Source organism: Microtus oregoni, unplaced genomic scaffold, assembly GCF_018167655.1.
Source record: "Microtus oregoni isolate MIOR12 unplaced genomic scaffold, Mior012 000035F_ref0000213, whole genome shotgun sequence".
Lineage (NCBI taxonomy): Eukaryota > Metazoa > Chordata > Mammalia > Rodentia > Cricetidae > Microtus > Microtus oregoni.
In genome coordinates, this window is record NW_024543094.1 from 22130088 (window position 1) to 22274266 (window position 144179).

Sequence of the window (144179 nt, forward strand, 5' to 3'; positions counted from 1 at the left end):
TCATGCCAGCTGCCAAAAGGCTACAACTTCAGACTTTGCAGGGTTACACAGGACGCTACCTTCTAAGTCTTCAGAGCCCAAGATCTTCCTAATGCTCCTACTGAGAATCCAAGACTCCTCCTCCACCTTCTCTGTCCCTGCCTACGGTTTGGAGAAGGTTCTGAGAACCCCATGGCATCCACATTAGCCACTAGGAAGTATGTGGGTTAGAAAATGGTCTAAGAAATATTAGGATCTGGCCTGAATAGGCCGAGGAACTGCCAGCCCGCCATGCCTGATGGGAAACGGTCTGACCTGGTAGTTGGCAGTGTCTGAGTCCAGGGAGCCCTTTTCATAACTCACCCAATTGAAGTCAAGAGTAAAATTCTTTCTGGTAGAAGCTGCTGTAATTACTTTGTCTGGGGGAATGTCCCAGGGTTCTGTGTTGTGTGATGTTTTACTCTTTTGTCTTTTTTTTTGGGGGGGGGGGGTGGTCCGTCACCCAGCTCCCAAATAAGTCACACAGAGTCTTATTACTTTTGAATGCCTGACCTTAGCTTGGCTTGTTTCTTGTCAGCTTTTCTTCACTTAAATTATCCTGACTGCCTTTTGCCTCTGGGCTTTTTATCTTTCTCTATTTCTGTATATCTTTCTTTAATTCTTTATCCATGACTTTCTGTGTAGCTGGGTGACTGGCCCCTGATGTCCTCCTCTCCTTGTTCTCTCGTTACTCCTCCCCTCAGATTTCTCCTTCTATTTATACTCTCTGCTTGCTATTCCTGCCTATTCTTGCTCCTGCCCTGCTATTGGCTATTCATCTCTGTATTAGAACTATCAGGCATTTTAGACAGGCACAGTAACACAGTTTCACAGAGTTAAACACATGCAACGTAAACAAAAGTCATACACCTGAAAATAATATTCTCCAACAGTTGTGCCTGCCCCCTGTTAAGCCTTTCATTCATTCAGGTTCCTTGCTTTTGACAGGTGATCTCTTTTCAAAATCTCTGTCTTCTGTCCATTTCTTTTTTCCTTCTCTCCAGTCCTAGCCATGAGTACTGAATGGATTCCTGACTGGCCATTCTAGAGGAATCTGATTTGAATTTCTCCTGGAGATGATGACTGTGGGTCTCTAGCAATGATGTAATGTCCCCCAACATCTTCCCCACTTCATCGTAGAGCACCATAATTCAAGCCCACACCCATCCCCCCATCAGTCATGCAGGCGAAAGGGTTAGGTCCCAAATAGTCTGCAAAATAATTCCTCCTCCTCTTCCTCTGCCTCCTCCTTTTTCTTCTGCATATATGAAAAACATCACAGAAGAATATTTAGTATCCCTGGAATTTTTCCTTTTGGCTCCTCCAAGCTACTAGTACTTGCTCTGAGCTATTTCTTAATTGCCTTATTAATTTTTTGGCACTTTTACTTTACTAGAGTGTTAGCTCTTGGAGGTTAATATTGTGGTATATACTTTGCTTTCTTGGAGTATCTGATACGGTATTTTACTTGAGATAAGGAAAGAAATAAGCATCAAATGTATACACAGAAAGTAATATGAAACTATGCATTTTAGTGCTTTCTCTGTGCACAAAGATATGCATAGATGTGATGGGCTCATAGTTATCACAGTTATTTCCACGGTTTTCAATGAGATATACTGGTTGAGTACTCGTAGGTCTCTAGAGGTCAGTGACAGGCAGGGTCTTCCAGCTGGCATGATGACGTAACACAGGATTGATTAAGAATGACTGTACTCCCACTGTGAAGTATGTTTACTATAAAACTTTCTGGATTTCTCCAGCAGAGCTGTGCAGAGCCACAGTGTGTTGTGACAGTCATCTTTGGTCACTACGGTAGAGTTTGTGAGATTTGCAGAGTAAATAGTGGGTTGGGATAGCAATCTTCAGTTTCCCTCATCCATGAACTCTGATATTTTTAGCCAGAGTGGACCAGACACTTGTCTTGAATCTTCTTTTTCCAGGCCCTGGGCTTTGTTCTGATGCAGATGTGCCAGAACATCCCTTTGAATGGTTTTTCCTCCTTTAAAGTCAGACTACCTCTGAAATCCACTATAGTCTTTGCTTATGTAATTGTCCCCAGCCCGTTCTTTTAGAGATGACTCTTTGTTAGGAGACTTCTAGGAAAGATTCTTTCACTCAATATATTTGGCACAATGCAGTAAGCTACTGTAAACTGGTGTTCATCTCAACCATGTTTCAATGTTCTTCGTAGGTTTTGCTTCCTGTGGGCAGGGAGGATATTGGAAATCAGCTGGCTAATTCTGAGCGGTCATTTGTTTGTTTGTTTAAAAAACAGTTTTGGTGGAAGCAATCACTTCCTGCTTGTAGTCTGAGTTGAAAGAGGCTCTCCTCTTGAGCAGTCATGCCCCTCCATGTGGCAGAGAATGAAAACAGGCATCCACCCACTTCGAGGTGAGTGGCAGACCTGAGGGAGTCATGGCTAGCTGGGAGGGGGGAGCAGGAGGAGGATGACTCTGCTCTGTAGCTGGAAATGAAGGTTGTTGGATGCTGGAAGAAGGATGCAAAGTACAGATCCCTGTTATGGGGGCTGAGGATGCAGCTCAGTTGGCAGAGCACCTGCCTAGCAGGCATGAAGCTCGGAGTCCATCCCCAGCCCCGTATCAATAGTGTGCACAGGTGTGTGCAAGCCTGTAGTCCCCTCACGAGAGCGGTCGAGACGGGAGGATTAGAAATTCAAGGCTATTCTCAGTTATATAGTATTTTTCAAACTACCTTAGGATGTATGAAACCCTATCTCCACTAAACAAAAATATAAGATTTGATGAAAACAATAAATACATTTGACTTTTAAGTCAGTCATGGCTTTTGAGGGCCAGGTGTGGGATGTGAATGACTGTGAATGACATTGGAGTAAAGTGACATAGGAGGTGGCAGAGGAAGGGAGGTATGGAAGAGCTCATGACTGGAGGCAGTTAGGTCTGACGTGGTGGAATGTCAAACCTGAGCTTGCAGAGTGGACTGGAAGGAAGGAGGGAAGATAGAAGAGGGAAAACCCCGAAGAATACTGGTTCCACTTTCGACACTCAGGGAGATCTAAGCATCTAGAAGGTGGCTCCAAATTAATGACTTGTATTGGTAATAGTCTTTTTAGCAGTAGGGGGACTGCCCGCATTCATTGGCCCATGAGTGACCTGGTCTTGGGTTTCTAAGGTAGTGTAACCCCCACACTTTGCTGTGGTGCACGCAGGACAGATTCACTGGTTTCCTAAGTCTGGTGATTCCCTTTCAGACCTCCCCCACCCACCACCAGCCACCTCCACCACTTGGTAGAACTCTACTTCGCCTCTGAGGAGCTTCAAGGATGAGCATCAGTTCTCCCAGGCGTGATACTGATGCTGCAAGATTGCAGCTTCTGTATGGTGACACTCCATAAACTCTTCATCAGGCTTCTAGTAGATGAAAAGTAAGCTTAACTAGATTCTTTAAAACATGGACCGACTGACCTGTGGCCTTCTCTTTCAGCACACAGATGTGGGGGAAGGGATGGAAACACTGAATAAGGGAATGAGGAGGAAGGCAACCTGATAGAGGCACTAGTAGAAATGGGAGACTGTTCCCTGGAGTGCTGCTGGCCTTTGTTTTGTTTTTGAAAGCAGCTGAGCCCAAAGCTCAATTTGCTTTTGATTAGCTGCAATTGCTGAAGAGACCCTTTGTCTCCGGCAAAGGCAGGGAGGGGTTTACATAGGAGTAAAGCAATCCCTGATGTGTGATTGGGGCTCTCTAATGAAACTCTAACAGTGATACTCTAGGGTTGATAGCAGGCGATTCTCTAGGGCTGATGTGATAATCTGTAAAGGGCAGAACAGGACCCTCCATTCAGATGCCTTGGAATCTGTGGCCAATGGCTGTTTGTTCTTCCAATTTAGGTGAGCTCTTTAAGTCAGAAGGTCTGGATTTCTGGGTAGCATTGACCATCTTAGTTCTCATGAGGTCCTGGCCAGCTGTTCTGGTGTGTGTGTGTGTGTGTGTGTGTGTGTGTGTGTGTGTGTGTATGGAGAAAGAGAGAGAGAGGGCGGGGGTTGGAATCTAAGAAGCAGTATTTGAGACATTGTCATAGTCTTTTGGTATTTATTTGAAAGAAAGTCCGTTTTTCTCTGTTCAACTCAGTCTCATATGGAAGCATTCAAACACACAATAACTGGAAAGACCTTAGTGAATCCAGTGACGGCTTGCCAACAAAGAATACTGAGGCAGGAGGATCCAGCTGGTGCTGATGGACCTTTGTGTGGACGGACACGGAAACGCTTTTCCTAGTCACATCTGTGATCCATGCAGCTGGCAACCCCCATGAGACTTGGGTATTGAAAGAACCATAAAATAATTGGTTTTGTTCTCACCAAAGTTTTTAGATACATACACACGCACACCCACACCCACCCTACACACTCCTACATACATGTTTTAATTAGGACTACTTTAAATGTTAAGTAAAGTTAAAATTTGCTGGAAAGTGAACATGACCAAAATTCATTATATATAAGCATGAAACTGTCAAAACATTAAAATTTAAATTCATTAGAAAAACACATGATCTGTGAATGACTGAATAGATGTTAAGGAAATTGAATATTTTCATCACAAATGTAAAAGGAAAGTCTTACTTTAATAAACTCACAAGAGTTAACATTTTGTTGCCAACTTCAGCACCCAGTCTTGCCATCAACGGACAAGGTCTGAAACCCTAACTAGCAGCTTGATGCCATGGCATTGTTGTGGTGATATTTTGTTTGTGCTCTAACAAATAAGGCTCGCCTGAAGACCAGAGGGTGGAGCTAGACACTATTGTTAAGCATAGAGGCCAGGCAGTGGTACTAAATACCTTTGATCCCAACACTTAAAGTCTCATGCCTTTGACCCCAGTACTTGGGAGGCACACGCCTTTAATCCCAGCCCTAGAGAGGTGGAGACAGGAAGTGATTTGACTGGGCAGAGAGAGAAATTGGGGTTCAACTTGAAAAGCCACTGGCCAGCCACTGGCTTTTACCCCGACATCAGTCCGAAATGGCCGTCGTGCCTCCAGGAATCTCAGAATGGAAGTGTGTTTGAGAGCTGTCTCCTCCTGTTTTATAATCTTCTCTTCTTTAGGGCTGGGATTAAAAGTGTGCACCACTGTGACTGAAAGCGTACATCACCCAGTTTCCATGGCAACTAGTGTGGCTACTGGAATTAAAGGTGTGTGTTACCACTGCCTGATCTGTAAGGCTCTCCAGTGGGACCGTTTTACTCTTAGATCTTTAGGTAGGCTTTATTTATTAAAATACAATTGAAATGCCTCTACAAGAGGAATATAAGGAGGGAGGAGACAGGAGCTCAGCTTTTCAGTCTGAGGATTTTGTAAATGTAAGAACTTTAGTGGCTGGCTGTTTTACTTCTCTGATCTTTCAGCTTTCACCCCTCATATCTGACTCCAGGTTCTTATTGTTAACACTAATTAGATTCACGGCACACACTGTGAATGTGATTATTAAGTGAACCAGAAACACAGAGGGGCTTCAGGTTTTCTTGAAAGCACTAAAAAATTTGCATGTCAATATAATTATATGATGTACCTTTTATTAAACCACTTGCGTTTCTTAGACTAATTATCAAATCATAGAGAATAGGCCCAGGCAGCATTTTTAAAAAAATTTTGGCAACTTCTACCACCACATCACATATATTATATGAATTTCTAATATTTGACTCATTCTATATTTTGGAAAATCTTACACATAGAATAATATACTAGGCCATTATGCATTTAAGAAATTCAAAGTGGAATAAATAAATGTATTCTCATAAAAGAAACACATCTGTTGATGGACTACTTAGAATATACAACTAAGAATAAAGAAAGACAATAAAGGAATCGAGAACCTTCTTTACCAGAATTTATTACTGGTAAGGAGTTGACAGTCAATCATTAAGTCTGGTACTATAGGTGCAAGCATATTAAACTGACCAAATGTCCCAGTTTGCCCAGGTCAGGGCATTTCCTGGTATATTGAGCTTTAGTTCCACACTGGAGCATCCTGAGCAAACTAAGAGTTGGCTTGCACCAATGTCCTCATGGAAATTTGCATATTCAATCATTTCTTAACCCCTTATCTATATGTTTTTGTATGTGTGGCTTACATGTGTGTGGCCCATACATGCACACAAGGAGTCTAGAGCAAGACAGCTGCCTTTCTCTCTCACTCTGTACCTCATTGCCTTGAGACAGGGTCTCTTGGTGAACCTGACAACCTCACCCTTTTGGCTGGCCTGGTTGGTTGGCCAGCATGTTCTCAGGATCTGCGTGTCTGTCTCTCGGTGCTGTAGTTACAGGCTCACACAGTACTGGGGTGAGGACCTGAACTCAGTCTTCATGCTTGGAGAGCAAGCTTCCTTTCCCACTGAGTCATCTCTTCCCTAGCCCTGGTCAGTACCAAGGGCTTCAAGTAGGGGCTGACACCTCTTCTTCCAATGCACCGGCATTGGAGTGGGTCTTTCAACAATAACTGCATGTTGTGTGTAAGTCCATTTTCTTGCCTGAGTAGTGATGTGAAAACTTTGCTAGCCACTGTTACACAGTTTTTTCCCTAGTTTGTCATTTCCTTTTAAATGTTTATAATTTTCTCTACATAGCAATTATGAAAGATTTCATATAACAGTCCCATCATTTCTTTAATTATGCAATGCTTAGAAATTCATTTTTCCCTCCTAAAGCCATATACAAAGTGACTTAGAACTTTTAGCAGTATCCTTATGGTGCCTGGTTCATTTGGCAGGGTGTTAGGTGGGGATCTAGTGGTATATTTTTCTTCTGTGGATATAATGGAAAAGCAAATCATCCTTTCATCCTTGACATGAAACTCACATGAATGAAACACAGCTGGATACCCATTTCTAGAACCCATTCTGCCCTATTGGTCCCTCTGCTTCTGGGACTGTACCATACTACAATAATTGTTGAGCTCCAGGATCTGGACAGAATGGGCAGGCAAAGTGCTAAATAGTTTTAGTACTGATTAGGTAATAGGAGAGTAAAGATGGTCCTGTGCATGACATTGTAGACAAGAGTGACTTCCTCCACATGGCTGGCTTGCTCCAGCATAGCTGGGGAGATGTCTGTGTTAGTGTTTTCTAGCTCCCATAGAAACAAGCGGTGAAGCTATAATGAGATTCAACCTTGTGAAGTTTTTAATAGCAGTACCAGACACTCCTACTGCACTAAGACACTGAAGACAGAGCTTCCCCCTCTGTCTGTTGTATACAGCACAACACAGAAGCCAAACTTTCATCGTTCTTTTAGGTTGAAGGTTCTGAGTGCTTTTTTTAGGGTGGGGAGAGTGGGAGAAGTTCTTTCTGTTGTCTGGACAAACACTGGAGTTTGAAGGGATACTGTGACAGCAATAATGAAATTTCAGAAAAGGATGGCTATATGTAATCAGAGACTGTTCTTTCTCTCCTGGCCACCCAGACCTAAATAATCACACAGAAGCTATATTAATTACAACACTGTTTGGCCAATAGCTTAGGCATATTCCTAACTAGCTCTTTCATCATAAATTAACCTATTTCTATTAATCTGTGTATTGTCACTAGGCTGTGGCCTACCGGTAAGGTTCTAGCATCCTTCTCCTTCAGCAGCTAGCTACATGGCATCTCTTTGGCTCTGCCTGCTCTCACTATATGTCTTTGTTTGGTTTTCCCACCTAGCTCTATTCTGCCCTGCCATAGGCCAAAGTAGCTCATTTATTAACCAATGGTAATAAAACATAGTCACAGCACACAGAAGGGAATCCCACATCTGCTGCCCTTTAAAATGTATCCTAAAATCTGGAATTCTGCTGACACCACCTAGTGAAATAGTCCATGATGTTTTGAAAATATGTCTAGTGGCTAAAGCTAAGAATGAAAAGGTGTCAGAGATGTTTTATCGCAACAGTACATGCTCTTTGTCCTTGCTTAGAGATTCTGCTAAAGCCTTTAGGTGGTTAATCTGTTTGCTCAGTGAATAGAGCCTAAGCAATTCCATATTTTTCCTAAAGCACTGAGAAAAAAGACAGCCAGGCTCTCATTTTGCTGCTTTGTCTTAGTGGTAGCAAACTGGTGTCTTACTAAAAGCATGCTTGGCCTGTTTGCAATTTGCTTTGGCTGATAGTAGTTTGAAGAGTTTATTGAGCTCTGATAGACATGGCCATCGTTTTGCCATCAGGTCCTTGAGTGCACAGAGTTTGTGTTTCTCCTTTCAGATGCCGTGTCTTAGTGAACAAGCGAAGGCACCCGAAATGGCCCACGGAAAGGCAAAGCACTTGTGTGATTCAGGCTTTGCTGGGCTTTGTAATCAGCTCCATGCATGCTAACAACTTAATTTGATTCATAAAGATTGCATTAAGCAAGTGAGCTTTAAAAGTCAAATAAAAATCAAAGATACGGAGCACACATCAAGTTGGTCACGCAGTGCACAGTAATGAGAAGAGGCAGGGACTTCCGCAATCAGTAAAATGGTGGAATGTGCCATTCATCCTCAAGGTTCGTGGTACAAATGGACGAGGAAAAATGCCAGCAGCCTCCATGTCTCACCCTCCAGCTTCTTTTGCAAGCTCACCTTCACAAGTTTGGAAATTTCTGCCATGAGGACATTTTGTAATTTGTTGGCAAAATGTCAAATGTCTTAACTATGACAGATAACAGGTACTCAGGGTTTCAGCGAGTAGCATACCCTTCCTCATGAGGTTTACCTTCTAGAGCTTTGAGATTGTCAATAAAGCAATAAGTCAGCATGAGCACCAAACAGAAAACCTTATAAAGCTCTGTGGAGAAAATGGCATACGGCGAAGGACCGCAAATGCTGGCCTGACAGGTGGCGGTAAGGGTTCTTTTTCTTTACTTTTTATGTTAGTCAAGCTTTGGTTGATATGACAAACTCCTGAGAAATGCAGAGTCAGAGGGGAGAGGGTTCATTTTGACTCAAGTTGCAGAAATTTCAGGCCCTGTCTGGCGGGGCCCATTGTCTCCGGCCTAAGTGAGACAGTGTTATGGCAGCAGGAATGTGGGGTTGAGGCTGCTCACGTCAGCAGCCAGGAAGCCAAGAGTGCGCTGATCTTTGTTCTGTCTCCATAGTTTTGTCTTCTCAAGAATATCTAGTAGTTGGGATTATAGAGTCTGGCTTCTTTCTCTTGTTGATATTCACTAAAGTTCCAGAAGGAAAGTCCGGGGTGGTAGAGGAGGCAGATGCTGGAACAGGAAGCCTAGAGATCAGATTCAATCACACACAGGACAAGGGGAGAGTGAACAGGAAGTGGGGCTGGATAGTAACTCAAAAGACGCCCCAGTGATGTTTTTCCTCCATCAAGTCCAGACCAGTTATACAAACAGGGCCACCAGTTGGGGATCGAGTACTCAAATACCCGAACCTCTAGAGGACATTTCTCATTTAAACTAACCAATGCAATCCCATCTTAACCTTCCTGGCTGTAGATTTCTGGGTGCTTAAGGAGCACTCCTGTCTTGACAAGCTAGCTGTTGTTTCTTGGCCTTTGTCAGATTCTCGCTGTATGTCTCCTCCCTAAGTATCTCTTAACTTTCTCTCTGGAATTGCCAGGTTCCAGTGCTCATGGGTGTGATCTTCCTCACGTTACTCCTTAAATCTATTCAATGGTGCTGTGGTCTCTTTCATTAAAGTATGCTCATGAAATGGACAGTTCTCAATGCCACGGCTTTTGGAGCCCAGTCCATAGCCACCTCTCCTTGCCTGAACTCCCAAGAGAGCCCCCTGATTTTCTCTCACTACCAATCTGCTCTTTCATGGTCTAGATTGCATGGAGAAGTTACTGTGGTTTTATCATCAGACTCTAACATATTCTCGTTCAACATTCCCAATGGTATGTTATCACAACAAGAAAGAAGCATAAACCATGGCTTAAAGCACCTGCAATATTCTGATCTCCCTACAATCCTCAAATGAGCCCCTGCCTCTGTATATCTCATTTCCAGCTCCCAAGCATGCTAAACTGGTCCATACTAAATTTGTTTTTAACACCTGCTTTGCCTTCTCTTAAAACACCATTTAACTAGCTCATTCTTTAATAATTTTCTTTGTAATTTTTGTGTATTTATTTTCCCATGTGCTCACATCTGTTGGAGCATGTACATGCCACAGGGAGTGTGTGGAGGTTTTAGGACAACTCGTGGGAGTCGATTCTGTCTACCTTGTGGGATCTGAAACTTGAACTCGGGTATTCATGCTTGGCAGTAAGAGCCTTTACTCACTGAGTTATCTCGCCAGTCCTAAGCTAGTTCATTCTTATTGTTCTGGTCTCAGGGACTTCTTGAATACCCAACCCAGCAAGGTAATATGCTGATCAGCCTCCCTGTTGGTTCTGTTCATTCTGTATCCAATGTCTCATTGTTCTCCTCAAATAGTACTTACACTTTCTTGTTTCCAATGTTGTAGTTTTCGCTTCTGAACAGAGTATAACATCCTAGAGGTCTTATTCGTATCTGGCTCCTTGAGCTCAGTACAGTGCCTACCACATAGGAAGAGCTTGAGTTCTCCCACTGAATCAATATTTTGAAACTGAGCATGTCCTTCCAATAATGCATCCCTTCCATTTCATTCTAGATGGTTTTCTTTCTTGAGCTCCATATTTTTTTTCAGCAATCTGACGTAAAGCTTTGCAATCATTTTATCTTTTGCTGTGTATATCCAAAACTGCCCTCAGCCAAATCCTTATAACCATTCCTTCCTCTACATTAGCCATTCTCTTCCCCTTCCCTAGCTGTGGCCTCCTCACTGAGTGTTCATCTTTCTACATTTTTTTAATATTATGGCAGGGTATGAGGCATTGGTTTGCGTTTCCCCCTCTTAGGGTACACTCCTTCTAAGAATTAGAGACACGCAAAGAAGCATCACTCTCTCTAGCTTATTCCAGGAGGCATCGGGAGGGGCCTGTGATTAGTTATTTGGGTAATGAACATGTTTTATGTAAATATTTTACTGCTAACACTGATATCCTTGAATTTCTTCCAGAAACCACAAATTTAAACTAGTGGAAAATCTGTCCTTGGTAAGTTGGTGGTATTTAATTCTGAAAGAATAATTGCACAGGCCTTTGTGAAGCACTTCCTCCACCCCAGGGGGTGGCTTTGAACTCTCAGCAGTCTACCTGGTCTCTTCAGCAGACTGCTCCAGTGTAGAGAGGCAAGCTTGCTGTATTATAATGCCTGCAAAGCCACCAAGGACCCATAAGCACTCCCTTAAATTCTTCCAAGAGTGACAGACCGAAGATGTCATCACCATTTAGTAGGTTGCACATTTCAGGGTCCTCTCCATCCCCCCTTCACCATGCTTAGAAACAAGGTTTCAACACACAAACCCTTAGAGGAGAAGCCACATCCAAACCACAGCAGAAGGCGAGACAGGATATCTGGTCAAGTGCAAAGGCCCTGGGGTTCAAACACCCATGGTGACTGGAAGAACTGCAAGGAGGCTAGCCCCAACCAGAAATGATGTGTGCTTTGCGGTTTGTTACCAATCATACGGTCAGAGAGATGTGGGTGGATTCCAGGGCCTCGTGCTTGCCAGACAAGAGCATCACATCTTAGCTATACCAGAGCTACACTCATTTTCTTATAAAAGCAGGAGAAGCAGGAAGCGGTGGGACCAGAGCCTGTGAGGCACAACTGAACAGGCAGAAGCAGCTGGAATATTTGGAGACAGGTATCTGAGGCCTGAATGCTGGGGGGAGGGGGGGCGTGAGACCTTCCTGTTCTGCCCCTGAATATCATGGACTCTGTTGGTCTGGCCAAGGATCAAGAAGAAGTAGATCTAACAGGTTTGAATCGGAGTCCCTGCACCTGGGGCCTTAGCATCAGGTGCTACTCTTATGTAGGCAAAGGCTGCCCTAGGTGTAGGTGCCTTCCTGGGCGGTCCCTCCTGCTGATGGAAGGCTTCCATCTTATTGTTTCTCTTTGAGGATGTCTAGTTTTGCGCCCCAATCAACACTGCTCTTATATCTTGATTTTGATTTTCTGCTAACAATATCCAGAGGCTGTTTACACTTGCCCTCTCTCCTTCCTACCAGTATTCACCCACTTTCTATAGTTTCCTGGAGGCAAGCAGGCCCTAGACAAGCTTATGCTATTCAAGTTCCTCATTGCTATAGTCCACCCTCCTGCACCAGGCATGCTGCTGCTGTAGAAAACTCCAGCCCATCACTAAAGCTGCAGTCCCTCAAAGTCGAAATTGGTGCTCAGACCAAGGCAGTAGCCCTGAACTCAGGGCCTTCTTTCCCATTTATTGCCAGGGCTTTACCTTAATCTTGCAACCAGCCTTGCCTCAGAGCTCACCAATGTTTCTCTGCCTCATTCAATAATGTCATTCGGGGGAGCGTGAGATGTTAATCAGCTTAGTCTCATTATGGTACCTCCTTCCACATTTAGCTCTTGTCCGGGGGTTACACTAGATACTACGTTCCTTAAGGACATCGGAGAAAAACTCTTAGAATCCTAGAATTTAAAGGAAAGAAAAATCAATGTACATACTTTGCCTTGCTCAGAGGGTGAAGACTGTAATGACTGACAAATGGGTTGTATGTTGAATAACAGTTCAACATAAAACATATCACGGGTGAGACCCCATTTTGTCCCATAAACTGTCACCAGAACTATAGATGCAAGCAAGATATGACTTTTGCTTCTGATAAACTTCAAGAGTTATCACTTCTAGAGATGAGCTGGGGGCTTTACTATTTTAAATATTATGTTTTTGTCTACCGTGCAATAATATGCATATGATCTCCTTTATAGGGAGATACCCCCTCCACCCCCACCAGTTTCCATGAGAATTATTGTTCAATTGGCTAGAATATTGTTACTGGTTTCCATAAAAATGATACTTTAACTTAATATTTACTTTGAGCCAGAATAACTCATTTTGCGGGTGGAGCCAACAGGACAGAAAAACAGTATAAGGGTATACACAGCTGAGGAACAGTGGTCCCTGGAGGGTCCTACCCAGGTCGAGCTCCTCCAGCCTGACTCCCAGCTGTGATTGCATAAGAAATGCTGTGCTGTGGTGAGGATCTGGGGACTCAGCTATGTGGGAAGATACAGTGTGGGCAGTGAATGAGACCATATAAGAAGTGGAATGAGTACACTGTTTTCTTTCCCCAGATCACAGTGGTTTTGACACAGTGTATTTCCCTCATTAAAATTGTATGTGCACTTAGAGACAAAATGCTTTAATTTCATGAGGCAGCTGGAAATTGCTCACATTTGCTTTACCACTCAGAGTATGTTTAGAATTAGTCAGTGGTTGTACTTTGTAACATCGGTTTAGTGCAAACAAGACAGGAAGGGCATCGGCAGGGAAGAACATACTATTGCATAATGTAAAAACTACATTGACAGAGTGAGTATTCCTCAGTCGGGATTTTAACTATCAGTTCTGATTTGGGCATAGTGAAATCATTTACTTAATGCTGAGATGAATTTCTGGTGGAAATTTTTTCCTGCTCAAGTAATCGCTGTACATTACATTCGCTGGTAGGGTAAAGCATCACATTGCAATATGGGCCATATATATAAATTCCTTCAGTTATCTCCAATGTACATTATATTTTATGTAGCTATAGGCCAGGGTATACCTAAGCGCCAGCAAATCACATTCAAATCAAACTACATTATGAACTTTGCTGTGGAAACAATAGTTAAGAAAAAATAAGCAATTGAAGTCTTACTAGACTCTGAGTTGGTGTTAACTGGTGTGTGGTTGGATACAGCACACTGTCTCCCCCCCCCCCCCCCATGAGGAGGGGACCAGCAGCAGGCACAGGCATCCTCTAATGAGGCTAGGATGCTTCTTTTGGCACTTACCTAGTACAGCAAGTTGTGATGTGAGACTTCCTTCTGTACGCTGTGAATGTGTTTTATTGCCAATGGTGAATAAAGAAACTGCTTGGGCCTATGGCAGGGCAGAATATAGTCAGGCTGGAAGAGATATAGTGAGACAGTAGGCAGAGTCAGAGAGAAGCCATGTAGCTGCTGCAGGAGACAGATGCTGAATGCCAGACAGAACCTTACAGTAGGCCACAACCATGTGGCGATACACAGATTAATAGAAATGGGTTAATTTAAGATGTAAGATCTAGCCAGGAATACGTTAGTCATTGGCCAAGCAGTGTTGTGATTAATATAGTTCAATGTGATTATTTGGGGTCTGGGCAGCCAGGAAACAAAGGAGCAGCCTCCAGCTATAAAGTTCCACCAATTCTTGGGATTATGTGGGATGTTATTTTCAACCACTTTACATATAAAGGAGACTTATATTAAGTGAATTATTTGTGCGCATACTGGGAGTAAGCAGTCAGTAGTGAGACAAATCCTTGTATTCACGGAGCTAAATTGTGCAGTCCACATGTCTTAGACTGTGTCCTAGGGTTACTATTGCTGTGATAAAAACAAAAACAAAAACAAAACCCATGACCAGAAGCAACTTGAATAGGGAAGGGTTTATTTTCTTCACAGTTCTATATAAAAGTCCATCATCAAAAGCAGTGAGGGCAGGAACTCATGCAAGGCAGGAGCCTCCAGGTGTGTCCTTGTTTGGAATGTATTTGATTACTGACTAACCTTCTTTAGCCAACAGAGAATTTTTTTTGCGTCAATTCTGTTATATTGCATTTTTCAAACAGGCATTTAACCTAAATTAAAAACTGTCTTTACAGAAGATAACTTGCAACCTCCCTTTAATAATTTTAACATGCATAGTATTTATATTCTTTTATTTTTTCTCATTTTAAAAAATCATTCTTAGCTTTTATAACTCTATTTTTTTTTTTAAAAAAAGAAAACCATTGGATTTGCCCTCTTGCATATCTATCTGATTTCATTCCCTTTTCTTTTTAGCCTCACAGTTCATTGGTTATATGACTAACCACAATCTAATTTTAGGACATTTTATTACCCTCCAAATAAACCCTAGACCCAGTCACTCTCCAATCTGGCTACCCTGTTCATCTCCAAGCCAGCACCTAGTGCCTGCTAATCCCCTTTCTATGTTTTGCTCACTTGTTCTAGACATTGCAAATAAATGGAGTTATAAATGTCCCTTCTGACGGCTTCACGCAGCACAATGTCTTCAAGATTCACCTGTGTGTTAGCATGTACCACCATTCACTTACATTTACAAATAAAATTCCACTGTATGTGTAGGCTACATTTGCTTACCCGTCATCAGTTGGGCATTGAGGCCGACTCCTTTTGCTGTCATAGTTGTGCTGGTATGTAGATTCTTATAAAGCCTTTGTACGCACATTTCATCATTGTGTTTGGGAACATGCCTAGGAGATTTATGGGTCACATGCTGTCTCTGTATTTGGAATTTTGAGGAATGATAAAAGTTGTTCTCTAAGATAGCTTCATCATTTATATCCCCAGGGGACACATGAGGGTTCCTGCCTCTGTGATTTTGTCAAGTGTTGCTGTTATCTGGGTTTCTGATCTAGCTTGCTTATAGAGTGGTGAGTGTATCTTGGTTTTGATATGCACTTTTTTAATACCTACCTGGGCTGAGAATCTTACATGTTTACTGGCTGTTTGAACATCAACTTTGGAAGGAATGGCTCTTCAATTCATTTGAAAACACCGGAGTTGTGAATTCTACATGCATGCTATAAAAATTTTCTTTTGACTTATGATTTATAAATACTCTCTCTCATTCTATTGATCATTCTTCCACTACCTTGATGGTAGTGTCTGGACATGTTTTAAATTTTGATGAATATTACCTTTTCATTTTTTGTCAAACCAAGGTCATTAAAACTTATCCTTATATCTTATTATTATTATTATTTTATAGCCTTAGCTTTGAGAAATGGACATATTACAGGAGAAAAGGGCCAGCCAAAGAAATCCACCCTGACCCTGAAACCAGAGCCAGTGAAAGAAACACACTCTGAGTCTGAAACCAGAGTCAAAGAAACACACTTTGGCTCTGGAACCAGAGCCAAGGGGGGTTGAGGTGGGGAACGACCTCAACAATAACAACAACAAAAAAATCCAGGCACTGAAACTAGAGCCAAAAGGTTACCAAGGCCCAGGGAAAGAACACACCCTGAAACCAGAGCCAAAGAAACATATTCTGCTCCTGACCAACTGAGTACGAAACCAACCAATCCCTGTGCACAAAATCTAGCCAATCTCTGAGTTTGTCCAAGTTGAGGAGATTGAAATCTAAGGAATTCCCACACTGAAATTCTTCTCACTGGAAAACACTGCCCTTAAGAAGCCATGTGCCTATTCATTTGGCAGTTGCCATTTTTCATCCTGGCAGAGGCAGCCGCTCTCCTGGATTCTTCTCTCCCTATAAATCCCTTGAAGGAGTTTTGGGTGAAGACCTTCTTTCACTTTCACTGGAGTAGAGCAGAATCTCTGCGGGGGAACTCCTTAGTGGCGAGGACTGGAGAAGCAATGTGCAACTACTCCTGCAGGGAAACTCCCTTAGGGGAGGGGAACAGAGGTAACAACTTTTCACTGGAGCTGGAGCAGGTTGCTACATTTTTGTAGAGGTTTCCCCCTTTAGAGTAAAGCAGAGAGGTAACAATTTGGGCTGGAGGTGAGAAGAAACAGACATCTCTGCTGGGAAACTCTTTGCAGAGTGGAGCAGAGCTGAGTTATAAGGGCTCTCTTGGAGAGAAGCAGGATTGCCACATCCTGTGGAGACCATCCCCCACCAGAACAGTTTCGGGTTCAGCCTACCTTCCCCTCACAGCTGTAGGTGTAGGCTGACTTCCTACAGTCAGGATGCGGTTCCTTTCAGAGCTCTACCACTTGCAGGTATAGCCTGACTTCTGACAGCCAGCATGCCTTTCCCTGTAGAGCTGTAATGCTTGCAGTATGGCCTGACCTTTGACAGCCAGGATGCCTTTTCCTGTAGAGCGCACAGGGCTCTCAGGTAAGCCAGCCTTGTGCTTATATTCACATTCCTTTCTGACTCCATGAGGAACATTTTGTTTGCAGGTTTTAAGGCAGAAATGTTTACAAGCACTTGTTGATCATAAGCCACTAATGTAAAAGTGCAAGGATGTAGTTAAAGAAAAAGTCTTTATTTATAATATTAACCGAAACCATAATAAATAATGCCATATGCTAATGTAACAACAGATGTTCTCATGCATTAACCAAGCTTATAAATATATATAGGAAAGCTGGCTTGCAGGAACAAAGGTGGAGAAGTGTGCTTAGCAATACAGTGAAGTGAAAGTTACAGTGTTAAGACCATCTAGCAAACAGAGTCTCCCCACATCATTGTAAAAATCCATCCCTATGCACCTGTGAGCAAATGGGAAGCTCCCAAATATTTTCCACTTTTGTAAACATGCTAGAGTTAAATAAGTTACCAAAGGACCAGGGCTGATACTTTGTTATTTATTAGTATTTCTTATGGAAAACATATTTTCCATAAATGAATGACAATGGAAAACAAAAATGAACTTCTACATTTTTGGTGTGGAGGCAAAATGAACCTGAATGAAATGAGACACAGGAGGTGTTTGTGGCTGAGTCTCGTTATAAAGCTGCTGCAATATTGTGTTTATTATCTGGTAAGGAACAACCAATTACCTGACTGCGGAAGTGATAACATTTAATTAAAGCCTAATTTCGCTAGTAAATTTCAAAGAAAGGATTAAAATAGGATAACCTTTAACATAAAGCTTTAGAACAAATAATTTAAACATATCATAAACACTGAAAATGTGTTTTTAATTGTTATTTACAGTTAATCAACAATACCAGTGTTTAGCTTAACGTAGCCAGTCATGAATCCCCCTTTCAACACCTGTTTTACAATCTTCCTTATAAATACTCAGACAACTCAGTTGAGTGAAGGAGAGCGTTCTGTGGTCCACAGTAATTCAATGCATGGCCATTTGGTTTGGAGACAGCGTTTAATAGGCGTGTCATCTGTCTGTAGCATGGGGTCTTCAAAGCCCATAACCACGGCGGTCCCTTCCACATACATTACCTGTTAAGAGGAAAGCCAGCAAGGTCAGTTAACATTCATAGCAAATTCTCAAGTGGATACAGATAGCTTCACAGTCAAGTATGTTTCTAAGACCTCATTATGTGGAGATTTACATCTAACTGTTTTGATAGGAATTATACTCAACTATAACATCTGCAAAATAAATTTATAAATGAATTTTAATTAACTGGTAAAATTTAGAATTCGAGATCAAGATTAAAAAAAAGATAGGCGAATCACAAGCCATATACTTTTAGATGAAGAAAAAAATCGTTCTTCAAATGATGGACAGCAGGGTGTGTTTCTTCCCCTAGTGTCCACATGGCATACTGTGCTTGCTCTGGCTTGGCTACTGAGGCAGTCAGTCGCTCCTATTCTCAAGGAGAACACAGCTATGCACTCTGAGAGGACTTCATCTTCCACGCTCAGTGTAAGGGTCTGAAGATGATCAGCATGTTAACGGGATCTGCCGGCTTTGGACTCAATGGTTTTGGAATGCAGCTCTTGAGTACATGTGAGGACAGACACAAAAGTCATGGAAGGGTGACAGAGCAGAGACCTGGCAATGATCACATTAACTAATTTGGGGGCAGACACTAGAAAACAATTATTCTGCTTTATTTTTTTTTTAAAGAAAATACTTAAAGTTATTTGCCATACCAGGAGAACACTACCAAGGATTCAATGTGTACACTAATCGCTGTGCTATTAAAAGGAGTGCCTATGACTGCTCTCTTCCAGAGTATGCATTAACTATTTTTACCAATTCAGTGGAGGCTACACATGATTGCAATTATGCTCTCATAACATAAAAGCATAACATAACATAAAAAACATAACATAAGTATGTGACCAGGGAGCCAAAAGAAACGTTTATCAGCTTTCAACAAGAGTTCCCTTAAAAACACAACTGATGGAGGAATAGGATGTTCTACTACTAGGGCACATAATTTGGTTTATAAACTTTACTCTTTAGGGAAGTCCAAAGGCATTAAAGTAAAATACATTCTTCATATTAAAATTACAACTCATATTTTTCAACCTCAAAGCAAAAGTGCCACTTTCTAAAATGTTTTTCTGAAAGGAATATATCTTAACATAGGACCTGTTTCTCCAACAGCATCAGAGCAGAACAATGTGATCTCTTCTGTGGTCTCCACTGGTGTCTGATGTCTTTCCTGGTGGCTGCAGGCCAGACTAGTGTTCTTGTGTTTTTCCTGGTATCTGGAGTGGTACCTAACTGAGTAGTCAGCCCTACTTCACACTTCTATATGGACGATGTGCACACGCTGCTCCACAACTGTTACACAGTACGTCATGTTAATACTCCGGACGTCTTGATTTCTCATCTTGTGTTAGTATGTCAGACGCTTGTCACAAGCATGACTGTAAACTTACTATATACAGGTAGCGTGGCCAAGCAGACCAAGGACAGGATTGGGAATCAGGAACTCAGTTCCAATCCCTGCTCTGTCAGTGACTTGCTCTGTGACTCTGGCTGAGTCACTTAATCTCCCTGTCTCAGAGGCCTCATCTGGAAAATATGGATAATATTTGACTACCTTACAGGGACTGTGGCTGTGAATTAATATTTAGTGATGATGAAGCTAGGCAAAACTTCAACAACTAGATGAAGTACTCATTAACACACAATATGAAATCATCCAGGGTTTCTTACCAAATGTACTCTGTTACAGATAGCAATAAATTGGTGAAAAGATTTTTGGACATGAAAGGTTTTAATTTATATTTTGTTATTAAAATAAATTTTAGCCTTTTAGTTTCATTTTTATAAGATAATGTATCTAACTTATGATCTACTTCTATAGCCACCCTCCAATTAGATACTTATAAAGCAGCATGAGGTCAAACTGAGGCATCATTCCTCCTAACATTGGCTAAACCTACTGTGGCTGTTCCTTGAATAAACACAAAGACTTGCGGCAAGAACACACAAAGGTGGCGTTTCATTCAAAAAGGTGAAGTGCTCAGACAAAGCTTTTGCCTTGGACGAGGCTAGTATACTCAGACACATGGCATCTGTGTGCCCTGGTCAACAGCTTAGAAAGGAGAGGTGCAAAGCAGAGTGGCTGAAAGCACAGGTACTGGGCTGGGCTACACTCAAGTCTCAATCCCAGCTCTGCCATTTCCTGGCTCTGGACAGGCTGCTTCCCCGTGCTTAGGCCCTTCTACAGAGCAGACATATACGGACTTCAGAGGGCCATACTAAACTAAAGACTAAATACACTAGGTAAATGTTCAATAAAGCCATTTTGGTAAATTGAAAAAATTCTCAATTAAAATTCTGCATTTAAATTGATGAATAGGAGCCTTCTGAGAATTAGCCAGAACTGCTGATCTGGAAATACCTCCACAGTTTAGAGTAACTGTGTATATAGTAGAGATAGCTATTTTGTCACAGTGAAATTATTGCCCCATAGTTCAATGTACAGCTTGAAAGCAGATTATGTGTTAGTCAAATTGAATACAGACAATTTCTACATGTGTGGCAGTAGAGAGACTTCTGGAACACCTTAAGTAGCAACTGCAGGAGACTCAGACACAACCCAGCTGAAGACAAATTATAAATGAATTCTCATACCTTTTCATTATAATTTGACTGCTTCAATCCATTGTAGTGGTAGACAGTAAAAGATTCTGGACCACTGGAGCCCTGTTATAAATAAAGGACTATTAAAACTTTAAGTTATACCTTTTTATGAGCAATTTCTAATAAGCAATGAATGTAAAAATGCAAATATCTTAAATCTTTATTGTTATTGGGGGATCACTTGGTAAAGACAACCTGTATGGTGTTAACGGCCAGGAAGGCTGAGAAAGGAAACAGCTGCTTCTGGAAGCAGGGAAGCCCTGACTGGCACAAGTTCTTCCATACCTGCTATGTCTCTAAGTGGATGTACGCGTTACACTAAAAATGACAAGTTACTAACAAATACCTCTTAAAATCCCTCACTACAAATACTTGCTTCTTGCTGTGGAACAAAGCAACACTGCCTCCACTAAACCATAAACACACATGCACCAACAGCTTCAGTTTGCCCCACAGTACTGAATCAGAAGTTTCAATTAAAAATATAATTTCACAGAAATCAAAACATATCATGCCTAATAAGACTTTATTACTACTCAAAGTGCCTGGGCTCCTAGCTGATTTTCAGCAGGCAATATTCTATCCCTGCAGCTTGTCTTCCTGGCCAGGGTCCCTCTCTAGGATCTTTTCTACTTGGTGGGAAGTGACTGCTGGAAACTCCTGCTTCAGCTCCTGACAAGAGGTGGGCTGCAAGGATACAGCTTTACTGAAAGGAGGAAAAGTGGGGGGACTCTGGGAAGGGTTCAGGGCTCTGCTCTAGGCTTGAGGCTCAGAGCATCTTCCCTTCTCCAAGCTCACTTTTTCAGTTCCTATGAGCTTTGAGTGTTTCTTCACTTATGACAAGAGCAAGCAAGGATCTCCAAAACAGCAGAGGACTTACTCTGCCCTTCAGTCCGAACCCTAAGTTCTAAGTTCTGCGTCAGACACATTTCTTTCTAAAATGCCCCTTCCTCATTTTCTAAGACCTGACCCAAATCTTACTTTCCTGTAAAGTTTCCTCTACTACTATGGGAGTTTTAAGAAAAAGCTGTCTGAATTAATTTGAGAATAAACATCACATGACTTTATATTATTGGGTTGTTAGTCTGGAAGACTACATTGTTTTACATTTGCTTTAGTATTTCCCAAGTAAAATTTAAGCTCTCATAACCTGAATTTAGGTGACTATTTCCTGAATGGTACACATGAGTCACTCTGATTACTTAGGTGAGTAATTTGGTTTTGATTCACAATTTATTTTAACTTAACAATAGTCATTCTCCTCACTTGAATCCTGTTAGTATTCTCAAGGTAGAATAGCTAATTGGCACACAGGACAAAGGCAGGGCAAAGCAGGAAGTACTTTTGCCTATGGGGCTAGATGACAGACCTAGTTTAGCTCTTGGGTCAGTCATGTAACAGCTGAATGACACCAAGAACATTTTTCACATTTTCTAGGAATGGGGGGATACCTGCACTCAATTATAAGGTATACAGGATATGCTTACTGAAGATATGCTGCTCCTACTGGTTTCACTAAACTAACTTCTGCTCAGCGTCTACACCCTAACAATGCAGTGTCCTTCCACTGGGTCAGATAAGAAGGCAGAAGGGGCACAGGGGAGTGAGTTCCCACATGGTGTGGATAGACAGAGGTGGGAACGGTCTCCTGTGAGGAAGCTGCTCTAAGTTAGACCTCCATTAGTCACCCAGAGGTGCTGCAACGTTGCCGTGCTCTGTCCCCAGAGCTCCCGATTCACTAGACCCAGAGACTTGAGGGTTTACATTTCTAACTACATCTTACACACGACATTCTCAGAACCTTCTGCTCCTGCGGAAAATGACAGCGGGGTCACATATGCTAGAAAAGAATATGAATTCCACAGAGGTAATGAGAATAACCAGGCTTGAATGACGACCTTGCTCAGAGTCACAGGGAGGTAAGCAAACAGTAAGATGGACTCAAGAGCACCAATTAGAGAGAAAGGTGTTTCCTGTAGGATAGAAGGGAACTGGAACATTCTTCCTCCACAAAGACAGGAACTCTCACTGCAGTCAATGTTATTAAATAAAATAACACAGCGAGGACACACAACTGGGTGATCTGGGAGGAGCTCAGGAGAGGAGCTAGGGTGAGTATGACCAAAACACACCGTATGAAACCCTCAGAGAATCAGAAATATGAAAACAATATTAATTCCTCGAGCTAACAAGTTAATATTAAGCATCATCTTGTAATTAACACACAAGCAGCCAAAAGAGCTGAGAACTGTCTTCTACTGCAGTTTTTAGTCCCCACCCTCGCAGGAGTATTCCACGCTGAAAACTAACAAGCAGTATTTTTAGTAATGTCCTGGCAGCACCTTCTGGAAATATAACGAGCCTCAAATACTTCAAAACCTTATGATGCTATAATTAACCATCCACCAACACACCTAAAGGCACTTTCAGAAAAGCCCAAGGGTTGGCATACTAACATACTGGACACTATAGTCCGATAGTGCCTGCCTTTCCAATGTCAGAAAGAGAAGTTTAAGAGTGTTTTCTTTCTTTCTTTTTTTTTTTTATAAATTATTTGCCAAAGTTTAAAAAGTTCAATTTCCTATACTGTGATAGCATTGGCTACTTCCTGAATTTTACCACTCATCTTTATTCGTAATAACCAAAAGGAACCTATGCTGTCTAAGCGTGCATTAACTACTAAGATTGAGTGCCAGTAATGCCAGTTACTCTGTTCATGTCAGACCTGTGCCCAAGATATCAAATTAACAACATATCAAAATTAAACAACTACATTTTTCTACAATAGCTGAACAAAATTGGCATTTCTATTGGAAGAGTTTATACTGCTGCTATTTGATGACACGACCATGATTGTTAAGCTGAATAATTCAGGTCAGTGGATACACGCCTCACTTAGGACAAAGAAAAGGGCAGATGCAGGCACAACTCAAGAGTGTGAGAACTAACAGCCCTGTTAACTGAGGCAAAGCCAATAGAAAACATGCACCATTTCACTGAGAACAAAGCTATCCCGTTCACCCTTTCTTCTGAAACTCGGGCTCGCTACTAGGAGCTCCTGCCCTTTCCTCTTGTGGCACTGTCCCAGGACACATACTAACCAACAGTTTTGTAAGAATGAACTCAGGGATGGGAGACAGAGAGGTGTCTCTCTTTATTTCATGTACTTCTAAATTCATCCTTTTTTTTAGCATTCCACTGTCCTCTGCCACCCATCGGAATTCAGAGTACTGCACAGTGTACTGGTCCACTGGCACCCTTAGAGAACTGCATCACTGTACTAACATAGAGATGCCAAATCAAGGACTGCATGGTTATGCCAACACACATGTCACTGTAAGACAGGCATACTCTGAGGACTCTATTGCTGAACCAGGACACAGACAGACCCACTGCACAGCAACACCTACTGAGTGGGGTATGTAGCTATATCAGCACACACACACACACACACCCTCTGGGCACTGTATCACTGTACTGACACATGCATGTTTTCTAAGAACTACACTGCTACATGGGCTCATACATGTCCTTCTGACCTTTGCATGGGAAGATTTTATGTAATGGTGTTTTCTCAGTCTTACATGTGCATTTTAGGAAAAAGAAAAATATAGTCTAGTTCACAGACAATCATCTCAACAGAGCAAATGAGTACAATAGATTCTCTTGGCTGTTACCTGATCAGGAAAAAATTCTTGAAGAAATGGACCCAACAAAATGATTCCTAATCCCTCTGGATCTAATTTGTTCTTTATGAGATTTATACTATAGGGAGACAAAAAGAAAAACAGTGAATACCAAAGAAGACAAACCCACAAAATAGTCCATTCTCTCATGACTCAATTGCTGGTACTATAACACATTTGGAAGCCAAAATCCTAAGAGCTGTTCTTTTTAGAACTTTAGTGACAAATACACAGGAATGGCATCTAATTCGCCAAAACTTGGCTATTTTTAAATCAGAGTAATCTGTTACTATTTAAAATTTAAATTATGACGATGACTTTAGAATATTGTTCCTTATTAGGTAAAGTAATTTAAAAACCAAGGCTTATAAAATCAGGCTGTAACCTCCCAAATGCAGATTCTCTCTGCATTCTAGGTATGCATGAATTCAACAATCAAATGGAGCATTTACTTTTCAAAATCTATTTTCGGCTCTAGGAGTTAGAAAGAAACAAGTCAAGAGGCATTGGGAGACCAGATAATAATAAAAGAAAATCTTCAAAATGTTACTTTTAAGAACTAAATAAGATAGATGCTTAACATTCTTGGACAATCTAACTTGAAGGCCACAGACATAAGAGCTTTAGTCCAGGAAATCGCAGCACATGGCATGGCCCTTACTGGTCTAGCAGCAATCGCAAGTAAACAAGTTCTGTACAGCGTTTGCCACTTAGGTGTAATAGAGGCTGGTGGAGAGTGATGTATGAAGCTCAAGAGGCAAAGAGAAGGGGAATGCAGTTTAAAGGGTTTCAAAACTGTCAGTTTTCTTCCCCCAATGCTATCTCAAATGACAAGTTAAAGTTAGCCTACTAACTGCAAAGCAGCATGTTTGGGAATTACAGGGAATTTGGGTAGATCAGCTTCCCCAAGATGCTTCCCCAGGGCTCAAGGTGGGTGGAGTCACTGTGCTCAAGCTCTCTAGGGATGGACAGCTAGAGCAGGGGCCAGGCACAGGGCTACAAAGGACTCCCTTCCTGAGAAGGTCTCTGTCAGGAGACCATTCTCAGAGTTTGGTGGATGTCTGTCTGTCTGTCTCTTTCCTCTGCCTGTGTTTAGACTAGGTCAGTTCCAGAGTTTTTGTTTGTTGTGTTTTATTAGAAATGGAATCTGAGCCATGTGTTCAGGGGTAAAACAGTTTTTTTTTTTTGTGTGTGTGTGTGTGTGTTTTTAAAGGTTCTATGAAGGTTACATCTCTGTGACATCTCTAGCCAGGTTCAGTGATATATTCCTCAGCTCTAGACGATGCTGGAGCCTGACTACTACAGTCTTTCCAGGCCTGGTTGTCATCTGAATGCTCTATGTAAAACCTCTGAGTTTCAGTGGGTCTAGGGAAGGCCATTAAATTGTGATCTAAAACAAAGGCAAGGTCATTATTGTCAATGAAATTGCATATATAAGACCTCAAAAATGGAAGTCTTTGTAGAGAGAAAGTTTCAAATCAATAGTGAAAGACTGATTTTGAGAAGTGAGACAGTCAATGGAGAGTGAAGAAGCAACACATGACAGACATGGTCATCTGTTCTCAGATCGGGCTAGGCTTTTTCCCCAAATATTTATTGTCTTGTTATACAGGCTTAGCACCACCACCCTACCCCATCCCTGCCCGGGATCACTTCCAATCCCACTCACTACTCAGGGTCTGAAACAAGATCCAAGGCTTTCATCACATCTTCCAGAAGGGAGTCGGCTATGAATCCATTATCTGGAAAAATATTAAAGAGAAGGTGGAATATGAACATTTCTGATCAGATTATGGGGAAGGGAGGATCACATAAGGAGCCCAAGGGGTGGATAAACTATGTATGATTTTGCTATAGAGTTTACTACTACTAGGTACCTGCACAGATGAATTTTCTTAGGGACACAAAGATTTATCTTCAAGGAAAATTTTAAAAAAATCTACTTATGAACTACAGTTAATGGGATGGTTGAGATGGAGGGAGGACGGAGATGGGAGCAGGGAAGAAGATATCTTAATTAAGAGAGCCAATTTGGGGTTGGCAAGAGGCCTGACTCTAGAGGGGTTCCCAGGTGTATACGGGATGTCCCCAACTAGGTCACTGGGCAGTGCCTGAAGTGGCCTTGTCCCTTAGTCAGACCGATGACTATCTTGAATATCACTATAGAACCTTTTGTCCAGTGACCAATGGAGATAGAGACAGAGAACCACATCAGAGCACTGGACTGAGCTCCCAAAGTCTAGTTGCAGAGCAGAAGGAGGGAGAATATGAGCAAGCAAGTCAGGACCATGAAGGGTTGGTCCACCCACTGAGACAGTGTGCCTGATCTAATAGGAGCTCACCAAATGCTGCTGAACTGGTACTGAATGAGCATGTGATCAAACTGGACTCTGAATGTGGCTGACAATTGGGGCAGACTGAGAAGCCAATGAGAATGGCACTGAGATTTGTCTCTACAGCATGTACTGGCTTTTTGGGATCCTAGTCTATTTGGATGCACACCTTCCTAAGCCTGGATGGAGTGGGGAGGGCCTTGAACTTCCCACAGGGCAGGGTACCCTGCTGTCTCTTAGGACTGGAGGAGGAGGGTGGACCATGAGTGGGAGAGCAGGGCGGGAATGGGAGAAGGGGAGGAAGTAGAAATTTTGAATGGTATTATTTAAAAAGCAATAAAAAATAAAAAAATAAAAAAGAACTACAGCTAAACCTTGAAGTTAAATTGTTTTCTTTTTTAGCAGTTTTACAAACCTGCAAATGGATAAAAACTCCACTTAAAATGACAACGTAACTATATCCAGCAAAACTTTCAATCACCACAGAAGGGCAAAACAAGATATTCCATGACAAAACCAGATTTAACCAATACCTAGCCACAAACCCAGGCCTATACAAAGTATTAGAAGGAAATATCCAACCCAAGGAAGTTGGCTACCTCAACAAAAACAAAGACAATTGATGATCTCATAGCAGCAAATCCCAAAAAAGGGAAAAAAGCACACATATTAAAATCTCTAACAACAAAAACTAAGTTAACAGGAGATAGCAAATCACTGGTCATTAATATCCCTTAATATAAATGTACTCAACTCACCTATATAAAAAGTCACAGGCTAACAGGTTGGCTATGAAAACAGAATCCATTCTTCTTCTGCATTCAAGAAACACACCTCAACCTCAAAGACAGATATTGCCTCAGAGTAAAGGATTGGGGAAAAAAAATTCCAATCAGATGGACCTAAGAAACAAGCTGATGTAGTTATCCTAATATCTAACAAAATAGACTTCAAACAAAATCAGTCAAAAGAGACAAAGAAGGACATTTCATAATAGTCACAGGAAAAATCCATCAAGAGGAAATCTCAATACTGAACATCTATGCCCCAAATAAAAGGACACCCTCATATGTAAAAGAAACACTTCTAAAGCTTAAATCATACATTAAACCACACACACTAATAGTGGTAGACTTTAACACTCTACTCTCACCATTGGACAGGTCAGTCAGGCAAAAAATTAGCAGAGAAATAAGAGAACTAACAGATGTTATGACTCAAATGGGCTTAACAGACATCTATAGATCTCCCATGCTCTTGGGCAGGTAGAATTAACATAGTAAAAATAGCAATCTATCTTACCAAAAGCATTCAATGCAAGGCCCATCCAAATCCCAGCAAAATTCTTCACAGACCTCAAAAGAACAGTACTCAACTTCGTATGGAAAAGCAAAAAACACAGGATAGCAAAAATAATCTTGTACAGCAAAAGAATTTCTAGAGGCATCACAATCCCTGATTTCAATCTCTACTATAGAGCTACAGTACTAAAAACAACCTGGTATTGGCATAAAAACAGATAGGAGGACCAATGGAACTGAATCAAAAACCCGGATATTAATCCACACACTTTTGAACACCTGATTTTTGACAAAGAAGCAAAGATTATAAATGTGAAACAAAAAGCATATTCAACAAATGATGCTGGCAAAACTGGATATCAGCGCGTAGAAGAATGAAAATAGATCCATATCTATCACCATGCATAAAACTCAAGTCCAAATGGATCAAAGACCTCAACATAAAGTCAGCCACACTGACCTCATAGAAGAGAAAGTAGGAAGTACACTTGAATGCATTGGCACAGGAAACCACTTCCTAAATATAACCATAGTAGTAGCACAGACACTGAGAGAAACAATTAATAAATGGGACCTGCTGAAACTGAAAAGCTTCTGTAAAACAAAGGACACAGTAAATAAGACAAAATGATGGCCTACAGAATGGGAAAAGATCTTTACTAATCCCACATCAGACAGAGGGCTGATCTCCAAAATATACAAAGAACTCAAGAAATTGGTCATCAAAAAAACAAATATTCCAATAAAAAATGGAGTACAGACCTAAACAGAGAACTCTCAACAGAGGAATCTAAAATGGCTGAAAGACACGTAAGGAAATGTTCAACATCCTTAGTCATTAGAGAAATGCAAATCAAAACAACTCTGAGATTCCATTTTACACCTGTAAGAATGGCCAAGATCAAAAACACTGATGACAGCTTATGTTGGAGAGGTTGTGGGGAAAGGGAACACTCTTGCACTGATGGTGGGAATGCAAGCTGGTACAACCCCTTTGTATATCAGTGTGGCAATTTCTCAGAAAAATAGGAAACAACCTTCCTCAAGACCCAGCAATACCACTTTTGGGTATATATCCAAAGGATGCTCAATCATGCCACAAGGACATGTGCTCAACTATGTTCATAGCAGCATTGTTTGTCATAGCCAGAACCTGGAAACAACCTAAATGCCCCTTGACTGAAGAATGGATAAGAAAAATGTGGCACATTTATACAATGGAGTACTACACAGCAGAAGATAAAGACATCTTGAAATTTGCAGGCAAATGGATGGATCTAGAAAACATCAGTTTCAGTGAGGTAACCCAGATACAGAAAGACAATTATCACATGTACTCACTCATAAGTGGTTTTTAAAACATAAAGCAAAGAAAACCAGCCTACAAATCACAATCCCAGAGAACTTAGACAACAATGAAGACTCTAAGAGAGACATACACAGATCTAATCCACATGAGAAGTAAAAAAAGACAACATCTCCTGAGTAAATTGGGAGCATGGGGACCTTGCGAGAGGATTGAAGGGGATGGGAGAGGCAGGGAATGGGAGCAGAAAAAATATGTAGAGCTCAAAAAAAAAAAAAAACTCAGTATGTATATATAAAATCATCAGAAGGTAAAAAAAAAAACAACGTAATTCAGCAGTTGCATAAATCTTCAAATTATCATGAAGAAATGTAGTGTAAAGAATTCTTTACAACAAATTCTGCTGGTTCCAGTCTCATTTTACTGAAGTGCAGCGATTCAGTCCTATTTAGACAACTGATGGTGTAAAAGCAAAAAAAAAAAAAAAAAAAAAAAATCTTAAAACAAGCTTGACACTAACAATAACTACAGAATTAAATATAAAAAAATTCACACTAAACCCAACACAGCAACAAGGACACCCACACAAAAGAGCTAAAGCTTGTATGCACAGAAGAGCTAAGTGCTGACAATGACAATTTCACAAAAAACATTTTATGGTTTAGTTAAACAAACAGTATAGAAAACTTTTTGCCCTGCCAGGGTCCTCCACATCTTAGGGCAGGCTCTAGCAAGATTAGTCTGCCTCAATCTCCCCAACCCACAGGTCTAGCCCAGAACCCAGTTTCAATGCCCAGGACTCATCTAAACACCACTGGATGTGCTGACCCCAAACTTGAGGCTCCAAGTAGGAGCATACCACCTGCCATCAGCTGCAGGCTCCTTGCAGCTCACATCTAACCTGTTCATCTTGAAGCAGGGTCTAGCCAGGTGAGTGCACCTTGTGGTCTGCTCCGTGCACCTTGGTGCTCCATGCATCTCTCCTAACCCAAATCTGCCTCCCAACTCAAGACTTAGACCAGAACTCACATCCTGTGTGCCAGTCCAGTTCCCAGGGCACCTGACTTCATTCTACCTAAGACAAATCCAACCTTCAGGACCAATCTGGCTTATACATCCTGTGTTATGTCCTAACATACTGTTTCCATATCAGACTCAAAACTAACAAAAGAAGTCCACATACGAAGATCTCATTGCAAAAATACAATTATGAAAGATGAAGACAGGACTTAGTCCCCCAAATCCAGCAGTCCTGTAGAGATGTTCTCCAAAGAGAAAAAACTACATGAACTTCAGAACATAGGATTTCAAAGAAGAATCATAAACTTCGTTAAAGATTCCAAGGAATTTTAAGAAGATAAAAACAAACATCCCCTCCCCACAAAACCAAAACAACAGCAACAAAAAAACAAACCCAGCTCAATGAACTTAAGAGATAACGAACTTAAAACAACAAACACCTGACTAATCCCCCCAACCCAAATATATAAGGTTGATGGAAATAATGGAGACAATATAGGATTTGAGAATTGAATTCAATAAAGAGATAAAAACATTAAAAAGAAAAGCTGAAGTGAGGATGGATCTGCAAAGTTCAATAACCTAACTAGAACAAGGGAGAGCCTTAGAAGTAGAACAAATCTAGCAGAATACAGAATAGCAGGACCCAAAGATAAAGTAGAGAAACCAGACAAAAACAAGCAAAGATAATGAAATATTATAGAACACGCACATACCTAACATACAAACAATGTGGGATTCCACCAAAGGACTAAACCTTTAAATCAAAGGAACAGAACAGAGTGATAAATCCCAGGTCAGGTCAATTGCACAGGCAGGATCTTCAAAAAGATTATAGAAGAAAATGTCTCCAAACTAAGGAAAGACAAACCCATACAGATACGAGAAGCACATAAAACACCAAACAGACAAGACGAGCATTAAAAGTCACTAGAGAAAAATTGCCAATCACATAAAAAGGAAAACCTATTAGAACAGTTGATTCCTTAGAAGAAACTTGGAAAGCCAGAGGAGCCTAGAGAAATACAATCCAAGATCTAATGGACCAGAACTGCCAACCTAAACTTCCATACTCAGCAAAGCTGTCTGTCAGAGTTGAAGGAGAAATAAAAATACCAAATACTTTATGATACCAAAGTCTAAAAATTTTATATTCATCAGACCAAGCCTAAAAAAATACAAGATATACATTGGACTGAAGAGAGGAATAAGCATAGTCAAGATACTGTAAAAAGAAAATTAACTAATAATTACTAAAAAAAAACCCAAGAGAGTACAACCAACAACAAAAACACAAACCACAACAACACAATATCTGTGTTCCATACACACTTTTCATTAATAACCTTAAAAATTAAGTCTCATTAATAATTTAAAATATTAACAGCCTCAAAGCTCCAATCTAAAGACACACTATGGTTAACTGGATCAAGAGACAAAAATCCATCTACCTGTTGTCTACAAGAAAACTTAATGTTAAGACAGGGACCACTTAGAGTGACAGGATGGAAAAAAGTACCCAATCAATGGGACCAGGCAAGAGACGTTGCTATCCTAATATCTGACAACAGGCTTCACACTAACACTAATCAGACAGACAGAACAAAAAAAAAAGATACTTGATTATAACAAAAAGAACAATCAACCAAGAGGACATCACAATTACTATCCTTAACATAAATGCACCAAACACTGGGGCAGCCAATTTCATAAAGCACACCTCTAGAATTAAAGACAGAGGCTATCGTTAATCCACTAATAGTATGTGGTTTCAATACCCCACTTTCTCCAAGAGACAGGCCATCTGGACAAAAAAATAAACAAAGAAACATTAGAATTAAACGACATCATACATCAAATGGTCTTAACAGGCACCACAGATATCCACCAAACACCAAAGAATACACATTTCTTCTCAGCAGCTCAGACACTTCTCTAGAATGGACCTAAACCTGGGACACAAATCTTAACAAGAAATATTGAAATAATTGATGATAATTAAACAAAATTTAAAGAAATTAAATGTCAATAACTAAAATGGTAGTGTATATATACAAAAGGGTATAGAAAGTGACCCAAACTCTAGCAATGTCAAAATTAATGATACAAACAAAATGCCTGTAGGACAGTTAATGTCTTTTTCACAATTAGACAATTTTCTAAGAAACCTGTCTAAAAGTCCTACTCATGCAACAAACTACAGATAAAGTGAGCAGCTGCTCACTCTGGATACCTATTTTAATAGTCTACTAGGCAGGAAAGAGGCTATATAAAGACCTTTTGCATTGTAATCATCCTGAGCAGTACTTCACCCTTTTCAAGGCAGACTGCCCTGGACTAAAATGATCTGGGTCACTTGTGATAACTGAAAATGCTCACATTTTAATGTGAAGGACTAGTGTAACTACAGCTTGTCCAGCTACAAATACTGTGAGGTCTAAGGAATAAAGTAATTGGCAGCGCGGTGGTGGTGCACACCTTTAATTCCAGCACTCAGGAGGCAGAAGCAGGAGGATCTCTGTGAGTTTGAGGCCAGCCTGATCTAGAGAGGAGTTCTAGGACAGCCAGGGCTGTTACACAGAGAAACTCGGTCTCAAAACACCAGAAAAAAAAAAAAGACAAGTAACTGAGAGCACCTTCAAAGACATTCAAGTTTCTAAGCTTGTTTTTTTTTTAAAAAAAAAAAAAGAAAAAATTATTTTGTTTAGTTAAAAGTCACAGCTCCAAGCTCAGAATCTCTAATCATGAACCAGATTTTGGCTGCCAGCAAACAGGAAGAATCATCTGAAAAAGTCCCTGTGCTTATTGGCTATCACTGATGTCTACTTCACATTTTGCATCTCAGCAAGACTAACAAAAAATTCCCTGCTGGCCCTGTCCAGACCCTTTCAGAAGTCTAGCTCCATTCTTTCAATTGTATTGCTATTGTAGAATCCCAGTATAGCATGTGCCTGAGAGCAAAGCCCAGATCCACAACATGATCAGCAGATAAAACTAGACTTCCAGCTGGGCGGTTGTGGAGCATGCCTTTAATTCCAGCACTCAGGGAAGCAGAGGTAGGCAAATCTCTGTGAGTTCCAGGCCAGCCTGATCTACAGACTGAGTCCCAGGATAGCCAGAGATAAACAGAGAAACCTTGTCTTGAAAAACCAAAAAAGTGAAAACAAACAAACAAACCAAAATACTATAGACTTCCTTAAAAGTTCATGCATATGGGTTTGCTGCTTGGTAAATCATTCTCATTATGTTCTGAGCAGTTTTCATTATTGTTATTTCTTAATTTGTGATTTAATCCTGAAACCCTATCAAGTAGTTAAAGTGGTATAATAAAGCAGAACTAAGATTAAAATTTTGATAGCATTTCCAAATGAGAAACTAACTATTCAAAAATATACTTTTGATCCTATAAGTTTGCTCGACATCAAAATAAGTAGTTGGCTTCTATAATCCTGAAGAATCTGAAATACAGATTGCTCTAATTATTCAAGCAAAAGGAAAGTCAATACCAAATTATTAGCAGCAGTCTAATGTCAACCACTTTAGAATGGTGGGAGCATTTCTATGTCTGTAGCTGTAAAAAAGACACTGGTAATGTTTAGAAGGGTCTACATTAGGTGGTTTAGAACACCTAGAATCTACTCTTGGTTCTTAGATATACAAAATACATATGAAGCCTTGAAAGTGATGCATACAAAGTTTAGCAACTTGGCAAAAAATGTTAATAATCTATATTCTAGATGCATAGCAAAGTTTTTGTGGGTGTTGGTGTGGGTATGAGCATGTATTCATGTGTGTGTAGGTCAGAGGTGGGTGGTGGGTGTCTCCACCTTATTTTTTATTTTATTATTTTTTAAATGTTTTAAATTTATTTATTTATTTATTTATTTTGGTTTTTCGAGACAGGGTTTCTCTGTAGCTTTGGTGCCTGTCCCGGAACTAGCTCTTGTAGACCAGGCTGGCCTCGAACTCCCAGAGATCCGCCTGCCTCTGCCTTCCGAGTGCTGGGATTAAAGGCGTGCACCACCACCGCCCAGCTAATTTATTTATTTTTAATTAAAATTTTCCACCTCTTCCCCTCTCCACCTTATTTTTGAGGCAGGTTCTCTCACTGAATCCAGAGCTTGATGATTCAGCTTGACTGGCTGGCCAGACTGTTAGGTTCCAGGATTTTCCTGTCTCTGCATCCCTAGCAGTGAGATCACAAACACACACACCATGGCTAGTTTTTAATGTGGGTGCTGGGGAGCTGAGTTCAGTTCCTTATGTCAGCATAGCAAATGCTTCCCTGAGTCTTATCTTCAGTCCCATGCATGGCAGCACGATTTGTTTTAGCATATTTGTGGAGGTAAAACGTTTTATAAGCTGTAATGTTACTCACACACAGCAGTCTCCGCTATATTTAGAAGATGGATATGTAGTGGCTGGAGAGCAGCTGAGTAGTGAGAACACTTGCTCCTTTGCCAGGACTCCTACTGGGTGAATCACGAGTACTTGTCACTCTAGCTCCAGAGCACCTGAAACCCGCTTTTGGCCTCAGAGAATACCTGAATTGTGTGGTATTCTCACATACACTTGGCATACACACAGACACATAAATACAAAATAAAAATAAATTTTTAAGAAAAGCAGGTGCAAGATATGGTCTCATAGAAGTGCTGCTATCAGTGGTGGCTGGCCTGCCAGCACAAAGTTCATTCATTTACTTGAGTATAATTGTGAGGAATAAAATACAATCCATGTTAAGTAATATAATTCAAATTTCTACTAGAGGGAGAACATTTTAAGTAAAAAGGTTTTCATCTTCAAATTTGTATGTTTGTTAGCTTGTTTGGCAGGGCTATATAAACTGAATAGGTTCTTCTTCCTTTACTAGGTAAAGCTTTCCATACAGGATCCGCCATGATGAAGATGAGTTTCCTTTTCTCACCCCTGCTCTTGTAACCAAGCTTAAGGCTTAAGCACTGAAACGGATTGATGTGGGATTCCCCTCTGTATCTGTGAATACCACTGGGGAATAAGGAAACTGCCTTGGCCTGTTGACAGGGCAGAGTAGAGCTAGGCAAGGAAAACTAAACTAAATGCCAGGAGAAAGGAGGCAAAGTCAGGGAGAAGGCATGGAGTCACCGCCAGAGACATGCCATACTTTGCCAGTAAGCCACAGCCAGGTGGAGATGCACAGATTAACGGAGATACAGGAGCTAGCCAGAAATACGCTTAAGCTATTGGCCAAACAGTATTGAAAATAATATAGTTTCTGTGTGGTTATTTCAGGTCTGAGCAGCTGGGAACAAACAAGCGGCCTTCAACAGCAACAGATTTTCGTTTTCAGTGTTTTCACTCACAAACCAACCTGCTCCTGATGAGGCAGTACCAGCAGAGCCCGAGAGAGGAGCCTTGCTAAGAGGAAACGGGGCAGATTTGCAAGAACTAAGATCTTAAAGCAGAAGACAGAGAACACAACAACTGAAGCTCTTCAGGGCTCTGAAGGAATGCCCTGACCTAACAACTTAGGTTTTATGTGGGTTTACAACAGAAGTGAAGGAGTTCATTTGAAGTTGTCTTTAAGGGAGGGAGATGTAGGGTTCAGGCACAATGTTTTCTTCAGCACAGAAACAAAAGGCCACTGAGACTCCTCAGGTAACAGTAACTGTAGACAGTTAAATGATACACGTGTAAAGTTTTCAGAACTCATTTTGGTAGAATAAACACATGGTCAGAAGGATGATATTCTTCCACATGAAGATTTTTTCAATTACCTTTTACTGCAAGTGTGTGTGTGTGTGTGTGTGTGTGTGTGTGTGTGTGTAGGCCAGAAGTGTTAGATACTCCAGAGCTGGAGTGACAGGGGTACTGGGAACCAGGCCTACATCTTCCGCAAGAGCAATTCGTGCTCTAACTGCTGAGTTATCTCTCTTGCACCTGATCTGCTTATTTAGTGTTCATTTGGATCAGTTAAATAAGAAAAATATTACTTAGGTGATTCCTGTTTTTTGACATCCTGTATCAAAAGATAAAATCACCTTTAACTCAGGGTCCCAGGAAATGCAATTGTTCAGTGGCAGAATCTGACGGCAGCCACAGTCCTGTGTGTTCTGTTTTCATTTTATCACTTCCTCTAAGTTCTTTTTAAGAATTGACACATTCATCTTCCATTCAGTAATCCAACTCATCTTTTGAATAAAATCTGAGTATCAATATAGGATGTTTTACCTTCTGGATCATAGGTTTGAAAAACTCTTCTGGCTTGTTCAGAAGGCGCCTCAGGGGCAACTAAAGCCATATCCTAAAAAATAAAATGAATACCGCCAGTCAGTTGCAACACCATCATATTAACATTAAACACTTGGCTGAGGTGGAGAAATGATGACATTTGGAGTCAGAGTCTTTGGGCTACAATATAGCCAATGCGAGTGGCCAGAGAAACCACCAGCTCTCTAGTGCTTACTTTTACTTCTGAAGGATGGAAATGACACTTAAACCACAGAAAATGGAGAGGATGTCATGCCAACATTATAAAAGCAAACAATATAAAATACAGTATGCAAAGAACCCATAATTTGTGTGTTTTATATTACTGTATATGTAAAGAAATGCATAACTTCAAATATATTCTAATTTTCAACAAATCAAAACTAAGAGAAAATACAACAGTTTCAAGGAATGGAAACTATGAGATTAGAACAGAGACTGAGCTAACCGCAAAGACTAATACGGACAATCACACATTATACTATAATGATAAATGCCACTCTGTAAGTGGGATGTAATACATGCAGAAGGTTCTGCATGTCTAATTTAGCTTCCAAGGAGACAGCCGATGGCAGTTTCTTCATCACAGTGGGCATCACTGCTCAGACTACACCCAGAAGCCCAGTGTTTCCTCATACAGCTTCACTGAACAGATCTAAGCCATTGTGAAGTCCTAGTTCTGATGGACAAGAATGCAGAATTGAGGGCCCTGTAGTTGATGTCTAGTCATAGCTTCTCTCAAGCTTTTACCTATATTTGTGTTCTGTGAGTCACCTCATCAGAGAACAGGTATTCCTTCACACTATCTCAAATCCTCGGCCATCTCAAACCAAATCAAACTAGACAACAAAAGACAACAGGTATGAAGTATAAATAGTAAAATTTAAAATGTTTTATGGACAATTAATCTTAACTTCTATCCTCACCCTTTCGTATCTCACTTATGGAAAAAGAACTAAAAGAAGCAGTAATTGAATTCTCACCTGACCCTGAGGTCTAACCTCCTCAGGATCGAATGGCATGTTCTGTTGTTATGAAAAATTAGGAATCAGAATCAAAACAAAGAAATTGCACAAGACCTTACCTGTTTTTATGTATTCCAAAAAAATGAATAAGAAAGAGGACTTGCTAATTTAAACAATTCAGTAATATAGATTATATTTCTTGCTTTCCATCCCAGACAGAGGCCTTTTCTGCATTTTCTGCTATTCTGACCATATGCACACACCAAGTAATGTCTTCTTTGGTTTAATTTTCAATGCTGTTCTGAATTCATGATTTAGTTCTTTACTTGCTGGATACACGGGCTATATTTAATTTTTTGCTATCAAAAAGAATGTATCAAGCAAACATGAAGATATAATTTTATGTAGGCTTAATTATAAGAGAGATCTACAGTGGGTACTGGGTCACAGGAAGAATGCATGTATAATTATAAGAGAGATCTACAGTGGGTACTGGGTCACAGGAAGAATGCATGTATAATTATAAGAGATCTACAGTGGGTACTGGGTCACAGGAAGAATGCATGTATAATTATAAGAGAGATCTACAGTGGGTACTGGGTCACAGGAAGAATGCATGTATAATTATAAGAGAGATCTACAGTGGGTACTGGGTCACAGGAAGAATGCATGTATAATTATAAGAGAGATCTACAGTGGGCTACTGGGTCACAGGAAGAATGCATGTATAATTTTGGCAGGAAGTAGAGACTTGTGAATTATGTTTGCTTACTTATTTCAAACAATGTTTTTTTTTTTTTTCTTTTTGGACACAGTCACAAACTCATTATGAAGCTGAGTTTGATCTTGAACTCTGGTCCTCTGGCACCCTCCTCCTGAGTGCTGGAATAACAGGTATGTACCTCTCTCCTAGTTATAGCATGCTAGGGTTGAATCTAGAGCTCCTTGAATGCTAGCCAAGCGTTCTAACTGAGCCACATCACCAGCCTCTTGAACAATATTTTTTAAAACTCTCATCACCAATATAGTCGTTGCTCTTGGCTATAATCTCAATTGAGAGGAGAAAAACATAATCAAGATTTTCTTATCTAAAAAATAAAACTCTTTAATTTTCCCAATTCATGGCTAAGGAGCGTCTTCCCATGTATTTGCTGCTTTAATTGCTGTCACTGATGTTTCACAGTTTTCATTGTACAGATCTTTCTACTCCTTGTTTTAATTATGCCTGGACACTTTTTGGTAGCTATTAATTTGTTCCCTTGATTTCTCAGGCAGTTCCTTGTTGTTATATAGGAACACTTCTTTCTGAACTGCACTCTATTTGTTGGCTAGCTTCAACAGTGTTTCCATGAAGTCTGTAGTGTTTCCTATGTAAGAACATATCATCAGCACAGTGACTATACTTGCTCTACTTTGGGTGCCTTTTTCTCTTGCTCGATTGTTCTGGCAAGGATATTCAACACTATGGGGAACCCAAGAATGAGAGAAGATGTCTTTGTTCTCTTCCACAGCTCAGAGGAAATGTTTTCAGTATTTCACTATTGAGAATCCATGGGCTACTTGTATATGGCCCTTACTGTGCTGAGATGAGCTCCTTCTATAAAAATTTTGGCGAGAGTTTTCAATCATCTAAACATACTGAATTCTGTCAAATACTTTTGCCCCTCCTCCCACATCTAATGAGATAATCATATAGTTTGTATTCTTCATTCTTTTGATGTGATATGCCACATTTATTGATTAGTATATCTTGGCATACTCTTGTAACACAATGCACTTAGTCATAGTGGATGATCTGTTTTATGTGCAGCTGAATTTTATGTGCTCACATTTGTTGAGGAATTCTGCATCTATGTTCATCAAGAACACTGGCTTCCTGTCTTCCCTCCTTTCCTTCCATTTGTCTTCTTGGTCTGGAACTAAGTTCCTCCTCCCCAAGCCTCCTGTATACAACCTTGCCTGACTTTTCTTTTGGTGCTATTGTCTACTTATGATGTCAGGACAATGCTTGTTTCACAGAGTTTGAAAGCATTCCGCACTGATTTTGGGTTTTTTATTTTTAAATAAAACTAGATAGTTGTAATTATCAAGGAAATTAATTTTTCATGGGTTACTTAATTTTTGGTATGTTATTATTCATTGTAATCCCTTATGATCATAAAGCAGAATAATTAAGTGTTAAAATGTTCATAGTGTCCAGGATGATTTGTAGATTCAATGTAATAGCTATTAAAACTCTACAATTATTTTTAATAGAAATAGAAAAAATGTTTTTTAAATTTCCACAAAAAGAGCCATAGAAGGTCCTAAATAGCCAAGCAATGAGGAACACAAAGAACAAATGTGGATGACAGTATAGTATTGTCAAAACAGTGTGGCATGAGACAGTTGTACAGAACAGAGAGCCCAGAAAGTAATCTTAGAATACCAACTGATTTTAAATAATACCATCAATATAGCTCAGTGAGTAAGATGCTTGCAGCCAAGGCTTACAATCAATTCCATGAACCACATGGTGGGAGGAGAAAATGGACTCTTGAAATTTTTTCTAAGTTCTGTGTGTGTGTACATGTGCGTGCACACACACACACACACACACACACGCACACAAAGTAATAATTTATAAAAATCTATTCATAGGCCCAGAGAATGATCTCTTTAATAGTATAGAGAAGACTGGATTTTCACAAGTAAAAGAATGAAATTGGACCCTTAGCTCACATCACATATGGACATACTTCAAGATGGATTGGATTTAAATGTAACAACAAGAACTATAACACTGCTAGAAGAAAACAATAGGGGAAAATTAAATGACTTTGGTCATGGCAGTGATTCTATCATCTCACTCAAACCCCCAGGAATCAAAACCAACAATAGTCAAAGGGGATCACACCCAATTTAAAACCCACTAATGAGGATATATTTGTAAGCCCTACAATCTCATAAAGGATTACTACTTTAAATATATAAGGATCCCAAACTAAGTAGTAAGAAAACAAAAACTCAATTTAAAAAGTAGGAAAGTAAACAAATAGACATTTCTCAAGACACACAGAAGGCCATGGAATTCATGAGAAAAAGAAAAAAAAAGCTTACGTAACTCAGGGAAATGCAATATATGGCCAGAATGGGAAATCATCTTGCCACTGTCAGAAAAAGGCAAGTGCATGCAAGGAAGGAGAATGAGCTCCGCCATGGTAGTAAGGAATTAATGCAAAACACTGCAGCCAGTATGGAAAACTGTGCAGAAGTTCTTTGAAAATCCAGCAATCCCACTCTGGTACAACCCTAGGACTCAAGGTCAAAGAGTTATCCATCCTGTCATGTGAACAAGTTATAGAAACAAGTCAAATGTCTCACAACAGATAATCAAATTAAAAAAATGTAGCACACAATGGAATACTACTCAGTCTTGCAAAGAGAAACATGGCCATTTCCATCACTACACACAGAACCGGAAACCATTCCATTACATTAAGTCAGGCATAGAAGGGCAACTTTTTCTTCTTGTCATTGATATATAAACTCTACAAGTGAACTCAGAAGCATGGAGCAGAAAGTTGATTACAGGACCTGGGGGTTAGAAGGACTGGGGAGACCCGGGATCCGAGGAGGAAACACCAGAATGAGGGAAGGTGTCCCTTTTAGTTCTAGTCCACACTATGATGAGTACAGAGTAGACGACTGCACACTGTAAAACTTTTAAGACGTAAATCTTAACTCTCCTCCCCAAATATGATAAGAACTGGAGGTCACGGACACTAACTAACTTGATCTAAATTATTCCATAGGGTGTTGATAAACCATAACATTACTTTGCATTCCACAAATTTATATACGTATAAATTAGCAAGTTATAATAAAGAAGTAAAATAGTATTTAAGTAAAAGTACAAGCAGAATAATTCATTTAGGGGAATGAACTGGTGGATAATATAAACAAAGCATTATGTTAATACTCATCAAATGAAAACTGAGAAATGTATTATTATCGTTTGTAAAGTTGAGGGAACAAGAAGGGTTACATTAACTTCCCAGTGTTAATGTAAAGAAGGAACGTAAAGAAAATTACTTGATGCCTTGTGTCTAAATTCCAAGCATCAAGAAATAAAAGCACATTCCATGCTAAACCAGCAAGATATTAGCTTGAACAAACGAGCACACTGTGTTCTCTTGATCCTGCTGGCAACCTTGTTGGGTAAAGTGCGGTGAAGAAGCACAGTTCCTAGCACAAAGACCCATGGCTGAGGGATCCACACAGAAAATTGGGCTGCAGGTTAATATTCAATGTATTTCTGGACCAAATTTGAACAGAAATACAGAATGTTACGTAATTTAGTGTGTTTTATAATCCTAAAAGAAAACACTTCAGTGAGGGTATAATTCTCAAGTTTCATATTTTACAACAAGGAACTAAACCAAAACTTCCCTGAATAATTTTATAAGTATGAAGAGGACTTTATCGCTCAGATCTACTTCTAATATTGTATTATGATAAGAGCTCTTGGCCTTCACGTTCAGCATATTCCCAGTCTCTCAATCCACACACCCATAGTTTCTCTTTTTTCTTCTCTAGTCCCTCATTCTTACTTTGGCTCATCTATCAGTTGGAAAGAAAGTTGTGCCAGGCGTTGGTGGCATAGGGGGAGGAGGGCAGAGGCACGCAGATCTCTGTGAGTTTGAGGCCAGTCTGATTTATAAGAGCTAGTTTCAGGACAGGTTCCAAAGCTACTGAGGAAGCCTGTCTCGAAAAACCAAAAACCAAAACCAAAACCAAAACAAAACAAAAAACTCCAAACCAAAAAACAACCCCCTCCACCAAGAAAAAGAAAGAAAGACTTAGTCTAGGTCACAGTCTAATAGATGAAAGACTGCGGTGTTTCTCCTTTGCATTAAAGTAAATGTATTTTATGTATTTTCTGTTTAAATAGTAATATGTATTCATATGTTCTTTCTTGATAAAAAAGTGCTTTATTATAGGAAAAGTCAAAGATGAGACCGTGTGTGTGTAAACATGGCGTGCGCGCACACACACACACACACACACACACACACACACACACACACACAGTGAGAGAGATTGATTTTTATAAGCCCAAACCAGAGCAAAATTAAAACCATAAAAATCACCCCAATCTTGAAAGAAAACTTAAAGTGACTTTAAAAAGAATTTAGTCCCTGTTTTGGATTAGCAATAGTTAGCCCATACTTAGGTAAAATGCACAGAAAGATCATCTAATAATACTTGGAAACAACCTAGATGCCCTTCAACGGAAGAATGGATGAAGAAAGTATGGAATATATACATATTAGAGTATTACTCAACAGTAAAAAACAAGGACTTCTTGAATTTTGCATGCAAATGGATGGAAATAGAAAACACTTATCCTGAGTGAGGTAAGCCAGACCCAAAAAGAGGAACATGGGATGTACTCACTCATATTTGGTTTCTAGCCATAAATAAAGGACAGTGAGCTTATAATTCATGTTCCTAGAGAAGCTAAATAAGAAGGTGAATCCAAAGACAAACATATAGGCATCCTCCTGAATATTAACCTTCATCAGGCGATGAAAGGAGACAAAGACAGAGACCCACATTGGAGCACCGGACAGAAATCTCAAGGTCCAAATCAGGAGCAGAAGGAGAGAGAGCACGAGCAAGGAACTCAGGACCGCGAGGGGTGCACCCACACACTGAGACAATGGGGATGTTCTATCGGGAACTCACCAAGGCCAGCTGGCCTGGGTCTGAAAAAGCATGGGATAAATCCGGACTTGCTGAACATAGCGGACAATGAGGACTACTGAGAACTCAAGAACAATCGCAGTGGGTTTTTGATCCTACTGCATGTACTGACTTTGGGGGGGCCTAGGCAGTTTGGATGCTCACCTTACTAGACCTGGATAGGGGTGGGCGGTCCTTGGGCTTCCCACAGGTCAGGGAACCCTGATTGCTCTTCGAACAGATGAGGGAGGGGGACTTGATCGGGGGGAGGGGGAGGGAAATGGGAGGCGGTGGCGGGGAGGAGGCAGAAATCCTTAATAAATAAGTAAATTAAAAAACACACACACACAAGATATCTGATAATATCTAAAGTATTAATTTAAAATCTATAGTTCTGTTACCAATGCATATTAACCTTATAGTTAGTTTTCAAAGAAGAAATTAAGAAAATGCTCCTTAAGCCCAATTATGAAAAAAAGACAAGGAATCACGAGTAAAAATGATAGTTAGAAAAGAGCAAGCTAGGCGGACAAATGCCTGGCCGCTCAGCTTGGCTACCTGCAGACTTTAGGTAGGCAAGCACGTTTTATGAGAGGACTCGACTTGTGGGTCTAGAGAAATGCGCTAACTAAGGAAGCATGGAGCAGTACTTCCACAAAGAGAATACTGAACACACATTATTATCCATTATGCAGCCTTGTCTAATAAGAGCTAGCTTTACTTTCTCATACTAAAGGGAACAATTCAAAAGACAAAGGGAGTTTAAGCATGGTTTCATGGGACTTTCTCTTGTGCAGTTAGGAAGTTGTCAACACAGGCACCAGAGAGAGGGCTGGAGACCCATGCCCACAGGGCATATTCCCTTCTGTAGATCTAAAGGTTTTGTTCTGCCAAAGCTCAGATGGCTAGCATGAAAAATTCTTCATTCAACTTAATAGGAGTTAAGTTTCCTTCTTGAAAGAGTCCATTTACTCACTGTGTCTTACCTGCCTACATCCCCATTAGAAGGCCCTGTGGGAACTCTGCCACCTGACTACTTGCAGTTCCCATAGGCTCCTTCCTGCAGGGAGATTCTATGACATTCCCCTAAGACAAGAATCAATCTCCAGTCCACACAGGGAGGCTTTAGTGAGTTTCCCTAACAGACTCTAAGATACTGTGTCAGTAAGAGCAGGATCACCTTTGCTTTTCACACAAGCTCACGCTTAGTTAGATCTTTAAGAGGACCACTCGTATATCAGAACAGATGAGTTATTAAACACAGCGGGAAGTTCATATTCCGTAGAATATGTAATAAATTTTCAATATGGTTATCTAATAAGTTCATAAAATGATTAAATTCATTTTATTATTGATTTTCAATAAAATCAACTGGTAATCGAAATTTCTTACAATTATATAAAAAGTTTCTCTCTTGTGGGTCAGAAAGAGACACCAACAGCACTGAAGTAAGTCTGAGGCGACAGAGCAACTCACACACGACATGATGACTAGTGAGTTCAGAATCAGTCAGTTCAGATCTTATCACAGAAAAAACCCAGACAGATGACAGGTTATCACTGGAGACAGAAGCTTCTCTCTTGACCTTCAAACCACAACAGCAATCCTAACCCTGTTCCTTATTTTGATGCTGCTCATTTATGGCTACTTTTCAAAGTTCTTTTATTCAGTAATATTGGAATCTCAGCTGACTAAACTGTTACTTACAAGCATTAGAATTGGTATTTAAAAGACTCCACAACAAATTTAGGGAAATTATAACATTTAACAAACAGCACTTGCTTTAAAATGGCCCAAGGCTTAAACTAGGTCATGCAGCTCACAACGTTGCCACAGTCTGCAGTTGAAGACAGTCTACACTTCCCACGTCTCCCGTGCTTCAAGTAAAATCTGACCTAAGTAAAAACAGTGCTGTAAGATGACCTTTTTTAAAAAAGATTTTTATTTATTGTAATTGTATGTATATTAGTGTCTGCATGTATGTTGGTGCATCTCATGTATGCTTGGTGTCTGCTGAGGTCAGAAGAGGATGCTGATCCGTAGGACCCGGAATTTGACAGTTGTGAGCTGCCATGTGGGTGCTGGTAATCAAACGGTCCTCTTCAAGACCAGCCAAGTGTTCGAAGCTGCTGAACCATCTTTCCATTCTATTAAAACTGCTAATAATTTATTAGATTCAATTATCGTATTCCCTTATCTCATTTACTTAAAATTTATAGTTTTCCTCTATTCACAACAAAGTATTACATGAAGCCAAGAATAATACGAGTTCAAAGTAAGTGATAATTACCATTTGTTCAATAGGTTTTCTATAAATATAAAATACAATAAACTCAATTTAAAAAACCACAATCAGAGAACCAAAGTTCTAATTCAAAATAGATAAATAGATATAAACTACAATGTAGAAAGCTTAACTAGATTCTTGTTTGGGATAAAAAGTTGCAAAAACAAAAACAACCACTTCCTAGGGTAGCTCAGGCAGTTACTATTTCCATGGTGAAATTAGGCTGGACTCTTCAGCTTGCATCACTGCTCTCTGCACTGTACAATTTACCAGTATAAATAACACCTCTTTTGGAGTTAGAAAACAAAGACGTACTATTATAAAAACGAAATACTAAGCTATTAATTTCAAACTAAGCCCATTATTTTGATAACACATATAAAAAGTGTCTAATTAGGTTAGAAATAAGGGTAGAAAATATAATAAAATGAATAAATACAAACTACAATTTGCAATAAAACTGAAGCCTCAATGTAAAGGAGTTTTTTTTTTCCTAGAAAAGAAAGTGATGGAAAAGTTGGTCATTAAGTCTATGACTCATTAAATCTATGGGTCACGATGTTTGCTTATCTTTTTAAAAAAACTTTGCTTATCTTATAGGTAAATATGCAAATTCTTACTTAAAATTATGTAAAAAGAAATCAGCCAAAAGCATTAACAACTAGAGACTGGTATATTTTCAGTGTCATCCATGAAACTATGTATTGTGAAAAATATTGTGATTTTTTAAAATATACTACAATGATTCACTATATACACATTGGAATATCATTGGTTTAAAATACTTTAAATAACAAAACACATAGAAACTACATGTTATTACTGAATGAAACACCAGTTTGCCCTTTAGCTTAATTTTAGCATGTAGTTACAATTTCCTTCTTCATTTTCAGAGTGAAACACAACATAGCTGCCATTTCTATTTACAAAGAGTCCAATACATAAAGTTTACATTTTTGCAATAATTTAATGGCATATATACAGAACATATAAGACAATCTAGAAATTAGGATAAGCCTCTCATTATATGTTTAAACCAAGCTTTCAAACTACATCTGTAAGGGCAATTATTTTTAGTAAAGCAAAGTTTATTTCTATATGTTTCAATCTTCTTGATTTTTATAAAATTTCTTTGAGTCACTTGTGTATTTAATGTTATTACTAATGCCTGTAAAATTATTAACTAGCTTGATACATATCTTTTCCCACCATAGACAAGGTTAAGTTATATAGGCTATTACTTGGTGTTCAGATAATTTATATAAACTTGACTATTTCTGTTTACTCAGGCACACAAAATTAGAATTGAGCTTTCCTTCTTAAAAATCTTTTAGAATAAAAATGGGACTTGGGCCAAATGTTCTGACAGTTATTTTGAACAATGTTTATAGCATGTATTATCTATAGTAGACTGTCTCCTATCAGTACCCTTGGAAGAAAATTCAATATGGAAGTGATAACTGAGTAGCTATTACCTAGTTCTCTACATATTTGTCTTCCATTGCCCCAATCTCAAAGCCACCTGACTTATAAATGTTAAGTAAACTCTTTGAATCATAAGTGAGCAAATTAAGAATAACAAAGTTATAAAACCTATACAACTATGTCAAGCTGGTGCCTATATAGAACCTCTGCCCCTATGTTCTAGCAGCTTTGGTAAAGGTACACTGCACACCACCAAAAGAGAAATGTAAACATCAATTCCGTCACAAACCTTTTGATCTACAACAGTGTTTGCTTGCAAGATGTGGTGGGGCAACGGTGGCACAAAGCTTGTGTAAGGAGCCAATCAAGAACTGATCTGACTTAAGGCCTACTCCATGAGACAGAACCTATACCCAGCTCTACTTTGGGTTGCCAAGAACCAGAGATTAGATAATCCAGGAACCTAGAGTAAAAACCAAATAATACTGGTCTAACAAAAGAAACAACAAAAAAACTACTAACGATATTCTGTTATATTCATAGATCAGTGCCTTGTTCAGCCATTAGCAGAGAAGCTTTCTCTTGCAGAAGATGGGAACAAATATAGAGACTCACAGTCAAACATTATGTAGAAAGTGAGAGGCCTTGGGACACTCAGTCCTAAATGGGATGTCTCCATCAACTCCTTCCCCTCAGAGCTCAGGGACCTTGAGGAAGAGGTAGAAAGAGTATAAAAGCCAGAGGGGTTGGAGAATGCCAATGAAACATGGCCTTCTAAATCAATACAGAAAAGGTCATGTGAACTCAGAGAATGAAACAGCATGCACAAGGCCTGCAGGTCCTCTGTGCATACATTATAGCTTCCAGTTGAGTGTTTTTATGGGATTCATGAGTATGCAAATGGGTGGGTCTCTCATTTTTATGCTTTCCGTTGGGCTCTTTTCCTTCTGTTCGTTTGTCCTGTCCAACTCCAAAGTGACAGTTTTTGTTTTGTTATATTAAAAAAAAAGAATGAATGAAAGACAATCTAGCCACTAGGGTAAAGTTCAACAACTAAATTGTCATTTATACCTACCTGTTGGGAGGTATTTCTAACAGAGCAACACTGGGTTTATCAACCACTCCAGGGCGGGCCTCATCTTTAAGGAGTGGTTGACCAACATATAATGGACTCCATAGTTGGTTGTTTTTCTTTTTCTTTTTGGCATGTTTTTATTTGGTTAGAATTTGGTGTTTTGGTTTCTAGTTTTGGGGGTTTTGTTGTATTGGATTTTTGTTTTTTAAAAAAGAATTTATAGTTGGGTGGTTGTATGGAGGGGTAAAGGATCGTGAATGACTTGGGGAAGGAGAAGAACATGATCAAAATATATTTAAATTTAAAAATTATAAACAATAAAAATATTAAAAAATAACATAGTTGTCAAACATACAACTTTGCGTCTCTGGGGTCTAATCATTAGACATGCATATCTCATTAGACATTTCTACCTGTCTACCAAACCCAAAAGCCTCACCAAGACCTGTCATTTTACCTCAGGAAGCAAATCTCTCATTCATGCACTCCACTGAAACAAATCAAGGGTCCACTTTGGGGAAGGGAAATATCAGGTTAAGGGTGGAAGAATAGGGAAAGACATATTTTAAAGGAGAGGTGTAAAAAACAGGGCAGTTGATAGGGGAATGAGGGAGGAAAGAGTGTAAGTAGGGAATGGGATGGAAAGGTAGGGCAGAAGAGGGCATAGGGAGGGGGGTAATTAGAAGTCATATGAAAACTTATTTTATACGTTTCCTAAACACACACACACACACACACACACACACACACACACACACAAAGTTCATATATCATAGGGATTAAATTCACATTATTCTACAAAATGGATAATGTTCCTAGTTCTAGATTACCAAATAAAAAGCCTAATGCCAACTGAGGGGTGCTTCCCCTTAATCTGTTGGTCATGGAGTTCCCGGGGACCAAATAAAAAGCTAATGCCAAATGAGGGGTATTTTCTTCAAGTAGTTCGTCAGAGTTCTCAGGGACCCCCACCCCAAACAATATAATCTATTGGCAGTGCTCTAGATTGCTCACGTGATGGTGATAGCCCACTGTTGAACATACTACACACTTTGGTCACAGGGCATGGAGAAATCAAGCTGGTACTGAAAAAGAAGTTTCTTCAGAGGAATGGATAGCTTTCACAGTATTTATGGGAAGAATCTAAGTAGGCTTCTAGAGAGAAAAGTCACTAACAGTCTTATGCAGCTGTAGATACTGTGAGCTACAATGATGACCAGCTTGGAACGATAAGTCCAGAAGTGCAATTGTGGCAAAGATGTTATAGGGATAGCCAATTGCTTTCTGATTAGATTTAAGGTCTGCTCCATGAGAGGAAATGGATGCATGATATTATAAATATCTGACCAAGAATCCATGGCCTGAGGTGTCCTGCAGCAATTTTCTGAAATTTATAAATGTCCGTCTTAGAGGAAAGCTCCTTAAGATTCAGGATATTCTAGAGGGATTTTTTTTTTGAGTTAGAAAATTACATTTTATTGACCAAATTGCATAATGAGAGATGTAAAATGCAGGTTTCTAGGGAAAGAAAAGGCATCAATAGTCTTACCCTCTTGGGAGTCCTATTTCCTATCTGCTAGGCAAGAAGTCCCTGCAAGGGCAGTAGTGGCATGCTTGTTATGGGAGTAATTAAAAGCCTTCTTGTACATTTTGAGACCTGATATACAAGGTGGAATTCATGTTTAATACTGTACACCCAGTTAAAAATTCATGACTCAGGGGCTATAGAGTTGGCTTATGGTTAAGAGCTGCTGCTATTGCAGAAATAGAGGGAAAATTTTTAAGACTCCATAAATAAACAACATGGAAGCTTCAAAGTCCTTAAAATTGACTAAATGCAATGGCCCCTTACTCCCTCAGCTTATTATGAAAGCACAAAGACTGCTAAAAGACACCCCTAGACCAGCTGGCCTGCCTAAAAGGGACAGAGGAGACAAGCTGCCTGGAAGTGGCAGACCAGTAAAGCTATCTGGAAAAGAGATCCTATTAAGCTGCCTAAAAGTTGTGCAGTGAACTCCAGGTTTCCAGCTTTCATGAATTATCACTTAGGTTGGGGAGTCATCCATGTTGGGATGAGCTTTTGGTGATACAGCTGTTTGGGGGTCATTTTTTGCTCCTTTAAGTAACAACTCACCCACTCTGACTCCAGTAAATAACCCCAATAAAGCCTATTGGTTTACCAAGTTGGGCTTTGGTGGTATTCTTACTGTGGTACCATCTGTAGTGAATAGATATTTGTGCATGTTGTCCCACAATCAGGAGTGAACTTAATGCTACTATTTTGCTAAATGAACACAGTATCAAACTGCCCCCTAAATATGTATATAGATCTGGGCAGTTCTGAGTTTCAACAAAGGAGCTTCCAATAAGTGTCTATGAAGTACTTAGCCATAAAAGGGACGGTAAGAACTAGAGTGTGGCAAGGACCATACCAAATAGTTGTCTTCTGGACATGACAGGGTCAATGAACTCATAAACACACAGCAGTTGTGTTGTGAAATATTAGTTGAAGATGTGTTACATTTGCTTATGCTATGGAACTTTTGTTTAATGATGCAAAGATGTGCTACATTCTTTTATGTTGCATTTGTTTAACTCTGTGAAACTGTGTTACTCTGCCTGTCTAAAACATCTGATTGGTCTAATAAAGAGCTGAATGGCCAATAGCAAGGCAGGAGAAAGGATAGGTGGGGCTGGCAAAGAAAGAGAATAAATAGGAGAAATCTGGGATGAAAAGATCAAGGAGTGAGAAGAGAAGGGGCCAGCCATCCAGCCACAGTCAGACATGGAATAAGAATAAAAGAAGAGATATAAAGAATAAGGAAAAAGTAAAAGCTCAGAGGAAAAGGTAGACAGGATAATTTAAGTTAAGAAAAGATGGCTAGAAATAAGCCAAGCTAAGGCTGGGAATTCGTAAGAATAAATTTCCATGTATATTTATTTGGGAGCTGACTGGCAGCCCCCTGAAAATTGCCAAAAGAGTAAAGAGAGAATGCAACAGCTGCATAGCTGTGGTTACCTACATAAGACCTGCAGAAGATGAAGCCAGCAAACCACACTCTAGCGTGATCCCACCCTCAGCAGAGAAGCTACCTAGAGTGCAGAGGGAAAGGCCAGTTCTCTTAGGGGCTGGTCCCTAGTAGACAGACTATGATACAGCGGATGCCCATAGCCCCTGACATACGGGCAGCACAAACTAGTCTCAGTGGATTATTTAAAAGAGGGGGGGGGGGGGATTGGAAAAGAAGGGGATAGATTATTCACAAGAAGTTAGAGGAAGGAATGGATATGTGCATGATGATAAAAATACATTGTATGCATGCATAAAATCTCAAAGAATAATAAAAAAATTACCCTGGACGAAATTATTCCATTATTATAACACTTACCAAAAATATGATAAAAATTTGTTTTACCAATCACCTGGGTTATTTTTCAACATGTCTGTCTTCTACTACCCATAGTGATCTGTTGAAAATGCAAATTTAAACTTGTTCTTTGTTTTACCATTCCTAAACTTGTACCAGCCAAATTTTCACCAAGTGTAGTGGTTATGAGTTCTCTTGGGCTAAGCAGCAATGCACTGCACTTGCTTTCCCGGCATTATCGCACGCCTGCTTCCCTGGCTGCGAGCATTCCAGCTCTTTTCTTCCAGCCTTTCCTTCTGCAGACATTTATTTGCCCCACCTCTTCTAAGTAGCAAAAGTTCTTGCTCCCTCCCTCAGTTTAATCTCACTGCTACCCCAGTGCTCACTTTACGTATTAATTCTTCTAGGAAACAGCTCGGCTTTTCAAAACTCAGAAAAATTCCCAAGGTCTTATGTACCTGACTCTTGAAAATTTCTGAATGTGGAGACTTAGCTGCAGTCTCCTCCTTTGGGATACACACACAACTCCACAGAAGCAAGAACAATGTCTGTCTGTCTGTCTAACACTGTACTCACAGCACCTGGCATAATTCCAGGCACAAACTATCCCTAGAAAACATTTGATAACTGAGCACAGGAAGAAAGGAACACACCTGCAGCCCACATACAGTGCAGACAAGAAACAGTGCTTCTTTATACGCTGCTGACATCTGTGAGCAAAGAGCGAACTAGCCTAACTGCAACCAGTAAAAACCCCGAGACACAGACCCAGTCTTAGAGAAACAATTCATAGGACAATTTTATATAATTTTATAGTTTGTTTCTAATAAGCTCTTGGGATGGAAATTTATGTTCTTATGTTTCCTTGGGGTCATAGGATATATTAAAGTGAATAAATTAAGCATAAAATAACAGACAAAAATTCAAAACAAAACAAAATAGCCAAAATATGGCCAAAAATGATAGTTCAAATACAGAAGTATTTAAAAAAGATTAAACCAAATAGTGAATGGTTTCTTTTTATAATTCCATGAATAGCTAAACTTTCAGCATTTTTTTATGAAGTGAAGAATATACAGAAACTTTATATCTTAAAATATCTGAAACTGAACCCAATAAATGGTAATAGTTTCATTTACTATTTGCGCAGCTTTCCACTGAGGAAGCCTAGGTCTACACAGCATCAGCCTTGGCTATATGAGAGCCCAAGTTCCCCATGCCCACAAACCCACTTGTACAGTATTGTCAGTTATCCTAAGGTTAGAGAATGGGGTTAGAGATAAAATAGTTTTAAAAACACATTTCATGTAAATTTAAACTCCTTTTTTCCCCCTAGGAACACATACTGATGGAATATGTGTTCAGAATTACGAGTTTTCTGTTTCTGTGTTTGACTTTGTTCTCCCCACTTTGAGAGAAAAACAGCAAGTTCCAGACTTAAGATAATATATCAGGCCTGTATTTCACACAGCTTTACTCATGGCCTGTCTGTGTTCAAGTAACATGGACCTTAATCTACATCTACAAGCTCCTGAACTTTGGTCAGCACAACAAAAGCAGGAAGAAAATAAATAAAAATTGAGATTATCAGTTCAGTGAAATTTATAAAAGTTTTACAGAAGCAACCTTACACTGGAAGAATCATGCTACCAAACTCTCCTGGAATAATTAGAAAAGTGCATTTGAGTAAGGGACCTTGAAAATATACACTTTTATATCCCCCTTGTTACTTCAGCATCTGATTGTTGCTGAATAATGACCGTGCCCACAGTAGTAACAAGTACTGAGATTTATTGAACGCTCGCTCACCTTGTGCCAGACACTGTTCTGTACTTTAGAGTCAAGGCTGACAACACTCTGAGAACTAGGTACTATTATGAAACCCTACTTTGAACACACAGGGGATGTTGAGAAGAAGCACAGCTAGGGATTAAATGAAGGAATCTGATGGCAAAGCTCCTACCGCCCACCCCACTGTGGAAAATACTACGTCTTCTTAACAAGTTAGATTTAGAAACAGTTCTACATAAGAATCTAAAAGTCAGTGAATTCTGAACAAACAAAACAAAACAAAAAAACAGAGCCCTGGAGTTAGCAGAAATAAGAAAATGGCAACTGAGTCATGAAGGAGTTAATTGAGATTACTCTGAATTTAGCAAAGTAACAGTGTTTTCTGTAGTGCGAACTGATAAGATTTTTGGGAAACATTGCATTTATCACTGGCTGAACTGTCATCTGAACAAAGATCAAACTAAATATGGACATACAGTATTGCGTGTTGCCTAGTATCATTCTGAAGAAAATAAAGTCCCTACAAGCCTACCTTGGCAAAAAACACGGTGAGGTGAGTTTCGCTGCCAACAATCCAAATAGGGAATTTTGGAGATTTCAAGTAAGAACCAACCTAGAATAAATTCAGCAAAGTAAAACAAATAAATAAAAAATTTATGCTGCCCCTTAAATACTTGTTCAGAATTATGTGAAACATAACAAAAACTTCTAATTCACATTTCTTACCCACAGAGGTTAAATGCTGACTACCGAAGGGAACTATTCCTAAACTTAACATTGTGTCTTTAAGCCGGAACACAGCAATGCAGATCTTCGTGCACACACATGCATCACTTTTAGACTTTGCTACATTCTCTAGACAGAACCTCAGGAATTTCAACTTGGCACAAAGTTAGAGCCATAAATTTATAAATACTTTATAAGGTAATAATTGTAAATCAATAACCAAGATAAGGGGAAAAGATAAGGGCACCCTTTTTCTTAAAGAGTTTAGGCTAATCCAATAACCTCCCCAAAGAAAAAGTTTACAGTATAAAACATTCAAGAATATAAAGGACTTCTACTACTCGACTTCATGGAAAGTTCAAGGTTCTATAACATACATTATATCTTTTTTTGTTGCTTTATTTTGTTTCTTGAGACAGGGTTTCTCTGTAGCTTTGGAGCCTGTCCTGGAACTCACTGTGTAGATCAGGCTGGCTTTGAACTCACAGAGATCCACCTCTCTCTGCCTCCTGCCTGGGCCATACATAGTATCTTTAAAATAAAAAGCCATACTTACAATTTGCCTGCAAGGGCATATACATACAAGACTGTGCTCCTCAAAAAGTTTTATGTCTATTTATTATACTGTGCCAAAAAGACTTGCATTTTATTTGTGACTGAGAAAAAAGTGCATTTTGAATAAATAAAAGAGTCACACAATCCATCTTGTTCACACTAATCAATTCTACACTTCCATGAGGACACGTCCTTAAAAACAACCAATTTTACCAATCTCGTTTGCTTTCCTTTCTCATGCAGACTGACTATAACCGGGAAACTGTAAGAAGCTACTTGGAGCACTCAGGCCAGTTATTCTTTCCTATTGGCCCCTTGCTTCAGCACCACCACAGCCCTGAACACAGGAACTCTTGTATTCATGGGCAGAAGAATCGGTTCCTTGGTCCTGTGAAAGCAGGGATGAGTTTGACAGGCTATCACGAAACAGAAAGCCATCAAGTAGGAAGGATCGTTTGAGGACAGCAGAGAAGGAAATGAATGAAGGAAGGCATAGCCTCAGTTAGTGTCAAATGGGGCTGCAGAGAGGAGCAACAAGGGATTTCACTCTAATGGGAGCAGAGAGGCGCACAGTGGCAGGACCTGGCCTGAACTTAAGCACCAACCACTGTGCTACATAGAGATGCTCTGACTTCTAGACAAAGACTCTGTCACACAGTGCACAGCTGAGATACTGCTTAGTTTCCCTTAGAAATAGCGTGCGCATTTCACTTAAGGTGGAGGTTAAAAACATTACAGCAGGAACAAAGGGTAAATGAATGCTGACCCAATGGCATAGTTTATGATTAAAAACTCTATCACTAGAGAACATAATATTATCCTTATTTTGGAAATCAAACTGGTAGCCCTCCAATATTGAACAGAGAATTACAATGTGACCATGTAATTTCACTCCTGAGTACACAGTAATGTAAAATCATATGCCTATAAAAACACATGCAGACAAATGTTCACCATAGCTAAATAGGAAATTGTCACTCTGAAGTATTAAGTCTAAACCATTAAGAATAGAGAAGACTCCTATTATTCAATTCTTCATGACAGAAGCTAAATTTAAAGTTTTACAATATTAACAGGGCCGGGCGGTGGTGGCGCACGCCTTTAATCCCAGCACTCGGGAGGCAGAGGCAGGCGGATCTCTGTGAGTTCGAGACCAGCCTGGTCTAGAAGAGCTAGTTCCAGGACAGGCTCCAAAACCACGGAGAAACCCTGTCTCGAAAAACCAAAAAAAAAAAAAAACCAAAAAAAAAAACAAAAAAAAACCAATATTAACAGGTTCTTTAAAATGTAAAATTTTAAACATTCATCAGTTGATGGATGGAAACAGAATTGACACATTATAAAACAGAGTGATTTCAACATAAAAGAAAATAAGTGCTATTATGTGGGTGGAGGAACCCATGAGGTCAGAAAGCAGAGCTGTAGTGTCTAGAGCTAGGAAGAAGGAAGCAACTGCTAGGTCAGAGTTTCTGTTGGTGGTGAGGAAAACCTTCCAGAATTAGAAAAGGATGATGGTTGCCTAGCCTTATGAATACAGCAAAATAATAGAACTATGTATATACTTCAAATGGTAATATTTATGAAATGTGTTATTTTGTATTTATTGGGTTCTTCTGTTTTTGCATTTTCTTTCTTTTTTTTCCTGACAGGGTTTCTCTAAATAACAGCCCTAGCTATCCTGGAACTCACTCTGTAGAACAAGCTGGCTCGAACTCACAGAAATCCACCTGCCTCTGCCTCTCCAGTGATGGGATTAATGGCATGCGCCACCACTGCCTGGCTCTCATCTTTAAATACAATTAAAAGCACCATTCTTTCTGTGTGTATAGGAGGGTTATAAATAGGTACCACTTCATTTATGTTCCTGTATGTGCTCAAAATAAGTAAAATGGTAATTTCTTTATTAGGAAACAATGTTATACTCTCAAAGAAAGGAGAAATGTTTAGATTTTTATAACATTTATACAAGCACAATTCATTTCCTTTATGCCATTTCTCTACCTGGTGACATGTATGTACATGCTGACTGAGAACTTACACACAGCATTTTAGAAACCGACCGTTCAGTTTGGATGCCCTAGGTAAGTGGACCAGCCAGTCTGCTTTAGGGAGAGCTGATTAAATTCGTTGTGCACCACCGTCTTTCTCTTCATAGTCCTCACATGGTAGGCTCAGCCTGTTTGCCGTGTGTCAGGCGCCCAACAAACAGTCACAGCCTCACAGCACAGAGCCACTAGAGTGACTCGGATCAGCACATCAGAGAAGCCTATGGAACCCGCCAACTCCATCCCACTTGCCATGTGTAATCTGCGCCCACAGCTCCAGCCTGGTGATCCCTGTCCCCAGGATGAAGGCCACTGGTGGCTGAGTTGCCAGCGCAGGTCTCTTCACCTCTCACTTACAAACAACAGTGCATTGCGGCAATAGAAGAATCCTGTAAGAGTCTAATACCATCGGTGAAGAGAGGAGAAAACAAATTCAAGATTTTAAGGAAAAAAAATGTAGAAAGTCACCAGAGAAGCCAGTCATTTCTAGCAAATAATGTGGAAGAGTAATGGAGGGCGGGCTGGAAAGATGGCTCAGCCGTTAAAGGGCCACTGAGGGAATGTCCGGGAATACATATGATTTAACAGAACTTAAGTTCCGATATTTAAAGTCACTTATTTAAAGAGCTGGGACACTCGACATAGAAATAGTGAGTACTAGGATCTATCAGGAGAAACGGGCTGAATGTCTCTAGTCAATGACAGGCCACCAGTGTGGCTGGGACACAGCAGTAGAGGGAGCAGCACTGACATAATGAAAGGATCCAGATAAAGACTTTATAGGCTACATGGATACGGGTTAACTGAGAAACGCCCCCTTAAGTACACATATTTCAACATTTTGCTCCCAGTTGGTGGTGCTATTTGGAGTTTATCAAACTTTTAGCAGGTAGAACCTTGTTGAAGGATGTGTATCACTTGGAAATCAGTTTTAAAGTTTATAGCTTTGGCCTACTTTCTGTTCTCTTTCTCTCTGCTTCATGTGGGTAATGGTCTCTCTGCTTCCAGCTCTCCCACCATGGCAAGTCTCCCTAAAATAACAGACTCTCCCTCTGAAACTGTAAGTCAAAATAAATCCTTTCTTCTTTAATGCCTTTGATCACGCCATTTTATCACAGCAAAAATTAGACAAAAAAATTTAAATATTTCAGAATACAAAATCACCATAATTGGTCATTGGTCACATGTAAAATAAGTGTGTGGGTCAGGTGATCACCGGTGTACACTTTCTTCCAGGATAAATGACTATGCAGAATCTCTGATGGCCAGTCTGTCTTACAACAGTGCTAATTTGTATAACTAAAACGACTGAAATTGAAGGTGTCACTATTGTTTACAGCTATAGCTTAGAAGGAAGGTCAGAATAGATCCTGCACAGTTCTTACATCTACACCATCTCTGTTTACATTTTGTCATGAAGGAGGAATGATACCTTGACAAAGAGTAACAGGAACAGTAAGGAACGCGTGCGAGCGCGCACACACACACACACACACACACACACACACACACACACAGAAAGGGACGGAGGATAAGATACTTGTTAATGCTACTAAAAATTATGACCATCATAACCATTGTATGAAATAAATATTTAAAATCAAAAAAACACACAAATCTACATCATTCTTTTTCTAAGAATATGACATCTTTTAAGAGAGAAAACTGATGTAAGCTTCATCTAAAATCACTGTAATATTTAATGGCTTTTGAGGACCACACAGGAAGGTACCTCAAATCAAGGCAGTTCCCTAACCCAAGCACACACGTTAAAACGGCTTAAAAGTGTATTATAGTCAACCATATATATTTTCATTTTTTATGTTATTTTGTTCTGTGCTCTGTCACTATTTCCTTTCGAAGGAAAATGAAAATGATAGCGTAATTTCTTTACACTTTGTCAGTTTTGGTTGGGAGTTCTGCAGGGAAGTGAGTCGGTGATGAGTGATGACAGTCGGAAGTTGGAGTGAAAATACTTTCCACAGGGCAAACATACCCAAATCCTTCAAGACATTTACCTTACAATATCGTAAAGCTTCCATTAATGTTAAGAATCCTACAGCTGCTTGTTCATGGATACCGAGAAGTTCTGCAAAAAATAAAGAAAACCAAATTTAATACTGCATTAGTATATGTAAGTCTGAGTAGTATGTGTGCATAAATTTATATTAAAATCACGCCATAATATTTTCTTTCACCTGAAACTCTTCAAACCTCTGCACATATTTATTAGTATATCACATCAATCTGAGCATGGTTGCTCACACCTTTCATCCCAGCACTCAGGAGGCAGGTCTCTAAATTCAAGGTCAGCCTGGGCTATACAGTGAGTTTCAGGACAGCCAGGGCTATCTCTGTCTTAACACAAACAAACAAACAAACAAACAAACAAAAAAGTAAGGTCAAATAAACATGTTATCACTATTTTTAAGAAAATGATACGAGGTAGCTTTGCATTGGCTGAAAGTATGGCTCAAATGTTGATTAAAAGTATTCCTAAAATTATGCTTAATATTAACTCTTTAGTCAAAGGAAAATCACTCTGTAATTCAAAAAAATTATGTGTGCACACACACACACACATGCATGGATACATTAATCCATGAAAGCAGCTCACTTGAACTGATCTTAATTTTGAGAAAAAATAAGTATGTTAAAGCATAACTATTAATGTTTATTATAGGATAATGGTAACCGAACCTACACAACGGTGGCAAGGATGGTGGGGGTGGGGTGGGGCAGGTTTCAAGACAAGGTTTCTCTGTGTAGTCCTGGCCATCCTGGAACTTTCTGTGTAGACCTGGATGGCTTTGAACTCAGAAAATTTAAGAGAAAAGGATCATCTGCCTCTGCCTCCTGAGTGCTGGGATTAAAGGTGTGTAGGAGTGTACCACCACTGTCCAGCAAACTCACATTTCAAGCTCGTCCTTTCTACTCTAAAATAAAACCAGGCAGTATGCTTAAGGCTGGGAAACAGTGATGACTAAGAAACAGTGTCTGCCTTAGAACAGCTAGAAGTTCACTGAGGGACAAATTAAAACAGTGTGTGCTCCCTACATATGTGTATACATGCAGACACAGAGTGGAGTGTGGCAACACCTGTGTGGGAGTAGGGGAGTCTGAGAAGAAATTTTCTAGGCAAGAAAAGATATTAAGAAAATTTAAAACTAAGAAATATGAAGGAAGAATGAAGATCAGTGTACTGAGGTAAGAAGCAAAAAGTTGGCAGAGCTTCTTGCAGTTTCAACACAGTGTCTTACAATGTCACACAGGATGGTCTCAAACCCTTGGCTTCAGGGGTACTTCTACCTTAGCCTTCTCTGTTCTTAGGGACAGCTGTGTGACATCATGCCCAGTTCCTTAAACACAGAAAAGATGGCAAACCTGATAAACAGTTATTAATTGAAAGAAGGAATTCAGGAAACATGTTCTGGGTTTGAGGGAAGACTGAGCGTGACTTTGCTTTTCTACAAATGGGAACTGAAGTACTTTGGGGACTTCCAACTGGAGACAAGCAACTGTCAGTAGAGCTCAGAAGCACAGGCTAGACAAGCCAGGTAGAACACCAATGGGTCAGCAGCATAAACTCACAGATGTCAAGTCAAGGAAGTGGTACCCCGCAACAGCCAAATCCCAGAGGATGCTGGTATAAGACCTACTCGCATATAGATGGACCTGAAGTGGTAGCAAAGGCTTTTCATAGCTAATGTACACTAGGTAGAACTAATACATTAGGACCACAAACACAGATTTAAAAAAACCTTTTCTTAGGTACAGTTTCTAACATGAAAAACATTACTGCCTACAAGTAAAATCTCTATGGAATCTTAAATAAATTTCAGGAATATTATGAGTATAAAATAAAAATATTTTAGTCTTTGGGTCGCAGCAACTCTGGGGGTAGGAGCAGAGCGAATGCAGAGCTGGGTAGAAACCATACTCTACGGTTAGCAAACATCCCATCTCTTTTCCTCTGAACTACCAATCCTCCTATTCAAAGACAAACACATGTTAAGAAGCAGGGGCTACAATTTGATTTCTAAACTCAATTACCGCCACCTAGTGTCACAACTAGATACTACATCATCTATTGCCTTGGATTTAGCCAAATGTCTACAATGGTACATTTCAAATATCGTGCTACTAAATACAGGAAACTGGGCCTTCATTAATCTTGGTAATGAAGTATTCAGAGCCGGTCAAGAATCACATGACCAGGCATCTGGTTTAAACGATACTTCTTCTTCTTTTTTTCTTTTTAAAAAGGATCTCACATACCCAAACTGCCACAATGTACTTTGTAGCTGGAGGACAGCCTTGAACTCCTGATCGTTCTGCCTCTACTTTCCAAGTTCTGGGATATAGGAGTACACTACCATGACTAACACTGGACGATAATATTTCAAAATGTATTATTCTCACTTTCCCAAACAGGATATATACTTAATATTACCTTCTTAGATCAAGTATATGAATCAAAATATACCTATTTACACTTATACGAAGCAGTAAGACAGTGAGGATATATTTCATATCATTTATATTTATACGCATTAGATTTTATTTAAAAGTCTCAAAGTCTTTACCCTTTGCTTGCAAGAAATTAGCAGTTTATGATTATTTTCTTTGCCAAAAATAGTTCATCTAAATTGCTGATTGAATTTTCAAAACTGCTATTTAGTTTGATGGCAAAGAGATAAAACTATTTTTTAGCAAAAAGGTAATATTAAATTTTATCTATAATTCACAAATAAAAGTTGTATATACTATACAACATGTCCTGAAATATGTATTCATGTAGCTTAGCTAAAACAAGCTAATTAATGCCTACATGACTGTCTCAAAGAAAAATCAGAAGAAAAAAATCATGTACACCAGACACTTAAGCATGTGATTCTTTTTTTTTTTAACATCTCTACATCTATTTATTACAACCCTATTCAGCCAAGTTGCAAAATCAGCCTGAGTACGCAGCAGTAGGTAAATGGATGAAGAAAATGTTACCTATCCACACAATAGAATTTTGTTCATGTGCAAAGAAAAACAAAATTTACGTTGTTTGCAAGAAAATGTTTGGAATGGAAAATCATGGTGTTAACTGAAATGAGACAAACTCAAGAAACACCATGTTTTCTTTTCATGTGTGGAATTTAGGGTGTTAAGGGTATGAAAGCGGAAGAGGATTATTAGGGTTGTGTAAGGAAGGGGCGTGGGAGGCAAAAGAAGAGATGAATATAGTCCAACACATCATAGATGTGATTCTTGACCAGATCTGAATACTTCATCACCAGGAACATATGAAGGCCTACTTTTCTGTGTTCAGTAGCATGATATTTTAAATGTACCATTGTAGACATCTGAAAATTGATATATACATACATACATATACACAAACATATATACAAACAGATATATGTGCTTCACATATGTATTTGAGGGATAACAATAAAGTCTACTCTTGGCAATTTTCAAGCAGAGAACATATTACCTACAGTCAGGACGTTTTACCATAGATTTATTAAACTTACTCCTTTTAACAGAAATTTTATATTCTCTCACATTCTGCCCCACCCCTCCCTTCTCCCCCCATCATTATTTTACCCTCTATTTCTATAAGCTTACCTTTTGGGGATTACTGACTGGGTCTTCTAGTACTTAGGTTGTTATTTTCTGCACTACCAACTGTCATCTCTTATGACTGTTGGGGAATTTATAGGAGTCCTGTTAGATTTTTCAAATTTGATGCTATTTTGGAAGCCAGATAATCACCCTACATGTAGCAAACACATCCTGAGTATCAAGCACTGTAAAAAGCATGCAACAGGTGAAGATGACGGATCACCTGAAGAGCAGTTTAGTCAGGGCTGCAAAGGATAAGTAGAAAGTGGAAAGCACCAGGGAAGTAAACTGCTCAGAGCTGAGGTCAGTCACCTTCAGCAGTGAGAACCGAAGGTCTCCTTGGACAGGTGACACATGAAGTGAGCACAGAAGAACTCGTTAGAGAGAGGGACGAAAGACACAGAGTTCCTCAAATATAGGAACAAAGACACAGAGAGCTGTAGTATTTTGTTCAAGCACAGAAAATATCCAATGACTCTAAATTATAGAAGTGAAAACCTTGGGAACAAAAGACATCACTAAGAAAAATTTACATAAGATTAGAAGAAGTTGCCTGCATTATAAAGAACTAAAAAAGAACTTATAGAGCAGCCCCATAAATTGGATAAAGCAACCCACCCTTCCCTGTAAAATGGCAGATGATGAGAAGAGACAATTACTAGAAGGCAAACTAGTTAAAAGCTTACATAGGAATAAACAACCGAGCTCAGGTCAGTAGGAAGTAGACCAAATATCAATTAAAATATATAATTACTTGTCAAAAAATGACCAAATATTAAAGATAGACAATGTTCAGTTATCAGTCAGGATAAAAGAGAACTCTACAGTCAGAAAGATATGTTGATACTTTATTAGTTTTAAGGCATATTTTAGAGACAAAGTTGCTACTAATTAATTAACAGTTTAACAGATATTCCTCAAGAGAGTACATCTTGTTAATATATTATCTAGGATTTCAATTTCTACGTATATAACAAAGAAAGATAAAAATACATTCTCTCACAAGAACTTGCACACAAATGTCCCTACAGCATTAGTCATAACAGACAGGCGGCCATTTCAAATGTTCAGCAATTGACGATGGATAAAGATGCATAGCTCATCAACGTACTGCAATATGGCTTCTCACTTAAAGAGTAAAGCACCGCACAGGGACACACTGGTCAAAGCAAAGGAAATGTGTCACAAACAGTGGACATGGTATAATTCTATCTATGTTAAATGCCCAGGACATGAGCATTCACAGAAACAGCAAACAGACCAGCAGCTGTCAACATGGAGGGAATGGAAGTATGGGGAGCTGCTGCTGCTGCTGGAGCCACGATTTCCTTACAAAACAAGACTGGTATATTCTACATTTCAGTGAGGTGGCATGCATAGTACACAGATAGATTTAAATAAAGTTATTACTAAGAAAAAGTCAACAGTTGACTAAATCTTTACTACACATGTAATTTAAGAAATCAATTCTGCAGGAACATTGAATAGGACTGACTCACACACAATGCTTCTTACAGATCTGTTTTGTAGTAACCAAATTGTAAACCATTTACATGTTCACCCAAGGTAAACTGCCCAAGGCAAAAGACACACATGATAATTCAAACACTAATAACCTTAATAAATAAAGGTGAAAAATGCTCTGTTCATCCTGCAGTGAACATTCCCAGGTCACACCTAATAGTCACTTTCTCTTCTACTACCAGAAGTGATTATCTCTAGGTAAACAAACAAAAGAAAACCACAACAAACACCCAAAAACCTAACAGCCTTATTGGTGAGATCTACTCTCAGTCACCCCCACTTCCCTTCTTCTAAACTCCTAACATCTCTTTGCTACAAGTAGTTAATTCATAACTCACACCATTTTCTTTATTTTTGGACATTTTCCTATGTTCACTTACAGTAAACTTCCGTATCTTGAATTTCCTCAGTTGAACAAAACCTGTTTCTTTCTCTCCATCGCATGGCATTTCTTTAAAAGAACGTGCATCTCCCAAGACTACTCCCACTGATATACCTGCTTTTTGCTGCTCCTATTAAAGCTGGTTCTTTCCCCTTGTCCACAGCAGAGGCAATTCCTAATAATTAAAGCAAAAATCATGTAGCCAAAGGCCTGACTTCTACCAACTCACCAGCAAAACCCTTGCCCACACTGATGAAGAACAGCTCTCTTATCATATGGTCTGTACCTCAATTTTCCTCACTAAAGAATTTACTCTTTGCCCCCTTCCCCCAGAATGAGATAAGCTGTGCAGCTTATTTTCCAGCTGTATGCTGTGGACAAGGTCTCTTTACGTGCACAAACACCTATCTTTTAGGCTAGCTAGCACTGAAATGTTATTATGAAAAGATATTAAGGCAGTATGAAAAGGAGTAAGCATATTATCAAAATACACAGACCTTCAAGGGCTTTCCTGTGCTTTATGTGTTATTAATGCAGTGTGTTTGATTTAAAATTTTGATAATTACTTGTACTTCACCCTCACCTCTAATACGAGGAGTTCTACCTCCTGGAGGACTCTACCACAGAGGCGGGCTGACTTATCATTTCAAGTTTTAGTATAAGTGCTGCCGAAACAAGCACAAGATAGGCTGATTTAGAAAGATGGGGTTCTACAGAGAACAAGCAGAGGCCTTGGCATAGTTAGAGTCCTGCTGGTTTAGTATCTGCTGTTTCACTTTGGGCAAACTAATAATCACCCAGGCCTCAGTTTCATGAGCCATACTAAGGTTAAAAAGACAAACCCGAAAGATACTGCTTGCAGTAGGAAATATCTTGTTCTCGTCCTTCCTGCGCCGTTGTCTATCACAGTCTTACTTACACCTTTCCACTGTCAGAGCTGTGTGCCACAGCTTTCAATTTGTGATTCCACTCCAATAATTCTACAAACTTGTAGTAATAGGAGCGGCGGGGCTGCGTCCCCAGCACCCCGGCTGCCTGCTTGGCTAGCTTATGCCCCAAAATAATTACACGGACAAACTGTATTCATTTAAACACTGTTTGACCCTTTAGCTCTAGCACTTACAGGCTAATTCTCACATCCCGATCAACCCATCTCTAATAATCTGTGAGAACCAGTCTTACCGGGAAGATTCTAGCCTAGTCCATCCTGGGTCAGAGCTTCATGGCGTGTGTCTGCCCAGGAGCGGGGCATGGCGTCTCTCTCAGGCGTCTGCTCCCGAGAGGAAAGCTGTCGAGACTCTGACCTCACTTCCTCTTCCTCCCAGCGTTCTGTTCTGTTTACTCCTCCCACCTAACTTCTAACCAATAAAATGGGCCTGGGCAGTTCCTTTATTAGCCAATGACCTTCCTCCATCACAAACTGACAGCACCCTTTTCTTCTAGATTTTATGGTGTTATTTCTCTGCTCAATGTTTACAATGATTCTTTTTCTAATACCAACTGGGAGTAAATACAGCATTCAGTAGCCTCTGTGTTCTCACTCAAGCCTATGCTGACACAGTCTTTCCTTTCACCAATGTTTATCACGAACTTACCATTTCTCAAACCAGGCTGCACAGCAGAATCACCCAGGAGGAGTCTTACACTCTATGTCCATCCATGTCCCAACACCTAAAAGTTCTACCCGTAACTGTCTTCAGCTGGGGTCTGAATCGTCATTGTTTTAAAGTCTCCAAATGATGCACCCTGCTCTACTCAGTCTGTCCATCTCCCTATCTGAACATACAATGTGTATTTCCCCAAAGACCCTCTTGCTCATGCTCTCTGTCCCCATTAAAATTCCAGTGTCTATTTACAGCAACATAAACGTAGTGAGAAAAGCATCCCCCTTCGTCAGCATGTTTCTATTTCAACATGACTCATTACACATCAAATCATCTATGTATATGTCTTCATTCACCTAAACTATGTGGATAAGCATTTGACAGAGAATTGAGTATTTCCTGAGCCCGTGAAGATATTACAAACTCTTAGTATTTAGATAGCCATTTGAAGAATGTATTACTTCCACACAAAAGGAAATTAAATAAGGAGAAAGGCTTATTTGAGTGTTTGAAAACTACTGCATAAATTTTTTATTTATGTTCCATACTTCCCATCATGTTATCTAAGCCAGAAATATACAAAGCAAAAGCTGAATAAATGTATGGATTTTTATTTTATGTTTAAACATCTGAAAACAGAATTGAGTTCAAGTCAACATTCCTAATGACTGAAGGAAAAATTCAAGTACACTTGGGCAATTCTCTTTCTGCAGGATAACCCCATCTTCTAACCACAGTAAACTGTCCATAGTAAATAACTGTCTGGAATGGATTTAAGAATCAGAAAAGAATGAATTTGCAAAATAGACCAGGAACCAAAGCTTATATATTTGATGAACAAATTCTGTAACTGAGGTAAGACTAAAAATGGCAACAGCCTATGTACCTAGGATAGGCAGGAGGGTAGGAGATTTGAGAGACAGAGAGAGCACAGAATGTATAGGAAATTGGATGAGGATAACTTAGTAATGAACAAGACTAACAGTTATGGCCACAGCAAGCAGAAGGAAGTAGCAGTGAGAGGCCAGATGGGAAGAGACACTTAAGCCACGTTCCTTCTCTAGTTATCTGAAATGATAGGAGGTACCTCAGAAACCTTTGGGAGGAGGGAGAAATCAACAAAACTGAACATTACACAGGAGAGATGACACTTTAGTTAGCAGGACCATATGCTTTTATATCTAAATCAGAATGATGAGTTCTTAGGATATGCTTCAACAGAGAGCAAACACGACAGAGCACTTGTGGGCTGTGTATTCATGCAGTTAGCAGGGCTGGACTCTTATTCTAACTCCCCCACTGAGTGAGTTACACTGTATAGGTCACCTGGTGTAGGAAGCCAGGCTCTTCATTTCCAAACAGCACAGTGGAAGGTTGTATTGTGTTCTGTAAATTCCAGAGTTTTGTAACTTTTACTCAAATTTTTCTTAACACTGTATTTTTTCCTATTAATTCGCTATACAAATTTCTAAAATTTGGGAAAAATTCAAATTACAAGTTAAGAATCATTCATATAAATGAAAAGTAGTAACATTTTTTCAAATGTACTATATTCTCGGTTGTTTGGTAACCATTCTATGAAACATCAAACATAAATTTGCCTATGAACAGGAACTATGAAGCTTCATGTCCTACGATGGCTTATTGCAGTTATTCCATAAAAGTCAAATAACTACAGAAATAAATTCAGACTGCCCAGTAAAAAACTGAGAGGGATTTAATTTGTAATTGTGCATCAACTCTGCTACTGTGCTTCATTTGATGTTCACGACAATATAAGAAGCTACTTAACCAGAAATGGAAATATTGTTGTAAGGGTAAGTAGATGTAAAGCCTTAGAAAACGAGATCAGCCCAGCACACTAATGTGTATACTAAAAGTTATATAGAAAACCAGGATACTATCAACACAAATAATTCAATCACTTTATAAGTTCCCATAACTTCCAGCACGGACTGCAGTACTGTCCCTGGATAAGTACTCACGTGTACACCTACTAAGAGGTAGACTGCCATTTCTAAAGTTAGCGCCACAGTCCCAAGAACAACAAGAGAAAACCAAAGCCTTGAACAGTCATATTTAGTACCCAAAATTGTCTGCTCCCAAAAATCAACACTTTAATGTTATGGTGTCTTAGAAACCATAAAGAGTTCTTCTAATAGAAAGCACTTACCTTAACATCCAAATAATATAGAGCCATTAAATAGATGAATATCAATTTCCCATATTTCACTAAAATATTAACATTTGAGACCATAGCAAAGAACATACTTACGCATTCCTGAGCACTCTCTATCACCATCCCACACATTAGAAACTGCATGTCCCGTCAGAAGGAGGTTAATTAAGCTTTGGCTATCAATAAAAATTAAATATCAGTTAAAATAGGCATAAAACTAGTTCTGCAAATCAAGTAACTCCTACAATAAAGGTTTTTGTTTTTAATGATTTTTACATTCAATATGTTAAAGCACAAAGTGAGAGGAAACCTTAACTTCCCCTTTCTACGTCTGGCCTTGGTGAGGGCCTGAGTGCTGCTCTACAAGGGCATCCACTACCATAATCACATATGCCTAGTAACTTTAAGATGGCATATTTAAATGGATAAAAATTAGTCTGTTTACTTAGTATTTACATTGACTTTTACATATAATAATTTTTGGAATTATATCATTTCCCCTTTTCTTTCCTTCCTTCAGCCTCTCCCATGTATCTCTTTGCTCTCAAATTAATTCCCTCTTTTCTTTGAATTATTGTTACATATATTTACAATATTTACATACACACACTACTACATAAATACAAGTTACTCAGTCTATCTAATGTTCCTTGCATGTGGATGATTTTAGGGCTGACTACTTGGTACTGGAGAACCAATTGGGATGGAAACGTTATGACTTGACTAGTGAAGGCATCAGTCTTGGAGAAGAACCTACCAAAATCCACTTTATTAAATCAGCAAAATTATTAACTACATTTAAAACATTTATCCTACTTATCCTATACATACAATTCTCACTCCCCCAACCAAAGAAACTTCACCTTATAATAGATGGAGAATATCCCAAATTATTTAACATGCAGTCCTTGATAGAACTTAGGTGAATGCTAACAACTAAAGCAGATATATCTAAAAAGAAGGACTTATGTGGGAATAGATTAATTGTCACTGTTCTACTGATTTTGGTAAAGTAAGCTAAAAATAACTAGAAAAGAGTTGTTTTATCTTAAAAATAAACTAGCACAGATAGGTAAGAAAATACTTATTTCTAAGTTAATGTGAGTAAATTTAACCTTTTTAAAAATACATAAATTGATATGAGGAGGCTTTGTTAAAGTATCTTGACACAATACTTGACATGTGTAAACAACCATGTGTAGATAACTTGAAACTGGATGTCAACACTGGCCGCACAGAGCAAACCCTGGCTACAGCAGTGCAATGTGTGCAGCTCAGGGCTAGCCGAGTCCAGACTTCTGTTGCTAGTACGCTTATCAGAAATTCTCCCACTCCTAAAGCCTGACGTTCAGTAAGAGACAGCAGACAACAGCCTTTACCTGCCATGCCCGTACACAGGGTCTATCAAAGGCTCATTTGCATCTTCAATTGAATTCTTTATGTTTTCAATGCCCTAAAGAAACCAAGATTTCATTAACTTCAATTTAAAACTAAAGCACAAAGTATGATCAGTTTGGACTATATGTTAATAGAATACCATTCAAATTACTTAGACTTGAAGTGGGGGTATATTTGATATGGTTACTAGTAGCTCCCCAAAAAGTCTATTTCTTTCATGGGCTCTATAAAGGACACTAAGGGACTCAGAGGTAGTAAGTCTAATGTTGATTAAAGAGACAGAGAAAACAATTTTCAAGAGAGAAAAGGAAACTATTTAATATAAAAGTTAATATTTATTTAACTTCAGGCTAAACTACATTAAAACCTAATATACCTAATTAGAAAACTAATTTTAATTTAGGTCATTTAGAAAACTTAGTAAAGTCATAGACTTTTGAATTTAGATAAAGATTTAAATACACAAAAGATATAATAGGTAAAGGAGAAAATGGAAAGTTTTCATATAATCACACTTTCTCCCCAAAATTGGTAATTCAAATACATGGTAAAAAAATAAAATATCAATTATGAGAAGTTTCTCATTTCTTAAAAACAATGTCCTGACACTTTTTCAATCTTACAAACAGGCGGCTGGAGAACCACAGAAGAATGAGGGACTGTAACCTCATCAACTCCAAAACAGCATGAAGTGACATCCACAGCACTATAAACCCAACAATGCCACTAACTGTTATACTATAGGCCACATCTAAGAATGCAATGACAACCAACAGTCTCTAAATACCACAGGGGAAAACAGAGTTATGTGACCTCGACTTGTCATTGTAGGGAACAACAAAACAAAGCAGGCTACAACAAAGTCTCGAAATGCACAGTGGGCAGCAGGGGAATCACTTCAGAGAGCAACAGTGCAAGGGTGTTCAAAGGGAACAACTAGCAGAATGGCTCAAACAGCCGAGGATATAGAAATTATCAGAATTTGAGGCAAAAACACTGGGTGAGAGTGAACAGCCAAGAAAAGTCCAAGAAGATGCGACACCTTAGCCACCACCACTACCGCTACCCCAGTCACCTGACCTCGAGCACTTTTGGCACGTCACTTTACTTAGTGCAGTAACATGCTTAATATTTGGTCAACTTCTCTCATTCTTTATTCTAACTCTCCGTCCCCTCTCTCCCGCTCTATGATCACCACCTGCTTTAGGTCTACTACATACTACCTTCCTAAGGGTTTCCTTGACTCTAGTATTCCACTTTCCAAGTCTCTTCATCACATGTTCTCAGTCCAATTTCTGCATCTCTCTCTCTCTCTCTCTCTCTCTCTCTCTCTCTCTCTCTCACACACACACACACACACACACAATCCTGTCATTTTCATATTTAAAAACTGTGCTGTGTTCCAATTCTGATATGAAACTTAAAGTATCTTTTTGTAGTTCACAAGAAACCTCTTTTACAAAGGCGTGAGTATCACCTTTCAGTTGTCCCTAGGTAGATCACACTGCAGTAGGACTGAAATGTTCATGATCCCCAAGCTGTGATATACTCCAATATCCTTTGCTTCTTTAGACTTATTGCTCCTGCTGTTTGGTAAATTTTATTACAACTTTTCCACATGTAAAACTCCTCACATCCATACATCCACCAAATGGTCCTTACTATGTAGTCTGTCCTTGAGTCCTTTCAAACTTAAGTCATATCTTCTATTTTCCCAAAACACCTCCTGCATGGAATAAATAAGTAAAAACTAACACCCCAAACATAACCATAATAGAATTATTGTCATTTTTATAATAAAAAACAAAAAACCTTAAAAAAGGAATGTCATATACCTATCAGAGTTAATGATAAAAAAATTGGTAAAATGAAAAGAAGAAAAAAGAAAAACAAATAAACCTAATTTCAGAAAAGGTATAATCAGGAGATATTCCAAGTGAGACCGAAAGGCTACAGGCAATTTGAGATTGGCATTTGCAAAAAGAAGATAGGACTAGAAGTGTGCAGGCTGGAGTAGCTGCAGGGCAGTGGGCGAAGAGAGGTAACTACACAGGACCAGGAAATGACTCCTGTGGAATTCTAAAATTTGAAGGGGAGAAAAGAGGGAGCGAACACAGAAAGAAGGAAAAGAAGCTATTAAAGAAATTATCTTTTTTAAAAATATGAGACATTAGCTGGGGAAAAAACCTAACACAAGCATTAACAACTAAATCCAGAAAAGAGAGGTCAGAGAGACTTTCTACAGGGCTAAAGGTCAAGTGCTAGATATTGCTAAGATCAAAGAAAAGCAAACTAAGACGAACTCATGACATTTCATAATCAGAGCAGTAACAATCACCTTCACAGTCCAGAAGGGCAGGGGGAGGAAAGCGGGAGCGGGGTTAAAGAATGAATAGAGGAGGAGCAAACTCCTCAACCATGAAAGTACAAACAGTGGCCACGCAGCACCTAACAGCAGGGGAAACAGCACTAAGCTAAGACAGAAAAGCATCTTAAACAAACCTTTGTCAATAATACAGAATAGAGAAAAAGCAAGACTCCAAATCTGTTTCCCCACATTGAATACTGGTCCAAGACAGCGTCTTTTAATTCTGATACAGTTCTGAATGATTTTTTTCTGGGGGAAGAAGAATTAAATATTAGTATCCTGATTACCCCATTCATAAATGGAAAAAATTTTAATTCTTATTTATTACAATATACACACAGAAGATATTTATGAAGTATCTTCAAGTTCTAAAAACAAATTTAGCTAAAGAAAGCAAAACATACTGCTGACAACTCCTACCATTTATAACCCAGTCCACCAAGGCAGTCTGAGTCCTGGCAGGGAGCCTCTGCCTCTCTTAGGTGCAGTGCCTGGCACCAGTTCCTAAGTCTATGCAATTATATAGACAACAGACTGGCCCTTTTCAAAGAGGTATTCCATAACAAGAAAACTAGTATTTAAAGCATGAAAGCTCTTCAACAAACATCTGAGGGCTAAAACTACAAAATACATTTGCGGCTTCTTTTAAAATAAATTAATGTTAAATTTCAAAATGTCACCTATAATTCTGTCAACATAGCAGTCTTCCTTAGATTTTATGATAAAGTCTTTAAATGTTCTGATGAAATATGGGCACTTTAAATGAAAATTACAGAAAACATATTTTGGCAGATAAATAATCCTAGTATTTGTCTCACTAAAAATGGCTTTACATTCATTCAGAACAGAAAAACAATTTAAAATGATTTTTTTCACTGATAATGATGAAGAGACATTTAATTTAGTGTTTTTAAAAGTATACTTCAATAATTACTTTAGGACTTAGAATTACATACATGTATAATTTTTTTTTAATTTGAAAGCAAATTAATGCTCAAACAAGGTATTTTAAGCTCATGTTTAGGCAGAGAAGTACTATGTAAGTCCAAGGACCTTTCCACAGCACGAACAGACTTAGAATGGCAATGTGTCAACAAGGGAAGTATTTTAAATGTTTCAATGTTACTTACTGAATTAATGCATGAAATCGCTCAAAGCCAAGCTCTTCGACAGCCAAGGCAGCTATACATAAAAGACACTTTTCAGCACTACACACGGCAAATAATGACACAAGATACACACAGCAGGCTGTAAATACTTCAAGCAATCAAAACAGTCCCTACTTCTTATTCCCCTACAATTCTCAGTGGACTCTGAACTTTATAGTAACATGAATTTATAGTTCATCATCTTAGTTACTATGGTTATAACTAAACTAGATATGTACTGAGAATGTAGAGGGGTTACTAAGTAATGAACTTCTCTGTACAATTCAGTTACAGTTAATAGAACATGCAAAACAGGAACTACTGTCTGTCTGCCACACACTGTCCTGCGTCCTGAACTCTAAAATAATCCCGCAGTTCACAACAGAAGTAACCACCTGTGCTGACCTTTTACACTATAAAACTCTTCGGCTTACTGCTCATTTATTAAATAATGTGTATAAAAGGCATAGTACTGAAACTGCAGGTTCAAGAACAGATTTAAGTTTGTTTCCTCATTTATCCATGCAATCATTTACAAGTGTTCAATAACTGTTAAGATTATATTAATAAAATACAAATTTTAAATTTCTAAAAAAATAATCAAAGAAACTCTTTAAACCAAAGATGACTTTTCTAAGGCTTCACTAGTGCTGGACACTCTCGTGAGCACAGGCCTGACTTCACGGCTTCGTCATCTCTGGCTGGAAAGGAGGGAGCTGAGGTCCACACAGGAACCCTAAGAGCACCAAGCTCTAATCAGCTCTGGAAAGTAGACTCAGTCTTGGCTTCCAGAAGATAAAGTCTTTAAAGCCAATCAAAACGCCTACTTTCCTGCAATGAGCAATTTTATGAAGCAAATAGTATATGACTCACACATAAACTTTTACTACTGTTTAAGGAAACTGATTATGAAATCAGAATTAATACTTTTATTTACAATTTAAAATTGCACATTTACTAGCCTTATATAGCCTAATTTTAACTTTTTAATGTTTCAAATGACTTTCTAAAATCTTTAGACGTCCAAATGGACTAATTTATCTTTTGGTTTATGTGGGAAACAAACTGAAATTGAACCTAAAAATATACTACTATAAACAAGTGTGCATTACCAAAAAGCAAAAAATATACACACCACAAAAGCCATGGAATTAGTGCTATACACAATGAGAGGGGGGAACCTCACTTTTAAATTATGAGGATGAAATAATTATATTTAACCTCTTCCAAATTATACTGTTTTATAATGCCTGCTTATGCCACCCTGGAAAGTTGACATAAAGAGAGTACTTTAAAGAGGCAAGCAAAAAAAATTAAAGCTTAGCAGGCTGAAATGATGAAACTGAGACATAGGAGGAGGAACACAGCTGGGAATAAAGAAAACCAGGTAAACACATTGCTATATGGAACAAATATTTCAACATAAGTTCAGTTCAACTGTCAGTATCTAAGATAAATTCTCAAATTTTCAGCTAATAAAATGTTTTAAATCTATATGAAATTAAAAGTATACTTTAAATATGGTTTATTGTTGTGTTTATTTTTAAAATGAAACATTAAGTAAACTAGAAAATTCTACAGCATGTTTTTGGAGGGGGTTCAATATAAATAACATACGCACTAAATTAGTTGCTTAGGTAACTGCAATGAGGCCCTTCACTCTAGAGCTTCCCAACCCATTAGTATGGAAATGCACCACTTCCTTCATAGCAAGCACATGGTATGCACTAAAATCCAAGTGAAAATGCTATAAATGAGCTTAAAATCTTTGAATAGTTTAATCTCTCTCAAAATTTAGTATCCCAAATGGAATTAACATGCTTAATTGCCATACAGAAAAATTTACAAAACATTTAAAAATTAGTAGTAAATGATGTTAGTGTGATCCCTTTGAGTAGTTTTCATTTGTCTTTAAATGTTACAATGAACTCCAAAATAAATTTTTGAATGGCAATGTTTTAAAGGCTTGAAAAGAAACATTACACGACTGTTTAAATTTTTTTTTGGTTTTTCGAGACAGGGTTTCTCTGTGGCTTTGGAGCCTGTCCTGGAACTAGCTCTGTAGACCAAGCTGGTCTCGAACTCACAGAGATCCGCCTGCCTCTGCCTCCCGAGTGCTGGGATTAAAGGCGTGTGCCACCAACGCCCGGCTAACTGTTTAAATTTTTTAAAATGAGTCCTTGCAAATGTGCTATTAAAATTTGCCAACCACAAGCTGTTCTAATTGCAGAGGTATGGGAAATCGATAGTGAAAATACTAGGACATTTCAGCTCAGGGAAGGTAGTAACACTGCCTCCCAGACAATTCTATACGGAAAGTGGTACACATCACACACAATCAAGTACTTACTTCCTAACATCAGGAAAAACCATTTTATACAGAAAGTAGTGAGTGAACAGCAGTAAAGGTGGAATAAATCACATATTCAGTCTACATATTTGGGACTACCAGTTATCAAAAGCTACCTACTAGAAAGATTCTTCCTCCAAAGCAAATTAAAAAAAAAAAACAAAACAATTTGTATCTATTTTTCTTACCACCAGAAGACTCTAATTTACTAGCTCATTTTGGTATTATTTAAGACACTTTAAGAATGTTCAAGGGTCTAATTTTCTTTTTATTGTTGTTATGTTTTTCCAAGACAGGGTTTCTTGGTGTAGCCCTAGCTGTCCTGGAACTCGCTCTGTAGACCAGGCTGGCCTCAAACTCACAGAGATTTGCCTGCCTTCTGCCTCCCAAGTGCTGGGACTAAAAGTATGCACCATAATTTTTATGAACAAGATTATTTATTATTATTTAGATTATTTAAAGGAAAGAAAAATACAGTCAAGATATAAAAAGCTTAAGACATAAATAAAACAAAACTAAAATTACCTTGGTCCAGATATATAACAATGTTCAAAAAGTTCAGGAGCAAAGTAACAGCATAACAAAGTAACAAGAAAATGTCCACATCTTTGTTCTAGAAAACTAGGGATATCTAAGCATTTAATGGCATAAAAAGTCCTTCTCATCTAAATATGATGCACACCTGAATCTATGGCATACAGATGTATATTCTTTAGATTTTTAAAATCAAAGTTCTAATGTTCAAAAGAGATTTCATCAAGTAGAAGTTAACTAGAATTATCTTTAAAATGATTGAAAGATAAATGTAATTTTTTGCAAAAATGCATTGTCTTATAGTAATTAAAATAATGCTTGGACTTCCCACTGGGCAGGGAACCCTGATTGCTCTTTGGGCTGACGAGGGAGGGGGACTTAATTGGGGGAGGGGGAGGGAAATGGGAGGCAGTGGCGGGGAGGAGGCAGAAATCTTTAATAAATAAATAATAAATAAATAAATAAATAAAATAAAAACACAAAAAAGTAATTAAAATAATGGAAAAGGAAACAGAAAATATTAAAGATTACTAGTTAAACTAAGGATAGAAAAAGAGTTATAAAAACAATATTTTCTCTTAAAAATTTTCAACAGTTTTATTAAAAGTAAAAGGACAAGAAATAACTTCATGAAATAAAAATGTATCTTACAAGAATGTTCCACTTGGCAACTAGACTGTGCAGGACTCCCAGCAACACTAGCCGTTTCCTCAGTTGTCCTCCCTCTTAACCATGAAACCAAGCAGTATGATCCAGAGCTGTCACAAGCACTTTCTAAAATATCACACAAGGTATGACAAAGAAGCTCCTTCTGCTCTTCCTCTAAAAACAACCAAAGTATATGTTATAATGGTTTGTCTGAAAAGAAAATCCAGTCATGAAAAATATTAAGAATGCCTTGGCTTAATAATATAGTCAAGTGTTTTATAAGAATGAGGAAAATCCATATATAACCCAAAGACTGTAAATTAGAAAACAACGTGCCTAAAGATGAAAATATTATCACTTTGAATACTGGCGTCAGAAGAATACAGAAGAATGCAGAATATAACATTATGAGAAACAGTATGCTAACCATCTCTGTCGAGCACCTGAGTGTCAGGTGCCCTTTACTGCAGAATCAAGCATAAGGAGGAAGAGAGCTCCTGGAGACCTTCCTTCTCCTCATCTTCTGAATTCTAATGTCTAATCAATTTACAGGAATAAGAGCTAGGTGATAAGACACCATCAGGACACAAAACCCACAATCCATTACGATAGCAGAAGCAAACACTGTTATGCTGAATAAACCAGAAGCCACTACACAATTCCACAGTAAGCTCAGCACTGGTGTTTTGTGGGTCACAAGCAAGGCCATTTCTTCCAGAACCTGGGCAGCCCCTCCCTCTCTCTAGTGGTGCCCCTTCCCAGATCCACTATCATTTCAAACTTCAAAAAGAAGGCTGTATAACAAATCCTGTTATCACATTTGATGATAAAAGAGGCTTCTGTCTTTCCTAATAGAAAGATCTTTACGGTCAGTAACGGTTCCATGCACTTTGCATCACATGGAAACGATTTCCAAATTTGTCAAAGTGACTGTATTTTTAAGGAAGAAATATTTTCTGCAATTAAAAGTCATGTTGATAACTGACTCGGATCTTATACATTTCATATTAACACTAAATATATACAACCAGGACATCTTTAAATCTCAGTTCAAAATCATGAGAAGGTTCTATGGTCATGGGTTAGACTGGAAGCTATTATGCTCTTATATACAATATTGGCACTATAATAGCCTGCCTCCTAGAAGTGATTATGAGGCTCACAAGAAATAATTCTGTAACTGAGGAAAGAAAGATCTTTGTAAATTGCTAAGTGGAATGAAACCCTTTGTTATCAGGTAGCGTCCTGTATCTGTCTAACTCAAGCTGCAGACACTCTGACAGCTTCATTGCAATATAATTATTCCAGTGTTCCCATTATAATAAAAGACATAGGAGTTAAAAGAGCATGCTGAGTTCCCCATCAGAGCTCAATACGTCAAAAAAAGAAAATAGGAGAGACAACAAACAGGCATGGAGCAAGAATGCAATCCTAGCAATAAGTAGTTAAAGCAGAAGACACTTGAGTCTGCAGACAGCTGGCCTACACAGCATGTTCTTCCAGGTAGCCTTGTTAAATAGCAAGACCCCATCAAACAAACACCAGAACATATGGGTGTTCTTTATGGGTATATTATCTTCTAAAAGTTAAGAGAAACACCCTTTTTAACAAGAGGTCAAGTGTTTTCCTTACTTACAATATCCTGTCTTCCTTTATTAAAAATCTGAAAATGTATACTTTAAAACAAAGTCACTGTTTATGAAACTTCCTGAAACATTCAAGAAATACTATCCCACCAATTGTTTCCTACTGAAAACAAACTTTTTTTTTATTCAATTACTAACAATAAATGTTGCACAGACCAGGTTTAAAAGAGAAGATGAAGGAGAAACTTGAAAGGCAGCTGTCATACCTGAGCAATCCCGCCAGGACGACTTCTCAGAGGAAAACAGAAGCTTCTTCAAAAGAAATGCCTTTACACAATTAAAGCAATGGTTAGAATTGAATTTAGTCACATCTCATGCAGCTCTTTTACTTTTAGAAATGGAAAAAATTAATAGCACCTTTCTGTTCGGTTTTATTAAAACTTTACATAGTCTTCCCCCATATTCAAAAGTCAGAGTATATAGTAATTTACTTTGAATATTCTAACATATACTTTATCCCAGAGTCACAGATTACCCCCCTCAGATACATATTTTCTAATAAGTAGAGAATTAATTAACATAATAAGTAGGTAACTAGAAATTACAGCATGTTAGTGCTCTGTACAAATAGTGAAGGTTTACAGGAATATGTCTACATTCCTCTTGGATTTCTGGGGTAGGAGACATCTAAATACAACAAAGATTCCTTACTGTTAGCTCTGATCAGTTATACAAGGAATACTACTACTGGCCATCTTGGGAAGTTAGCAAGACCCTGTCTCAAGCTAAAATACAAAAGCACTGGAGATGAGGTTCAGTAGTATAGCACTTGCGTACCATGGTGAGATTATGACTTAGATGCCCAGGACTATGGAACAAAAGAAAGAAAGAGTGTGGGGAGAGAAGGGATAATCCAACTATTAAAGTAATCACTTCTCACAAGAACTCAGCTTCATGATTTGAGCCATCAAGTTATATATGATTTGATAGAAAAACAAGTTGATCCCTAATGTTTTATTGGCTATGTCATAGAAAGCTATGGGACACAGGACAGTGCTTCCTTAAGGTATAGTGCAGTTGACTTGTTTAAATACAGGTTCTTGGGCTCCATCTGTTGAATATAAATCTGTACAAAGCAAGTCTAAGAAACAGGGGTATTATATGACTCTTCATATGCTATGAAAAAGCAGGATGCTTTTAGTAAGAAGGACCTATGCTTAAGTCTTGATTAACTACCCTATTCATCAAAAGTGCTAGGACAAACTTGGAAAGATTTCAGTAAGGATTATATGAGAAAATGTATGGCACTTGACAAGTCATCAATTCAAAGAATTTTACCCCCCCCCACAGTAAAGTTCTACTGTGCCTACATAGAAATAAAGTAAATCATCATCATACACTATCATCAAGTATATACTATCATCAAAAGCAACAGAAATTACCTTGTGTAATTATCTACAGTACAAACTTCGAAGGTAAAACAAAGACATTTATTGCTCCACTAATACTATTGTGCTGGTATATAATATTTCCTTCATTCTTTCCTCATAACTGGTTTTGTAAGAAGGAATTAGAATGCTTATATTAAGATGTGCAATTTCTGTGCTTCACAGAAAGTAATACCCATAATCACTACTTCTATAAAGTTCCCAATATTTACCTGTTATTTCCTCATTTAAATTTTATGAAGAAATTTTTTTCCATATGAAGGGTTATTTTTAAAGACTCTACATTATCATGTCTCTAGCTGTAGTCTCAACACTCTCACAGAATCTTAGTTAAACCTGTACTAGATAGCAATATTTGAGAGTGCCAATACAGCCCACCCACATATGGCTTGACAATTCTATATCTCAAGATTTTAAAAAAAAATAAAAAGAATTAGAATCAGGCTCTAGTTTTATTTTAACTGGCCCACCCTCACTATCTGGTATCACTCTACCTGTTACCAACCACTCCAGGTGCCATGTTACCTCTGGGGATAGAGGGGTTTTCTTCCCAATTGTACTAATTACCCATGTAAGACAGACAACATCCTTGCTAATAATGTTTACTGAAATTATTTCTTTTCTGAGTTTAAAATAATCCTTTTTCTTAGAGTATTAGTACATTAATATTTTGGTTTCTTATGGTTCAAGGATATATTTGGCATATGGTAAGAGACGATCTATTAGTTCCTCAAATTGTCATATTGGTGGTATTTATGGAATTTTATTTTATTTCATCACCTATTATTACATTCTTTATTAAGAGATAACGTTTTAGTAAATTCTTATTTAATAAATTAATTATGTATTTAATACTATTTCTATGTGTATTTTCTAGAAGTATCATGTTATAAATATTCAAAAAGGTTATTGTTAATATTTTGACTTACTCAGTTCTCTCATTACTCTTAATGACTTAATTTTGATGTTTAAGCTGAAACACTTAACTGTAAGTATTGGCATGTTTCTCAAACTAACCCATTGCCTGAAAGGTCTGGAACAAGGCAGTCAAGATTTTCATGTTAAAGTTAACCCTTGTTTATTCTTATACACACTGCATTTTAAATGCTTATAATCTTCTGCTTAACTACATCCACAGACCTTCAATCTTATAGTACTATTACTGACCACAGAGACTATGTCCAAATATAACACACATGAAGGGCATAAGATCTTCAAATTCAGACACAATTCCTACTGTTACCTGAAATTTGCCTCAACTACTCAGAAAATGGACATAATAATAGCTAGTAGCAGTATATTATATATTATTATACAAATAATATATGCAATCATACAGGATATATAAATGTTATTGTTATACTTAAATTTCAACTCTATATACTTAATTCCAAAGCAAGATTCAGACACTCAAATTTTTCTTAATAATTTTACAAATGTGAAAAAAAGCATTATTCTTTGAAGAAATACAAACAAGATGGCCTATTAAAATGTACGTTGGAATAATTCAGAAGAGACTACTTTTCATCTTAAAATTTTGATAGCTGTGTATGAAAGTTTCGCCTGCAGTTTTGGGCCTGGGTCGTTGGCAAAAGCGACCACTGTTGTAAACCGTTGTGCCATCTCTTCATTCCTGAGATGGCTTTTCTTTTAGAGAAACATTTTTAATTGCATGATGTTAGCATAAGGAGGATAAATTTGGAGACGAATGTATTATGTAACCAAGAGTTTAGAAAAGTCTCCTTCATGTCCAGTGGGCAATTTGTGTCTTTTCTTATTAAACAAACATTTTAATTTTAAAGTATGAATAGCGATATAAACAGCTCTGAAGTTACACTGATAGTCATATGCGTAACAATAAACCAGAGCTGCTGATTCCAGCAATTCAACAGTTTATAGCACTAGTCAGTTCTGAAATTCAAAAACATTAAGATTTAATATTATTACAAAATGGGCCTCCACCTGCAATTCCTAATCTTCTGAAAGTTAGGGTATACCTCTTATTTTTCCTTAGAACAGTCAAAATGCTACCGCTGTAAAGACTCAGTCATGCTCTGAATTCACTTTTATCTCGAATAGTTACAACTCCATGTGTAAGAGTTGTTAGACGGCCATATCTGGCTGTTCTACGGAGTGCAGACATCAGAAAACAAACGCAAGTGCTAAACTTTTGATCACATCCCTTATCTAAGGAGTTGGTAAAGTAGTCTATGTTACCTGAACAGGTGCAATAACAGCACAGGGGCCACCTTCAAACTGTTCTAATGCAGATCCCTCTGATTCACTAAACACAAACCCTAAAAATGAAAGCAAGTAGCAAGGATTAAAAATAATTCCAACAGCATCTATTAAAGAATTTTTCATGTACTTTGCCTTGAGATCATGTTTTTATAACAGCAAAATATCTACAGTTATTGGAGAGAATGACTCTTCTTTTAAGAGACCAAGAGGACTCTTTGGAAAATGGTATGCAACTACTACCTCTCCTTAAAATATTTATAAAATCTTCATCTCCCCCCCCCCCCTCTCTCTCTCTCTCTCTCTCTCTCTCTCTCACACACACACACACACACACACACACACACACACACACACACACGGACCACTCTACAAAGGCAAAGTGGACTTGAACGGAAGGGCATTAAATTTACTTCTATTTATTTCTTGGTCCGATGATTGAAATTAACTCATATATGCCAAACACATACTCAGCACTAAGTTACACCTCCAACCCTTAAATCTTACTTTAGATAATTTATTTTGCTTGAAGGAAGACTAGAAATCCAAACATTCTTTTCCAGATAGTATTTTTGTTGTTATCTTTTTTTTCACTAAAAATAATTGCATGAGAACACTGTAAGGGAGCAGTGGGCTACTTTGTTTCCATCTTTGGATCACATTCTGTAATTTAAAATGTAAATGGCATGATAGATACTAAGTGTTCACACACTGGCTCTATCTTATTTTAAATATTCCTAATCAGCACTGACTATTAGCAACTAAAGTTATGCAGAGGGCCCTGGGGCAGAAGTCAGGAGAATCCACTAGAAACTCTGGAAAAAAAAAAACCAAAACAACCATTTCGTCTTGAGCCTTGGTGGTCTTATTTTACAATGTTCACTTTCAACTTCAGTGTGTTAGGGATCTAGTGAATTTGACTAAAGGCTAAATTCAGTAACCCAGCAAACACACTGGGTTTGTTTAGATCTCATAAACACCAGATCTTGCAATTCAGATTATATGCAAGACTGCTACAATCACTCACCTAAAGGGGCTGATAATCTAGTTGAAGAGGCATGCAAATAGGTAGTAAAAAAAAAAAAAGACTATGTTAATGTAACAGAGGAATGAAGGACACTGCGGGTGTCCTGGGTGCAGAAGGGAATGTCTTACTCTGCCTGAGTCAAATTTTAACAGACAACTGGAGGCCAATTGTGGCAGGGGTTTGCCTTGGAGCAAGGATAAGCAAATGATATTCAGGCAAAGCAAATATCACTATTAAATGGAAAAGGGCTGCAAGGGCAGAAAAGGTTGATAGATCAAAGGGAAATGTAATGCAGCTGAGGGGCAGGTTAGGGACAGAAGAAGTGGCAAACAGGGGGAGAGACAGGGGCACTACAGAGAGCTGCACAAGCCTGGGGAAGCTCTGCCCTTGCAGGAGTAGACAGCTTTCTCCATTGTTAAAGGATGGAAAGAGAAAACTTCTTTCAAGAAGCCCAGTAGAGATGGAACTGACTCAATAAAAGATACTTTTTTTATGGAGAGAGAGTTATTTTTAGGAAGCATCTCAAATGAAATTGAAGTTTGATTACTATATGTAAATGGAGCATGCTTGATACAGAGAATGGATACAGTTACAGAGAAATGAGAGTTGCCTCTGAAGTTTCTACAGAAAAAGAAGAAAAAAAGCTGAGGATCAGGAGCTTCCTCACCAACTTCTCCTTTGGCCTCTTGTCCAAACAGCATTTTATGTGTATTTCACATAGTTTTAAAAAAATAAATCAAGCGGTTCCACCAAGAAATCCCCCGGACCTCGCTCTTGCCCTCTCAGCCCCCCCCCCCCCCCCCCCCCCCCAGCCAGCCATAAGCAGCAGCCTGCCTTTCTTGGCCCAGTCTCCTCAGCCACCTTCTGCGCTCACTCTCAGCGGCGTGCACTGGTGACTCCTCCAGGGTACTCTTAAAGACTCATCTGACTTTCTGTTAGATAAGCATAAACTCTCAAGAAGCTTGGGCTCTTGCATTTTGGCCCCTCTTGTTGCACATTTTAACCTGTTTATTGTCAGTTATCACAGCGCCTCTTAAATGATGATCCCCAAGGATTGGGACTATGCAGTTTCCTTACTATACGTTCTCTCCGGTAATATGGAGAATTTTATCTACCCCAACAATTTCATCTACTCTTTAAATTTCCATTACTGATTATAGCCACATAGCCCCACATATAAACCAAACATACAAAATCTAAAGTCCTTATGTGGTCCTGAACAATGAACTCCAGTCTCACTGTGGAGATTCTTCCATGTCTTCAAACATTCCTGCCTCTACCAAACTCCATGCCTTTGTACATAATGCTTGTTCTGTCTGAAACAGCCCTTTCTGAAAAAAATGACTTATTTTTTAGGCTTCTTCCTTTTAGCTCAAGGCTCCAAAACCTATCTTGGATGTGTCCATTTCTGTCCCATATGTAGTCCGCCTCAGTTGAAACTGCTATCCCCCTCACCCAGCATACTGATGAAAGTTTCCACACACACCTCCCAGCTCTTCATCCACTGAACCCCTCCTATTCATCGGGATTGCCTGGCGAGTATGTCAGAAATGGAAACAAGGTTTGGACACAGTCTGCTTAAAAGTCTTTCTACGGCCTCCCACTGCAAGTAGAATAAAACCTTAACTCCCTTTTCTGGTCTAAAGATATGGGAGGATTGCCCAATTCAATGGACCTCCATTTTACTTTTACTTTGCTTTAGCTACGAAGTCCTTATTATAACTGCTTGTTCTTTTCTCCAGATGAAATACTACCTTCTATTCTGCTCTTCATAGTTTTCAGGATTTAATTTAGATGTTAACTCCTTACAGACTTCCTGGCAAATATGTCTAAGTATCCCTGAGCAGAACCAGCATTTATCATAATCTACATTTATGTTAATTTGTTATATAGGCATCATATCTTTAATTGATGGCTGTTTTTCGCCATGTGCTATATAATCACTGCTTCTTAATGCTTGTTGAATTTCTGAGAGGGAAGACAATTAAGGGGTGTTTGTAAAGATGTAAAACAGTTTAGTTTCAAACATGTAAAGCAGTCATTACTACCATCTAGAAGTGGGAGATACTGGACCTCAGAGCAAGATTTGGGACTATAGATAGCAAGTGCAGTCATCTGAAACAGGTCAGTTACAGCGAAGGCCAACATGCACTACACAGATAACACAGCTGAGAACATTAGAAAAATGGGGAGAGGCTGTGTCAGCAACGCAGGATAACATCTTAGAAAAACAGGCCAGACAGAAATATAGTAGCTGAGGTTCTAGAAAAGAACAATTAGATGCAAGAGTAGTCAGCCATGACAAATGCTAGATCAAGCATGCCACTGGAGCGCTACACAAGAAAACTCGGAGTTGGCAAGGGCACAGGACTTTAAATGACAGGAGAAACAGCAAAAGCAAACTATTTGTTGCACAAGTTTCACAGAAAGTAAAATGGCAGTAGCATGAAGAATTATTTTGACACTTGATGTTAGCCAGAAGAATGAAGGGCATGAACTAAAAAATGGCATATGGTTTTAATCCCAGCACTCGGCAGGCAGAGGCAGGTGAACTCTGAGTTTGAGCTCAGAGTCTGCTTAGTGAGTTCCAGACAGCCAGGGCTACATAGTGAGACCCTGTGTCAGAAAAAAAAAAAAAAAAAAAAAAAAAAAAAAACAAAACCAACAAAAATAGGGGTTGATTCAATGACTGATACGAAAAAGAGAAATTCAAGATCTATTGGTCTTAGAAAAGAGCTGAGAAAGTGTATCACAGCAACAGTGACTACCAAGTAGACAGAGCTTCTCAAATGTGCATCCCGCCCCACAGACTTTTTCTATAGTACTAGAGACCAGTGCAAGTTAAAATAGTGTTTGCAATCTGCCAAGACATAACCTGCCACAGTTCTGCTAATGTCATATGCTTTCATGTTGAGTTCCTTAATTTAAGAGTATAACAGGATCCTGGGCTCAGAAAACATGAAAGCTGCCGACCTAAGAGGGAGAAAGCTTAGAATATTTATAAAAGAAAAAAAAAGTGGAGGGAGTAGCCACTGACTGGAGTCAAGGGAATGAAAAAAGGTGAGAACTGTGGAACTCTCTGGATCAACACTGAAGAGCACTAGGATAGCAGACAAGGATGAAGAGCAGAGGCAGAAAGGACTCACTTAAGATATAATAACTGTCTGTGTTGATGCCAGGTTTATCCAGCACACACAACACACTGGAGATCCTGATAACAATAAATGAAGATCTGGAAGTAGTTAAGATGGATGGGAAAAACTTAATAAGGAAAGTGGCAACTAAGAATGCTGGTTATCATATTAAGACCACCAAATTTGAGGTTCAAACTAAGCCAAGAGTCTGGGCCAAGAGCTGGTGGCCATCCCATCCAGATCCACCAGCCGCCATACCTTCTCTTCTGCTAAGCAGGGTCAGGCCTTGTCAGTCTTGGTAAAGACCTTTGAGTTTGTCCAAGGAGAATAAGGAAAGAGCTCTGGTACTGCGTGGAAGTGCAGAGAAGTGATGAGGTTCTACCAATCTTTCAGTTCATGTAATAAATAATTAGGAATGAATTCTAGCCACAATATTCAAAAGGAAGTAAAAACATTATTAAAAATCCTATCAATATAATACAGTTATCAAAATTCATGGGTGGTGCTTATAATTACAATCACACCACAGTGAGATGTTTTTTACTTCTCTCCTTGAATGAGTTTGCTAATATACAGCTACTCTTATTGTTAAGTGTTTTCATTCTAATTATTTCCTAGATTTAAAACAATTTTGCTCATCAAAAAAGATAATTTTTGTGATTAAACCTAAGATTACTTACTCATCTAATAACTGATTTGATATATATAGTTTTTTTAAAACATTTCACAGTGAAGACATACTCAGTTTCATGATATATAGCACCTAATTTAAATTTGAGTCATGAACCTTGCAAATATCCAGACTTTTATTCTCAAGTCTGTACACACATGCATCCCTCCAACCAACTGGACAAGCAAGGTCTCTAAAGTCTTAGTAACCAGTGCAAAACCAAGGGTGCAGACTTTGTTAGATTACTATAGGTCAGACAGTCCAGGCTAAGCCAAATATCTGAATGGAGCCTATTTTTCTTAGCTAGTGATATTAGAATAAAGACTTTATCCTCTGCGATCTTGTAGGGTTGCAGTAACAGTTAAATAAGGTTTTAAAATAAACCTGTGCAACATGACACTACAGTACAAATCTTTGAATTAATGAATTACATTATATACTTAAAGTACTAAGCAATTAACCTTCTCATGTGTTTGCAATTACGATTTTCTAATTGCCTCTTAGGTGAATTATAATTTAGTTATACTACAGAAAGGAAAACCTAAGCTCAAACTTTGACACAAATGATCTGGCAATGAATTATTTATTTTTGTATATTTTGTGCATGAGTGTGTGTGTGTGTGTGTGTGTAGCTATGTGTGTAGCTGCAGAAGTTGACTCTCTCCTTCAAGCATGTAGGATGAGACTCAGGTAGTCAGGCTTGGTGGCAGGTACCTTTCCTTGCTGAGCTATCTTGTTGGCACATTTTATATTATTAAACATTTCCTTACTTTTCATAAGTTAAAATCTTATTTTCCATATTATTTAGTAAAGACTCCCTTATTCCTCAAAATCCCCAAAATCGAATTTTAGTCAAATACAGTCCTGCACCATCTCAACAAGACAAAATCCACATTAAGCTGCTATAGATAGTCATGTATTTTTCCAACACACCTTCAGGTGGAACAATAACGCAAAGTAAAGTTTGGAGAAAGAGACAGACAGAGAGGTTCCTAAGCTCCTGAGATCTAAACTGAGGTCAGGAAAAACACAGCCCCAAGTGTTTCATATGCGCTGTTCTGGAAAGCTGTGCCTACATTATCCATGAGGAACACTGAGAACCAGAAAAGGAGTCTGCCAAAAACTGTGTTACAAAATCAACACTGAAAATTGAACTCCTAGTTCGTCAAATGTTCCCATGATCAATATTACTTCTGTCAGACAGAGAGGATGCCAATCTGGGTTATGCTGGGACACGGTCGATCTACTGCCTCCAGTGTTACTATCCTGATCCACACCTCCTCTCCTCTCGGACTACAGGGACCATCTGATCTTAATCACTGTCTCATCACTGTCTGCCCTCAACCACAGCTGTCAAATCAACCTAAAAACAACCTGTCTCCTTGCTCCAAAACTTCCAGGGACTCCTCTGTTTCGTTCAGAATGAGGGCCAAAGTCCTTATAATGACTAGAAAGCCTTATACGATTATATTACTTTTAGAGCATTTATTCCCCTCCCCTTCGCACTGCCCCCTCAAGCAACACTAATCTCCTTCCTGTTTCCCAATTAATAGTCTGAGAACATGTGGCACTGAGACTTTAACAGGGGTGGTGCCCTCTGTCTGGAACGCTTTCCTCAGATGCCTGCACAACTGGCTCCCCAAGACTCCAGTGCTTCCAGGACTCTCTGTCCCTTCACCTAATACCACTGCAGGCACTTGATCCTTGCTCTACTGGCCCAGGCTTCAGCAGCAAGGCTAGGGACACAAGTGTGGTTTAGAGGAAGAAAAACAAGAAAGAGATGCTAAGGAACAAAGAAGGTGAAAAAGCGTTTTTAAAAGGTAGGCAAATGAACAGGAGAAGGCCGAAACAAAACAAATTTTCAAACTAAAACCAGTCAGTTAGGACCAGGAAGATAAGGCAAGTCTTTTATCCCAGCACCCAGGAGGTTAAGGCAGGTGGATCTCAGTATGTTCTGTTCAAGGCCAGACAAAGCTACCTGGTGAGACCTTATTTCAAAAACAAAGACTAAATTCAAACCTTTTAGTAAACAAATTTGGAGAGATGGCACAGTGTCTAAAAGCACCAAGTGATTGTGAACAGACCTGGGTTCAATTCCCAGCATCCATATGCGGGTTCACACCATCTCTAACTTCAATTCCAGGGAATCCAATGCCCTCTTCTGGCCTCTGTGGGCACAAGGCATGCATGTGGTGCACGTGCATACATGGAAGCAAAACATCCACACACATACATTTTTAAATAAAAAATAAAATCAAAGCCAGGCAGTGGTGGTGCATGCCTTTAACTCCAGGGAGTTCAGGGCCAGGATGGTCTACAAGAACTAGTTAGGGCAGGTCGGGCTGTTACACAAAGAAACCCTGTCTCAAAAAACCAAAAAATAAAATAAATCTTTATATATATATATATATATATATATATATATATATATATATCAAAAATAACCCAAGACGTATACTTCTTTAAGTGAAAGAGGTTTCCAAAAGAATAAATAAACCTGTCAAAATAACGAAAATGAAGAGCTATGTGCTACTCTGTTGGCTCATTTTAAAAAGCAACACAAAATAACTTGACTAAGGTAACTTCCTAAATGGAATATCTCTAGATGTAACTTTGTTTTACACTATTTACTCCTGCATCTTATTTTGAGAAGACTGAGGTTGCAGCTATCAATTCGATGCAGTTATCGACCACAAAAATGAAGCCGCCTTACTAATGCAGCAAGTCAGTGCCCTGTGCCTCCTCCCATAATTCCAAATGACTATCACAGCAACATCTGACAATGGCCTCTGAGAGTAGGTAATTCTGAGTGAGCACCATTAAACTGGCAGAGGAAGTGCTGTGATCCACAGCCCTTTTTAACAAACAATACCAGACGCTGTCTCAAAATCAGAGATACTTGAGGCCACGGAAACAATTTGTAGCGAGCAATACCGTGTTTCCATCCCAGCGCCACACCTAACCACACAATTACAACATAAAACTGCTTTCTGGCATCAGTCACTTAGATCATTACCTCACCTCACCCCACTCCACCCCCCCCCAAAAGAAAATCCAAACACTGATAACATAAAACTCACTTGGAGACTGGAGATATAAAGATCCTGACAGGTGGCACTTTTTAGGCAACTCACATTGCAGCCCACCAGGCCCCCACTCTGCTCCTGCAGCTAGTGAGCCCAGAGGAGGAGAGGCTTTTTGGTAAACACTCTCCTATCCAAGTTCTCTCCATTAAAATACACTTACAGCAGTGGTTTTAAACCTGTGGGTCTCCGCGACCCGGAGGGTTGCACATCAGATACCCTAACAGTAGTAACAAAATTGCACTTATGAAACAGCAACGAAATAATTTTATGGTTAGGGATTAGCACATCATGAAGAAGTATACTAAAGGGTCGCGCGCATTAGGAAGGTTGAGAACCACTGATTGGAGCATGGGTACTAGTACGGAGCTCGGGGTATCCAACAGACAGCAGCTTAGCCTAACGCGGGGCACCTGAGGTGCAGGAGCGGGGTTAACTGTAACCAAGTCCAGGTACTAGAACTGAGTGCGAAGTCCCAATGCGGGCAGAGCAGGGGTACAGGGATCAAGCTCTGACACAGGGAAAGGGTGCGGGAAGCCGAGGGGCCGAGGCTGTGCTACTGGGGCCAGTCCGGCACAAGGAAAGGGTGCAGACACTAGAGAGACAGAAGCTGGGGTGCCAAGCCCGAGTTCAGGGAAAGAGTGAGGGTAGCAGAAGGGCTGGGAGCTAAGGTACTGATACCAAGCGGGGCTACTGGGACAGAACGCGGGTGTCTAAAAGCGGGGGGATCGAGACCAAGCCCGGGACTGGTAGAGTAGGGCACTGGAGCCAAGCGCCAGGTACCCGAGATGGGGGAGCGGGGATACTGGAAGCGAGCGGGCGGGGCGTCCTGGCGGAGCGGCTGGAACGGCGAGCCCGGTCCCGGTACCTTGCGTCCAGCGGCAGAAGATGGTGTCCGACAGCCCGGGGCTGCTCTTGGTGCCCCACACCAACTCCAGTAGCTCTTTGGTCACTTCGGACATGATGGGGACTGGACAAGAGGATCTTTGCTTCCCGGACTCCGACCCCGGAACATAGGGAAGGGGAGACTCGAGAAAGGGACGGCGGAAGAGCAGCGGCCGGGCGCGACCGGGAGGCCGGGCGAGGTGAGGGCAACACGCCGCCCGCAGTGACCGCGCCTGTCAAGCCGGCCGAAGCCGCAGCCTGGACTTTTCCGGGCCGGAAGTGGTCGGACTTCCGACTTCCTTTAGCCCCGCCCCCCCCCCGCGGAGCACCGGGGAATGTCGTCCCCGAAAGCAGAAGTGGGGATAGCCTCTGAAGAACTGGGAGTTTCTGGCCACCTTTGAGAATTGTAGGATTGGCGGTGGTTGGGTTCTTGGCTTTTGTCCTGCCGTGCCAGGGGGCTGAGAGAGCCCCTCCTCTCCTGGGCTCTGCCCTACTTTTTGTAGCAGGCTTTGGGACTCTGGCTCTACCACCCGGTCCTTTAAATCTAGAATAATACCAGAAACTAGAATTATGATAGCTATGCCCTTGAGTTGGGAGCTGCCTTTCACTGTCCCTTGATAAACCATGTAAACTTCAATCAACTCATTACGTGGTTATACTTGTAAATGCACTTGTGCATTAAAAATAACTACAGGTGTAACTCACATTACAGAGCTAGCAGGAGTTCGTACAAAGCACAGATTTCTGTTATGTGCAGATCGCGGGGGTTCCCCCAAAACCAACAAGGAGACCAAGTCCCGTATGTAAAAGCAAAGTGCCTTTATTCTTATTTAAGTTCAAACTCGGACTCTCCATGTGTCCAACTCACACTTCGAGTTTAGTTTGGGCAGGGTTTTTATAATAGCAGAGGTTGGGCTGAGGAATTTCTAAGGTTCAGAGCACCTAATTGGCTTATATTTGTCTAGCAGTGTCCTGGGTGTAAAGGTTTTTCGGCCCTTTCCGCAGACCATATCAGACCAAATCAAACCAAATTAGAAAAGGCCCAGGTTTAATGGAAGCCAGAGCTCCCAGGTAGCCCTCCTGGACAACAGAGAGGGGAAACGAGAACCAGGAAGATCATGGAGAGGGAAAAGTAAGACAAGAAGACCAAGTGTTTGTTCTCTTGGGGGTAGGAGGCAGTTTAAATAGCCTCTGGGAGTGGTCTTGACCCTCACTGGAGAGGGGTCACCATTTGCTGGGCTTTCTCGAAAGGAGTCTGGACTGAGGTAACTCCCAGGGGAAAAGCCTCGAAATGGAACTTTTCACCCAGACATTCCAAAATGGATGCCAGGGGCTGGGGTGCTACCCCACCCAAACACTGGGTAAAAGGGGATGGGTGTGTGCTGGGCTTTGGAGTGTTAGGTATTTTCCCTTAGAATGGTTGGTTCCTGGGAAGTGCCTGGGTTGTCCTTGGAACCAGGTATTGCCTTAGGGTAAACTTAAACTCTGGGGGCCTCTATCAAGCTCTTCTTGGCTGGGCCCTATAATTCCTTCTCCCAAGTTTTGAGACACATATGTTGGCAGCCCTTGAGATTAAAGACCAGGGTTTTATTAAAGAATTAGAATGTTATTAAATTTAGTATGAGTTTTTTGTGACATTTAAAAAAGAGAATTTTCATTGGTTGGCTTTGATGTTTAAATGGAAAAGGTGAATTGTGAATTTTATGTTTGTGATGGTTCGAGTCTTTTCTGTTTATTTGTTTCAGTGATGAAGTATTTCATAGTTATTTGGAGGTCGGATTCTGAGTCATGAAAATGCCAGACTCTTCTGTGGTGATTATCAAGTTAGCTTCACCCCACTTTGGCTTGTTGGTCCTTAAACTAGGAATTATTATATAGTTCACATACTGTAAGGTATAAAAGAAAAATGTGCACAAAGGATTCAGGTACTTCCTGGTATGGAATGTGCCAGAAAACAAGGAATATTTTATGAAGACATTTTGTGGGAATTTGATGCAACACTAATGCTTTTATAGTTTTTCACTCAAATTTTAGGCAGTTTTGCTCTTTAATGATAAACTCAAGATGCATAGCTCACTGATTAGTTTTTTTTAGAGCATTGTTGTTGTATTAGCTAGTTAAGATAAACAAACTTATTTAAAATCACCAAGTTTGAAAACAAGGTTTTTCTATTTTATTCCTTTCCCCATACTTCAGCATTCTTTCCTGTAGTACCAGGAGATTGCTAAAAACACCTGTTGGGACATGTGAAATTACCTGACACAGATGACAGAGCTCACGCATGCACGCAAGGGCTCACATTGGTGACGCATACATAGGTGACGCAACTATGCTGCATGTGGGTCATAAAGGGCCTTTTAAGGTTCCCCAGGGCGACTAGGTGCCTGAGGGCTTGTCCGCACAAGCATGGCCCTGGAACCTGGAAGTGCCAGCCATGCTGGTTTGGATAAAATCATAACATTCCACCCTTTTGTTTATTATAAAAAAATTGGGGAGTTTGGGGTCTTTAATGGGTGGGAATGTGGTGTCGTAAGGTCTCTCATGACTGCTTCCTGCTGATTTTGTGTGCTTTGGATAGTTAAGGTGATTGACTACATCCTGGGGTGGCTGATTACTTTCTTGGTTTTTCTGACTCAGTGAAACTGGCTGGCTGGCAGCTTGAACCTCGCAAGATGCTGGAAAGGCAGAAAATTATGTCTGGAAAAATTTTATATCCTGATGATTGAGGGAGGAGAGTCCCAAGATGGAAGATGGAGGGATTTTTTTGAGGTGAGGAGGAGGGAATTTCCCAGGGGTTTCCGAGACCAGGAATGATAATGGAAGGATTAAATGAAACTTATTCTGGGTGAGTCTGGTCCGTTTAGATAGGTCCAATTGGCTCCCTGGAGCTTATGAAAAAAATGTTCACAAAGAAATAAAGTTTAGACATATTAAAAGCTTATGATCACGATAGTATAGTTTTGGAATAGAAGACAGTGGGGAGGAGGGAAGAAAACAGGGGGAATTATTAGAAAGGGGAATTATTAGACCCCTCAATGTTTTGCCTGAAGCAAATCTTAAGACACTTGTTCTCTTTAGCATCATGGTATTATCTTAACATCCAGGAGACACTGCTGCAGTCAGTGATAAACCTGTTATGTTAAAGTCTGTTTTGTGAGTTTTTGGAGTCTGGGGCTGTGAATGTCCCCAAACTTGTTATTGTTTCTTACCACCCAGGCTTTTGTCTGTCCTTGTACCTCTGGCTCTATGTTTAATGATGGTCCCTGTAATAACAGCTGAGTGGTTAACTCGACATTTAAGTATAACATTGGAGATATAGAAATTGGTAAAGCAGATAGGAGAAAGAGGAAGAGGGAGAGTATATGGAATTTTTGGCACAGGAGAGTTGATTATGATGATGAGACTTTTATTCTTCTGGAACTGGAGAAAAAGTGGCTGATCTTAGTATTCTTTGAAACTTAAGGGAGCAGGGCCTTGTTTGAGTTACCTTATACAAGGGGGTATCTTGAGCTGGAAGAGTAAAAGATTTTAGATGGTACAGGTGGATTTAGTGAGGGAGTCCCTCGAGCTTGGCAGCAGTGGGAGTTACAAGAATTACTTTAAAGGGGCCCTGCTATTTAGGGGAAAGAGGTGAGAGGTTGGTCTGGGGGAGAGAATAGTACCTGATCTTCTATTTTAATCAGCAGTGGGCATGGATTGGCACATGGTTGAAGTAATGAGTAGTCCCATAATAGGGAGCGAGGATGGGATAAAAGCAGAGTAAGCAGGTGATCAGGAAGGGGAGTGGTTTTAGGTGAGAGGCCATGGGTTAAAACCAGCCACCTATACATGAGTTCAAAGGGCGAGATGGTAAAGGGGCTTTTGGGGAGAGCCCTAAGGCAAAGAAAGGCCAGGGGCAAAAGTTTTACCAAGTCAACGTGAAGCTCCTGTGACATCTTAACAAGAACATTTTTTTAAAGGAATGGTTAGTTTTTTCTACCTTCCCTGAAGACTGAGGGTGGTATGGAATATGAAAATGCCAGGGAATGCATTAGATAAAGTTTGAGAAATCTAGGAGGTAAACTCTGGACCATTATCCGACTGAAGAGAGGTTGGGATTCTAAACTGGGGCTTAATTTCTGGAAGAAGAACATTGGAAACTGTCTGGGCCCTCTTGTTAGTGGTGGGGAACACTTCAGTCCACCTAGACAAAGGAACCCGGGCAGCCTCATTCATCCATGGCCAGACCTAGAAGGTCAATGTGGGAATTTTCTGGGTTTGATGTCTCCATGCTACTATGTGCACGAGGACAATCAACTTCCCAATGTCCTTCCCTATGGCATCTTGGACAAGCTCTCATGGGACCAAGATGAGGATTAGGGCATGCTCAGGCCCCGTGACCAGTTCTATCACATTTGAAACATGGGACTGATGGTTCTCAAGCCCCAGGGGGCAAGGGAGCAGCACAGACAGCATGGATCAGGCCAGTCTGTTGCCTCAGCAGGTAGGGGGGCATGGCTAACATGTGACAGTGATGATTATGGGTTTTGTCACTTCTTGCATGGTACACATTAAAAACCAACTTTAAGACTTCTACCTGTGGGGTCAAGGGCCTTTCTCCAAACGTCTAAGTTTAGCCTTAATGTCAGGGTAGCACTGAGAAAAAAAGTCATGATTAACTGTGTACCTTTTGTGGTTTCTGGATCTAAGTTAGTATATTGTAACAGAGCTTTAGTGAGGCATTCCAAAAATGCAGAAGGATTTTCCTTTGTATCCTGAATAACATATGAGAGCTTAGTATAGTTTACTGGCTTGAGGGCAGCCTTACCGAGACCTGCCAGAAGGCAAGTCAAAACCAGTTTCCAGCTAAAATTTCACCTGGGGTGTTATAACCCCTGTGTGGTCCCTGTCCAGACAGCCTCGGCTTCCAGGGGATGTGTTGCAAGAGTTTGGTGAACCTCATCTGCATGTAGCCTGACCTGCTCGCAAACTCTCCTGCACTCTTCAGAAAGTAGATTATTAGATAGGATCATATAAATATGAAAGGTGAGATTATATGACTGGGTTATGTGTTGGAATTGCTTTATGAAAGAGGTAGAATTAGACGTATAGTGAAAGACCCCAGTGCTGGGCAGTCTTTCAGGCTGAGGAGACCCTCCCAAGGAGCAGCGAGTCACTCTTCGGATGCAAATAGCAAGAGGCTTTATTAAGTACTTAAGTACACAGGTACCTGGGGCGACTTAGTCTTTCGGAAGACAAGCGCGCCTGCAGACTGGGGGAAGGTCTTTTTATAGGAAAGAGGGCAGCAGAAGCAGATTACAGAAGCAAACGCATCGTTAGTGGTCAGTTGGAATGGGGCAAGGGGCACAGGGGGTTTTCCTCTCCCAGCACAGATGTATGGGAACAGACATCCTGTTAATTGATGTCCTGTCCTAATCTATGGATATAAAGATCCTGTTTTGCAGCCAGGGACCCTGACCTTACTCTGCACTTACAGTCGTTCGTCAAAAGCTTTGTGAAATGACGTTACAGCAGATAAGCTGGGATCTTTCATAGGGGGAGTTGTCTTCTTCTGTGAATTACTGACATTCTAAGTTGGGCACATGTGCTGACTATAGGCATCCCGTTTCCCTAAGCAAACGGGATGTTCTCATTAGAGCAGGCCAGCTGCGGGTTCCTTATCGCTTGGGGCCAGGTGGCTGACCGGCTGACCGCAGATATCTCGCCTGGCTTTTCCACCCTTGCTTTCAAGTCGAACTTCCCTGCTCTAATTACTTGCGTTGCTCCAAAGTTTGAGCCTTGCAAAATGGCATTACTGCTGCTTAGTGAGTGGGGGTCTTTCATTCCCCCCTTTTTTTTTTATCATGGATTTAATCATAAATTCATGTGTTTAAAGACCTCTACGTCATTCTGCTTTAATATCTGATATTGCTGGGAGAGTACCATGGTTTGGATAACTGAAAGTCTGTCTTTTATAAATTGCACCAGGCGATTTAAAATGTAAGGGCCGATTGTAAAGATAAGAAGTAAAATAAGTAGGGGCCCAGCTATAATGGAAATTAAGGCTTTTAACCATGGTGATTTATTAAACCATCCTTTAAAATATCCTTGTTGAGAAGATAGTAGAACATCTCTAGGGTTTGCAGAATAGCTCTTAGCAAAACTATCTGAATGAGGCTTGAAAGTAACTACATGGTAGACATTGTGAACCACTGTAGACCCGAGAATAGCACCCAACATTGTGGCAATAATAGTCTATTGACTACAAAGAGCTTAACTCAGCCCTAAGAAACACATGGATGCCTTCTCCTAAGAGGCAAGTTTAGTATTATGAAGACAAATCTCTTTTGCTGTAGACACCGGGAGTGTTGTTCCTCAGCTCCAGAGAATGTGCCGGAGAAGTCAGTTTCGGTCCAGCTGGCACCACATGGCATTTACGAGTTTCCATTGCATCCCGTAGCATCAGCTTTATCCAAATGTACAGGGTTGTGTCCATTGTGAGAACTTTAACAAACAATGAGAGAAAATGCAATACAGGATGACAAATGTTTAAAACAAAACAGAAAGCCCTAAAGCCAGAGGACAGCCAATGAGGACATGAATATCTTTTTGAGACTGACCTTACCCAGGCTTCACATTTGTAAGTACAGCATCAAAAAGTTTTAACATCCCATTGATATTTATTTTATTATATATTAAATTACATCTGTTTACCTTTTGAAAGTCATATCATTTTATAACCCCATAGATTAAAACAAGATTTTCCTGTAGAAAAACAAAACCTGTCAAGAGGTAAGGAGGCTTTAGGTGTGTTTGCTTCTCTCTGCAGTTATCCACACAAAACGGTCTGATCTGGAAAAGTCTCAAACTGTACTAAATAATTCCTGTCAATAGGTCCCAGACACACAAAGGAGGAACAGAACAGAATTGTCTTTTGCTTCTGCTGTCTGATATTATGCTTCAAAAGACATTAAAAATGAGCAGAGCCCTGTGGGTTTCTGACTTTAGGAAAGAAGAGCCTTAAAGGTGATGTAAGCCCATCTTACAGCAGATGTGCCTGCCCTGTGCAAGCCTTGAGCTCAGGATTCCATCATCAAGGTCAACCATTGTCAGCAGATACATGAGCAGCAGCTAACTAGCCAGGCAACAGAGCTAGTGGCAACGATGCCGGGGTGTTTTGAACCCAGAACAGGACAGGAGGGAGGGAGATCTGTCCAGTCATTTTTGCTGGTCTCCAGGGCCAATTATATCAATTTGTTTTTTAGAATCTTACTTATCCTATCTATCTGACCTGAGCTTTGAGGTTGGTAAGCTTAAGTTCCAATTGATCCCCAATGTCTTGGCCACACCCTAACTTGCCTGGGCAACAAAGGCAGGCCTATTATGGGACATGATTATCTTGGCCATCCCAAACCTTAGGATGATTTTTTTTTTTTTTCTGATCTTCTTAGCCATTACATTGGGTGTCTCAATCTTGGTCAATGTATGATGGCTATCTTCTTTGGCAAATGCGTGGCCTCCTGGAGGCTCAAAATTTCCGCAGATGTCAACAGTCCTTTTTGTCTGTATATTGCTTTATATATATATATATAGGTGAGGGCAAAAGCATACCTGCTGTTAGTATAGACGTTTCCTCTGCCATCTGTAGAGCTTGTATCAAAGCCACAAGTTCAGCGTTCTGGTCGGGCCGCCATCCCTGAGGGGAGGCTACTGGCCCAGATCATTTGCTTCCTGTCCACCAATGTTGCCCCCGCCTTCCGCTTACCTTCAGTCTTCTGTACCTGCTTAGCTCGGACCGCCAGCCTTGTGCCCCTGGCAAGCTTCACCCTCATTTTCGGCTCTGCCTGGCACAGCTTAGCCTGCCATTTTGCCATTCGCCTGTCCTTTAGGCAGATGCTGGTAGGATCCATAGTCCATCGACGTCAGCCCATCACAGGAGCAGTAGTCTGGCACAGGAGGGCACCTGTGGTAGCATGGTGACTGCTGTATCGCAGTCTGACATGGGTGAGGGGAGCAAGACTGTAGAGTGAGCAGTCAGGGCTCATGCAGGCTTTAGAGCAAGCACAGCATCAAGGCAGTTGCTAGGAGGTGAGGATTTCTTCAGCGGTGAAGGCAGGGAGAGGTGGTCATCCTGGTGAGGAGGGCGTGGTAGAGGCAGAGGCAGACAAGCAGCCTGTGTCTCCTGCAGAACTGAAAACAGCAGCGAAAGCAAAAGTCCCTCGTTTGGTCAACAAAAGGCTTTGGTCATACATTCAGAAGTGACCAGGGAGGAACGAGTCATTTATTTGTCTTTTTCCCAAATTTATAGTTCGTAAGGTGTCCAGTTTGTATTCTTTACTCAGTTCCAGTGTCCCTCTTTATCTGTCTTTGATCTTCTGTTGCCCAGGCTCCTAATCTGTCTGAGTCCTATCTTTCTTTTGCTTCCTGCCTCTCTCTCTCTCTCTCTCTCTTTCTCTCTCTCTTTCTCTCTCTCTCTCTTTTGTGGCTACTGCTGTCTGCTGACCTTCAGAGGTTGGGTAAAATGCCTGTAAACTTTCATTAATCATTTAAGGAACACAGATTTTAACTGGCCCCTGGAGAACCTCTCTTATCTCGGCCGAATTAGTGGGGTGCCTTGCAGCCCCCGCCTGAGATTTGCCATGAGCCCAGCATTTTGACTGTCAGTTTCTCCCTTTAGAAGAATGAAGATAGATCCATATTTTTCTCTATGCACAAAACTGAAATCCAAACAAATTAAAGACCTTAACATAAAACCAACAATATTGAACCTTTTATAGAAGGAAAAAAGTTTAAAATTTATTTTAGCAAAGGATATAATCAACAGAACGTAATATCAACCTGTAGAATGGGGAGGTATCATGAGACATATAAGGAACTTAGGAACTTAATCCTCATTAGTACAATTACGTCACAGACCAAAACTGTAATTTCTCAACAAATGAACTTGAAGTGACTGAAAGATATTTAAAATTTGTTTAAATATAACATCAGGGAAATGCAAATTAAACAATTTTGAGATTTTATCTTATTCTTGTAAAACTGACCAAGATTAAAAATATCATTTGACAATTTATGCTTACAGCTTATCATTGACAGAATCTGAAAACAACTCAAAATGCACCTTTTTTATATTAATAATAAATGAGAATCTTCGCCATGTTTTTTTTTTTAATAGCCATAAACATTATAAAGAGTCAAAAGGACCATTTTAACTCAACCTCATCATTTAGTAACACCCCCTTTGCCATTGTAGTGGGGTGAGAGGCTTTAGCAGATCTTTGTCTTGTGGGGCAACTCAGGGCCCCCACCTTATCACAAGCATTGTGAGCAGACAAGTGTTAAATTCAGATCTAAACATGGGCTGGCTTAGAAGCTCAGCTGGGCTGTTCATATGGCCCCGGCCCTGTGCCAGGCCTTCTACAGCAATAGTTCTTGAAGACAGTGTAGTCCTGCATCCATCTAAACAGAACTGGGAATTTACTTTTCTTCTAGACACACTGCATAGTAGTTTTTTTTTTTTAAATAGCATATTATTTTAAAGTGACTTAATTTAATTTTTCCAATTTTTAAACCAGAGGCTTTTACCTGGATGCAGCACATGATGACTGGTATAGAGCATCCCCAGAAGACAGATGTTATTAGGGCTGGCAGGCCCTTTTAATGTCAGCTTATTCCATTAGCTACTACTCCTGAATCCACACTTATCATTTATCAACAGCCACAGGGAAATTTACTTGCAATCTCTTGCCCTACTGCCAAAATGGAAAGGTCCAGGTTCTTTAGGGGACCTTTGCTTTTTAATAGGGTATCCGACCCCAGAGAAATAGCCTACTGCAGGTTCCCAGGCTTAGTTCTGTGACCCTGGCGCTAGCACCAGCTATTTCCCCTGGGCAAGGGCCACAGATCTTTAGTACAAGGTTTTACATGGCATTTGCAGATGGGGGCTGCCATTCAGTCTCTAGCACCTTATTTTCTAAGGAAAACAAGCCTTCTCCACAGGGAACCCCACTGGGGATCCTCCCAGGACCTGGCTTCAGCCTCAGCTCTGTCCACAGTGAGCTCCTAGTTGTATAGCACAAGCTTCCCACATCCCATCTCTATACTCACAGCAATCTAGCAGCTTTTCTCTGAATGGGATTCCAGAGGCCCCAGGAGGCATTCCCTCCAGGGAACTTGTGAGGTCAGGATTGGTCCACTCAGTTCCTCTTAGCCCTCACACTGCCAGTAGCAGCTGGGAAGGCCTTTGCATTGGCTGTAGGGGGAGGGAACACCTTGGACTGTCTAAGGCAGCCCTCCTCCCCCAGTCCTCCCGTGCGGTGCTGGTGGACTTCAGGTCAGCAAGGGAGGACGTCATTTTCAGCACAGGGATTTCAGGGGGGCCACGGCTGCCCCCTTCTCTGACTCGGGCCAGGGTTGCTGCCATGCCCCGCCCTGCGTCCTGCTGAGAGGTTTGCTCAGAGCTGGAGCCAGTTGCCCCGCCTAGGCCTGGCTCCAGGCTGTGCCTCAGGAGATCACAGTCCTGTTCCCTCCCCCCTCGCGACAGCAAGCAGGGCAGTTCAGCAGCAGAGCCTAGAGAAGTAAAGGAAGGGCAGACTGTCTGCATTTCTTTTGGATTTTCCTAGAGTTAGGGTCAAAGAGATGGTTACTTACTGCCCCATGGTACCAGATTTAGACTCGAGTACAAACAGATATACAAAACAAAGAACATATTAAGCACGAAAATACACAGACAATACAGATGCGCTGGCGCGGTTTCGGCATAATGCCGAAAGCAAAATTTCAGACGGAGACTCTGAGGATCCGGATTCCTCGTCTCCCAGAAGAATCACGTACCCTTCAGACTGTGGGGGTGCCCCGAACAATCCTATTCGGTAAGGATTCACAGAGTTACCGATGGGCCAGGCACCACATCCGGCCCCCAGATGCCTCTGAGACGTCTCCCAGGGCTGCGGTCGGGAGTGAGAGCCCGTCGGCTCCTCCGCGGTCCGCCCGATACAGATCTAGTCAGCCAACTAGTACAGAGTCAGTCGCAAGCGCAAACACAGAAACACCGAAGCACAGACATTCACGGAAAACAATCGCTGGCCAGCTTACCTCCCGGTGGTGGGTCGGTGATCCCTGGGCAGGGGTCTCCAGATCTCGGTGGAACCTCCAAATGAAAGACCCCAGTGCTGGGCAGTCTTTCAGGCTGAGGAGACCCTCCCAAGGAGCAGCGAGTCACTCTTCGGATGCAAATAGCAAGAGGCTTTATTAAGTACTTAAGTACACAGGTACCTGGGGCGACTTAGTCTTTCGGAAGACAAGCGCGCCTGCAGACTGGGGGAAGGTCTTTTTATAGGAAAGAGGGCAGCAGAAGCAGATTACAGAAGCAAACGCATTGTTAGTGGTCAGTTGGAATGGGGCCAGGGGCACAGGGGGTTTTTCCTCTCCCAGCACAGATGTATGGGAACAGACATCCTGTTAATTGATGTCCTGTCCTAATCTATGGATATAAAGATCCTGTTTTGCAGCCAGGGACCCTGACCTTACTCTGCACTTACAGTCGTTCGTCAAAAGCTTTGTGAAATGACGTTACAGCAGATAAGCTGGGATCTTTCATAGGGGGAGTTGTCTTCTTCTGTGAATTACTGACATTCTAAGTTGGGCACATGTGCTGACTATAGGCATCCCGTTTCCCTAAGCAAACGGGATGTTCTCATTAGAGCAGGCCAGCTGCGGGTTCCTTATCGCTTGGGGCCAGGTGGCTGACCGGCTGACCGCAGATATCTCGCCTGGCTTTTCCACCCTTGCTTTCAAGTCGAACTTCCCTGCTCTAATTACTTGCGTTGCTCCAAAGTTTGAGCCTTGCAAAATGGCATTACTGCTGCTTAGTGAGTGGGGGTCTTTCAATAGGACCCCAGTTTTTGTTCGATATGGAAGAGTTCTGAGAGGGAGAAGGGGATGAGTACCCTAACAAATCAATATATCCTGGCCACTTCTCTCAACAGGAGAACTACAGCTGGCTTGGCTTGGTCAGGGTTGGGTTCCATAGCAGCACATGAGTGCGTGAGAGGAGGGGTAAAGCTGGGTGCTAGAGCTGGGCAGCTACTGTGGCCAGGCACCAGAAAGGAGGAATGACCCAGTGGGGCTGACGGAGTGGTTAGTGGGGAGGGGAGCCAAAGAGGGCAGCACAAAGATAGACAAGTGTGGAAATCTATAAGTAGGGCATTAAGGCCTGGGTTTTAGGGCCTCTAAAAGGCATCCCAGGGGGGAGGTTGAATTGATGGTCTTGGAGGGCTTGTTTCCCAAAACCCATGATAATGGTGACCCGCAAGGCTTATAGAAGGACATTTCCTCTTTATAGGTGGGGTGTGAAATGGCGGCAAAACTGCAAAGCCTATAGGAAGACATATTTTCTCTATAGCAAGGGTGTTGAAGCCTGACTGACTCCTGTCCAGGCAACTTGGAAGCCAGAGAGGCTAGAGGCTGCTCTGAGGAGTCTCTCACAGCAGGGACCACTGACAAGTAGTCCAAAAAGAAAAAGAAAGGAACTGACAAAAAAACCAGAAAAATCTGAGGAACCCTCAGCCCAAGGCAAACACACTGCTCAGTGTGTGCAGTGCCCTGGGTTGTCCAATCACGTATTTAGCTATGGGACGTAAGCAGAGATGAATGTCAGCGAAGGGCTCAACTGTAGCCATGAAGGCCAGGCCGTGGTTTGCCCCCCCCCCCACTTTTGGGAACACCAGAAGATTGTCGGGAGCCAATAGTCAATTTTGGGTTTGGAGAAATGGTTAAACTGACCAGAATGGGAAAATTCACCAGTTGAAGCCAGTGGTGTATATAGAGGTCGTGCTCAGGCAGATGGAACATGTGGCTGTTGTGGAAAAAACACCCAGTTCCGGATCCCAATCCCGGGAGAGAGCCAGGAGAGCCTACAGAGTCTCACAGCACCGATGAAATTACTTGGTGTGAGTGAGAAGGAAACATGGAACACACAACAAACCCACTTAGGAGTTTATTGGGTGGGGAATGTACAGGCCTGGTGAGGTCGGTGTGCAGGGAGAGAGCTGAAGATGGTGCCTCCAGCTTTTAAAGGCTGCCTGGAGCATGCATACAGGGGGATGATATGGCTGCGTCATACACAGATGATGGAGCTCACGCATGCACACCAGGGCTCACATACCTTTGTCATATGTAGGTGATGCAATCATACGGCACATGGGTCACGAGGGCCTTTCAAGGTCCCCAGGGCAGCTGGGTACCTGAGGGCTTGTCTGCACATGCAGGGCCCTGGAACCCAGAAGTGCCAGCCATGCTGGTTTGGCTAAAATTGTAACAGCATGTCCTTCTTCATAACTTTAAAAAGTCTTTCTGTTATGCCCAGATCATGGTGTCTCTCAAAAACTACCATGGAATCCGCACTCATATGTAAAAGCAAAGAGCCTTTATTCAAGTACAGGCATGGACTCCCAGTCTGTCCCTCACAGAAGTTGAGAGCAGAGAGTGCCCAGACCAGTCGGGGTAGGGCTTTTATCATAATAGAGATTGGGGTGAGGGGAATTCCAGGGTTCAGGACCCCGATTGGCTGACATTTGTCTAGGGGTCTTGACAAAAGGGTAATAGGTGAGTCCTGGACTCGGGGTATCTCCTGGTCTTATCTAATCTTATCTAACGATTGGAGTCAGGTACTTCCCTTTAGATGCTGGCTCTCCCTGGGTGGTGTCAGCTTATGGCTTTTCCTGGAACCTGTTGCCACCTGCCAATAAACCAAGAAAATCTGGTCTACATTTTAGCTGGTCTCTATCAAGCCTGCCATGGCTGTGCAGCCTGGCCACACATGTGGGCCCCATATGACCTGGGCCCCCTATGTATGGCCAGGCTGTCCTGGACCCCACATTTCGCATTCCTTTTATCCTCATAAAAATATATTTGTTTACGTGTGTGTGTGCACATGTGCACACACATGAACTTGTGGGTTCATACACACTATGACACACTGTATCGGCGTTAATAAATGCAATGCAGATACTAAAGAATATTTACACTTTAATGATAAACTTACAGAACCGAAGTTCCCGCATGGCACAGGAGGTAGGAAGGAAAAGGTCGGAGCCGCCTCCCACGCGTCCATTTATCTGTAGGCATTCGCCCGAGGCAAACCCCACCCCCTAAAGGGGCTGTCTTAACCCTACAACACACATATAGAGGTAAGAGGAAAACTTGTAGTTATAGGTTCTTTCATTCAGCTGTGTGTTGAAGGTTTCAGGCTTGACAGTAAACTCCTTAATCCACTGTGCTATCTTGTTGGTCCCAGAGTTTTCTTTATCCTATTTTTATATATTGAATCTTAGCTATTTTGTGAGGTAGAATATTCTTGTCATGTTGTATAAAGCTTTCTTCAGTTATTACTGTCTAAACTAACAGTAACAGTAGTTCATCTGTAACTCCATGTGACTAGATTGTTATCCTCATAACTACAGAGAGAATTGTTTACTCCTTTCTTAAAATACAGGTGCATGAAGTCTTATAATAAGATAAGCATCAATAAAAGAATGAAATTTGTTTATACTAGAAGTTAGGACTTAAAATTACTTCCTGTAATAAGCAAACATTCTAACTTTACCAACTCTTAAGACACACATATCTCAAAGGTAAGGGGTAACTTAAATCCAAATTTCTTATAAAAACTATACATTTTAAATATATATAATTCAATATCATATTTCTCTAATAACATAGAAAATGGTTATTATAGATTTAGTCACTTATGTATCAATACAGAGAGAAAAGGCCATATTTTAAAGCATGTTTTTGTTTAATTTAAATATATTTAATATATCTATTGATTATATATAAATAATTATATAATATTATATATGATAATATGTATTAAATATATATTTAATCTCACATATGAATACTGTATGTCTTAGTTGCTTTGCTATTGTTGTGATAAAACACAATGACCAAGGCAACTTATAAAAGAATGTGTTTAACTGTGCTTATACTTCCAGAGGGTTAGAGTCTATGATGATATTGTGGAGTGAAGGAATGGCAGCAGGAACAGCTGAGAGATCACATCTCAAACTGCAAGCAGGAATCACAGAGCACCTTGGAAATAAAGTTTGTCTTCTGAGACTTCAGAGACCTCTCTCTGTAACACACTTCTTCCAACAAGGCCATGCTTCCTAACACTTCTCAAACATATCCACCAATTGAGTAATAAGTATTTATACATTGGGCTATATGGGAGTCATTCTCTTATAGAGTACACACTATATTTAGTTCATTTTCACCTCTCTTCTCTCTCCCCTTCAAGTTCCTCCCATGGCTTCTTGACTTCCTTTATTATTGTAATATTATTATTCACGACTTCTTTATTATTGTAATATGCACACCTTAAGGAGTCTATTTAGTTAGTGTTGTACTTAAAACATGTGTGTAGTTGGACTTTTTGTTGGAACTATCAGCTCTCTAATAATGGAATGCTACGGAAACTTATTATTAATTATGAAAGTTCAGGATCCTGGACCAGAAAATCCATCAGAGAGGTGAGTGTATTCCTGACCGGCCGGCAGACACCCCTGGAAAGGGAGCACAGGCATCCCTCAACCACCTAAACTGTCTGGTCATTCTGCAGGGGCTTCTCTCCCGGGCTACTGCCTCTCTCTTCCTATCCCATCCCAGCTTTCTCCCAGGAATCCCCTCCCTTCTGCGGGGGTCATAAGATCCCCCAACTCAGCCTGTTTGGGGGCTGAGGCTCTGGAGACAAAATGGTGAGTGCAACCAGGCAGGATTTCTTTTGTTTCACTGAGCCTGCAAACAGCAAGTCTACCCCTTTGTCTGCAAGGGCCCTGGCCAGCAAGTGATCCCAATCCTGTACCAGAAGATCCATTGGAGAGGTGAGTATGTTCCTGACTGGCCAGCAGATGCCCCGGAAAGGGAGCACAGACACCCTTCAACCCCCTAAACTTTCAGGTCATTCAGCAGGGGCTTCTCTCCCCAGCTTCTGTCTCTCTCTTTCTATCCCACCCTTGCTTGTTCCCAGGCACCCTTCCCTTCTGCAGGGTCATAAGATTCCCCCAACTCAGCCTGTTTGGGGGCTGAGGCTCTGGGGACAAAGTGGTGAGTGCAACTGTGCAGGATTTCCTGTTTCACTGAGCCTGAATGCAGCATGCTAGTCCTTTTGTCTGCGAGTTCACTGGCCAGCAAGTGGCCCTGATCCTGTACCAGAAGATCCATTGGAGAGCCATTGAAGGAAGAGATGGGCAGGCACCAATGCAAGAATTCCTCCAATAATCTGAAAAACATATGATAAGACCAGAATCCAGTAAACATACAACAGGAAGAATTGAACACCCTAATCCAGAAGAAGGAGAAAAAATAGACATTATGAAAGTGATAGAGTCCCTTAAACAGGATATGAAAAACTCCCTTAAAGAAATGGATGAGAAGAATAACAAAAAGTTTGAAGAAATAAATAAATCCCTAAAATATATCTTAGGAAACCAAGAAAAACAATCAAACAGATAATGGAAACAGTTCAAGACTTGAAAACTGAAATGGAGGCAATGAAGAAAACACAAACTGAGGGATGGCTGGATATGGAAAATTTAGGTAAACAAACAGGGACTACATAGACAAGAATAACTGACAGAATACAAGAGATAGAAGAAAGAATATCAGATACTGAAGAAACTACAGAGAAAATAAACACACTGATTAAAGAAAATAGGAAATCCAACAAATTCTCATCACAAAACATCCAGGAAATCTGAGACACCATAAAAAGACCAAACCTAAGGACATTAGGGGTAGATGAAGGAGACCAATTACAGCTCAAAGGCCCAGAAAATATATTCAACAAAATTATAGAAGAAAACTATCCTAAAGAAGGATATTCCTATGAAGGTACAAGAAGCATACAGAACACCAAATAGACTGGATCAAAAAAAAAAAATCCCCTCGCTATATAATAATCAAAACACAAAATGTACAGAATAAAGAAAGAATATTAAGAGCTGCAAAGGAAAAAGGTCAAGTAACTTATAAAGGTAAACCTATCAGACTTACACCTGACTTCTCTATGGAAACCATGAAAGCCAGAAGGTCTTGGATAGATGTGCTGCAGAAACTAAGAAACCATGGATGCAAGCCCAGACTACTATACCCAACCAAGCTTTCATTCACCATCAATAGAGAAAACAAAATATTCCAGGATAAAAGCAAATTTAAACAATACGTAGCTACAAATCCAGCCTTACAGAAAGTAATAGAAGGACAAACACAACCCAAGGAATCCAACAATGCTCACAATAACTTAGACATCTAACAATCCTTCACCAGCACAACTTAAAGAAGAGAAACACACAAACTCTACCACCAAATATAAATAAATAAATAACCAGGGTTAACAACCACTGGTCATTAATATCACTTAATATCAATGGACTCAATTCACCTATAAAAAGGCACAGGCTAAGAGATTGGATACGAAAACAGGATCCAACCTGCTGCTTACAAGAAACATACCTCAACCACAAAGACAGACATCTACTCAGAGTCAAGGGTTGGGAAAAGGTTTTTCAATCAAACGGACCTAGGAAACAAGTGGGTGTGGCTATACTAATATCTAACAAATTGACTTCAAACTAAAGTCAATCAGAAGAGATAGAGATGGACACGTTATACTCATAACAGGAAGAGGTCATCAGGATGAAGTCTCAATCCTGAATATCTATGCCCCTAATATAAAAGCACCCACCTATGTAAAAGAAATATTACTAGAACTGAAGGCATACATCAAACCCCACACACTAATAATAGGAGACTTCAACACTCCTCTCTCACCAATGGACAGGTCAAGCAGACAGGAACCTAACAGAGAAATCAGAGAATTAATGGAGGTAATGAACCAAATGTACCTAACAGACATCTATAGAACATTCCACCCAAATAGGAAAGAATATACCTTCTTCTCAGCATCTCATGGAACCTTCTCAAAAATTGACCACATACTCAGTGACAAAGCAAACTTCCACAGATACAAAAAATATTAGTAACCACCTGTGTCTTATCAGATCACCATGGAATAAAGATAGAATTTAACAACAATTCTAACCCCAGAAAGCCTACAAACTCATGGAAGCTGAACAGTCAACTGCTGAACCACCCCTGGGTCAAGGAAGAAATAAAAAAGGAAATTAAAGTTTTCCTTGAATTCAACGAAAATAAAGACACAACATACCCAAACCTATGGGAAACTATGAAAGCAGTGCTAAGAGGAAAGTTCATAGCTCTAAGTGCCCACATTAAAAAAATGGAGAAAGCTCACATTAGAGACTTAACAGCACAGCTGAAAGCTCTAGAAAAAAAGAAGCAGACTCACCCAGGAGGAGTAGAAGACTGGAAATAATCAAACTGAGGGCTGAAATCAACAAAATAGGAACACAGAAGACAATCCAAAGAATCAATGAAACAAAGAGCTGGTTCTTTGAGAAAGTCAACAAGATTGACAAACCTTTATCCAAACTAATCAAAAGGCAGAGAGAACACACAAATTAACAAGATCAGAAATGAAAAGGGGGACATAACACTGAGGAAATACAGAGAATCATTAGGTCTTACTACAAAAGCTTATATGCCACAAAGTTGGAAAATGTAAAAGAAATGCACTTGTTTTTATATAAATACCATTTACCAAAATTAAATCAAGACCAGGTGAACAATTTAAATAGACCTATTTCTATTTCCATGAGGAAATAGAAGTTGTCATAAAAAAATCTCCCAACCAAAAAAAGCCCAGGACCAGATGGTTTTAATGCAGAATTTTATCAGAACTTCCAAGAAGAGCTGATACCTATACTCCTTAATATGTTTCACATAATAGAAACAGAAGAGTCATTGCCAAACTCTTTTTATGAAGCTACAGTCACCCTGCTTCTAAAATCACACAAAGACCCAACCAAGAAAGAGTATCATAGACCAATCTCATTCATGAACACCGATGCAAAAAATCTCAATAAAATTCTGGCAAACAGAATCCAAGAACACATCAAACAATTATCTATTACTATCAAGTAGGCTTCATCCCAGATATGTAGGGCTGGTTCAGCATACGAAAATCTATCAATGTAATCCATCATATAAATAAACTGAAAGAAAAAAAACATATGATCATTTCATTAGATGCTGAAAAAGCATTTGACAAAATTCAATACCCCTTTATGATAAAGGTTTTGGAGAGGTTAGGGATACAAGGATCATACCTAAATATAATAAAAGCAATATATAGCAAGCCAACAGCTAATATCAAATTAAAAGAGAGAAACTCAAAGCCATTCCACTAAAATCAGGAACAAGACAAGCCTGTCCACTCTCACCATATCTCTTCAACATAGTACTTGAAGTTCTAGCAATAGCAATAAGACAACATAAGGAGATAAGGGGTTTTGATTTGGAAAGGAAAAAGTCAAACTTTTGTTATTAGATGATATGATAGTGTACATTGGTGACCCCAAAAACTCTACCAAAGAACTCCTACAGCTGATAAATACCTTCAGTGAGGTGGTAGGTTACAAGATCAACTAAAAAAAAATCATTAGCCCTCCTGTACACAAAAGATAGAGAAGCAGAGAGGGAAATCAGAGAAACTTCACATTTTACGATAGCCACAAATAGCATAAAGTATCTTGGGGTAACTCTAACCAAGGAAGTGAAAGATCTATTTGACAAGAACTTTAAGGCATTGAAGAAAAAAATTGAAGAGGACACCAGAATATGGAAGGATCTCCCTTGCTCTTGGATGGGTAGGATCAACATAGTAAAAATGCCAATTCTACCATAGGCAAATCTATAAATTCAATGCAATCCCCATTAAAATCCCAACAAAATTCTTCACAGACCTTGAGAAAACAATAATCAACTTTATATGGAAAAACAAAAAACCCAGGATAACCAGAACAATGCTATACAATAAAGGAACTTCTGGAGGCATTACCATCCCTGACTTCAAACTCTATTATACAGTTACAGTAATGAAAACAGCTTGGTATTGGCATAAAAACAGAGAAGTTGACCAATGGAATCGAATAGAAGACCCGGATATTAACCCACAAACCTATGAACAGCTGATTTTCGACAAAGGAGCTAAAAGTATACAATGGAAGAAAGAAAGCATCTTCAACAAATGGTGCTGGCAAACTGGATGTCAACCTGTAGAAGAATGAAAATAGATCCATATCTATCACCATGCACAAAACTCAAGTCCAAATGGATTAAAGACCTTAATATAAGTCTGACCACATTGAACCTGACAGAAGAGAAAGTGGTAAGTAGACTGCAACACATGGGCACAGGAGACTACTTTCTACATATAACCCTAGTAGCACAGACAATAAAAGCAACATTGAATAAATGGGACCTCCTAAAACTGAAAAGCTTCTGTAAAGCAAAGGACACTGTCATTAAGACAAAAAGGCACCCTACTGAATGGGAGAAGATCTTCACCAACCCCACATCAGATAAAGGTCTGGTCTCCAAAATATATAAAGAACTCAAGAAACTAGACTTTAAAATTCTAATTAACCCAATTAAAAACGGGGCACTGAACTGAACAGAGAATTCCCAATAACAAAAATTATAAATGGCCAAGAGACACTTAAGGTCAAGTTCAACCTCCTTAGCAACCAGGGAAATGCAAATCAAAACAACTTTGAGATACCATCTTTTACCTGTCAGAATGGCTAGAATCAAAAACACCAATGATAGCCTTTGCTGGAGAGGATGTGGAGTAAGGGAAACACTCATCCATTGCTGGTGGTTTCATTGCTTGTGCAACCACTTTGGAAATCAGTATGGCAGTTTCTCAGGAAATTCCGGATCAACCTACACCAGGATCCAGCAATACCACTCTTGCGAATATACCCAAGAGATTCCCAATCAAACTACAAAAGCATTTGTTCATCTATGTTCATAGCAGCATTATTTGTAATAGCCAGAAACTGGAAACAACCTAGATGCCCCTTAATGGAAGAATGGATAAAGAAAGTGTGGAATATATACGCATTAGAATACTATTCAACGGTAAAAAACAATGACATCTTGAATTTTGCATGCAAATGGATGGAAATAGAAAACACTATCCTGAGTGAGGTAACCCAGACCCAAAAAGATGAATATGGTATGTACTCACTCATTTGTGGACTCTAGCCATAAACCAAGATCATTAAGCCTATAGTTCACAAGCCCAGAGAAGCCAAATAACAAGGTGAACCCAAAGAAAAACATTCATAGATCCTCCTGGAAATTGGAAGCAAACAAGATTGCAGGGCAAAAGTATGAGCATGGGGGTGAGGGCAGGTGTGGAGTGAGGTTGGGGGAAAGGGGAAGGGGGATAGGGAAGTGAGAAGGGAAGGACTGGCAACAGCTTGGGGGAGTGGGAGGGTGGAGATGGAGGAAGGGAGGATATAGGAGCAGGGAAGAAGATACCTACATTAAGGGATTCATTTTAGGGTTGGCAAGATTCTTGGCTCTAGAGGGGAATCCCAGGTGTCCATAGGGATGTCCCCAGCTAGGTCCTTGGACAGCAGAGGAGAGGGTACCTGAACGGTCCTTGCCCCACTATCACACTGATGATTATCTTGAATATCACCATAGAATCTTCGTCCGACGATGGATGGAGGTAGAGACAGAGACCCTCATCAGAGGAACGGACTGAGCTCCCAAGGTCCAGTTGAAGGGGAGAAGGAGGGAGAAGATGAGCAAAGAAGTCAGGACCACGAGGCGTTGGACCACCAACTGAGGCAGTGTGCCTGTTCTAATGGGAGCTCACCAAATCCAGCTGGACCAGGCCTGAAAGAGCATGTGATCAACCCGGACTCTCTGATTGTGGCTGACAATAGGGGCTGAAGGAGAAGCCATTGATAAAGGCACTGGGACTTGTTTTTACAGCATGTTCTGGCTTTTTGGGACCCTAGTCTATATGGACGCACAGCTCCCTAGGCCTGGATGTAGGGGAGAGGGCCTTGGACTTCCTACAGGGCAGGGTTCCCTGCCCTCTCTCAAGCAGGGTGGGAGAGGGAAGAGGGGATTTGGGAGAGTGGGAGGGGATTGGGAAGAGGGAAGGAAGTGTAAATAATTGAATGGAAAAATAAAAAAAAGGAAAAAAAGAAAGAAGGAAAAAAAAGAAAGTTCAGCCTATATCTTAGGGTTGTTTTTAACTAGCGCTTAGAACTTAAACTAACCTATTTTTTATTAATATGGTTTGTACCTCATAACTTTATCTCCTCATCTCCTTACCACCCATCCTGCTTGCTCTGTGTCTCCTGGCATCTCTGCTCCTCTTCTTCTAGTGTCCTCTGTGCCTGGAAATCCTGCCTAGCTATTGGCCATTCTGCTTTTGACTACACCAGTCGTCTTCACAGTGTACAGAATGATTATTCCACAACACTTATGTTAGAATTAACTACTTGGAATTGCATAGCTTGTCCCTGAAGAAAACTGATTCTCCCTCTCTCAAGAGTCATTTGATTTGCCTATAGCTCTTCAGGTAGGAGTGGGAACATGAAATTTTCCTGGTCATCATGCATATCTTTTTGTGGGCAATGATATTGCTATGATGTCACAGAGATTCCCTACTGTGTCTATAAAAGCCCATCTAGCATCAGGAAGCCTGATCTTCTGTCTTTTATAATCTTTCTGTCCTGCCTCCTGTGATTTTTTTCCCTGTGTGTGAAGAATACAGGTCTGGTTGCTGATGTATCTGTTGTGTTCGGTCACTCTAAGGTCACTTATTCTCTGTAATTTGACCAGCTATGGTTCTGTGTAATAACATCTATCTATCTATCTATCTATCTATCTATCTATCTATCTATCTATCTATCTATCTAAAAGCTTCGTTGATGATCTTTGATGAGAGGTAAGAGCTGTACTTAGTATAAGGATTAAGTATTTAAAGCATAGTTAGAAATTATTTTAGGAAAATGGCAGTCATAGACTCTCTTCTGGAGCTGATGACCTCTTCAACCATGGCTATGTTTACAGTCCCAGGCGTGAATTCCCTCCTATTGGGGGGCCTTAAATCTAATTCTTCAACTCTTATTTATTTACCCTCAAGATGCAAGTGCCCTGCCACTATTGCACCGTTAGGGATAGCTTGTCAAGGCTTGTCATTGTTATGATTTGTGGGCTTTGCAGGACTGGTTATCAGGCTACGCATTGCTTTCCTGCCTTGGAAACCTGCATAGCACCTTCTGATACTCTTAGAGCTCGTCTTCAGGGAGGAGTTCTCCAGGTCAGCTCCAGTTCAGTTCTTCTCAGTCCAGCATCTGACGTATGTGGTGCTTTCAGCAGTACGGTCCTACTTTCGGGAGGTAAACCCAGATCAATGACAATAGCCAGTATTGTTTGAGGAGTCTCTTGGACTTCTATGACCAACAAAGGAAGGTTTCCCATGCCTGGCATTTGCTAGGTAGGCTATGGTTATGAGGAGCATTATCACCCTGTGTGACATAGCTTCTTTTAGCACACACAACACATACAGACACCCCTATATTTTCTGAGGTACTTCCTATTTTCTCTAGCACATTTAGTGTAAAATGTGTGTTTTGAGAACAGGAAAATATCTTGAACTGTGATTTTTCTGAATTTTCATTTATACTGAAGGAGGCAGGTTTCAAGCAGACACTGATTAATGTCCTTTTTCACTTCTTTTATATTGTAACCATTATTGTTGGTGTTTTACATTTTTAAATTAGCAGTGCATATTTTAGCAATTATGTTTAATTAATGTTAAATTATTTATTGGCTTATTCTTCCACTACAACATTTAAATTGTGAGCTCCTTTTTACAATAGAAATACAAATTTTTATTTATTCAAAATTTTCTTCCCAGATGGTGGTGGCACATGCCTTTAATTCCAGCATTTAGGAGGCAAAGGCAGGCAGATCTCTGTGAGTTTGAGGCTAGTCTGGTCTACAGAGTGGGTTCCAGGAAAGAACTATTTCTTCATTTCAGTCAGAGGAAAGCAGAAAAATTCAAGCTGGAGAGAATTTTGACTAAAGATTGGGAAAGGGCTGCCAAGATGGCTCAGAAGAAACCTGCAACCATGAGAACATTGGGTCTCATGTAAAGGAGAGAACTACTTCCACATATATGATGTAGCATGCACACCACTACACATAACATGTATGCACACAATAATATTTTAAAGGAAAAGTTTTATATACTTGTATATGCATATGTACCTATAATGAGATAGTGTATGTGCCTTTTAGCTATGAAATATGATTGTGGAAAAATGCTGATTTTTTTGTAACTAGAAAGATACAACTCAGGAGCTGAACTGTCTCTCTCTGAATTCTATGTGTTTAAAGTGTAATTACAAAGGCACTAGGAGATGAGACATTCAGTAGATAATTTAAGTTCAATGAGGCCATTTGATTGGGCCTTTACTTAGCAGGACGAGCATCCTCTAGCTCTCTAGCCTCGGTGCTTGGTGAAGTTCTTGGATGACTTCTCTTATGAGGATGTTCTTTTGTTCTTTAAGGTACAAGTATACACAAGTATATTAATCATTTTATAAATGTTATTTTAAAATGTATTTACTGGTTAGTTTTTCAGTCCCTCATATTTCCAATAAACAAATAAATGCTTCTGAAAATATGATCTGCAGAACTTTAATGTTCAATCCAATTTTATTATATGTTGTATTTTTTTAAATCAATGTTGATATTGAGGAGATAAATTAACCAGTAAAATATTTGCCACAAAACTATGAGAACCTGAGTGAGACCCCCAGAACCCACCTGCCTGTAACCCCACCACAGTGCATGGGGTGGGGAGGGGGAGACAGATGCCTGTAACCCCAGCACAGTGCATGGGAGGAGACAGATGCCTGTAACCCCAGGACAGTGCATAGTGGGAGGAGACAGATGCCTGTAACTCCAGCCCAGTGCATAGGGGGAGGAGACAGATGCCTGTAACCCCAGAACAGTGCATGGGGGAGGAGACAGGGAGGCCAGAGCTTGCTGGATGTAGTCTCAAAAGATAAGGTGGAGAGTGATAGAAGATGACTCCTGATATTGTCCCCTGACCTAGTCTACACGTGTGTTCATGCGCGCGCACACACACATGCACACACACAGACACACACACACACACACACACACACACACACACACACTTACAAGCACAAATCAACGTCACCAATAATTTTCTTCAATGACTTACATTTAACAGCATGCATGAGGGGTGACTACTCTTAGTTATCTATTTTCTTATGCTCATATGATGATGGGTGCCCTAGGCTTCCTGTGCAGTTCTCCAGAAGGCCAGGGTCAGAGTGGTTCTGAATAAATCGACCATCATGTAATTGCCTCGTTATGTCATCTGCCCAGCTGTCAGAGACTGTGCTCTGTCGTTAGACTTTTAATTCAGTAGCATGTGATCTTGTCGTTTAGGTCAGTTCTGCCATCCCAACAACAGGTGGTGCCATTGGATTATAATCTGAATTTTGTGAACGGGGAAAATGGAGCAGTTGGCTCTATGAGCACCTTGTCTTTTAAAGAGAATTCAGTTACTGCCTTTGTTGGGTAACAAGATTTGATTTTAGAGCTTGGAAAATGTTATGTGGTTAAATGATATTGTGAAATAATTGTATTCTTCCAATACATAATTCTAGAAACTGTAGGGCATATGAATGTTATTTTGTCTAAAGAAAAATTAATTGTCCCCAAAATGGATTTTAGTAGGCTGCTATTCATTTATTTTTATATTTTAGGTCATTATAATTCTCATATCTTTCTTCTTGTAATTTTTAAAATATTGCTATATGTTAGAAAAAAACTTTTTTTTTCCATTCTGAGGAAACTAGGGTCTATTCAATGCATATTTATATTTCTTCTTTTACAGATGTTATTAAGTATAATACTGATGTTAACTCTGCCTGATGAGTCTTTGTAGCCACGTTTCCAGAATAACATTGCGGAGATGGCTGTCATGTTGCTGCAAGTCACACAGGGACAGCTTGGACTGTTGACCCCATCTACTCTGCCATAAAGAGAACACAGAGAATAGTCCACCAGCTCTATCCTGCTCAGAGCTCTGCACCCCATCCCTATATACACTGGAGATGATGTTTGTTCAAGGATGGTTTTCAAAGCCACAGTGTGATCACAGGAGGTGGTAAGGAGTTGGCACAAGTCACCAATAGGGAGATTATCTTGAGGTTTCTTTTGATTATTGTTCTTGAGAATTCCAGAAACCACTAGCTCTTCTAAACTAATTAGTACTGTGATTTTGATTTGGATGATCTGAAAAAAAAAAAACAGCAATTGAAAACAATACAGTGCTTTAGCAAACCCAGAACTGTTAACAGTGCAAATACCAAGACATGAACCCAAATGACTTTAGAAGCGCCAGGATCAATTAGATGAACAAGTCAGCATATGAAATATTCAGTCCCCTAACAGATGAGCAAATATATTTAGGATCAGAAATCTGAGTCATATATTCAATTATGAATTTATCAACACACTGGACACATTTTACTAATAAAATGTGTGATAGTCTTAAAATCATTGTCTTCAACCTTGCCCTGTTAGGATTTATTTTCAAATTTTCTTAGTATTGAACTCTTTGAAAATTCTCACTTCACAATTGGGTTTTTAGAAGTTACACTCAAAGGAAACATTAAGCACCTGCTAAAGGTCTTTCCAAGTTGTTTACTCCTCTTGTTACACCATGTGTGAGGGCAGATTAAATTTTCACTGTGACTCACCATGCTTCCTGACATCGTGAGGGAGGGGAAGGAGTTTAGAAAAAAGACAATAGATGTTCAAAAGTCATTTTATTTTTCTTTCTTTGCTTCATCTTGTTTTTCGAGACAAGGTTTCTCTGTGTAACAGCCCTGGCTGTCCTGGAACTTGCTTTGTAGACCAGGCTGGCCTTGAACTCACAGAGATCTGCCTGCCTCTGCCTCCCGAGTGCTGGGACTAAAGGTGTGCACCACCATGCCTGCCTGGCTCTAATGTCAGTTTGATTATGACAGTGACAGCAGAGTTTATGGTTTGCTTTCTATGAACCGTGTTACAGTACTGGGGGGAAATATAGGAACAGAGTCTCTTTGGCTTTCAAGCAATGAATAAAACAGTGTTAGATGAGTAGACAAAGAATAAAGAATGGAAGGAAAGGCAATTGACTAGAGTAAGCTTTCTAAAGAGAAAAAAATGTGGAGTTTGATAAGTGGGGAGGTGTGGAGGATCTTGGGAGGAGATTGGGTAGGGGAAACCATGATCAGAATACATATATATGAAAAATAATTTTCAACAAGATTTTTAAAAAGGTCTAGAAAGGTACAAAATGATTTCTTGTTGGCTCATTACAGACAGTATAGTCATAATAAGTATTCATCATTATATATTATTAAAAAAATTATTTAAATAATTGACTGCATTGAAGATTTTGTCTACAAATAATAGGAAAACATCATTGTGAAGTAACTCAAACTATTAAGAATATGGTTTGTTTGTAAAGCAAGAAATCCAAAAATAATTGATTAGATCAGAAGAATTAATCCAGTGTTCAAAATATAATAAAAAATGAATGTCCCTTTTTTTGGAGGGATGCAGTATGTTTTAAAATCATTTTTTTTGTGTTTGTTTTTTTTTCTTGTATGAATGTTCATCTGAATGTATGTATCTATACCAAGTGGGGGTCTCTTGCCCTTAGAGGTCAAGAGAGGTCATTAGATCCCCTTAGAACTGTAGTTATCAATGATTATGGGATATATTGTTGGTGTTGGTAACCAAATTTGTATCGTGCACAAAAGTAGAAAGTGCTCATAACCCCTGGGCCATTTTTCCAGCCCCAGAGGTAAGGGTTTGAAGACAGGGTTTTACACTGAGTTTGAGAATGGCTTGGAACTCACAATGTAGCCAAGGCCTCACTATCCTAGCAATCCTTTTCCTCCAGGCCTCCTAAGTGCGGAGATTATAGAGGCGAGCTGCCTTGCCTTGAGCTTTCTTCTACCCCACCGTAATCTGCTGCTGTAGTATATGCTTCAGTAGCTGCTTCTTAGCATGGAACGATGGACACTTCCTCCTTCAAATCTCATGCAGTGAAGAGAACACTGTCCCATCAACTTGTGGACAAATATTCTTCCTTTTAATTTGGATAATTTAGTCTAGATACACAGCCTTCACTCTGGCCAGAGATTCTCTGTGCTGTGATTGGCTTAGGCCTGAGGCTAAGAACAGGGAGGTGAGAAGAGATTTGTGACTGACAGTTGAGGTGTATAGATGAGAAACTAACTGGAGGCCGGACCAGTTGACTAAAGCATGGCGCTGCTGCAGAATAACAGTAGAGCGGGTTTTGAGGAGACAGCAACTGTCCCAACACAGCTCATGAAGTGCAGCTTGGAGACAACCAATCCTGCAAGAACATGATCTTTTCTTTGTTTGGTTTTTTGAGACACGGGTTTCTCAGTAGCTATGGAGCCTGTCCTGGAACTAGCTCTAGTAGACCAGGCTGGCCTCGAACTCACAGAGATCTGCCTGTGAGCACTCTGCCTCCTGAGTGCTGGGATTAAAGACATGCACCACCACCACCTGGAAAGGACATGATACTTTTGAATGTTAGCATATGTTTATAGTAGTCTTATGTTGAGGCATGTTCCTTTTCTTGTTTTTATTTTTCAGAGCTTCTATAATGAGGGGGGTTTAACTTTGCAAGGACATGATCTCAGATATTCGTCTGGAGAAAGATTTGTACATACACAAGAGAAACGTGGTACCAATTATACAGTTTAACCTCCATAGCTGCCTGTGTGCTTGTCTGTGAGACTGTATGGTACACCCCAGCTTCAATTTTACAATTAGCGAATTGATTACTTATTTCCTTGTGCATATGTGTGTACCTGCATGAGTTTATGTGTACTGGAGTTAGATGTGGCTCTGAGCCGCAGTGTGGATATATCATCTCAGTTTACTATTAGTGAAATTTCCTGGATCATCTGTGTTCTTGTCACTAGTGCGGAGGTCCTCAATGTTGGCCAGTGGCAAGTGCCAGCTCCTCAATCCCTTACCTGCTTCTTTCAGAGACCAGTTCTGATAACATCGCTGTTTTGAGATGTTTTCTTGGAAGCAGGCTTTGATATTGAGTTTAGAATGTAGGCTTTTATAAATAAAGGACATTGAGCCTATAATATGAGATCCTAGAGAAGCTAAATAAGAAGGTGAACCCAAAGAAAAACATATATTTATCCTCCTGATATTGGAAGGAGACAAGATTGCCGGGCAAGAATTGGGAACTTGGGGGTGGGGATGGAGTGGGGGTAAGGGGAAATTGGTGAAAAAGTGAGAAGGGGAGGATGGGGAGAGCTTGGGAGAATGGGACGGTTGGGATGGAGGCAGGGTGGATATGGGAGTAGGGAAGTATATATCTTAATTAAGTGAGCCATTTTAGGGTCGGTGAGAGACTTGACTCTAGAGGTGTTTCCAGGTTTCCATGGAGATGTCCCCAGCTAGATCCTTGGGCAGCTGAGGAGAGGGAGCCTGAAATGGCCCTATCCTATAGTCATGCTGATGAATATCTTGCATATCACCATAGAAACTTCATCTGGTGATAGATGGAGATAGAGACAGAGACCCACATTGGAACACTGGACTGAGCTCCTACCGTCCAAATGAGGAGCAGAAGGAGGGAGAACATGAGCAAGGAAGTTAGGACAGAGAGGAGTGCGCCCACCCACTGAGACAGTGGGGCTGATCTAATGGGAGCTCACCAAGGCCAGCTGGATGATGGAGTATGTGATCAAACCGGACTCCCTGAATGTGGCTGACAGGAGGGCTGACTGAGAAGCCAAGGACAATGGCACTGGGTTTTGATCCTACTGCATGTATGACTTTGTGGGAGCCTAGTCTGTTTGGATGCTTATCTCCCTAGTCTTGGATGGAGGGGGGAGGACCTTGGATTTCCCACAGAGCAGGGAACCCTGATTGCTCTTTGGACTGGAGAGGGAAGGGAAGAGGGATGGGGGGAGCAGGAGGGAAATGGGAGGAGGTGGAAATTTTTAATTAAATAATAATAAAAATAATAATAAAAAAGAAAAAAGAATGTAGTCTTTCTTTTTCTTTTCTTTTTTTGCATGTGTCTCTGTGGTATCGCCAGCTTGGGATCCCCTGGAGACCCCATGGGTCTCCATAGTTCCCCAGCACTCAGAATAGAAGTTCAACCCACATGACTGGATTTTATTATTTTTTTAAATGGGTTGAAGAATATGAACTCAGGCTCTCATGCTTCCATACCAAGCACTAAATTGATCAAGCCATCTTCCCAGAGTATACAAAATATATTTTAAACTAACTGAAGCACACAATAGAGATTAAAAACAATATGCTAATCAAAACTAACTGCTTAGAATACTTTTTCTATAACTTCTAAGATAAACTACCAACACTAGCATTAGGGAATACTGACTTTGGTGTTTATTATTAAACAAAAAGTGTAAGCAGAAGCCAACTAAAAATAGCATTCAAGAAGTCTTAAAAAACCCATATAATTAAATATACCCAGGAGCTATGAGTGAAGTTATAGAGATAAAAATGGAAAGTACTAACTAAAAAATCTGGAGTAGGAAAAGTTAATTTGTTCTGAAGGAATAGATCAGGCATGTGGTAAGAACTCTAACAGATCGGTGACCACAAGAGAAACAGGGAAAGTGTATTGAAGTCGTGTTCTGAGACATGTTTTACTAAAAGATGCATGAACAAATTCTGCCAAGCGTTCTACACAGACTGGTCCATCTACATCAGTACAACATAGCCCTGTGCATTCAGGGTGATGGTGGGGCTTACACTCTGTATCAGGTAATGCGCTCTTCTTGAAGGATTCTCTAAACATAATATCACACCTGCATTTTACTGAATTATTTAGAGGCATTTTCTAAAATGTCACAGTTAAATGAAATACTTGGTATTTAATTTTCTCTAAAATAAATCAGTAAAAAGAGAGGTGATACATTGAAAATTAGATTGTAACAAGAGCCACAAAAATCCTTCATCTACAATCCTGTCCTGCCTGCAGACTATGCTAGGCAATGGGGGCACAAAGCTGTGGGAGAAACCAAGCAATATCGGATTTAAGGCACACTTCATGAGATGGAACCCATACCTGACACTACTTTAGTGACTAAGAACCAGAGACTAAATAACTCAGAAACCTAGGGTAAAACCAAATTTGTTTGTGTTTAAAAAATTAGTGACAAATGGCTCCTAATGCTATTCTGCTAGACTCATAGATCAGTGACTCATTCAGCTGTCATGGGGAAAGCTTCCTCCTACAGCATATGGGAACAAATACAGAATTCCACAGCAAGACCTCTCTCTTTCTCTGTCTCTCTCATACACACACACACACACACACACACACACACACACGAGAGAGAGAGAGAGAGAGAGAGAGAGAGAAACACACCATAGAGAGAGAGAGAGGCAGAGACAGACAGACATAAACACACCCCAAAGAGAGAGAAAGGCACACACACACACACACACACCCCAGAGAGAGAGAGAGAGAGAGAGAGAGAGAGAGAGAGAGAGAGAGAGAGAGAGACAGAAATGAGAGAGAGAAGGGGGGAGGGAGAGGGAGATAGAGACAGACAGACACACACACACACACACACACACACACACACACACACACACACTTGGCACATTCAGCTCTAAGTGGGATATCTCAGTCAACCCCCTCCCCCAGAGCTCAGGGAACCCCATGTCAGAGGAGGTGAAAAGAGTGTAGGAGCCAGGGGGAAAGGAAGACACCAGAAGAACAAAGCCCTCTAAACCAACTTAGCAAGGTGCATACGAGCTCATAGTGTCTGAAGCAACAAGCACAGGGTATATAGGGGCTGCACCAGGCCCTCTGCATATGTATTTTAAGCTTTTAGTTTAGTGTTTTTAAGGGAGTCTGGAGTATGAAAATGAGTGGGTCTTTGATTCTTGTGCCTATTTTGGGGGGTTTTATCTTTTTGCTGTTCAACTTTGGTAAGATGTTTTTTTGTTTTATTATATTTAATTTTGTTATGTTTTGTTAGAAGCCTATTCTTTTCTAATGAGAGGCAGAAAGGGAGTTGATCTGTATGGGAGGGGAGGAAGGGAGGAGCTGAGAGGAGTAGAGGAAGGAAAAATTGTAATCAGAATTTTTTTCCTAAACTCAGTAGAGTCTGGGTGTTTTTTTTTTAATTATTTATTTTTACTTAGATTTTTTTCTGTTTTACATAACAACCCCAATTCCCCCCTCACTCACCAATTCACCACAGAGATGAGAAGAAAATAAGGAGATGATGGACCCATTCTCTACTTGGAGGGCAAACCCTATAACCCGAAGTTTCCTATTAGGGCCCTCATCTTGAAGCTCCTACTACTTCAGGGTAGAGCCCAGGCTAGTGGAGGCACTAAAGAAAAGTTCCACCCTCCATTCCACATTAAATGACAAAACAATCACTTCAGTGTTTATAAACAGTGTGGTCCACCTGTCAAACATATCTCCCTGAGAGGACTAGGAGAATTCACTGAATGGCTGTATACTCTTGGAACTCAAGAGGAATTTGTGTGTGTGTGTGTGTGTGTGTGTGTGTGCTTGTGTGTGTGCATGCACACACATTTGTATAGATGCATGTGCATACATATATGTGTGCTAAGGTCAGAGGCCACGCATACGTGTTGTTCTCTCAGGAAGCATTTTTGAGACAGGATCTCTCACTAGGACCAGGTTATCCACTGACGTGGCTACTCTGGCTGGCCAGGAAGTCACAGGGCACCTTCCATCTCTGCATCCATAGCATTGGAACTATAGAGTGAGCTATGGTATTGGTATTTGGCTTTTTAAGTGTGTTCTGAGGGTAATCCTGTGTCCTCCAGTTTACATGGTAAATACTTTATGGACTGAGCTATTTTCCCAGCCAAGAAGAATTTCTAATTCTACACCAGAGACAAAAATATAGAAGTAAAGATTGCTCCATTATAAGATACAAATTTGAAAACATATCATTAAATCAACCTACTAAAAAGTGAACATCGAATAACACGCAAGAAAGTATATGTGCAACACCTAAGCTAAGCAAGCAAGTGACATTTTTATATTTAGGATAATATTTACAATAATCATTAGAACCATGTATCCTCATAAAAATAAGTTCAGAATATAAATGTGCAATTACAAGTACAAAAGAAATGAAGTAACTCATGTGTGAATAAATACTGTCCTGCTCTAGTGACTGAAATGCTGAATCTTAAAGCAAGATACTAATCTGTACTTCTATTGGGTTATTAAATATATGTGGCTATTTTTGATAAATTGTTGCATATTTTGGGAGCAAACTGGCAATGTATCTCAAAAGCCTTAAAAATGCTCTTGGATCCAGCATATGGGATGCTATAAATTTATCCTGAGGACAAAATATAAATAAGTATGCAGATATATGTGCAAAGATTGTTTATGAGAGCAGGAAGTGCGTAAGAATGGGGATTCTTTAAGTAAATTATGGAGCATTTATCAATGTACAGCAAATTATTGGAATAATTAATGTAGATGATATGGATACATTTATTAATATAAAATAATTCTGATATGTTACAGACTATTAAAATCCAGTTTGCTTGCACCCCACACATGCATGTATGTATGTGTGTGTGTGAGAGAGAGACAGAGAGACAGAGACAGACGCTGTGTATGTGGCCTTACAAATGATAAGCCAAACCAAAACCAAAACCAAAACCAAAAGCCAAGCAAGCAACCAAACAAACAAACAAACAAGCAGGTATTTGTTACAAATATGAAGAGATATCTCAAGGATTCCAACACTCCATAGAAATGTTAAAAAAAAGACTAAATCATGATATTAAAGAATTGTCAACATTCTTCATCTTCCGTCCCTTTTTCTGTTTATTCCATGATCTATGTGCTGGATTATGCCGCCACCAGAACTCCAGCTTTATGTATCACAGTGAGCTATATCTAGAAACCACTTGGCATCCTATAAATTACAGCTCTAAATTTACCGAGAGCCTTGGGCTGAAGACACATAAACATATGCCTGTCGTCAGGGTCCCAAGTTAGGGCCCCAGGAACAGAGTTCTGCCATGGCAAGTGTGACTGCTAGGTGTCCACTGGATTTGGGAAGTTCATGCTGTTAATTGTAAAAAGGAGAACGAGCCTGGCAAGACATAACTCCCCCCTGTAAACATATAAATCTACTGTTGAACTGGCTGGTAGTCTTCGTTTACATGAAAAATGACTTTGAAATCTTTGTTTTGGCATATTTGACATAAGTTTTCTTAAAATTTTATTTCCTGGGATTAGTAGTAGTTCAGACTGGTCAGGGAACACAATATGTAACTTACCTGGAGTTCTCTTTCACTTTTTTTAAAATTTATTTATTTATTAAAGATTTCTTCCTCCTCCCCGCCACCGCCTCCCATTTCTCTCCCCCTCCCCCATCAAGTCCCCCTCCCTCATCAGCTCAAAGAGCAATCAGGGTTCCCTGACCTGTGGGAAGTCCAAGGACCACCCACCTCCATCCAGGTCTAGTAAGGTGAGCATCCAAACTGTCTAGGCTCCCACAAAGCCAGTACGTGCAGTAGGATCAAAAACCCACTGCGATTGTTCTTGAGTTCTCAGTAGTCCTCATTGTCCACTATGTTCAGAAGGTTTTATCCCATGCTTTTTCAGACCCAGGCCAGCTGGCCTTGGTGGGTTTCTGATAGAACATCCCCATTGTCTCAGTGTGTGGGTGCACCCCTCGGGGTCCTGAGTTCCTTGCTCGTGCTCTCTCTCCTTCTGCTCCTGATTTGGACCTTGAGATTTCAGTCTGGTGCTCCAATGTGGGTCTCTGTCTCTGTCTCCTTTCATCGCCTGATGAAGGTTAATATTCAGGAGGATGCCTATGTGTTTGTCTTTGGGTTCACCTTCTTATTTAACTTCTCTAGTTTCACAAATTATAGGCTCAATGTCCTTTATTAATGGCTAGAAACCTAATATGAGTGAGTACATCCCATGTTCCTCTTTTTGGGTCTGGCTTACCTCACTCAGGATAGTGTTTTCTATTTCCATCCATTTGCATGCAAAATTCAAGAAGTCCTTGTTTTTTACTGCTGAGTAGTACTCTAATATGTATATATTCCATACTTTCTTCATCCATTCTTCCATTGAAGGGCATCTAGGTTGTTCCCAGGTTCTGGCTATTACAAACAATGCTGCTATGAACATAGTTGAGCATATACTTTTGCTGTATGATAGGGCCTCTCTTGGGTATATTCCCAAGAGTGGTATTGCTGGGTCCAGGGGTAGGTTGATCCCGAATTTCCTTAGAAACCGCCACACTGCTTTCCAGAGTGGTTGCACAAGTTTGCATTCCCACCAGCAATGGATGAGTGTACCCCTTTCTCCACAACCTCTCCAGCAAAGGCTATCATTGGTGTTTTTGATTTTAGCCATTCTGACAGGTGTAAGATGGTATCTTAATGTTGTCTTGATTTGCATTTCCCTGATCGCTAAGGAAGTTGAACATGACCTTAAGTGTCTTTTGGCCATTTGAACTTCTTCTGTTGAGAATTCTCTGTTCAGCTCAGTGCCCCATTTTATAACTGGGCTGATTAGCCTTTTACAGTCTAGTTTCTTGAGTTCTTTATATATTTTGGAGATCAGACCTTTGTCAGTTGCGGGGTTGTTGAAGATCTTCTCCCAGTAAGTGGGTTGCCTTTTTGTTAGCATAAAATATCTTGGGGTAACTCTGACCAAAAAAGTGAAAGATCTATTTGACAAGAACTTTAGGTCTTTAAAGAAAGAAATTGATGAAGACACCAGAAAATGGAAGGATCTCCCTTGCTCTTGGATTCGGAGGATCAACATAGTAAAAATGGCAATTCTACCAAAAGCAATCTATAGATTCAATGCAATCCCCATCAAAATCCCATCAAAATTCTTCACAGATCTGGAGAATACAATAATCAACTTTATATGGAAAAACAAAAAACCCAGGATAGCCAAAACAATCTTATACAATAACGGATTGTCTGGAGGCATTACCATCCCTGACTTCAAACTCTATTACAGAGCTACAGTATTGAAAACAGCTTGGTATTGGCATAAAAACAGAGAAGTCGACCAATGGAATCAAATAGAAGACCCTGACTTTAACCCACAAACCTATGAACACCTGATTTTCGATAAGGGAGCTAAAAATATACAATGGAAAAAAGAGCATCTTCAACAAATTGTGCTGGCAAAACTGGATGTCAACCTGTAGAAGAATGAAAATAGATCCATATCTATCACCATGCACAAAACTCAAGTCCAAATGGATTAAAGACCTCAATATCAGTCTGAACACACTGAACCTGATAGAAGAGAAAGTGGGAAGTACTCTACAACACATGGGCACAGGAGACCACTTCCTACGTATAACCCCAGCAGCACAGACATTAAGGGCCTCATTGAATAAATGGGACCTCCTGAGACTGAGAAGCTTCTGTAAAGCAAAGGACACTACACTAAGACTAAAAGGCAACTCTCTTTCACTTTTGATGACCATGATAGAAACCAAGACCAAAAGCAGCTTGCCACAAAAGGGTTTATTTGGTTTAAAGGTCATAGTCTATTCTCAATAGAAGCGAAGGCCAGGACTCCAGGCAGAAACCTGAAGTCAGGAACTGAAACACAGACCATAAGGGATGCTGCTTACTGCCTTGCTTTCTGTGGGCTTTCTCCGGCTGCTTTCTCATACCACCCAGGACCACCTGACCAGGGTCGACCCTGCCACATCAATCATCAATCAAGAAAACATCCCATGCTTGCATACAAGCCAACGTGATAGAAGAATTTTCTCAGTTGAGGTTTTCTATTTCTGGATGATGCAAGCTTGTATCAGGTTGAAGGAAGACTACCCACATACTTGGCCTTGCAATCCTTCTGTCTTAGATTACAAGTGCTGGGACTAAAGGCATATGTCACTATGCTGAAAACTGACAGGAAAAATTCTCTCTCTGTCACTGTTGCTTTCTTCTCTTCATGCCTCTCTGTATCTGTCTCTTATTTTCTCTCCAACCTAATTCCATCCTATTGCTGTGATAAAACATTGACCTCAAGCAATTTGTGGCTGGAAGGGTTTGTTTGGTTTACACTTCCTGGCTACGGTCCATCAGGGAGGGAAGTCAGGGAAGTAAATCAAGGCAGGAACCTGGAGATAGAAAAAACAGAAAAGGCCTGTATGCTGGCTTACTCTCAGGCTTGCTCAGCTAGCAATCCTATATAGCCAAGGCCCAACAGCCTAGAGATGGTGCCACCCACAGTAGGCTGGGCCCTCCTATGACAAACTTCTTTAAGATAGTCTCTCACGACATGGCCACAGACCAGATGATCAGTGGTTCTCAACCTTATTAATGCTACAACCCTTTAAATACAACTCCTCATGTTGTGGTGACTGTACCCCAACCATAAAACTATTTCGTTGCTACTTCATAACTGTAATTTTCTTACATAAGGCATCCTAGTGTAAATATCTGGTGTACCGGCCATGACCCACAGGTTGAGAACCAGTCCTCTAGATTATCTCCACTCTTATTACAGTTTTCACTTTTTATTCCATACCCCAGATCTATTTTATTCTTTTTCGTTCCCATGTAAACCATTCAAGCTATATGTCCTTACTCCCCATGTCTCAGACTAACATTCGGTACAGCAAGACCCTAGCCATTCTGCAGACAGACACTGAGTTACAGATGTTGTATTTGTCTAAACTGTGTATGACTCACTTACACCTATGTGGAAAAAGGGTGAAGAGATATAAAATAAAACTTTAATATTGCTTATCAACAGAAGGTGAAATTATGGAGCATTTTTAAACTGACTATATTTTTCTCATTTGTTTATTCTAGTTTTTGTCTTCTCATCAATCTTTTTGAAAAGTTCATATTAATTACTTCTTTCTTAAAGTGACACATAAAATTGAACACATTTCTGGGTACCATGAGTTCTTTCTTTTTTTTTATTAACATTAGTTTGTTTGGATAAGAATCAAATGGCTGGATAGGGGAGCAGGGAAGCACATATCTTAATTAAGGGAGTCATCTTAGGGTTGGGAAGAGACTTGGACCTAGAGGGGCTTCCAGGTGCCCAAGACGAGGTCCCCAGTTAGTTCCTGGGACAGCTGAAGATAGGGAACCTGAAATGATCCTATCCTATAGCCATACTGATGAATATTTTGCATATCACCATAGAACCTTCATCTGGTGATGGATGGAGATAGAGACAGAGACCCACACTGGAGCACTGGACTGAACTCCTAAAGTCCCAATGAGGAACAGAAGGAGGGAGAAGATGAGCAAGGAAGTCAGGACCAAGAGGGGTGCACCCACCCACGGAGACAGTGGGGCTGATCTATTGGGAGCTCACCAAGGCCAGCTGGACTGTGACTGAAAAAGCAGGGGATAAAACCGGACTCTCTGAATATGGCAGACAATGAGGGCTGCTGAGAAGCCAAGGAGAATGGCACTGGGTTTTGATCCTACTTCATGTTCTGGCTTTGCGGGAGCCTAGCCAGTTTGGATGTTCACCTTCCTAGACCAGGATGGGGGGGGGAGGACTTTGGACTTTCCACAGGGCAGGGAACCCTGACTGCTCTTCAGACTTGAGAGGGAGGGGGAGAGGAGTGGGGGGACGGGGAGAGGAGTGGGGGGAGGGGGGAGGAGTGGGAGGCTGGGAGGAGGCGGAATTTTTTTTTTTCTCAATAAAAAAAAAGAATCAAATGGCTTGTGTCATGATACTTCATAAACACATATCATTCCACTTTGGCTTTTCTCCGCCCACGTGTTATTCCAATGCAAGGATAGTAAATCTAGATGCTCACATTAGAAAAATTCTTTGTGAAAAAAATAATCTGAATCCTTTCTTCTATCTTTTTTGAAGGACACTGTATCTAAGGATTATCTATTGGCACCCTACTGTACAATTCAACAGCAGAAATTATTCATCCTGTATTTAAATAAGTCTTCATGTGTTATTAAATGAAAAACATCTGTAATGTAGAGAGAAAACATATACTTTTCTTGTACAAATAATTCTCATTAACATTAATAACATTATTTTATCCTAAGTGTATTAAAACCTCTAAACCACAACTTCATTTTCTATGATGTCTTAACAAAGCACTTTACATACAGTAGTGGTTTATAAACAATTATGTTTAAAAGAGTAGAAAAACCCACGAATACATAAAAAAAATCTAACATTGTGGTTTACATGGAAAACTAAACAAGAAAGGCCTATAATGGTCATATAAGCATTGCTAATTATTTCTTTCAATTATAGAAAAGCCTAGTGTAACCAATAAAGGAAATTTGTTTCTTTTCTTTTTAATTAAAAAATGTCTGTTGTGCGTGTGGTTTTTCAGGGGAGAGGTATACACACGAATGAAGGGCCCATAGAAGTCAGAGGCACCTACTTTCTGCTGCAGCTGAAGTATTCTGGTTATTGGGGACAGTGGGGTTTCAATCCCCCTCTCTCTAACTTGATAGCCAGGAGGTAAATGGTTTTGCACTAATGGGCTTGCTGTAGTGTGCTCTCTAGCCACAGATCAAAAGCAAAGGGGCCAATAGATCACAGATTGACACCTCAATAGCTATGAGCCAAAATCCACCTTCCTTCTTTAAGGTGGATGATTACTCATTACAATAACAGAGGTCTAACACACATGCTGTTAGAAACTTACTTTATTTTATGTAGACTTTATGAATACTGACTGATGTGGGAAATACTGAAGGAGTTTTTGGGCATATTCCAAGGAAACATATTTGACAGTTGCTTCCCCCCGTTTTTCACCCTTCATTTTAGCTAGTGACTGTTTTTCTCCACTCTTCCTCAAGTTGGGTTGTTAAGCAATGGCTAATAAGATGCAAGCAATGGCTAATAAGATTTAAGAATAGTTTTTCTACTTTATTCCCCCCCCCACCACAGGTATAGGGTGCATTGTGCATGTGTATGAACGCTGTGTATGTATGTGTGTGGGTGAACATGCAAATGGAGGCTAGAGGTTGATATGGGATCAGCCTCCATCACACTTCCAACTGCATTCATGGAGTCAGTGGCTCTCAGAGGAGAGCTTGCTGACATGGTGAGCCTCACTAGCCACCACCTTTTTCTGGGAATCCCATGTCTCTGTCTTCGGGGACTGGAATTATAGACAGGTTACCCTGTTCACTTTGTCTTTGTGCAGGTTCTGGGGATCTGGACTCCTCCTGTCCTCACATTTGCACAAATGCTTTGACTGTGGAGAAATCTTTCTAGCCCTAAGTTTTCTACTCTCGACTCCAGCTGGCTATTGTGATGCCATCCTGTCAGAGCCGTAGGATATACAGTTCACCTTCTTTTCTAGAAAAGCATCGGCTGCTAGGCATTAGTGAATAAAGCTTTTGTTTGAGAGTGTTCTGTAAGTTTTCTTCTAAAAATGAATGATAAGTAATAATAAGAGAATGAAGTAAAAATAGAACATCATTAGGAAGCTTATTGATCTAATGATATCTCAGATATAATGTGGTATGTGGTTGGTCATGACAATTATGTGTTACTTTCTTTTTTTTTAAAGGATTTTTTATAATATATTTTGATTACATTTTCTCCTTCCCCAATTCCTCTGAGATCCTTCCCACCTCCCCCTCATCAGAATTCACACCTTTACTACCTCTAGTTATGAAATATTTATCTAAAAATAATAATAAAATTAAGAAAAGATAAAGACAAACAGAATAGGATAAAACAAACAGAAGAAAAGGAGCCACTGAAAAAGTGCAAGAAACATGTACAGATGCAGAGACACACATGTTCACACACACAGGAATCCCCACACAGGAATCCCATAAGACACTGAATCCATAATATAGACACAAAGGATACTTTCAGTCTCTTAAATTTCATGTGCAAAATGCAACATTGGGTCATATAACCAAGGATAGTACCCACAAGCCAGCTCACATGGTTCTTGATAGAGAAAGTAGAAGTGATAGATCTTCCACCAAAGTCAATTGCATAAATTTGGACTTTGTTGGTAGAATAAATGAATTGATTTTTAATATTGAAGTCTACTATTTAACTATTCAAAGGTATAGGAAGCGTTGTATTTACTAATTTGCCTAATTTTCCAACAGATCCAATATCTGTGCTGTTATAGGAAAATTTTGACTTCAATATTTTTATGTATGTTGGTCAATATGTTTCAATTATTGTATTTTTAAGAAAAGGAGGAGTCAATTTTTCAACTCTCAAAACTTTACATGGGACTTTATTGCACAGAAATTGATTTGGAATTTGTGAATGCCATCTGAGAGGTTCTTGGGACAAGTAAGTTAGCCCTTAAATTGTAGAAAATCCATTTTATAGTATTATATCATAAAATATCCCTTTGTTAATAGGCTTTATGTTTTTAAACAATTTTGGAAAAGGGGGAGTAGTAGATTCACCCACGACTCTATAAGGTAACAGGAATATGTGTGTAAGACTCAGCAAAGAGCCTCGGTCACTTGCCTCTTCCCTTCATCGTGAACTGGGGGTCTTCACTGTCTTAGTACTTATGAGCAGCCAAATGTAACTGACAGAAATATTTCAGATTGACAAGCTCCCTTTCACAAATGTGAACATTTGTATGATAAAAGTTGCAGGAAAAGTCTTTATCTGGAAGGCTTTAGAATTCATAAAGTTGTAATGTTAAGGTATAGCAAACAGTGTTGGGACAACAATCATGACAGAAAAGGACTATTGCCTTAAATAATTTGAATGTAGAGGAAAATGAGCAAATGGGTTCAAAAGGTAAAAGTAAATTTGATTACTCAAGATAAGACATCACAGTACCTGGTTGGGGAGGTTTCTAAAGTTCCCACATGGGGACGAGGCTTGTATCTGAAGATTGGAAAAGGTATGGGTTCTCAACACATGCCATGGTTGAAGTGAAGTCTATGATGGTGCCTCTTTTGCCATCTTATCAGCCAGGTCTACTACAGTTTATGCACATACTAGACACTCAAAACAAAGCTTCTTTTGAGAAATTCAAATGTTCCATGAGTTAATTGATGGTTCTAATTTTTCCCACTATCTCGTAGTGTCATTTAGAGGGATGACACTGTGCGTCTTTAAGTTATTAGCCATGTTTTGATCACTACTCCATTCTATATACAAAAATTGGCCTGTCTTCTCAGCAGTCAGAAACTTTGAAAGTTTAGACTTCTTCTTTTCCTCTGTCATTGATTTTGACAGAAAACTCCATTCTGTGAGGTAAAACTTCAAATAGAATCTCATGAGTCACTCATGTGTCTGGGAGCAGAAGAAACAGGACAGATATACAAAGTAGGGAAAGGAAGGGAAACAGTCACTTGATCTTCTCACCTTACGGGAAATAGTTCTTTCTCTACATGTTTACACTTAAAAACAATATATTCCCCTGATAAGAAGTGGCTTCATGATGAGTCACTTCTAGGAGACATAGACTTGATTTTCTAAATGCTTAGTGCTTTGTAATTAGCAGAGATCCAGCGTTGACATTTGGAAATTATTCTGAGCTACTCTTTAAAACAAGAGGACTATGTATGTGGACTGGTGTACGTCTACATGATAATTCATGTCAACCATGCACTTACTACAAAATCTCAAATGCTTCCCCACATAAATCAGTTCTGAGACCTTAGAAGCTCACTCATTAAAATTTACTTGCGATTCGTGTAACCTTTTCTCAGGAAGCAACAGCAGGCATAAAAGGTGCAGGGTTTTTATTATTTATTTTTTTAATGTGTGCAAAGTTTTAGCTCTGATCTATAAAGGAAACTCTTTGTGAGAAGCTGAAAAGTCTGGCAGAGGGTGGGTGGGAAGCTGAAACTTTTGGAAGTGTGACACAGTAGATTATGATAAATTAGAAATTTGTCACAGAGGAAGGATGGAGGAGATGGCAGGCTGAGTCAGATTTTCTAGTGCCTATGGGATGGTAAAATTGTATCAACATGTTAGACCACTAGGTTTATCAAATTCTCACCTCCCGTTGCAGGACCACTAACAGTCTGTAGATGTTGTAGGTGCCATGGCACTGTTAGTTGCTATTGAAGATGGTAAATCTAGATTTCTGATATTTGCAGAAATCTTGTTTCTTTTTCCTTGCTGAAATAATGAACAATCTTGGTGTGATCAATTACAGAATAAAGTAAAAACTCAACATGGCACGCAGGCCACTGCCATTTGGATCTCACTGTCTCTTGTTTCTGCTCACCTAGCTCCTATGTTAAGACTCAAACATATAGCTCCCTCTTCATGCTACTATTGTTTTTATATATAGGTATTACACCAGTCACCATCTGAGTGACTATCATTTACCAATGTTTCAAAAAGGAGAATGGATACATAGTTGGAGTTGTTAAATTAATAAATGTATGCTCTGCCTTTAAAATAAACCATAACTGCCAACTAAATAATCTGCTCGGCGTGTGAACATGCAAAATTCATTGACTTTCACTTTTGTGCCATCTGCTGCCCTTGATTATGGGGAAGTCTCTACATGGGATCCAATGCCATCCCCATTCAATGGAGAAAGAAATAACTATAGATTATTTTATATTTTCTGTCTCCCCTCCCATCCACTCCCCTCTTTTTTTACCCTCTCCTATGACCATGCTCCAAATTTACTCAGGAGATCTTGTCTTTTTCTACATCCCATGTATATTAGATCGATGTATGTATCTCTTAGGATTTTCTTTGTTGTCTAGGTTCTCTGGGATTGTGAATAGTAAGCTGTTTTTTTCTTTGTTTTATGTCTAAAAGCCACTTATGAAAAAGTACATATGATATTTGTCTTTCTGAGTCAAGGTTACCTCACTCAATATGATGTTTTCTAGATCCACTCAATCGCCTGCAAATTTCAAGATGTCATTATTTTTTTTTCCGCTGTATAGTACTCCATTGTGTAGTTGTACCACATTTTCCTTATCCATTCTTCACTTGAGGGGCATTTAGGTTGTTTCCAGGTCCTGGTTATGACAAACAATGATGCTATTGACATAGCTGAACACATGTCTTTGTGGTACGATTGAGCATCCTTTGGGTATATAGCAAAATGCAGTATTGCTGGGCCTTGAGGTAGCTTGTTTCCTAATTTTTTGAAAATTCACCATGCTGATATCCAAAGGGGGCTGTACCAGTTTGCACACCCACCAGCAATGAACGAGTTTGACTTCTTTTCCTATTTATATCTCTTTGATCTTCTTTTGTTGTCTTATTGCTTTAGCTAGAACTTCAAGAACTATACTGAACATATATGGAGAGAGTGGACAATCTTATCTTGTTTCTGATTTCAGTGGGATAGCTTTGAGTTTCTCTCTATTTGGTTTGATGTTGGCTGTTGACTGTTGGCTTGCTGTATACTACTTTTATTAAGTTTAGGTATGTTCCTTGTATGCTCTCTCAAAGACCTTTATCATGAAGGTATGTTGTATTTTGTCAAAGGCTTTTTCAGCATCTAATGAGATAATCATGTGATTTTTTTCAGTTTTCTTATATAGTGGATTACAGTGGCAGATTTTCATATGTTGTACCATTTCTGCAACTCTGGGATGAAGTCAACTTGATCATGGTGGATGATTTTTCTAATGTGTTCTTGGATTCTGTTTTCTAGTATTTTATTGAGTATTTTTTCATCAATGTTCATGAGTGAAATTGATTTGTAATTCTCTTTCTTCGTAATGTCTTTATGTGGTTTGGGTATCAGGGTAATTGTAGCCTCATAAAAAGAGTTTGGCAATTTTCCTTATGTTTCTATTGTGTGGAACAATTTTAAGAGTATTGAAATTAGTTCTTTGAAAATCTTGTATAATTCTGAACTGAAGCCATTTGGCCCTTGGGTTATTTTTTTTGTGTGGGGGGGGAGACTTTTGATGACTGTTTTTATTTCTTTAGCAGTTATAAGTCTATTTAATTTGTTTATTGGTCTTTATTTAATTTTGGCAAGTGGTATTTATCCTGAAAGTTGTCTGTTTCCTTTAAGTTTTCCAGTTTTGTGGGGTACAGTTTTTAGAAATGTGACCTGATGATCATCTGCATTTCCTCTGTGTCTGTTGTTATGTCCTCCTTTTCATTTTTGATTTTGTTAATTTGGATATTCTCTCTGTGTTTTTGGTTAGTTTGGATAAAGGTTTGTCTATTTTGTTGATTTTTTCATAGAACCAACTCTTTGTCTCATTGATTCTTTGTTTTGTTTTCTTTGTTTCTATGTTGTTGATTTCATTTCTCAATTTGACTATTTCCTGCCATCTAGTTCACTTAGGTAAGTTTGCTTCTTTTTGTTCTAGAGTTTTCAAATGTTCTTTTAACTCAGTGTGGGATTTTTCCAGCTTCTTTATGTAAGCATTAGTCCTAGAACTTTCCTCTTAACATAGCCTTCATTGTGTCTCATAAATTTGTGTATGTTGTGTGGTCATTTTCATTGAATTTTAGAAAGTCTTTAATTTCTCCCTTTTTTTCTTCCTTCATCTATTGATGATTCAGATAGCATTGTTTAATTTCCATATGTTTGTGGGCTTTCTGAAATTAGTGTTGCCATTGAATTCTAATTTTAAGCCATGGTGATCCAATAAGATACATGGGGTTATTTCATATTTTTAAATCAGTTGAGGTTTGTTTTGTTACCTAGTATGTGGTCAATTTTTGAGAAGGTTTCATGAGGTGCTGAGAAAAAGGTATATTCTTTTATGTTTGAATGGAATGTTCTCTAAATGTCTGTTAATCCATTTGAATCATAGCACCTGTTAGCTCCCTTATTTCTCTGTTAATTTTCTGTCTGACAGACCTGACCTGTGGTGAGAGTGGGGTACTGAAGTATCTCACTATTAGTGTGTGGGATTTAATGTGTGATTTAAGCTTGAGAAGTCTTTCTTTTACATATGTGGGTGCCTTTGTATATGGTGTATAGATGTTCAATAATGACATTTCCTCTCAGTGGACTTTTCCTGTGACTAATATGAAATGTCCTTCATCTCTTTTGATTGATTTTAGTTTGAAGTCTATTTTGTTAGATATTAGGATAACTACACCAGCTTGTTTCTTAGGTCCATTTGATTGGAAAAATTTTTCTCAACCCTTTACTCTGAGGCAATGTTTGTCTTTGAGGTTGAGGTGTGTTTCTTGTATGCAGCAGAAGGATGGATCCTGTTTCCGTATTCAAACTATTAGTCTGTGTCTTTTTATAGGTGAGTTGAGTCCATTTATTTTAAAGGGATATTAATGACCAGTGATTGCTATTTCCTGTTATTTTGTTTTATGTTGTTGGTGATGTTATTGTGTACATTTTCCCCTTCTTCAGGATTTGCTGCTGTGAGGTCATCTATTGTCTGTGTATTTGTGTATGAAGCCAACTTCCTTGGGTTGGAGTTTTCCTTCTAATACTTTGTGTAGGGCTGGGTTTGTGGCTAGGTATTGGTTAAATCTGGTTCTGTCATGGAATATCTTATTTTGTCTGTTTATGTTGATTGAAAGTTTTCCTGGGTATAGTAGTCCGAGGGTGTGGTTGGCATCCATGGTTTCTTAATGTCTGTATAATGCTTGACCAGGATCTTCTGGCTTTTAGTGTCTCCAATGAGAAGTCATGTGTAATTCTGATAAGTTTGCCTTTATATGTTATTTGGCCTTTTTCCTTTACAGCTCTTAATATTCTTTCATTATTCTGTATATTTTTGATCCAGTTTATTTGGCGTTTTGTAGGCTTCTTGTATCTTCATAGGCATATCTTTCTTTAGGTTGGGAAAGTTTTCTTCTATGATTTTGTTGAATATATTTTCTGTGCTTTTGAGTTGGACTTCTCTATCTTCTATACCTATTATTCTTAAGTTTGGTCTTTTCATGGTGTTCCATATTTCCTGTTAAGATTTTGTTAGATTTAATGTTTTCTTTGACCGATGAGTCTATTACCTTTATTGTATCTTCAGTGCTTAAGAGTCTCTCTTCCATCATTGTATTCTGCTATTTATGCCTGCATTTGTGGTTCCTGATCATTTTCTCATAATTTCTGTTTCTATAATATCCTCAGTTTATGTTTTCTTTGTTGTCTCTATTTCAGTTTTCATGTCTTGAATTGTTGCTTTCATCTGTTTGATTGCTTTTTCTTGGTTTTCTTTAAGAGATTTGTTGATTTTTTTCTAACTTTTGTTTGTCTTTTCCTCCATTTATTTGAGAGAATTTTTCATTTCCTCTTTAAGGGCCTCAAACATTCTCCTAAAGTCATTTTATAGGTCATTTTCTTCTGCTTCATCTATATTTGGTTATACAAGTCTTGCTGTTGTAGGGCCACTAGTTTTTTATTGGTGTCATGTTGCTCTTTGTGGTACTGAGTGTGTTCTTACCTTGTCTATCATTCTTTTCCTCTTATTGTGTAGTTGGGGCTGTCTGTGTCTCTGGTGATCAGTCTTCCAGGTGCCAATGGATCCAAGGCTCAGACGGTTGTTCTTCAAAATGCAACGAGGCCTATGATTCTAGTCACCCTGGAGGTCACCCAGTGTTCCTGGAGGTTGTTCAGTGCTCTGCTCCCAGGGGTCACTTTAAAGTACTGGGGATTGTTCGGGCCTGCTTCTACAGAGGTTGTTTGCTTGGGCATGCTCTGGCAGAGGTTGCTGGTTCGGGCCTGCTCTGGTGGAGGTGGCTGGTTGGGGCCTGCCAACTCAGAGGTAGCTGATTCATACCCGGTCCCACAGAGGTCTCTGGCTCAGGCCTGCTTCCTCAGTGATGACTCCCCTGTACCTGCTTATATGAAGGTTGCTGCCTCAGGCCTGCTTTTGCTGAGGTAGCTGTCTGAGGCCTACTCCAGCAGAGTTTGCTAGCTCCGGCCTGTTTCCACAGATGTCCCTGTCTTGGGCCTGCCTCCTTGGAGGTCCCTGACTCGCACCTGGTCCTGCAGAGGTCTCTGGCTCTGGTCTGTTCCCTCGGCAGTTGCTTGCTTGTACCTGTTCCTGTGGAGGTTGCTGTCTCAGGCCTGCTTAGGCAGAGATCGCTGGTTCAGGCCTTTTCTGGTGGAGGTCACTGGCTCAGGCCTGTTTCCATAGATGTCTCTGGCCTAGGCCTGCTCCCGTCTCTGACTTGGGCCTGGTACCTCAGAGTTCTCTGGCTCAGGCCTGCTCCTTCAGAGGTCCCTGACTCATGCCTGGACCTGCAGAGGTATCTGGCTCTGTCCTGTTCCCTCAGCGGTCACTCCCTTGTCGATCATAGGCTCTTGAGAGAAACCTACAACTGTTGCTTTGATGGATAAACATGATGTAATTCTACATTTTGAATATCCACAGGTTAGTCCTGCTCTCAAGTTCAAGTCTCTCCCTGCCATGATAAGCAGGTAAAGTTGAGATTAGTAACCTGGCTGTATTAATAATAAGTGTAAGTGTGCACGTGCACACACATGCACACACACACAAACACACACAGATAGACATAAAGCTATAGCACTTTTAAAACCTCTGAACTAGTGTTATTGGTTGTTTTCTTACTCTTTTGGCTTTTGGAGGGGCCTGCCATCCAGTTCCCAAATAAATTCAAGGAGGCTTATTATTACTTACAAATGTTTGACCTTAGCTTGACTTGTTTCTTGCCAGTTTTTCTTAAATTATCCCATCTACCTTTTTCCTCTGGACTTTTAGTTTTCTCTATATATCTTTTCTTTCCTTCTTATTCCTTATCTGGCTTTGTGGCTGGGCGGCTGGCCCTTTCTTTTCTTGATCCTCAATCTCCCTCCCAGTTTTCTCTTCCTATTTATTCTCTCTGCATGCCAGTCCTACTTGTCCTTTCTTCTGCCTTGCTATTGGCCATTCAGCTCTTTATGAGACCAATCAGCTGTTTTAGACAGGCGAAGTAACAGAGCTTCACAGAGTTAAATAAATGCACCATAAAATAATGCAACCCATCCTTGCATCATTAAATAAATGTTCCACAGCATAAACAAATGAAACACACCTTTAACTAATATTCTACAACAAACTAGAATTACAGGCAAACCATGACAGTGGCGGTGTCTGATGATGGTGATCTCACTAAGCCTTGTTGAACTTGTTGCACAGTGACTTATGAGAGTCCAGGGGATGTACTGAAGGATAGAATGCATGCATATGGATTTCAGGTGAGAGCCAAGATCTACGAGTATGTGGAGAGCTGACCGTGGAGCAGGCTAGACAGGCAGCTGTGCTGTCGCCAGGTATAGGCTGAGCTAAACATCAATCAAAAGGCAAGCCCAAGAAGACAATTTACTGCAACTTTACTAAGGGTTTGCATGTTGTGTGACTCCAACACAACATTTTTTATGCAGTTTCTTGATCAGAAATGGACCAGAGTTGACGAACTCTTTACAGGACATGCCGCATTGTAGGGATGGCATCTGGGGAGTGAAGGAAGAAAGTCTGGGGAACTGTGAGGTAGTGACTGAGCTCTGTGGTCCTTCTGTTGTCTTTGTACTTTGTCAGCCTGTCTTATCCAAACATGCTGAAGTAAGAGTGAACCAGTATGACTAGAAGGTTGACCAATAATAAGCCTTCCAGGTCTGTGCACACATTAGTCTATAAACTGACAGGAATCAAATAAAAACTATACAGCTTCTGGGGGCAAGGCCAAACCACAAAGGACATGCAGGAGGTAGCAAATTAAGGTCATGGCCAACCAGAGGAGTCAGTATGGTAGATGTTGAAATTTGAGGCAGTCCTTGGAAAAGATGAAATCATATTTTTCTGCAAGGAGACATGTGACAGAAAGGGAGCCAATGAAAGGGATGTGTTTCTGAAATCAGGACCCTGTGTAGGGATGTGAGCCAGAGAAAAGCCCAGCTGGTCGAGAGAATGAAATGGCAACGGGGAGAGCTTTTAGCGTTGATCTAATAGACAATGGGGAACAGTTTCCATTTGTCAAACAGGTGGTGCTAATGAATTTCGAGTACTTAGGAGTCAATCAGCTGCTCAGCGACAAGTTGGCAGCTAAGAAGTTTTAATTTATTAAGGAGTGCTTGCGTTGGAGAAGTGCTTCCCCATGGGCTTGATAACAGTCGCTCTGGGGCGACCCCTGCAAGTGAAGATCGCGGAGCCCCTCTTGCGGGGCTGTGTTTTCCTGATTTGAGATCAGAAGCATCAGTGTTTTTCAAGCTCACAGGACGAGTCTCATTTATTTCCACATAGCTCTATTCTAGGTAACTAGAAAATGTGTTCAATAACAGATTTTACATTTTTCTCTCTGGGGACTTTTGGTTGGGTTATACAGGGGGCAGGGAAATCAAGCCTTGGCGAGGAAATCCAGGACTCTAATGAGCTTCATTTAGGCAAGTTGACAGGTAACACGTATCCTCCAACTAATTGTGTATTTTATTTCTCTAATTAATTCCTGATTTATACGATCTATAAAAGTGAACGCTTATACAGATTAAAATAATGTATTCCAAGAAAAAAATTGGGTAATAGGGAATGTTTTATAATAAAACGTCTTTATCACCACCTGCCTTTCCTAGCAATGGAGGCGCTTCCTCCTTATCACCAGTAGAGGGAGCAATAACTCTTACTATAAATAGCGCCTTTCTTCTACCAGAAATAATGTCACGTCTAATAGCTTCATACTCTTGAACTTGTAATTAAAACATAGATAGTGTAATGGTGTGCACTTTTTTATTTCATAATTTAAACTTAAGGATTAATAAGAGGTCGATGCCATGGCTTGTTATAAACTTCCTTGTGTGAGTTACTTTTCCAGCTCAATTGATTGCATTACAGGTTACGTGTGGCCCTTTGCCGGCCTCCCCTCTTGCTTGTATGGTCCACCTCTCTGAGAACACCGGTGACTACCATCTGTCTCAATGTTAGCCTCTAATCTACTGATCTTCTATATAGAATGCTTAGCTTCATTGCTCAACCCTCCTGTTATATATTCATTAGAAAAAATAAATGGATTCCATTATTCTCCTAGATATTGCACCTGGAATTTCCAGATAATATACAGAATCCCAAATGTATAATTCTTGTTTAATATAGGTATATGCTTATGTGAACATTTGTTTACTCAGAGTTCATATTTAATTGGACATTTGCATATTTGATAAAGCTGCTAATGGATTATAAGCACAACGACTGCGGTTGTCTTGTTCATATTCATGATCATAGAATTCTATGTCAGTTCACTGTGGCTGCTCAATAAATCAAAGGGTCAAACTGTGACATGGGACTAAGGTATTTTTGAATGCAGTATCTTCTTTTGAATCACTGGCATTAATAATACATTAGTGTGTTGATAGTGAATTTTTATTCATTCTAAAAAGAAAAACTCTTGTAAGAAAGAAAGCACTGTGTACTAAGTAGAAATTTAAGGATTTAAATATAAAAATTGGAGGGAACACCAAAAGATATTTAAGTGCCTTAAAATAACTCTCCGAGTTGTTAAGAAACATTATGCAGGTTAAGAAAATTCTCTTGCAAAATGATTATGAATCCTCTTCAAGAAAAAAAATGTATGGTTTTAAAATATGTGTCATGTATGAAATTAAGACAAAAATTATAAAAAGATGCTACCAATACAATTCATTGTTAAGAATAATGAGTTTATTCTGTTACTTTGCCAGAAATGGAAGCAAGAGGAAAATTTGCCAAAGTACTGCCCCATTTGAATAAATACATTCCATATACTTATTTTTAAATATCTGTAAGTCCAGTTACTACAAGACAATGCTGGAGTGCCGTGATTTTTATTTGCAGGACCAGGGATTGAGATTACAAGGCAAGTGCTCTATCACTGTTCTAGCTGCTGTTATTGCTGTGAAGAGACATGACCAAAGCAACTCTTAAAAAAGTAAGATAGAGCGTTTAAGTGGGGGCTTGTTTACAGTTTGAGAGGGTCAGTCCACTATCACCATGGCAGGGAGTGGGGCAGCATGCAGACAGGCATGGTAAACTAAGCTAGTTTTGTATCCTGATTGAAAGCAGGAGAGAGAGAGAGAGAGAGAGAGAGAGAGAGAGAGACAGAGAGACAGAGAGAGAGACAGAGAGAGCGCCTCGGCCTGTGGTGGGCTGTTGAAACCTCAAAGCCTACTCCCAGAGACACGCCTCCTCTAACAAGGGCACAACTACTCAACAAGACTCCTAAACAGTTCACCAACTGGAAAGAAGCAAACAAACCTTTGGGGCCATTCTCATCTAAGCCACCAAAGTCACCAAGCTATGTCCTTAGCTTTCTTCACAAATTCCTTAAGCTTCTTAATTTATTTATCTAGAAAAACAATACGGCTACCAATCATAATTGCCCCCTAATGGCATTTGAACACTATTCCCAGAAGAAAGCCTTAGGTCACACAGTTTCACAGCTAAAGTTCTATCATACTCAGTATGACATAGTGTTGGTATTAAGAGAGAGATGAAAATATACCAATACAGTCAAATTTAAAGAATAACAGGGCTGTGGACATCTCTACAGAGGCTCAGTGTTTAGGAATACCTGCTGCAGCCCGGTGGTGGTGGCACAGGCCTTTAATCCCCGCACTCGGGAGGAAGAGGCAGGGGGCTCTCTGTGAGTTCAAGGCCAGCCTGGTCTAAAAGTGTCAGTTTCATGATAGGCTCCAGAGCTACACAAAAAAAGAGAGTTCCTGTTGTTGCTCGAGAGGACCTGAGTTTGGTTCTCAGCACGCTTGACATGGCTCAAAGCTGCATGTAACTTCAGATCTGGGGGATCTGGGGTCTGATGCTCTCTTCTTACCTCTGTAGGCACTCGCCCTCACACGTGTTCTCCCCGCACTAATTTCTTTAATTAAAATAAAATGACAACAGCCTACAGTGGGCAATACACAATACACACATAACATTGTAAGTGAGTCTACTCGGAAGACAATTTAAACCTCACTTTTGACCAAGAAATACAATTTGTACCAATCCATAGGGTTTTCCCCCCAATTAGATAAGAATTCCAAAACTGGCCGGGCGGTGGTGGCGCACGCCTTTAATCCCAGCACTCGGGAGGCAGAGGCAGGCGGATCTCTGTGAGTTCGAGACCAGCCTGGTCTACAAGAGCTAGTTCCAGGACAGGCTCCAAAACCACAGAGAAACCCTGTCTCGAAAAACCAAAAAAAAAAAAAAAAAAAAAAAAAAAAAAAAAAAAAAAAAAAAAAAAAAGAATTCCAAAACTGTAAGGTATTTAATGAATGTTGGTGGTTCTTCGTAGACTATTGGCCCACCCATTCTAGAAAATACTTTGTTGACAGATGTTTTATTTGTTTGAGGTCTGTCTCTTCCACCATATCTGCCGTCTCTGCAAATGGGCTCATGGACTTAGTCCCCTGTGGAGAAGGCCTATACTTCCTGTGTTCATGTCAAAGGGACTCCTCTTCTCCACTGTTTCCAGGTACGAGCTGAGGTAGATAGGAAGTTTAGAGGCAGCGAAGGATGTGTCTGTGTATTCCCACCCCCGTGAAGGATCCAATGAAAGAATGAAGGGCCCCTGTGAGGCGGTTCATTGGGCTTCAGAACTCCTACAAACAACAGAGTCAACACTGTTCTGATTATCCTCACCTTCTACTTTTGATGGGCTAAGGAGGTTAATTACCTCATGTTTTGTTGTTATTCTCTCTTTGTTTTTGAGACACAGTTTCTCTGTGTAACAGCCCTGGCTGTCCTGGAAATCTTAGACCAGGCTGGCCTCAAACTCACAGAGATCCGCCTGCCTTTGTCCCCCTATTGCTGGGGTTAAAGGTGTGCGCCACTACTCCCTGACTTAACACAGTTTTTTTAAGTAGATATAGTTTGTTCTCAGAGAATGAGGTTTATCCCACCCATTTCTTAGCCACATTTTGTGTATATTATCTAGCTTAAAGATATTTAAATGTATACGCTCAAGAAAATAAT

General features: G+C 39.9%; 1 protein-coding gene across 5 annotated transcripts; it reads right to left on the reverse strand.

Annotated features, from left to right (window-relative positions):
- Nucleotides 1–17734: 17734 nt before the first annotated feature.
- Nucleotides 17735–90596, reverse strand: Mindy3 (MINDY lysine 48 deubiquitinase 3). Of its 5 annotated transcripts, XM_041630851.1 has the most exons (15): nt 90292–90596; nt 81489–81568; nt 78090–78150; nt 76241–76411; nt 72688–72739; nt 71692–71806; nt 69171–69244; nt 67888–67967; nt 58502–58572; nt 53690–53770; nt 36481–36553; nt 25980–26052; nt 24302–24389; nt 20616–20687; nt 17735–18013 (listed from the first exon to the last, which is right to left on the reverse strand). In XM_041630851.1, exons 1-15 carry the CDS (start codon nt 90383–90385, stop codon nt 17864–17866), a joined length of 1335 nt encoding a protein of 444 aa, XP_041486785.1. In that variant the 5' UTR covers nt 90386–90596; the 3' UTR covers nt 17735–17863. The 5 variants fall into 5 exon arrangements, with proteins under 5 accessions (XP_041486785.1, XP_041486786.1, XP_041486788.1 ...); XM_041630852.1 differs by lacking the exon at nt 53690–53770; XM_041630854.1 differs by lacking the exons at nt 72688–72739; nt 81489–81568; nt 90292–90596 and having other exon boundaries at nt 76241–76409; nt 78090–78149.
- Nucleotides 90597–144179: the final 53583 nt, after the last annotated feature.

Coding starts and splice junctions, on each gene's coding strand:
- Mindy3 (XM_041630851.1), bottom strand. CDS start 90,385: ATGTCCGAAGTGACCAAAGAGCTACTGGAGTTGGTGTGGGGCACCAAG. Junction 81,569..90,291: donor CTTCTGCCGCTGGACGCAAG/GTACCGGGACCG, acceptor TTTCATTTTTAG/GGTTTGTGTTTAGTGAATCA. Junction 71,807..72,687: donor CGATTTCATGCATTAATTCA/GTAAGTAACATT, acceptor TTCTTCCCCCAG/AAAAAAATCATTCAGAACTG.